The 139,779-nt window shown below is 49.3% G+C and overlaps 6 protein-coding genes and 5 non-coding genes across 14 annotated transcripts; 4 read left to right on the forward strand and 7 right to left on the reverse strand.

The window, feature by feature from the left end:
* Positions 1-7,482: 7,482 nt before the first annotated feature.
* On the reverse strand, positions 7,483-7,554 carry TRNAW-CCA (transfer RNA tryptophan (anticodon CCA)). The gene has a single exon. It is a non-coding gene; the product is annotated as a tRNA-Trp (tRNA).
* Positions 7,555-9,248: 1,694 nt separating this feature from the next.
* Positions 9,249-9,321, forward strand: TRNAR-ACG (transfer RNA arginine (anticodon ACG)). The gene has a single exon. It is a non-coding gene; the product is annotated as a tRNA-Arg (tRNA).
* Positions 9,322-10,740: 1,419 nt separating this feature from the next.
* TRNAR-ACG (transfer RNA arginine (anticodon ACG)) lies at positions 10,741-10,813 on the reverse strand. Its single transcript has one exon. It is a non-coding gene; the product is annotated as a tRNA-Arg (tRNA).
* Positions 10,814-12,135: 1,322 nt separating this feature from the next.
* TRNAR-ACG (transfer RNA arginine (anticodon ACG)) lies at positions 12,136-12,208 on the reverse strand. Its single transcript has one exon. It is a non-coding gene; the product is annotated as a tRNA-Arg (tRNA).
* A 1,663-nt stretch (positions 12,209-13,871) lies between these two features.
* TRNAW-CCA (transfer RNA tryptophan (anticodon CCA)) lies at positions 13,872-13,943 on the reverse strand. The gene has a single exon. It is a non-coding gene; the product is annotated as a tRNA-Trp (tRNA).
* Positions 13,944-17,586: 3,643 nt separating this feature from the next.
* Positions 17,587-20,609, forward strand: LOC118685723 (gallinacin-11-like). Its single transcript, XM_036381377.1, has 3 exons — positions 17,587-17,644; positions 19,205-19,333; positions 20,482-20,609. Exons 1-3 carry the CDS (start codon positions 17,587-17,589, stop codon positions 20,607-20,609), a joined length of 315 nt encoding a protein of 104 aa, XP_036237270.1.
* An 8,720-nt stretch (positions 20,610-29,329) lies between these two features.
* Positions 29,330-31,453, forward strand: LOC129046649 (gallinacin-13-like). The gene is made up of 2 exons (XM_054514418.1): positions 29,330-29,421; positions 31,213-31,453. Exons 1-2 carry the CDS (start codon positions 29,361-29,363, stop codon positions 31,332-31,334), a joined length of 183 nt encoding a protein of 60 aa, XP_054370393.1. The 5' UTR covers positions 29,330-29,360; the 3' UTR covers positions 31,335-31,453.
* Positions 31,454-53,532: 22,079 nt separating this feature from the next.
* Positions 53,533-69,038, forward strand: CTSB (cathepsin B). 3 transcript variants are annotated; one of them, XM_036379903.1, is made up of 10 exons: positions 53,533-53,603; positions 59,784-59,935; positions 61,562-61,647; positions 62,018-62,132; positions 62,746-62,864; positions 63,469-63,554; positions 64,588-64,734; positions 65,700-65,816; positions 66,788-66,916; positions 67,628-69,038. In XM_036379903.1, exons 2-10 carry the CDS (start codon positions 59,810-59,812, stop codon positions 67,723-67,725), a joined length of 1,023 nt encoding a protein of 340 aa, XP_036235796.1. In that variant the 5' UTR covers positions 53,533-53,603; positions 59,784-59,809; the 3' UTR covers positions 67,726-69,038. The 3 variants fall into 3 exon arrangements, with proteins under 3 accessions (XP_036235796.1, XP_036235794.1, XP_036235795.1); XM_036379901.2 differs by having other exon boundaries at positions 53,540-53,652; XM_036379902.1 differs by lacking the exon at positions 53,533-53,603 and adding an exon at positions 56,433-56,554.
* Positions 69,039-70,140: 1,102 nt separating this feature from the next.
* On the reverse strand, positions 70,141-84,133 carry FDFT1 (farnesyl-diphosphate farnesyltransferase 1). Its single transcript, XM_036380340.2, has 8 exons — positions 84,002-84,133; positions 82,956-83,053; positions 78,717-78,900; positions 76,079-76,207; positions 75,492-75,683; positions 74,740-74,916; positions 74,371-74,523; positions 70,141-71,771 (listed from the first exon to the last, which is right to left on the reverse strand). Exons 1-8 carry the CDS (start codon positions 84,101-84,103, stop codon positions 71,550-71,552), a joined length of 1,257 nt encoding a protein of 418 aa, XP_036236233.1. The 5' UTR covers positions 84,104-84,133; the 3' UTR covers positions 70,141-71,549.
* A 2,117-nt stretch (positions 84,134-86,250) lies between these two features.
* Positions 86,251-90,086, reverse strand: NEIL2 (nei like DNA glycosylase 2). The gene is given in 5 exon segments (XM_036381155.1): positions 86,251-86,567; positions 86,893-87,089; positions 87,939-88,270; positions 89,028-89,211; positions 89,854-90,086. Coding segments are annotated over 5 exon segments (1,263 nt in total).
* Positions 90,087-97,168: 7,082 nt separating this feature from the next.
* Positions 97,169-120,821, reverse strand: GATA4 (GATA binding protein 4). 2 transcript variants are annotated; one of them, XM_036380651.1, is made up of 6 exons: positions 120,293-120,821; positions 101,830-101,996; positions 98,975-99,100; positions 98,369-98,456; positions 97,965-98,110; positions 97,169-97,351 (listed from the first exon to the last, which is right to left on the reverse strand). In XM_036380651.1, exons 1-6 carry the CDS (start codon positions 120,819-120,821, stop codon positions 97,169-97,171), a joined length of 1,239 nt encoding a protein of 412 aa, XP_036236544.1. The 2 variants fall into 2 exon arrangements, with proteins under 2 accessions (XP_036236544.1, XP_036236543.1); XM_036380650.1 differs by having other exon boundaries at positions 101,830-101,999.
* Between the last annotated feature and the right edge of the window lie 18,958 nt (positions 120,822-139,779).

Consider the following 139,779-nt stretch of genomic DNA (forward strand, 5'->3'; position numbering starts at 1 on the left):
TAGTTTTAGTATATAATTTCTTATAACATAATATCATATCATATCATATCATATCAGCATTCTGAGAACATGGAGTCAAATTCTCATCTCCCACCTTGTCCTGGGGACCCCTCACAACAACACAACACTTTTTAGGTAGGGAGGTGCTGATGCTGCAGCCACAAGAATTGGATTCACATATATTTATATCTATAATCAGTCAGGTCAGCATGGCATTGACCTTCTCCTTGTTCTCATCTGTAGTAGACAACTCCCTTGTGCCTGCTACATCCAAGACCACATTACAATTTATTGAGGTGCAGCTAATTTGGGCAGCAGAGTGTGAGCAGTGATTCAGGATGTGACCACTGAAAACTCATCCTCTGAAATATTCAATTATTAGAACAGCCCTGGCAGTTTTGTCCTCTGCTAGCCCTGTGCCAAAAATTCCTGGGTTGTTTCAGTGATGAGTCCTGGCTAGGAACTATTCCAGCAGGCACCTGGTGTGGTCACCTTGGACTGGAAGCCAAGAATTGCACAGTATGGGTCTGGTCAAATGATGTCATCTCAGAACCCAGAGAAAGGCCCTGCTATGAGTCCAGAAGCTTTCCAGACTGTATTTGCAGCTCATCATATTATAATTATTACATATTGCAGCTGACAGAACCAGAGGACACAGTCTTAATCTGGGCCAAGGGAAATATTTATTGGATGTTAGGAAAAGGTTTTTACAGAAAGAATGATCAAGTTGTGGAATGGTCTGCCCAGGGATGTGGTGGAGTCACCATGCCTGGATGTGTTTAAAAAAGATTGGATGTGGCACTTGGTGCCATGGTTTAGTTGAGGTGTTGGAGCATGGGTTGGACTTCATGATCTTGAAGATGTCTCCCAACCTCGTGATTCTGTAATTCTGTGAATTATTCATATTAGTCTTATTTGGCACCAGCTGCAAATGAGCCTTCTATAAGATGCTTCATCAATAGTCCTTCTCCCCCTCCTCATGGTTCAGTTGTCTTGAATTCCTCTGTCCTGCTGCTAGCAATCTTTCTTCTGCTATAAATCATAACTAATAACAACAATATTTTTGAGATCTAAATATCTGTCTTCTACACAGGTGAGTGTCCTGATCAAAGCTTGGAATTGCCCAGAGTTTCATTCCCGTCTCTGCTTGGATGCCACTGTCCCCAAGAGAAATCACAGTGATTATAGATGTCTAAATCCCTCTCTGAGTCAACCACTGCAGATCTCCACTTGTACAGATGGCACAGAGAAGGTATCACTAATCTTACAAAAATAGTGCGTCCATTCAGTTATAAAATTGAAATATCAGTTGAAATATCATATCACAGGATGGTTTGGGTTGGAAGACCTTAAAGAACATCCAGTCCTACCCCCTGCCATAAGCAGGGACACATTCCACTATCCCAGGCTGCTCGAAGCCCAATCCAACCTGGCCTTGGACACTTCTAAAGAACAGAGAAAACCAGCTGGAGGGGTCACCCGAAATAATTGGATACTTTGATTTACTCAGTTACCTCATTTCTAGCCCTCTGTAAAGCAGCCCACAGCTTCGAAGGTCAATATCAGAGACAAAACCCAGTTGTGCAAGCCATGACATCATCAAGCATGTCACCAATTTCCAATGAGCCAATCAGGGCATTGTGTAATGCAGGGGCCAGAGCTGGGAGTGGAGTTTGCTTTCTCCCACCCAAAATGGACTACATCTGCTGGGGATGAGAAGTGGCAGTGCCTGGCTCTTCACTTGTTCCTACATCACCCAATTGTTTGTTTCCCAGGTTCTAGTTTAAATTTGAGTTAATGTTTTTTCTCGAAACTTTTTTTTTTCCTGAAATTAGTTTTTCCTATAATTATACCCTTTGTGGATTGAAATTTGATGACTATAATATTTCTTAGGAGTCATGAGCATTTCCTTGATCTCTGATGCCCTTTAAATATCTCCTTGAGATACACATGAGGGTGGGGAGGCCCTGGCACAGGGTGCCCAGAGAAGCTGTGGCTGCCTCTGGATCCCTGGAAGTGTCCAAGGCCAGGTTGGACAGGGCTTGGAGCAACCTGGGAGAGTGGAAGGTGTCCCTGCCCATGGCAAGGGGATGGAACTGGATGATCTTTAAGGTCCCTTCCAACCCAAAACATTCCATTCTGTGGTCTATCAGATGAACCTCTGGGAGCACCACGTAAATATACTTTCTGCCTCTCCGTTCATTTCATCTCTTTCATTTCATCTCTCCATTCACAGATATATTTTCCCCACCACGCTGGTCTCCATGCTGGGGGATGAGGTTTGCTCCAACCTCAGCTGGGAGCAGGGCTGACATTGCAGCAGCTGTACAATTCCAGCATGGAAGAATCCCTCAAAAAACAGGGAAGTCACAGAGTTGTTAATTTTTTATCTCCCTTCCTCACAGAGATGTTGACACTGCATAAACCATCCTGACTCTCATCTGCTGAAGTTTACAAAATGTTTGAGATTATTTCAATGACCCCAAGCCCCCTCTGCACAGAGGTCTCCACAGAGCCACACAGGGCCAATATTTCCTGCTCCCCTGTGCATGAATTTCCTGGGAAACCACGTCTTGATCAGCAGCACCTCACCCCCTCCTTCAAGGATAGGATTCCTCCTGGGTAATGAGCCACACACTCTAGGAAACTTTGGAAAGGCCAAGACTTCCCAGCAGCATTTAGGGCTGCATTTCTCAACTCATCTGCACATTTTCACTCCCACGCCTTTGCTGGGGGGGAAAAAAAAGAATTTAACCCATCTTTTACCCCATCTCCAGCCCTCCAGAGGGGCAGTGAGGTTGAGTTTGTGGGTGTGGGTGCAAAGGTCCTTTCCAGCCCAAGGCATTCTGTGATTTTGAGGCAGCAAGGGTGGCTGGCCACCTGGATTAAAACTATCCATAGGGAGGGGCTCCTAGCCCATAACAGCCCCTATGGGTTTGTGACAATTCTGGGCCCAAACTGAGCCAGTTTAGCTGATATTACAGAGCCAGACCCTGTACCTCTGTCCCTACACTGTTTTAATGCCAACATGGACATGGTGCTGCTCCAGGACATTTTGTGATGGATGTTCTCACAGGAGAGGGTAGACAGAGCCTTTCCTTCCCTCCTTCCCCTCCACTCACTCCTCCTGCCCCAGGACACTCAGCAGTTCTGCTGGTACATTATTCGGATCAACGCTGTTGCAATCACACCACAAGTAAGTGAAAAGTGGCTTTTACTCTAAAATCAAATTGGCCTTTCAGATTACAGCAGTTCTGTATTTAATCAGCCATTTTCACCAAGTAAAGGACATAGGTCTTATGCAGTGATTTAGTTGCAAGAACAGTTTTGGTTACAGGAATATGATATAAAATCTCAGAAGTATAAAGGAAGGAAGGAAGGAAGGAAGGAAGGAAGGAAGGAAGGAAGGAAGGAAGGAAGGAAGGAAGGAAGGAAGGAAGGAAGGAAGGAAGGAAGGAAGGAAGGAAGGAAGGAAGGAAGGAAGGAAGGAAGGAAGGAAGGAAGGAAGGAAGGAAGGAAGGAAGGAAGGAAGGAAGGAAGGAAGGAAGGAAGGAAGGAAGGAAGGAAGGAAGGAAGGAAGGAAGGAAGGAAGGAAGGAAGGAAGGAAGGAAGGAAGGAAGGAAGGAAGGAAGGAAGGAAGGAAGGAAGGAGCCAAGCTGTTGGATCAGATCCCATTTGCAGACAGCTCCTGTTCTTACACAAGGGACAAAATCCCAGGGAAAAGTTCAGGCAAAGGAAAGAAATTTGGTTGATTTTCCATGCTCAAAAGTCTAGGAGCTATATTATTTCTCTATCAGCTTTGGGAGATGGGGAATGATATGCTGAGCAGGGCCATCTGCTCCAGCCTCATCTTGCCATTTTTTTCCCTTGTGAAAAATTCCCATCATTTTTTTTTTACTGCAAATATAAGCCATAAAAAGTGTCTAACACACTTCTGGGGCTTTGAAAAGCTAATGAACTGTGATAGAGCAGGGAATGCAATTAGGATGATGGGTACCTACAAACTGATGAGCTCTGGCTTGTATTCATTTAGACATTTATTCATTTTAAAAATCTACTCTTGATTACATCTCACTGCCAGCATTGGCGTCTGGTCACGAGGGTGATCCCTGTGCTTTGTTCAGGTTTTCTTGGATTTGTTCTAATATTCACCCAGTTCCTAAGACAGGAACCTGAAAATCACTCATGAGTACATCCTGGGTCTGCACCTGCAAAACAGCTGAAAAAATAGAAAAAAAAGGGTTTACAAGAAATTAATTATGAATTAAGGTCTAGAATCTGATGACAAAGAAGTTTGATGATTTCTAGGCTTGGGTATTGCAACAGAGATAGAGATAAGAAATTGCTTTGAGCCTTTTTTCTTGTTGTTTTCCCATGAAATAAATCCAAGGAAATATTTCTCTCTTGAAGATTCTTAGCTGATAATCCATCCCATACTGGTTTATGGCCTGATTTTAAAGATATCAGTGTACAAGCTGAAAACCCTTCTGCCTCCTGATTGCAGAGAAAGATAAATATCAACCACATACTGTCAACAAAATATACATTGGGAAAGAAACTACCCAGTGTCACAACCTGGGTTATTTTCCCCTAAATCCATTACCCCGAGTACTTCTGTTATATATTTTCCAACTTGCTCCATTTTAGGAAGTTCTCTGCTGCTGGTGTGGCTTTTAAATAGCTGGAATAAAATTGCCAAAACCCCATTCTTTGGGGTTTTTTTTTCCATGTCATTGCTGAAGATATTTATAAAAATTCATCTCCACATGGAAGACTGAAAAATCACAGCCCTGACACCCCCATCCTGCTCCACACTAAGGCAGGAGTCAGATGTAGATGTAAACAGGGAAGGGATGAGAGCACCAAGGACAGGCTTGGCCAGAGGAAATGAGAGACACAAAGTCTATTAGAATCACAGAATTACTGAATTATTTAGGCTTGGAAAAGAGCTCCCAGATCAGTGAGTCCAACCTGTGACCAATCCCCACCTTGTCAGAGCACTGAGTGCCACATCCAGTAATTCCATGGACACTTCCAGGGATGGAAACTCCACCACCTCCCTGGGCAGCCCCTCCCAACTGCTGCGCACTCTTTCCATGAAGAAATTCTTCCTGGTGTCTAAATGTTGATAGGTTCCTCCATCACTTCTCCAGCAGTCCCTTCATTTATTGGTTCAAATGTTGAGGGAATAAAGGCTAAAGATCTTTTTTTTTTTTTTTTTTTTTTGGCATGGAATGATCCTCCCTCCACAAACAGGAGGACCTACAAGTTTCCCAGAGAGAATGTGGAATCTCCCTCACCGGAGATATTCCAGAACTGTCTGGACACAATCCTGTGCAATGTCTTCTAGGATGAGCCTGCTGGAGCAGGGAGGTTGGGCCAAATGACCTCCAGTGGTGCCTCCCAACCTTTTCCATTCCGTGTTTCTTTATCCTTAGGAAGGTCCAGCAGACCAAAACCAACCTTTCCTTGGTCACTCACAAGGAGATGTGACCTTGTTCTCAACTTGGACACTGAGACTTGAACCAACAGGGTGGAGAAAAATAAAAACAAAACTTCAGCTTCCAAAACAGTCATGGGATCATTCTAGAAGGAAGCCTGGTGACACAAGAGTGACACTGTTGCTTATACAGACAGAAAAACAAAACCAAAACAAGCCAACCTTGCTGCCTGACAAAACACACTTCAAGTTTCTACAGAAAAACATTTCCACCTGACACAAAAAGTTCAGAGTTGAACCCAATTTGTCCCTGTGTGAAAGAGTCCCAGCTTCAGGTTTCACATCCTCCTCTGGTCAAGCTACTTCTTAGTCGATATTCGGAGTAAACTACTTTGTGTAACAGACCTCTATAGGGCTGATCATAATTCCCTGAGAACTGGATTTTCTCTGGGAAATAAAGTTATATAGGAAAGAGAATTTGTTACAGCAATTTACAGCAATATGGAACATTTTAAGCTTTTCTTCCTCACATTTTCCCCATTTGATACAACCTCAAAGATTTTCTTGTTTATGCAAGACAGAGTATTTTAACTGGAACATTTTGAGAGACTCAAGATTATGAAACAATCTTGGTTATTAAGTAGTTTATGACAACTTTCCTTGAATGGGAGACATCAAGTTCTACTCTCTGTTGAAGTTTCCCTTGATTAAATCTCATCGCCAGGCTCTTCATAGAATCATCAAATGGTTTGAGTTGAAAGGGGACCTTGAAGATTCTCTTGTTCCACACCCCCTGTCATGGGCAGGGACACCTTCCCTAGATTGTGACTCAAAATGCTCCTGTTTAAAAAAAAAAAAAAGGCTTTCAGAAGTCTTCAGAGATTGGCCCTTTGAAAAGTGAGAATAGTTGTAAACTCAGCATTTTTTTATGAAATGTAGAACTGTTCCCATTGCCGGCAGTGAAAATACTTCTGATGGGAAGTCTACAAGAATAATGCTTCCTACCAGATATCCTTTCAAGAGAATGACAGGTCTCCCTAAAACAGCATCTTGAAAAATGTGGGGTACTATTGGGGTACTATTTGGGGCTTTTTCATCTGTGGAAGATTTACAAAAGGAAATACCTGAGTTTCTTTCCATTCTGAGAAGTCAAAGGGAAAGAAAATCACATTACGGAGACAGAGCCAAGAACAAGGACATTTGACTTAGTGATCTTGGTGGTCTTTTCCAAGCTCGATGATTCTGTGACATTGAAAGCAGTGAGGCAGCGACATCTTGAGGAAATCCCTGCTCACTCAACCTTTGGTGGCACTCCAGGAGTTGTGGGATAAGGGATCTTAGGTTCTTGTCTTTCTTATTGATCCACTGTCTTATCTCAGTATGTCTCCTGTTTATATATTTCAAAATTCACCTTGAAAGAGCCCTGAAAGGAGTTCAGCTACTTTTTATGAATTATAACTTGTATAAGGCCGTTCCTACAGATTCAAGCCTTTTTTCCAGCCCTCCATGCCCTCTGTCCATCTCACCATGGGGAATCAAGAGAAGACTAAGCAGAGAGTTAAAGATCCTGATGACCAGTCCTGATGGCTCAGCTTAGGCTCCCCACAGCCAGGTGTTTCAACAGAATCAACAAAAAAACCTCACTGACACAGTGAAGCAAGTTCAGTGAGAGCCATCAAGGTGTTGGGGGAGTTGGATACGGAGGATGTGAAGAGAGACGGGGAGAAATTTGGATTATTCAATCTGAGGAAGAACGTATAAAGGGATCTTATCCCCCCTAACAGTTCCTTGCCTTTCCAAAGGGATTTTAGGACCAGAAGAATTCATCTGCAGACATAAAGCCACATCTGGCTTCATGAGATAGGATAGGGAAAGCTGAAGTTATACTTTGAAGAAGCATAACTTTGAAGAAACTTTGAACACTCATCCGGCAAGTAAAGACCACTCTGCTATGGCTCATCCCCTGCCCTTCTGAGGGATTTGGGGTACAGAGTTATGGAGTGGGAGGGCAAAAGGAAGTGTCGAGGAGATGACAGGGGACGTGACCCCGGTGTGATTTGAACACACAGCCTTCTGATCTGGAGTCAGACGCGCTGCCATTGCGCCACGAGGTCAGCAGTGAGACAACTTTGCTCAAATATCTTCCTGGAGTTTGGGGCATTCTTTGAGGGAATGGGAATTTTGCTTCACCTGGCAGAGAAGTGGCACCATCTTTGCCTGCCTTGCCTTGCTAAACAAAATATTCTAGATATTTCAAATATCTAAATGAGACACTTCAGAGGAAGAAGGCCAAAAATGGCCACTGCCCAGAGCAGCCCTGCAGAGCCTCTCCCAGGAGAAACACTCCTGGATGTGGTGTCTCCAGAGGGACAGGAAAAATGTTGGCCCAGTGTTGGAACCCTGGTTACTAAGAATTTTAGACTTTCTGTGCTGACAAGCACTGATCCCCAAGAGAACACTGCATTTGACCTGAGGTTGTGGAGAAAATTTCCAAAATTGAATGATAGAACTGGGATTATGGGTGTGGAGTTTGAATAGAAGTGTGTAATATCACATAGTAGAAAACTTAGAGTTCAAGGTTTTAGAATATAGTAATAGATATAAAACAAGATAGAGGTTTTAGAGCAGAATTTAGTCCTTCTTGTTCACCTTCTTCTTCTTTGTAGGTTTGAGTAGTATTGTGTAATTAGAAAAAAAATCTGTATTGTGATCCACAAGTAGTTAGTCATTAAGTCAAAAATAAAAGTAATTTAAGTGTCATTTTTTAGTTAAACAATTTATCCTTAAAAAACCTTATAGAGAGAGAGATACAACTCCATTTTTAGTTTGTTAAAATAAGATACTGTAGAACTCACAGTTTGTAAAACTATAATATAGACAAGAACTAATAAACATCTGAGTCCAAACATGAAATTCCATCTTACGCATTTAATCCCAACCTTAACCAAAAAAAAGGCAAAAACTCCACAGCCCAGTACTTCCCTGGAAACTGAAGCCCCATTCACCTGGAAGATGTATGGATATCAAACCCATGATTCACAGGTCACAGGTCATAAGCAAAGTGCAGGACACAGCAGGGAGGTGTGGTGGGTGTCTGCTGCACTTTGCCTCATGAGGAAGCTGAAGGGAGTGAAGGCTTTCTCCAAAAAAAGAAAAAAGCTTCACAACTGCAGGCTCAGTCGCTCCAGGGGGATCAGGACTTATCTCCATGTGATATTTCCCTGGAACACCAGTGTGGAGTGGTACAGTCAGTCCAGGGGACTACTGGAGTGTTTAAGGACAATGATTCAGTGTAAGACGATGGAAATAGAGAAAGGTTTCTGATGAATATCATGAGAAGTTTTTCTCAAGAAGAGAGTAAAAAAGAAGAGTCTGGTCCATCCCATCTCAGAGACCAGGTGAGAATGTTCCTGAAATGAAGGAAGAATGTGATGATGGCTGGAGACGGGGACCAGGTACTTCCCAAGGGCAGAACACTCTGGGATGATAAAATTCCTTCCTTGATGACCAAATGGACAATGAGGAACATAATTTATCTTGACTTTGGTTTCACCTCTGACAAGGTCTCCCAGACGTGTCCCTGCAGCAGGACACGCACGCAGAGCAGCTGAGCTCAATCCAAAGGCAAAGCAAAGGGCCACGACCAGGCACTGAGCACCTTGGGGTCAGGGTTGGAGGTCCAGGGGACCCTTCACTGCTGGATGTTGAACTGGCTGTGCTTTGGGGTCTCTGTGGTGGGAGCAGAGGCTGTTCCACACAAGGAAGGACACGGCCAGCCTGGCAGGGACCTGGGGGTGACCAGGGGACAGGGCCAGTGGCGCAATGGACAACGCGCCTGACTACGGATCAGGAGATTGCAGGTTCGACTCCTGCCTGGCTCAACACTTTTAGCCAGACCATGGAAATTCCTCCTGCTCCTTTCTGAGCACCTTCCTTCTCCTGACCATCATCCATCCTCCCTCAAGCTCCTCATCTCCTCTCCCACACTCCAAAAGGGGTAGGGATGGAGCCCACAACAGAGACAGGGACACAACAGCAAATCCCACAGCACAATGCAGGTGCCTCCAGAACCGCTGTCCCACAGCCAGGACAGAGCCAGCACTCCCAGGATGTCCTGGCACCTCCTATGCCCTGGTCCCAGCCCCCTCCAAGGCTCACCCTGCTCCTGCTGCCCTTTGTCAGTGCCTTGACAAGCTCTGCTCTGGAAGCAGTGCCCTGCTCACAGCTTTGATGTCACAAAATGATGTTCCTGTGATGGTGATGTTGGAGAGATGGAAAAAAGCCTGGAAGGTTAAGGACCTCAGGAAGACAGCTGTCCCTTGTCACCCACACCACCAGTTTCAGGGCGATCCAGGCAGGGCTTAAACCTGCAGTCTCCTGATCCATAGTTAGGTGTGCTCATGGTCCATTGAGAAACTGACCCCAGCCTCTGATCCCACCTGCTGTCCTCACTTCAGGACCACATGGATTTATTGGTGGTTAAGGGGAACTGGCAGGATCTCAACTTGCTCCCACCTGCCCATTCCATGTCAGCCTTGCCCTCCTCACCTGTGCCCCCACAGGTTCCACCACCCAGGAGAGGCGATGCCTGTACTGAGCTCCAGGCTCAGCTCAGCTGCTCTGGAGGGTTGGAGGGCACATCCTGCCTTCCTATGGGATGTGTAGTTAAACTTCCCATGTGTAGTTAAACTTCTCAGGCCTCATAGAACTCCCTGGAGCTGTGGTGCCCAGTGGAGGGGAAAGCTTAGCCCAAGGCCACCTCCACTTGCTCCAGCCTGGTGACAGAGAGGGGGGCAGGTGAGTTGTAATAAGATCTTGCTTGATGGCCAATTGGTCTGGGCTTCCCTATACATGGACACCTTCAACCTTCCTGGCCCAAACCACAGACACAGTGAAGGTAGAAAACAGTGATGACAGGACCACGAGTGTGCAAATATGGGATGAAGCAACAAAAGAATATGGAAATGGGAATTTTACGTCAAATAACAGTGATTTGTGTTGGAAATTACACGTGGTGTCCTCCAGTCCAGACTTCTGCTTAATTTATGATGAGCAGATCAGGACTGCATGCTCAGGCTCTGAATATTTCAAGGATGTAGAGGCCCACAGCCTCTCTGGGCTCCTCTCTTATTGATTTACCATCTCACAGAGAGTTTTTTTCCCCAGTCAGAGCCTCCCCTGATGCGAGGGAGGTTTTGCTGTGCAGGAAGGAATGACACTGGAAAGAGTCAGGGCACCATGGGGGAAGATGTCCCTTTGTCAGCACCAATGTGCCAGGCAGGCTGTGGGCAGGAAAATTGCGAGCCAGGCAGGAGTCGAACCTGCAATCTCCTGATCCGTAGTCAGGCGCGTTGTCCATTGCGCCACTGGCCCAGCCCTTGTGGAGCCCTGGGGGTTCCTGTTGCTGCATAGGCTTTGGGACAGAATTAATTAAGAACAGAAAAAATAGATTTTAGGTGCTCCCTGGGAAGCAGGTGATCTAATCCCCGCTCAGAGCACAATGGTTTTCGACATCAGGTTGTAGTCAAACTTTAAATAACTCCAAGGATGGAAACTCCAAAGCTTCGCTGGGACCTTCTCCTACTCTGAGACCATTGCTGTCACATGGAGAACTTGGCAAGGCAGTGGCAAAGGGCAGCAGGACCAGGGTGAGCTTTGGAGGGGGCTGGGACCAGGGCACAGGAGGTGCCAGGACATCCTGGGAGTGCTGGCTCTGTCCTGGCTGTGGGACAGCAGTTCTGGAGGCACCTGCATTGTGCTGTGGGATTTGCTGTGGTGCCCCTGGCTCTAGTGTGGGCTCCATCTCTGTCACCAGGCTGAAGCAAGTGGAGGTGGCCTTGGGCTAAGCTTTCCCCTCCACTGGGCACCACAGCTCTAGAGAGTTCTATGAGGCCTGGGAAGTTTAACTACACATCCCACAGGAAGGCGGGATGTGCCCTCCAACCCTCCAGAGCAGCTGAGCTGAGCCTGGAGCTCAGTACAGGCATCGCCTCTCCTGGGTGGTGGAACCTGTGGGGGCACAGGTGAGGAGGGCAAGGCTGACATGGAATGGGCAGGTGGGAGCAAGTTGAGATCCTGCCAGTTCCCCTTAACCACCAATAAATCCAGGTGGTTCTGAAGTGAGGACAGCAGGTGGGATCAGAGGCTGGGGTCAGTTTCTCAATGGACCATGAGCACACCTAACTATGGATCAGGAGACTGCAGGTTTAAGCCCTGCCTGGATCGCCCTGAAACTGGTGGTGTGGGTGACAAGGGACAGCTGTCTTCCTGAGGTCCTTAACCTTCCAGGCTTTTTTCCATCTCTCCAACATCACCATCACAGGAACATCATTTTGTGACATCAAAGCTGTGAGCAGGGCACTGCTTCCAGAGCAGAGCTTGTCAAGGCACTGGCAAAGGGCAGCAAGCAAGAGCAGGGTGAGCCTTGGAGGGGGCTGGGACCAGGGCATAGGAGGTGCCAGGACATCCTGGGAGTGCTGGCTCTGTCCTGGCTGTGGGACAGCGGTTCTGGAGGCACCTGCATTGTGCTGTGGGATTTGCTGTGGTGTCCCTGTCTCTGTTGTGGGCTCCATCCCTGTCCCTTTTGGAGAGTGGGAGAGGAGATGAGGAGCTTGAGGGAGGATGGATGATGGTCAGGAGAAGGAAGGTGCTCAGAAAGGGAGCAGGAGGAATTTCCATGGTCTGGCTAAAAGTGTTGAGCCAGGCAGGAGTCGAACCTGCAATCTCCTGATCCGTAGTCAGGCGCGTTGTCCATTGCGCCACTGGCCCTGTCCCCTGGTCACCCCCAGGTCCCTGCCAGGCTGGCCGTGTCCTTCCTTGTGTGGAACAGCCTCTGCTCCCACCACAGAGACCCCAAAGCACGGCCAGTTCAACATCCAGCAGCGAAGGGTCCCCTGGACCTCCAACCCTGACCCCAAGGTACTCAGTGCCTGGTCGTGGCCCTTTGCTTTGCCTTTGGATTGAGCTCAGCTGCTCTGTGTGCATGTCCTGCTGCAGGGACACGTCTGGGAGACCTTGTCAGAGGTGAAACCAAAGTCAAGATAAATTATGTTCCTCAGTGTCCACTTGACTTCAAAGAAATCATCTCTTCAAAGAAATCTATTATTTTGGTGTAGGCTGATGTGCCTTTGGTAAATCCTTGTCCTTCCAGTCATTTTCACACCTTTCCTCCTTTTGGGCATGGCTTTCTGAGGGATTGTTTCCATAGTCTTCAGGCAGATCCCGAACTGTGATTGCCCAGACTGGAGCTTTCCAGATGGTCTTCCTTAATAATTCTTGAAAAAAATCTTTCCATGTTGTTCATCAGAAACTTGTCCCTTTTTCCATAATCCTACACAGAGTAATTGCTCTTGATTCCCCTCCAGATATCTCCAGATCCTTGGAGATATTCAGTCCCCTGGACTGACCCTACCACCCCATGCTACCCTGCCAGGCAAGCATGTCCAGTCCTCCAGAAGTGTCTGAGCCTGGAGTTAGAAAGTTTCCTGCATTTTTCTGAGGAAGGCATTAACTCCTTCTTGAGGTAAATTATGGCAGACACCCACCACAACACAACCTCCCTGCTTGCATCCTGACCCATAATTTCCAACCAGCACAGCTCTCTGCTCAAAGGAGAGCTCTGGACACCATGTTCCCCATATAGTCTAGTCCATGCCCCTACACCCTAAGCCCTGCCCCTCTGTCTTGGTTTGAACAGACAGGTGTCTGCAGGAGCCTTCCTTGAAATGGAAAATGCAAACCCCTTCCCTGAGAATTATTATAATTTTGAAATTAAGGGGCTCTCAGGCAAAGATATGGGAATAGCAGTAACAGTTCTTTACTAGGAAAATTAAAAATACAAATGCAATATTACAAAAAAAAAACCCCAAAACAAAAAACCAAACCAAACCACTGTCAGTGGCAGAATATGCCCTGCCACCCTGTGGATCAGGGTGCTGGCAGCAGTCCCATTAAATGGTGGCTCAGCCCTCCTGCAGTGCCAGCTGTGGTTCTGCTGGAGCAGGGATCCTGTACAAGGGTGGAGTTCTCCTCTGAAGCTCCAGGGGTGCTGTAGATGGGCCTGGTCTTCCTCTGGGAATCCAGTGGAAAAGAAAGCTACTCCTCTGGGAATCCAGTGCAAAAGGTTGTCTGTGGTGTCCCAACTTCAGATTATATCCAGGTAGGAATGCTTGGCTCCTCCCCCTGGGTGTAGCATCTCCCAATGGGGATATGTAATTTTATCAGTCATGCAGGGACACTCACTGGCCATGAACAGAAGAGATCTCCTGGAGGGAAGATGGATTGTGGAAGAGATAAAGAAAACTGCCCAATTAACAGAAGATAACTGCCCCACCTCCAACAGATGGAAAGAGAATACACACCCCCAGGCTAAGACACCCTCCCACAGAACAGCCCCCCAGAAAAGCAAAGGGTGCCAGTGGCACCCCCAGACTGACCCCGGTGTGATTTGAACACACAACCTTCTGATCTGGAGTCAGACGCGCTGCCCTTGCGCCACGAGGTCAGGATGTGATGCAGGTCCTTGGGCATGGAATTGCCCCCTGGAAATGTCCTTTCCATGGGGACCATCCTGGGGTGTCCCTGCACCCCAGGAGCAGGGCTGTGGCTATGGAGGGGCAGCCTGAGGGGAGGGTGGCTACAGAGACCAGCCCAGGCTGCAGGATGGAGGTGTGGGGTGGGATGAGGGGAACTACGAGGTCAGTGAGGGCAGGAACCAGGCTCAGGGATGCTCCAGGGGAGGATGGTGGCTCAGGGGGGAACACAGGACAGCCCAAGGTGGGTTTTGGCTGTGGGCTCAGAAATTATTTTGGCTGTGGGCTCAGAAATGTTTTTGGCAGAGTGGAGCACCCATGGGCTCAGGCCAGTCACAGCTCCAGATGTCCTGCCCCAGCCACAGCCCTGTGCTGGCTGAGAGTGGCACCTGGAGCTCCTGCAAGGAGGACAGGATGCTCCCTTGTCCCCAGCCCCACCACTGCAGCTGCCCAGTCCTTTCCTCATGGGTGCTGAGGGCAAGGCTGCCATGGACAGCTGTATCAGTAAGGAGGAGAAGCCTTCCTTAGCCCTCTCCAACTCCATTCCCAGCTTCATTCCCACCCCATGGAGACATGCTGGAGGCAGCCTGCTGGGTACCAGGGTGTCTGGAGAGGGGCAATACAGGCAGGGGCTGTGGGCAGCAGTGCAATGGGCAAAGCACCAGGAAACTCCTCTCTGGCTCAGCCTAATCCTGGTAAGAGCAGAGCTGTCAGTGTTTCTATAGTTACAGAGATTTTTAAAGTGATAGAAATGTTATAAAATTATGTGAAGTTAGGAAACATTAACTTCATAGTTAAACACTTACCCTGAATGTGACTCCCTCCAAAAATTCGATTCCTCTCTAAAATTTGATGCCTGAAACCAAATCCTATCCCTGCATTCCAAACACATTAATAATCACCATGCATTTTCCCTGTGGATTACCAGTGCTGAGGATGGAGCAAAGAGGCATTTCCTCTTGCTTTTACCTTTTCACCAGAGCAAATTCTGCACCACGAGGTCCCTTCGTCCTCCAGCACCTTTTCCCACAAGAGGGAGCCAGGAACCAGCTCATGGGCTCCATGAGCTGTAAATCAGGCTGGAGATTAATTTTGTTCACTGAGAATCCTCCATCCCAAGGCCAAACTGGAAATTCAGCTTGTTTCCTTCCTGGAAATGAAGTGTTTTTTCCTCCACAGCACAAAGTTTTTGTCTATTCAATCCCAATGGTTGCTATTAGATTTTCCCCCCATATTTTCCCTGCTGACCACCCCCAGTGGCACCTCATCCATCCCACTCTTGTCACTTGCTCCTCACAATGTGTAGATAAAGTCAGGTTTTCAGCCAGTCCCAGGACCACTTCAGCCCAAGTGCAGTCAAATCCTGCTGATTTACATTGCCATAACACAAATCTGGTTAAGTGCTTTGGGGCAGCAGATGTTTCCCATAAATTTAGCATCCCAGGTATTATTTTCAGAGGCGTCCCATGACTGAAAGCTTCAAAATTAATGAGAAGTCTTCCCTTCTCATAAAAACTCCCTTGCTCAAAGGGATGTGAGTCCCGGGCCAGATCAGCAAAACCCTCCAGGGGTGGGGACTTCACCACTGCCCTGGGCAGCTGTGCCAGGGCTGGACAGAGCTTTCTGTGAAGGAATTTTTTCCTAATTTCCAATCTAAAACTCCCCTGGTGCAATTTGAGGTGATTCCTATTGCTCTGTCCCTTGTTTCTTGGGAGAAGATCCCAACCCACCCCTGGCTGTCCCCTCCTGTCAGGGAGTTGTGCAGAGCCACAAGGTCCCCCCTGAGCCTCCTCTTCTCCAGGCTGAGCCCCTTTCCCAGCTCCCTCAGCAGCTTCTCACAAGAGATCCTTAGGCAAGGGGCAGAACTTCCACTCTGTGTGAGCATTTCTTTTGTGATCCATATAAAACATGTCTCTGACCTGGAATAACCTGGGAAAGAAACCTGGGAAAGGAGGAGAACAAAAAAGAGCAAACAAAGTGCAGAGGAATCAAGGCAGACTGAGATGGTCCTTGAATTTCAAAGAGTTGGGTTTTTTTCTGGGATAATTTCTGATCCTAATTTGAAGGGGACTGTGACTATATGAGCACTTGTGGTCTGATAGTGAGGACATTCTGGAAATGATGGGGAGGGATTTTGAATGTGAGATTACTGGGCAATCACTCCTCTTCCACTATTGTTAACACACTTGAGGTTTTAAATTTGTACTTCACCTCCCACGGAAATAAAATTTTAAAAGGCAAACATTTTCAGGCCATCACTACAGAACAAGACCATTTTTTTTCTGATTTAAAAAATAATTGCTGAGAAAGCTGAGTGTCTGCTCCAGTCTGACAAAGTACAAGGACAGATCCTGTCTGAGAGCTGAGATGAATATCTCAGCTAGGATATCCTTGGATTCAGAGGGAACCTGAGCCAGCTGAAGGGTTCTTGTTGCAGCCTTTGTTTCATCCCTGTCCCTGCAGTACCTGGAAATGGACACAAACACCTCTCCTTCAGGACTGGATGGCACCTGAAAATTTGCAAAGGAAAGCAAACAAAGAAAGCAGGGAGGCAGACAGAGAACAATGCACATGGCTGAGGGGGAGGTTTTATTGTTGATATCGAGGCTGCTGGGTCAGAACAACATCAAAAAATACCTTGCACAGAAAGAGGCTGAAGTAAATGATGGAGGGAGAACCTGAGCTGTCAGCTGCCACCTCCATGCGTCTGCTTGATATCATTCAAACTCTGTACAGAAAAATGCTGAGGAAAACTCATTAATCTCACTTGTCATGTGCTCTTTGTGCACCTGCAAAGTTGAAGGTGCTGCTGGTGACACCTGAAAACTGATAATCTGCACTTCATGTGTCACAGAAACATGGAGTGGAGGAAGGTTTGGGATTAAAGGAATCTGAAAAATCATTTCATTCCACGGACAGGATGACCTTCCACTAGACCAGATTTATTTTTTTTCTTCACAGCACCTTTCACAGAAAAAAAAAAATACAACTATTTTATATGTTTGTGTATGGAATGATTATTATAATTTATTTATTTATTATCTTGGGAACAGTTGTTGCATCACAGGACAAGCAGCAGGATCAGATATTCTCTGTTGTCCAGAGAAGCTGTGGCTGCCCCTGGATCCCTGGAAGTGTCCAAGGCCAGGTTGGATGGGACTTGGAGTAACCTGGGATAGTGAAAAGTGTCCCTGCCTATGTCCCTGTCTATGATTCCCTGATGATTCTATGATATTCCATCTGCCTTCTCCCCACCAAACAATGGCTAATTTCCTCCAGACAATCCATGACCAACCACATTGACATTTCAAGTTAATGCTGCTCCCTGGGTGGATCCATATTGATAAGGGGCCCTCCCAGCAGCCTTCCCAGTGGTCAGGCAGGCAGGCACAGCTATTTGTCCCCCTGTTTTTGTGCCCCTGGGCCATTGTTCAGGTTTAGCCACGTGCAGAGGTCAGGCTGTACCTGCTGCCTTCCTCTGCCACCCCTGCCAAGGTTCCCCAGACAGACCCAGCTGTTCCCACTGCCCTATAAATGCCAGGGTGCTCCCTCCTCCCCTGTCAAAGGTTCTGGCATTGTGGCCCTGTCTCCAGGCTGCAGCTGAGACCTTCCACCATGAAGCTCTTCTCCTGCCTCATGGCTCTCCTGCTTTTCCTCCTCCAGGCTGTTCCAGGTAAGGGCCAAGCCCCATGCTGGGGTTTGCCTGTGCAGGAGGCACAGCTCGCTCGTGTGGTGGTGCAGAACGTTCTCCTCAGCTCCTTTTCTTAGAGCAGCTCCCTTTTTCTAAAAGCAGAAGTGAAAAGTTAACCTGTGGTGAGCAGGTGTCACACCAGAACCTCCCCACACAAGCTTCTGCCAGGTGTTGGGTCTTATGGCTCTTTGAAATGTTTTTATGCCATTTTGTGGCACTATTGATGGTGGCACCATGGAAATCACCTCCTCTTCTAACCCCAGGGTTAAAAATTGTCTCCTCTGTGTGGTAGAAGAGAGCAGAGGTGTTCCCTGGTATTGCTCAGGTTGAACTGCACCACTGACTTCAGCTGTTTGAATCTTCTGGTTCCCTTTCCTCAGCCCTTCTGCTGCACTGACTCATCTTCTCATTGTGCCTTTATCCTACCTGTTCTTCATGCTTAATGAAACTCCTCACCTTGAAGAAAGGCTTCCAGAGAAAGAAGGGACTGGCCAAACTGCTAGTTCCTGTTAATTAAGCCAGATCTTGCTTTTGTTTTTTTTAAATTTTATCTTCAGGGCATGTGGTGACCATGCTGTCCCTTGCATGCCCCTGCAGCACTGCAGTCCCAGAACTCAGAAGCATCCAAGACTGGGCTGTCCCTTCCCATTATAGCACGAATGGCCAGGATATGTTCAGAAAATTGCCATCAACCTCTGTGTTTCACTCCAGTTGTACAAAAAACCTTCCTTGAAATGCTCTGAGGTCCCATGAGTTCCTCCACCTTCTGGGTTTTGGGGTTATTTGTGTCAGATCCCTAACTGGGGTCTGTGGGGTTTCAGCAGGAGGAATGGAGATGAGAATGGACTGATCCTGCAGCACAGCTGGGAATCCCATTCCCCCTGTGTTGGGAAGGATGAAAGTTTGACAAGAAAGTCTCACAGATATGTATGCTTGGCAGAAAGATTTTTGAATGTAAAATCTGACGAAGGAATAGAGATGGAAGCAAGTTTTGATATAGAAGAAAAGAATTGCTGAGTCTTACTGGATAACCAAGGAGGCAAAAGTTATATTAGTTAGAAGGGGTTTTTATGACTTAGAGCAAAACATAAACCCACCTCAAACAAGAAGATATTTTTACCAAGCAGAAAGATAGTACAGGCAAACAAGTCAGCAAATGGTGCAAGTAGAAAAAAGGTCTCAGAATTTTCCACTGCAAGAAAACTGAAAAAACAACTTTTAGCTTAAACTGTAGTGTACTAACTTTGAGTGATTGGAGAATAGTAACATGAATATGGTAATTATAGTAGTTATGATAGGCTATAGGTGAAAGTTAAGGTATAGATTTGCTCTACTGTATTTTCAGCAAAGAAAAGTATATAATGCAGTGCAAACAAAACCAAAGGGTCTCCAGGCCTGCCTGCAGCTGGAGCTGACAGCTGTAGGCACAGGCTCTGTCACTCACAACCCTGGACTGCTGTAACCTCTTGGATGTAATAAACTGCATTTTGAAGAAATGCCTGGAGTCCCACATCTCTCATTTTGGCTCTTACACCCCTGTAGGTCTCGGCTTGCCCAGGGACACCTCGCGTTGTTTGGAATACCACGGCTACTGCTTCCACCTGAAATCCTGCCCGGAGCCCTTCGCTGCCTTTGGCACCTGCTATCGGCGCCGGAGGACCTGCTGTGTTGGTACGTGTGGGAACCCTGACCAGCAGGGCAAAATCTGGGGGGAAAATGGCTGAACTCAGCAAAACAAACTTTGCCTCCAAATCGTAGAATCACAGAATGGGTGGGGTTGGAAGGGAACTTAAAGCTCATCCAGTTCCACCCCCCGACCATGGTCAGGGACAATTTCCACTGTCCCAGGGTGCTCCAAACCCTGTCAAACATGGCCCTGGACACTTACAGGGATGGGGTCTTAGCCATCTCTTTCCATGTACAAAGATGGACCTGTGTGTTCCTCCACTCACCTCAGTGTGGAGCCTTTGGGGCTGGCCAAAATAACCCAAAGCTCCACCTCCAACTGGGGAAATAAAATAAAAGTTTTGGCCCGCAGAGAGTTCTCTTCCTTGGTAAATCTTCCTATGATTATCTGTTGGGGGACTGCTGGCTGCACCCACCCTGCTGTACTTAATAGGTGCCAACTGATCCTGTTATTTTATCTGAATCTTCCCAGAATTGCTTGTTTTTGGTGCTCCTCAATAGATAATCCTCAGCATAACTCATTCATGAATATATACTTTAGAAACAACTGTGCTAATCCTAAAGTTCCTCTGATCCAGCGTCCTGGCCAGAAGTGGATATTTCCTTGCAGTTACTCTGTGTGTAAGTGACCACAACCACATCATTACATTTCCTATTATATTATATTATATTATATTATATTATATTATATTATATTATATTATATTATATTATATTATATTATATTATATTATTATCCTGGATTTTGTGAAATTGCAGCTCAGGATTTTTAGATTTAGGCATCCTTGTCTTTAAAAGTCCTTACTGGATTTTTCCCCCAGGTTAGGAATTCCATTTATTTTAAAACCTGATCCCTCACAATTTTATTCAGTGCCACCTACTTGAAATGCAGTCATTCTGCATCCATCTTTTTCACAGCTCTACAATATCCCTCCCTCAGTTAATTTTTTTCCAAGCTGGTGGGTCACAAATTCCTTCTTTTACAGAAGTGCTGTGATAAGCCCCAAAGTTCATCTCTGTGTCTTTGCTTTTGGAGACTCAGCAAACACAACTTCCCAACAATTGTTGTGTATGAGGTGGTTTGGATGGCCGTGTCGGGTTTCCTGGTTTGACTCAACCCCTCTGATTTGCAGACACCACATCCAACTTCCACATCTGCCAGGATGAGGGGGGCCATTGTGTGCCCCCAGAAATCAGATGCCTGCAAGAGCAGGAGGGGCTCTGCCCTCGCAGGGGATGGAAGTGCTGCACAGAAGTGTGACAAGGACCTCGTGGGACTGCAGAAACCCATGGGAAGGAACAGCCAAGAAAGCAAACAAGTTTTATTCCAAGTGTTGTAGACGTATCTGCTGTTCTCAACATACAAAGTGTGTCATTATCTAGAGGTGACATGTGTCTTTATATAAAGAAAGCAATAAATGCTACATAAACAGGTGTAACAGTCATTTATTTATGGAAAGAGGCAAATGTCTCTCTATTATACCCATGTGCAGAATTACACAAATTTGCTGTTGTATCCTTGGAAACCTCATCCCTTAATCCTTCTTACCAGCCTAATTTTATTTACCATGTTTGATTTTACACTTGGATGCTTTAGAAGACTGAGGACACTTAATCACACAATCATTAAGGTTGGAAAAGATCTCCAAGGTCATTGAGTCCAACCTGTGACTGATCCCCATCTTGTCACCCAGCCCAGAGCATTGTGTGCCACATCCAGTCATTCCTTGGACACTTCAGGGAGGGGCTGAGGAGCTGGGAAAGGGGCTCAGCCTGGAGAAAAGGAGGCTCAGGGGGGCCCTTGTGGCTCTGCACAGCTCCTGACAGGAGGGGACAGCCAGGGGGGTCGGGCTCTGCTCCCAGGGAACAGGGACAGGAGGAGAGGGAACAGTCCCAAACTGTGACAGGGAGGGTCCGTTGGACATCAGGAGAATTTCTGCATGGGAAGGGTGGTCAGGCATTAAAACAGGGTGCCCAGGGCAGTGATGGAGTACCCATCTCTGAGGGATTTAAAAGAGAGACAGATGTGGCATTTGGGGACGTGATTTAGTGGTGGCTTGGGAGAGCTGGGGAATGGTTGGACTTGATGATCTTGGAGGCCTTTTCCAACCTAAATGGCTGTATTACTCTAGCTATGTTGTTCTGTTTGGGTATTTTTTTAGGGAGAGAGGTGCTTTTAATTTTACTCTTTAGCCTGCCAGTTAAGATGTGTTCACAGAGCAGTTTTATCGCCACAGCTGAAGGGACAGCAAACAGCAGGGCCAGGCAGGGCAGCTGGAACATCACATTTTACAGCCAGAGCTGCACACTCACCACAGATTTACCACCATGAGGTGCATTGCTGAACTAACAAACAGCTCTTCCACCAGCACTGTGTGCTCACCACACTCAGGAATGAAGCCTCCCAAATTCCTTGGAAGCCAAAGCAGGGGAAAAAAAAAATTACACCCAGGTTTCAGCTGGAGAAAATATTCACACGAGCTCAGATTAAAAATTAATCACTCCCAGCCTGCATCCTTCTCCTCCTTGCAGATCCTCAGGACTCTTCCCTTGCAGGTTTCTTCCCTCCTCCCTGTCACTTCCAGGGGATTTTGCTGGCTGCAGGTGAAGAGCAGAGGATCTCCCTGAGCTTCTTTTGTTTTTCCTGCTGGAATTCTACCAGCTGCCAAGGAGAGGAATCAGGAAAGCCAGTAACCAGTGAATGTGAAAAAGTCATCATTGTTTGGAGCAGCAGTGCTGGGTCAGAACGACACAAAAGGGTTTCTCAGCAGCAAATGTTATTCCTGGGACTGGAATATAATTAACTCCTGCCTACTCCTCCCCTCTTCCAGGATGCCATCCAGCATGCCAGCAGCACACAGAGGCTTCTGTGAAATGTCACTCCCAGCCCTGGGATTTTCCAGCAGAGCCAAAGGAATGGGGATCCTCGTGCTCGTTTTCATATTCATCTCCCTGACCCAGCACGGTAAGACCAGGAAGGCCTGGGGTGGTGAACAGGATATCTGGGAACAGGGATAATCTTTCTTCACTGTGTGATAGCTACTGAGGAAAGGTTTTCTGGGTGAGAGAGTGGGTGAGGTGCTTTGGGAAAATTCATTATTGAATCCCTTGGGGGAATACAAAAAATGAGCTGGGAGGAGGCTGTGAAAATGGGGCACACCACTGAGTTAGGAGAAGCCCTGTGCTCTGGGAAAATGTTCCTGCCTTTTCTCAGGCTGCAGTTGCCTGCTCGGCAGGGAGAGGACAGCCCCTCTGACCCCCCATGCATGGTCTTTGCCAACATCCTGAAAAAACAACTCCATGATAAAACATTCCTTGAGGGAGGTTGGCTCAGCAGCTTGGGATTTCCAACCTGGATATCTGAACCTGTCTCTGGGTGTGCTCGAGGTGCCCAGGCTCTCTGTGTGCCCCCAGTGCTGGCTTGGCTGGCTCGGAACATGGCAAGAAGGAATCCCATTATTTTTATCCATGAATTTGCTGCTCCCTTGTCCAGGAGATGCCCATGGACCAGACAGCTGTAACCTGGGAGGGGGCTTGTGCCGAGTGGGAAGCTGTGTTTCTGGTGAATACCTGGCTCAGTTCTGCTTTGAACCCGTCATTCTCTGCTGCAAAAATCTGTCACCTGCCACCACAGAGAGCTGAAGGTTTCCAGAGGAGCCGCTGCAGCACATGGAGAGATGCAGGCTCCACTGGCACGGCACGAGCAGCTGCTGGGAAGGAGATTTTGCAGTTTCTGTGGCTGTGGATTCACTCATGGACTCCTGAACACTTTGGTTTTGCTGTAATTTTTTAGGAAACACTGTGTGACAAGAAGAAACTCGGGCCACCCATAGCTGTGGCCCTTTTGGGAATCTGATTGTTATCTGACATGCCCAGGTGAAAACTTGCCTTTCTGCTTTACCTGAAACCAATAAACCTGAGCTTTAACAAAGCAGCAAATGCCCACCTGTGAGTCAGCAACGCTGCCAGTGGTGGGATGGCACTGAGCAGGAGTGGCCACAGCATTCCTCACCTCCCCAGAACACTGGGGGGACTCTGTGCCTTTATTTCCCTTCCCAGAGAAAGCAGCTGCAATGGGGAAAGTCGTTTTGGCATCACTTTTGGTGCAAAAGGCACCTGGTTTGACATAAAGGTGAGTGTGGTCTGTGCTTCTCAGGCAGGATCCACCCCCATCCACTTCTCCTTTCCAGGCTGTGCCAGGCTCCCAAGGCAGTCATGGAATCCCAGAATGGGTTGGGTTGGAAGGGACTTTAAAGATCATCTCATTGCCATGGGCAGGGACACCTTCCACTATGCCAGGGTGCTCAAAACCCATCCAGCCTGGCCTTGGACACTTCCAGGGATCCAGGGGCAGCCACAGCTTCTCTGGGCATCCTGTGCCAGGGCCTCCCCACGCTCACAGGGAACAATTTTTTTTCCCTAAATCCTAGGTTTACTTGTTTTAAACATGGTGGGGAGGGGATCTGAAAGCTGTGTCCCATTGCCCTGACAGGCTGCCCTCTCCACCCATGGACTGCATTTCTGGTGCAACTCCTTTCCCTTTTTGTCACCCAGCCCCAAGGAAATCAGTCTCTTTGTCCCTCACAGCTTTCTTCCTATGAGCTCCCTCAGCCTAAATTAATTTTCTGTCCAAATCCCCTCTCAGCCCTTCTGTGTCTATTCAACAAAAAACTTTGACACTTCCCTGCCTTTGTCAGCTCCTGGTCTCCCTTTCCAGGTAAAATATTTCCCTCTGGGTCAATAATTTCTGTGAAAGCAAGGAAACAATGATGCAATCAGAGAGCTATGCCAACCAGCTGAGGCACTGGTCAGAGCCAGGGAAAAGTCCTCTCTGGGAGATGAAATTCCTGTTCTGATGAATCAAACAGGAAAATTCCCACTGACCTCGCCAGGGTCAGGCCCCACTGCCAGAGGAATGACCATTCATCCAAGAGTCTCCATTCATCCAAGAGTCTCCATTCATCCAAGAGTCTCCATTCATCCAAGAGTTTCCATTCACTGATGAGCAGCCCAGTTGCTCTCCTCGAGTCACCACTGGCACTGCAGTGATGCCAGTGCTGCTCTGGAGATGCCCTGCAGCTGGATGAACACTCAGGGGAGCCAGATAACCCAGAGCTGGCTGTGGCTTGGGAACAGGTTCTGAAAAGAGGGACAGGGCTGAATCCAGAGGCAAATTCCTGCCCATGTCCAGCCCGCGCCTCTGACGCACGCGGATGAACGAGGAGAGCACGGGAAGGGCTTGGGATCAAGGCACCTCTCCAAATCAAACAGTTTATTTCTCACATTCATCCACAGGGTTCGTTGCTCCCGCCCCTCATCTGGGAATGCTCAGCCATCCTGGTTACAGCCTGGTTTCCCAAGAAAGTGAGGAGTGGGCTCCTGCAGCTCACCTTGTACATTTCTCTCATAATCACTGAGCATACTGACCCTGATATGCTTCAGACCTACTGGCCAGTCCACCAGGAAAGGTGGAAAAGCTCAATTTATAGGGAATATTGTCCCTCTGGCACTAATTGTCCCTCACAGGCATGGTCCCACTGTCCCACTGCTGTGTGTTCCCTTGTTTGCTGATCTGGATGGAAATAACCTTAAAAAAACCTCCGAACCACAACCCAACAACAACCAAAAAAAAGAAACAAAAATCCATCATTATTTCAGCCCAATGAATAAGATGAACTGAATTCCCTTCCAGTCTCACAGAGAGGGAGGAGAGAGAAAGCACCAAGGATAGGGTGGATGGTGGAGAATGGCACTTCCAGACCTTATAAAACTGTTTCTTGATGTGGTTTCTTCACCCCTGAACTCACCTGGGGCAAAGCAGCCAGCTCAGCTCACGGGGAGTTGTCACTATATGACATGAAACAACACAACGTGGACACACTGCTGTTTTTAAGGTAAAAAAGGGAAGTTTATTTTCTAACTCTAACATTTATAGATTTCTAAAAGTGACAGTGGATTGGAGGGTGACAGTGCCACCTCTCCGATGACACTGGACAAACCAACAGCTCATCAAATTCCTCCTCCTCCATAAAAGAATGCAAAACAATAAGTTATTTGCAGAATTTGTGTGAGAAAGTTCGTTACAAGAATGTCAACATCAGAAGGTTCAGAAAATCTTAAAAAAATCAGGGTGACAGGGAATTGCTTGAACAGCAGCATGAGCTGCTTTGGTGGAAGTGTATCACAGGCAATGCTGCTCAAATTAATTAAACCCTAGTTGGAGTACCCTGTAACCCTGGGGAGGAGGAAGATTCATAAAATCACCACAGAATCCCAGGATGGTTTGGGTTGGAAGGGACCTTAAAGACCATCCAGTTCCCACACTCTGCCATGGGCAGGTGAAAGCCAAATGAAGAAGAGGATTTTGGTGGGAAATTCTTGACTGAGCTTTGAACTCCAGCTGTCTGTGCCTGACAGAGCTCAGAAAGCTACAAATAGGGGTTCTTTAGTACTACCTTAGCAGACCTATACCTAGAGGAGATGCAAAAATCATCCAGACATCTTGGGATGTTTGTTTGGGATCTCTGCAGCCACACAGACAGCCAGGACAGAGCTCTACCCTCGTGCCAGGTCTGTCAGCCAGGACAAGCCTCCTGCATAACTGGGGATTTCAGTCCATCAAAGCATGGCATGGATTCCCTCAGCAGGATTTGTTTGCTGTTCCCAGGCAACAGGCCAGTGTTTGTTTGGCAAAGAGAGAGCCAAATCCTCCTCTTCTGCCCTAAAAAACGTCCCTGTGATGTGCAGTCAGGAGCAGGATGGGGCTGGGTGGGCTCCTGCTTGGGGAAGCTGAGGTGCCACAGCCACCCTTGGATCCAGGCTGTCCCTCACATCCCTGCCAATCCCACGCAAACCAGTGCAACCCCCTGCGTGCCTGGATCTTCCTTCGCCCCTGCATAAAGAGAAAAGGGGTCACATTCCAACATTCCACCCCCTCACATGGAGCTCTTCCCAGTCCTGTGGGGTGAAAGGAATCACCTGAGCACAGCCCAGCTCCGGGCTATGCTGGGGAGATCAAACAGGCCAGGATTCTGAGGCTGTACCTACACGAGTAAATCAAATCACATGAGGCTCAGAAGTCAGTGGCTGCTCAAATGTGCTGCTAGAAAATGAACTGTTTTCCACATTGTTCCTTGGCACGGTTTGGAGGTGGGCACATGCCAGGAATGATCAATAACTGACAGCTGGATGTGGCCCTGCACTGGAAAGGAGAAGTTGATTGCACAAGGTGTGCTCTGGCCATTTTCTGTGGGGCAAAACCCATCATTTCCTGCTGTCTCCAGCTCTGGGGGCTCTACTTGGGACAGACATGGACCTGTTGAAGAGCGCTGAGAAGGCCATGAAGAGTGTTTTGGAAAGAGAGCCATGGAGGGTTTCAGGACTAGGGCTGAGCCCAGGGCTGAGCCCACAATCATTTCTTCACAGGTTGAATTGCAGGGCTCTATCAGAGCTTGCTTGTTTGGCAAAATGCTGCCAGTGGGACTGGGAGTAGGAGGTGGCATCACAAGCTGGCAAAAGGGTTCATTCACCCCAGGAATTTCTCCTGCTGGCAAAAACTTCTCCCAGGATGCATTTAAAAATCAGCCTGCTCAGGTCCTGGCCTGAAGGCAATGAAGTCAGTGGAAACATCCCTCCCATTTGGGGCCAGAGAGCAGATATAGATTGATTCGACTCCTCCCAGCCCCAAAACCTCTCAAGCACCCAGGAGCCCATTCCTGTGCCACGTGTCCGAGCACAGATCAGCCTTTGTGCATGGGTGAGCTCTGAAAAAAGACATCTGCTGGCAGGTTGGGAAGCAGGAGAGGGTGGGAGGCTGCTGGGCCAGCCCCACTGGGCTCACCAGAGGCTGAGGCCAACCCAGCAGCAGGACCATGCCAAGGGGAGCCAGACCAGCTGTTGTACAAGCAGTTGCCCAAGGGACAGAGATTTCCTGCCCCTGATTTCTGGAGGAAATCTGTTTTTTGTTGGTACTGGATAGTCCTGGACTTCTTTCCCAAGGCACGTTCTGCAGCTCAAGCCCAGCTGCAGAGCTGGGGTTTGTAGTGGTGTGGAGGATGCAGCCTGGTCCTCATGGAGCCTGCAGCATCCAAATAGCTCCAGGAACAAATCACCCTCTGCAGTGGTGCTGCTCCCAGCATGGGAGAGCAGCTGAGCTGCAGACAAACACCTGGAGCTTTGCCATCCAACATTGGGAACACCGGGGCCACGTGGTACCCTGGCCCCATGCTCCACATCCTCTCTGGAGAGCACCAAGCCATCTGCACACACATGTTCAGACACTGCAGGTCACACACTCAGAGCAGGACACTCACAGGAGCATCCACACGTTCCTTCCTGCTTGGACTGCAGCTCAAGCACTGCTGTCTCCTTTCTGCTGGATTAGCTCTGCCCAAATTCTTTGCCTTGGAAGCTCTTTCCTGCGAGGGTGGGGAGGCCCTGGCACAGGGTGCACAGAGAAGCTGTGGCTGCCCCGATCCCTGGAAGTGTCCAAGGCCAGGCTGGATGGGGCTTGGAGCAGCCTGGGATGGTGGAAGGTGTCCCTGTCCATGGCAGGGGGTTGGACTGGATGATATCTAATGTCCCTTCCCACCCAAACCATTCCATAATTCCATAATTCCACAAAATCCTGCTGCACTATCTCTCAAATTGGAGATACCAACCCTCAGAGGTACAGGGTGAGCTATTGCCTTCCACCCAGGCAAGGCACCAGCACTTTTCCAGAGGCTCACACACATCCTTGCATCCAGCTCTCCCCCAGGTGTGTTCCAAGGTCCATCTCCCTTCCCAGGCTGTGCCTGGCCAGTTTGCAGCTCACCCTGGTTAAGAGCTCGGTGTTCCCTGCTCCAAAGTCCAGCTGGTGAAGGCCCCTTTATCTGCACTGTTTGATGAAGGTGATCCTTGTTCTGTTCAAGCAGCCTGAAGGACATGGGGTTTGCACTTTCCAGCACCCTCTGGCACCCAGCCTGCAAAGAAAAATCCACTGAGGTGACTTCTGAAGGGAAAAGGGAAGACTTGGTGATGGCCTCCACTGCATCACCACTGTAAGAAAAACCTTTATAAAGTTTCTATTTCCTCTTCCTCCATTTGTTCTTGGCTGGGGGACATTCCTGCTCATTGTTTGCTTTGTGTTGTTTTCCCAAGTTGAAATGCAGGTCTCACCTCTACTGATTTCCTGGAACTGACCTGGAGAACTGGTACAAACCTGAGAGCCTGCCAGGATCCCTGGGAGAGCTGTAATCCACCTGCTTTCCTGATGCCCCTGAGTATTGCAGGGAGATACCCCAGCTTTCCCACTGAATGAGTACATAAATGAATAAAATATTAAATTGCCATTTTTTCTTGACAGTTGTAAACAAAACCTTGGCAAGCATCCTCTCTGCAGCCTGGAAGTTGTGAAATTGAAGCAGATCCATGATTTTTTTAAGGATCCCATTATTTTCAAGCCAGCTCTGTCTGTTGGGGAGTGCTGAGGAGGAGACTCTGGATTTTTTCATGCTTGTCTATGTCAGTGCTAAACACAGAGAGTGAGAGCTGGAAAAAAAAAAAAAAAAAACAAAAAAAAACCAAAACCAAACCAAAACACAACATTTTGATACTGCAAACACTTGGACTGGATTTTAACATCACATGCTTGAGCCTACAAAAACAGAGCCAGACTGGGTCAGTCCCAACATCCTGTCTCCAGCAGCAAGCAGTAGCAGACTCCCCAGTGCTCAGTGTAATTGTCAACAAAACCCTGATTTTCCCCCCTCACTTTTTGGTCTTTTTCCCTCTATTTTTTTTCCTTTATTTCCTCTTTCTGTCTGTAACACAATGTGACTGAGAGCAGGCACACCCTGTGCAACTGTTTGCCGTCATGTTGAAATGCACCTGAGATTGACAAAGTTCCCTCCACTCCAGGAAAATTACACAACCCCCGCCCTGGCCCCTATAAATCCAGAATTTCCCTCTTATTCCTCTCTTTAGGGCCCTTCACTCCTCCTCGGGGTGGAACCTCCACCCACACCGAGCCATGAGGATTCTCCAGCTGCTCTTGGCAGTCCTTGTCATTCTCCTCCTCCAGAGCGCTCCGGGTAAGGACAAAATTCTCACAGGGCTTCCTGCAGGACTGTGGAGAGAGAAAAGGCAGGTTCCTACTCTTCTGAGGTAGAAGAGGACAAGACAGGGCCCCCAGGTCAAGGCTGAGCTAACTCGTGCTTCCAAGGAAAAAATTTCTCCTGGGATGGTCTCCATGAAGTTCCTGCATGCAGCTGTCCTGAGTTCACAGGTTGTGTATCCCCTCTTCTCTGCGCCCTCAAAACTCACCCAGAAATGCTGAGCCTAAGCCAGGAGCCTGAGCTTTGCTCCTGACCAGGATAAAAGCCTCATCCTCCACCAAACAAGGAGAATCCCATTAAATTCTCCATGAGTGGAATACAGATGTGGCAAATGCAGGAAGATACAGATGTGGCAAATGCAGGAAGATGCAAATGTGGCCAGAAGGTTGAGGGAGGTGAGTTTCACCCTCTGATCTGCTCTGGTAAGATCCCACCTGCAAAGCTGCCTCCAGATTTGGGATCCCCAGCATCAGAATCTGATGGATCAAGTCCAGAGAAGGCCACAGAGATGCTCCAAGGGCTGGAGCCCCTCTGCTCTGGAGCCAGGCTGGGAGAGCTGGGAGTGCTCACCTTGAGAAGAGAAGGATCCAGGGAGAGCTCAGAGCCCCTTCCAGAGCCTAAAGGGGCTCCAGGAGAGCTGGAGAGAGGCTTGGGATGAGGGATGGAGGGACAGGACAAGGGGGAATGGTCTTAAGCTGAAGGAGGGTAGGTGTAAATCAGATATTGGGAAGGAATTGTTCCCTGTGAGGGTGGTGAGGCCCTGGCATAGGTTGCCCAAAAAGCTGTGGACTCTCCATCCCTAGAAATGTTTAGGGCAAGGTTGGATGGGGCTTGGATCAGCCTGGGATAGTGGAAGGTGTCCCTGCCCATGGCAGGAGGCTGGAAGTTGATGGTCTTTAATGTCCATTCCAACACAAATCATTCTGTGTATCTTTGATTCTATAAAACCAAAACTATCTTTCAGGGGGGAAAAGAAGAGGGAAAGGCAGATAATCTACCTTTTTTTGTTTGTTTTCTTCTGGGATTCTGGTTTGATAGAAATTTATTTCTTGGCTTGGCATTTTTGCTGGCTGCTTGTATACACATGTCAGAGATTTGGGTTCCATTCAGGTGTAAGGTCACTATGATGTTAGCAGGACTTTGGTGAAATCACATTTGCAGGAGGCAAACCTGATAACCAAGAAGAGGAGATTTACTTGCTTAGCCTGTTTATCTTGTCATTTATTTAACTGAAGTCCTGGGGACAACGAAGGGAGAGAGAAGGGTTTGCCCACCCCACTGGTGGTGGTGGTGGACCCTCCAGAACCCCAAAACTTGGTGTTTCTGCTGTGTCTAAAGAGAAGCAGCACAGGCCCTTTTAATCAAAACAGCAAAAGATTTGAAAAACCCAAGCAAACAAAAACCCCAAAACACGAAGAAGCCAAAAAATCTCAAAAGGAAACAATAGGTGAAACACCTGTTCCAAGAGGCACTTCTCTGTCTTTTGATGCTGTCCAGCCTCACCTAACTCATCCAACCTAACACAGCCAACCCAAACCTGGCTGTCTCACCCAGGCCAGTCATTAGGAGAGTCCCAGTGCTTGCTGGATGGAGAAGCTCCTTCCAAGCACATCTGATCCTCACCGTGGAACCACCTGAATTTCCCCGCTGCCAGCTGAGAGCATCCCATGCTCAGCCACCAACACCAGTGAAGTTCCCAGTAGGATTTGGGGCTCTGAGTAGGTTCCAGCTCTCCTAACCAGTTCTCCTATCCTCTTTGCCCAGCAGCCAGAGGCCTTTCAGACACCCAGCAGTGCAGAAACAACCGTGGCCACTGTCGGAGGCTCTGCTTCCACATGGAGCGCTGGGAAGGGAGCTGCAGCAGCGGCCGCCTGCGCTGCTGCCGGTGACAGCAGCCACCCCAGGGTGCTGTGACAGCCCCAGGAGAGCCAGCACAGCCATCCTGCAGCCAGAACCGTACACAGGACCTGCCCTCAGGCACCTCAGTGCCTCCACGAGCAGCTCGGTTTGTCCGCCACCAATAAACCTCTGGGTTTGCTGTGTCCTGCTGGGTCCGTGCTTCCCCCTCAGATGGAGCACCCTGCCTGCTACTGAGGGGTTGATGGTGCTGGAGGTGCACTGGGGGATCCAAATTGTCTGCACAGATGTGGCAGATGTGGTGTGTGTGACCGTGTTCACAGGGGTCTTAGGACGAGGGAAGAGACAAGGATCTGACTCCATGTTTCAGAAGGCTTGATTTATTATTTTATGATATATATATTATATTAAAATTATATTAAAAGAGTAGAAGAAAGGATTTCATCAGAAGGCTAGCTAAGAATACAAAAAGAAGGAATGAAAACAAAAACTTCTGTCTCAGACCGAGTCTGAGCCAGCTGACTATGATTGGACATTAATTAGAAATAATTCTATGAGACCAATCACAGATCCACCTGTTGCATTCCACAGCAGCAGATAACCATTGTTTACATTTTGTTCCTGAGGCCTCTCAGCTTCTCAGCAGGAAAAATCCTAAGGAAAGGATTTTTCATAAAAGATGTCTGTGACAGTGGTGTAGGGGCAAGGGGTGTCCTTCCAGAGTGGCAGCAAGAGAAGGATCTGCTGGGCTGGTCCAAACAGTTCTGAAACCTCTCTTTGGACCCATTCCTCCACCTCTGTCTCAGTCACTGCCTTTAACAGCCTCAATTTCTAGCTCTGTTCAGAAGAGGCCATGGCAGCATTCATGCTCTTCAAGGGGATGGATCCAACACAGAGGTATGATTTTCCCTCCAGAAGTTCCTCTTCCTTGTTGCAGTTGAGATGGAGATAATACAAAGCAACACACTCCATTTTCAGAAGGCTTCAAAATTATTTTATTATAGCATGCATGCTTTTTCTACATTCTTACAAAACTCATAAGTTTTCACTTTACTCATTGGTCACGAAAGACAAACAAAGTGCTCATTGGAATGGGCAGTTGCAGGTTTCTCTTATTTATCCTTTTTTCTTTCTTGGTTTCTATGTCAATGACCTTGGTAGAAAATTCTTTCAGGGGTAAACATGGACCCTCTTATCAAACTTCTCGCAGAAGTCACTGTAAAACTTCTTCCACTCTTCCTCTCCTATAGCAACAAGGTGAACCTGGGTGGGTGACTCAGGTTATCCAACCTGATCTCCTGGATCAGGAGGTGGAAGGAACACTGGAAGGTGTCCCTGCTCATTGCAGGAATGCTGGAATAGATGACCCTTAAAGCTTCCTTCCAACCCAAACCATTTCCAGATTCTGTGATCTACCTCTGTGAGGAGGTAAAGGTGGGTAAGGCTGAGAAATCCCTGTGGGGAGAACAATTCAAAAAATTCACTTGGTCTCACAGGGAGTGTGGTGGGCTCTGCATCTGCCCTGCATGGAGCCATTCCCAAGTGAAATCTTACTCCCACAGTGCAAGTGATTCCAAACTCTATCCCAACATCACCCAAGGGGTATCGCTGCCTCTTGTCCTGCATAGGCTGATTTATTGAGTAGAATTAAGAGTGGGAATGAGCCAAGGCCAAGTTCACTTCCAGGAGCTCCTCACCAGGGAGTGAGAGTTGTTGGCTGTGGACTGTTGTTTACTGAAGGAATTTGGGAATTGCCCACTGTGTTGTGCTCAGGAGCAGGACCTCCCAAAAATTCCTCACCTTGGATGTGGTGATGTCGAAATGAGTTGGTGTAGGAGGAGCAGAAATAGAGATGAAGGAGGTGTAAGTAGAGAGTTGACTTGAAAGAGTATGAAAATCTCCTCAAGAGAAAAGCTGGAAGATTTATCTCTGGAAAACACCCAGTGTGGTACTTAGGACATGGAAGAAATGAGGTGGGCAAAATTCCCACCCCCAGCTACACACCTGGCTTCAACCTCAACCCACTCTGCTATCCATCCCAGAGGCACCAGCCCTGCCCTGGAGGAAACCAGTAAAACCAGTGACCCCAGTGGAGATTTGCCCCATCTCTGGCTGGACTGTGAGCAGGGAAAGATCCCCTCACTCCTCCCCACCATGAACTGAGGCAGTGAGGGTCTGCTGGGCTCCATGCTGGGATACCCCATCCATGCTCGTGTGGCTCTGCAGGCTGCAAACACGGTGGCAATGCTTTCAGGCAGTCCCCTCTCCTGGATGCTTCTCCTCTCCATTGTTGAGTGACACTCTGGGGCCTCGGGAAGCTCAGCCAGAGGTTAGCAGCCACTGCGGCTCGCATGAGCCATCAGCCCCATCGAGAGATAAGGCTCCCCTTGATAACAGGACCTGCCAGAACTGAGCCTCCAGTTTTTCCACCTTTTTGAAGTCTGGCCGGTGAAGTTTTGCAGAACTTTGTCTTTTTGCCAAAGTAACCAACTTCCAGCTCCAGCCTTTGCCTTCCCTCCTTTTCCCCGGCCTCCTCCCCCTTCACCTTCCCTCTTCCTCCTCACTCCTCCAAGCGTGATAGGGATTCTGGGGGGAGGATGGACACGACCAGGGGGTGATGTCATCTGTTTTTGGCCCTTCAGAGGGTTAGACACGTCTGCCTCTACCCAGCCTGGCGCCGGGAGCAACTGGGAGCCTTCCTCTGGCAGCTGCCTCTGTGCCTTATCAGGGGCAGGGTGACATCCCGGGGCTGGGATGCCAGAGCTGCGAGGGAAAGGAGGTGGGGAGCCCCTGAACTGAGCCCTGTGAGAGGCTGTGTGCACAGGGATGTGTCTGTGTGTGTGTCTGAGCTCGCTGGCTGCAGGGAAGTGGGTCCCAGCAGGATGGAGCTGGCTATCAGCTGCAGGAGAAGGGGAAAGCACCTCTGTGCTAAGGCCCAGCCAAGTCAAGGGTGATGCTGTCACCCAGATCTGCTCCTCGGGTCTTGGGGCTTTAGCTAGTCAGAATGACCCTGAGATATGTTAGAAAGTCTCTTTTCCCAGCCCAGCAGTTGAAGAAGGAGTCAGAACTCTTCTATTTTCGTTCTCAAGGTTGCTTATTTGCTCTTATCTTGTCTTTCTAACCTGCTGAGATTTGTCCAGAACGTTGGTTCATGGCACACTGACCACCTTGGGTTATCTTTTTATGCTAAAAACTACGTGTACAATATTTACAATAACTTCCCAATACCTATCACCTATGTTAGACAGTGAGCTTCTACTCTAAACCAATCCAAAAGTGCCACCATCACAGCAGAGGATGGAGGCCAAGAAGAAGAAGGAGAAAGGCTGGACACGCCCAGATTCCTCCATCTTGCCTCCTGAACCCCCATTCTAAAAACCCCAAAAAATCTATTTTTCACCCCATGACAAACTAATTATTATTCTACTTAGACTTTCGTGGCTTGCAGATCTTCATATAAGGTTGGTAACTGTTTCCATGGGTCATAATCAAAGTCACAGGTGCCTTGGGCTCTGTGCCAGGGTCTCTGAGCCCCCTGGCAGGAGTCCTGGCAATCCAGGACAGCCAGAGGGATGTCCTGAATTCTGACAGTGGGGGAGTTTAACCTTTCATGTCCCAGGCAGACAAGTTGGAAAATCCATCTGAAAAATGTTAGAAAATGCCCCTTGCCATCAAAGGTCAGGGCAGATGGAGGGAGATAAATTAATCTGTCCCATACCCAAAGCTCAGGGTCTGGAGTGCTCTCAAGCAGAGCTGGGTACAAATTTACCATGGAAATGGTTTTGGGATGGACTTCTGTGTACTTCTCTTGTTTTGGCACCTTTCTCCAAGGTGGAATGCAAAACCTTCATTCTTTTTAAAATGCTAACACCACCCCTTCTTTTCTTCTCTCCCCCAGAAAGATGGTTTGATCAGAAAAGTGTGAAATATTTTAGGCTAAATCCAGAGAAAACTGGGCTTCCTATCTTTTAAACACAGCCCTCTGAAGGGAAAAGCCTTGTGAGACATGGGAGCCCAAGGACAGAGACAGTTTCCCACAGCAATAGTCTTCAAATAAATTCAATTTTGTACTATTTATTAACGTTAGAAAGAATATTTTTCTCCTGTTCTGATGGATCATCATGCTCACTTTGGAGACCAGTACTCTGGAGGGATAGGGAAATTTTGGGGAGAGCACCTACAGCCCCTGAGGATTGGAACAGAAATCTAAACAACTGGTGGGTCTCCTTCCAGCTGGAAAATGTATAAAATTGATTTTCTTCTGCTTGGAATAAATAAAGTTTTCTGCAAAAGTCATTCTCAGTTGTTGTAACTAGAGTAAGAAAATAGATACCAAAAAGCTAGGAGTGCTATAAAATCAGAGGGAATAGCCTCAAGCCGTGCCAGGGGAGGTTCAGGTTGGGCACCAGGAGGAATTTCTCTGTAGTAAAGGTGGTCAGGCTTTGGAAGGGGTTGCCCAGGATGGTTTGGAGTCCCCATTCCTGGAGGTGTCTAAGAAATGACTGAATGTGGCACTCAGTGCTCTGGGCTGGTGACAAGGTAAGGATCAGTCACAGGCTGGACTCAATGGTCTTGGAAATCCTTTCCAGCCTAAATGATTGTGCGATTCTGTGTCAAATGAAGCTCTGCCACCAAACCCTGGCACTTTTTTTCCATGAATAAATTGGTGCCCTGTTTGTACATCCCGAAAAGGGGACTGGGAATAAACGCAGCCCCTGGCACTGCCCCGTGCTGACCTCGGCTCCCCACATCAGCACAAAAACCTGGCAGTAGCTCAGTGGCTCATCTCAGGGGCTGTACAATAAAGTACACGCTTTTTCTAGGCATAAATAAATGACTTCACCCTCCTGGCGAGCTGCTCTGGGCTCTTTCAGCAGCTCCACGTGGAAGAACGGCAGCGCTGGAGCAGCACAGCCCCCTCTCCCCACCGAGGGAGCACTGGCTGGTGGGGAGGCTCCAAAACAAACACGGTGCTGAGCAGCTGCTGGGCTGCTCCCCAGCACAACAGCAAAGCCACCTGAAGCCAAAATCTCGTGGCTCTCAGTTTGGAGATGCCCCAGAGCAGGGTGGAATTTGGGGAATGTGCAGGGGAATGGCTTTGCACCCCCAATGGGGAGGGTGGATGAGCCCTTTTCCCTCTCCAGCCTCCTCCCCAGCATCACAGCTTGCAGGACCCTTCCCCAAGTCCCACAATCATTCAGGTCTTCATCCAGGACTATCCCCCCATGCCTGGGATGGACACGAAAGCTGTCAGGAGTCTTTATTGTCCAGATCTTTGAGCTGTTATCAGCAACTCCCACACACTGGAAGTGAGATATGTGTGACACATTTTTTCCATCAGCGAGCTTATCATGGCTGAGAGGAGTGGAAGGGGTTGGGGAGGGTGATGGGGAGGGGGAGGAGGAGGAGGAGGGAGGAAGGGGAGGTGCATGGGCATGAAGGCCCACCCAGCCCATCCTCCACCCACCCCATGATCCCATATCTATGGGAGAAGGAGAGGAAAATGAGGGTTTTGTGTTGTCAAAGCAGTTGTACCAGACCCAAGGCCTCCTGACCCCATAGAGCCAGTCCTAAATTCCTTGGGGAAGATCTGAAAACATCCTTCCTGCAAAAGCATCTCTTAATTCATATGGGTGTATGTACAAATGAGGGGAGCCTCTGCAAGGATGTTGGCTGGGCTAGCAGGACCCCAAGGGGTCTGACCCCTCTTGGTGTCAGGCAGATCCTTCCCAGGGCAGGGGGAAGCTCCAGCCAGCAGGAAAGACATTAATGTGGAAAACATCTCGGCTGTGTCAGACCACAACAGAGCTACTGGGACCCCAGCACCGCATCTGTGGTTGTGAGCTGTGTGCTGCATCTCACTGGGTTTCTGCTGTTGCCACTTGTCTCAAGTTCTGGGCCTACAACCCAGGTTTTTAGGGTAAAACCTGAAGCCTGCCCATTCCTGTCTTCATCTGGAGGAGCTGGAGGGAGCAGAAGTAGGGGATGATTTTTTTAAGACTGGAAGATCTGATGCCGTTGTCCTGAGGCACCAAGAAACATCAAAGTTTGTGCTGCAGGAGGTGTGGGGGCAAAACCAAACCTGCAGCTGGGTGATGGGAAGATTTTAGGAAAGTACAAAACTCGGCGATAGAGATGTGGAGCTGGCAGCCCTTGCCAGGGCAACACGCCCCAGTGAGGTCTGCAGGACAAGCTAAAGATACAGATGTGATCTCACAGAATCATAGATTGTTTTAGGTTGGGAGTGACCTGAAAGACCATCTCATTCCACCCCCCTTCCATGGGCAGGGACACCTTCCACTATCCCAGGTTGCTCCAAGCCCCATCCAGCCTGGTCTGGATCACTTCCAGGGACAAGGGAGGCCACAGCTTCCCTAGGCAGCCTCATCACCCCTATAGTAAAGAATTTCTTCCTAATTTCAAAGGCTCTGTACATTTGCTCTGGAAATCACTACATTTATTCCAAGTTCATGCATATCCCAAGTTTGCCCGTAGCCCCTTTTCTCCCAAAGATCTGGGTGTCGGCTTGGCCCATAGCAGCCACTTCAAATGAAACACATTTCATTTGTGTTGGGGTGAAAAACACAGAAATTAAATAATCTCTCCCTCCAGGCTGCTGCTTTCAAGGAAAGCCCAAGAAGATGCTGCCCTGGTTTTACTTCAAGGTGAGGAGTCTGGCAGTGCTGTCTTGAGACCATGGGGAGGTGATGGCCCAAAGGAACCAGCTCTGGAAGCAAAGGTGAAGCTGAGGTCCCCCTTGCTGGCATGGGAACAGCGTTATCTCCTCGAGGAGGACAGTTATGGATTTGCCTGTTAGGATCTGCACAATGGACTCTCTGCCCCATGAACAGTTACGGATTTATGGACCCTCCAGGCTGATGCTTCCAAGGATGAGGCTGGATGACAACACAATCCTTCAATGTATGATCCACGGCCCAGGGGCAGCCCTATCTGAGCACCAGACAACTCCTGACACAGAGCACATGGAGGGAAAACACATGGGAGGGGGAGAACGTGGAAGTTTTGTCTGCCTGGGGCTGTGACTGGTTCTGGTAGCTGGGATGGGGAGGTGGTGGCTGTGCTCCTGTGATTAATGGGAGGTTTCACCATCATCATTGTGGCTCCCAGGCTGCCTGTTCCCTCAGGAGCTGCTATCTGCTGGGAGAGGCTGCTCTTCAAGCACAGCTCGTTAGCAGGGTCCCCTGGGGGCTGACAGACCGCGGTGGGCTCAGCACAGGCTGCAAAAGGGGTTTTTGGGTTTTGTGAGCTGACACGGTGGGGGATGATCCGAGGTCCTGCTTCTCAGGTTGCTGTTGATAATTGCTGCTGTTGATAATTGCTGAGAGATGAGTAGGATGTCTCTGCTTCGGCCCATGCAACTGAAGAACAAGTCTGGACTCTTCACTTTTCGGTCTTGACGTTGTTTATTAATTCTTATCTATAAAATTTTCTTTCTGCCCAGCGGAGATCCGCTCTGCAGGGCAGCCACAGGCACTCTGACCTGCCTCCGAGGCGGTGTTGTCCTTTCATACTACAAACTACGTATAACATATTTACACTTAATTCCCAATACCTATCACCTATGTTAAACAGTGCACTTCTACTCTAGGCCAGTCCCAAAGTGCCAACATCACTGCAGAAAATGGAGAACAAGAAGAAGAAGAAGAAGAAAGGCTGGACATGCCCAGATTCCTCCATCTTGTCCCCATAACCCCCATACCAAAAATCCTAAAATCTACATTTTCACCCTGTGATCATTTTGTTATTACACCATTCAAACCTGTGTGACTTTCATGTCCTCATACAAAGCTGGCAACTTGCTCCAGGGGTCAAAATCAAATCCCCAGGTGTTCTGGGCAGCATGCCAAGGGTCTCTGAGCCCCCCGGTGGGGTCCTCAGCAACTCTGGACACCCAGAGGGATGCACTGAGTTCCGACACTGCTGACTGTAGGCAGAAGCAATTCTGGCTCCAGCTAATCCAGTTATCAGTCCCCACAACAGCCCTGTCACTCACCAGAGTCACGTGGTGGAACACTGCAAAAATGCCTTCATCCCACCAGGCATCGTCAGTCACCAGCTGAAAATCCTGAGGTAAAAGTGGATCCCAAAATATGTGCAGGGAGTTTCTGTAACTTGGGCATGGGGCAGAGATGAGTGGGTTTCTCATGGATGATCTGCAGCAGTGACTCTCTCATCAGCCTTAGACCAAGAAGTTTGGTTTGTGGATGAAGGAGGTGGAATAAAAGATGGGGAGAAGCTTTTTAGCAGAGCCTGCTGTGACAGGACAAGGGGTGATGGTTTTAAACTAAAGGGGAGTCAATTAAGATTAGATATGAGAAAAAGGTTTTGCAATGCAGGTGGTGAGGCCCTGGAACAGGCTGCTGTGGCTGCCCCATCTCTGGGAGTGTTCAAGGTCAGGTTCTGTTCAAATCAGTTTTTTCAGGACTGAATGGTTTGGGTTGGAAGGGACCTAAAAGCTCATCCAGTTCCACCTCCCTGCCATGGGCAGGGACACCTTCCACTATTCCAGGCTGATCCAAGCCCCATCCAGCCTGGCCTTGGACACTTCCAGGGATCCAGGGGCAGCCACAGCTCCTCTGGGAACGCTGTGCCAGGGCCTCCCCACCCTCACAGGGAACAATTCCTTCCCAATATCCCATCCATCCCTGTCCCCTGGCACTGGGAAGCCATTCCCTGTGTCCTGTCCCTCCATCCCTTGTCCCCAGTCCCTCTCCAGCTCTCCTGGAGCCACTTTAGGCCTTGGAAGGGGCTCTGATCTCTCCCTGGATCCTTCATTTCCCCAGGTGAACACCCCCAGCTCTCCCAGCCTGGCTCCAGAGCAGAGGGGCTCCAGCCCTTGGAGCATCTCCATGGTTTCCTCTGGGCTCACTCCAACAGGTCCATGTCTCTCCTGTGCTGATGACTCCAGAGGGGACATGGATTCAACATATATCTCTCACTTCATTCTTTTTATGTTGGAGAGAGAAAGAGGGGCTGCTCCTCTCTGCAGCCCATGCACAAAAACTCACTGAGCCCTTCTTTTTTTCCCTAATTTGTGGCAGTTTTGTATCACAGTTGTTCCAGGCACCACTTTCTCATATCCAGGATGTGTCACCAACCATATCCTGGTCAAGTTCCCCGTGTGTGACTCTGAGGCTGGAATTTCAGTTTCCATCTCCAGCACTGTCAGGGGTGGCTCCTGGATCAGGTCACTGGGATGATTCTGCTCAGGCTCCTCTGCTCACACCTCTTGTCTGCCAGCAGAGTTGGTTTTCTGCATCCCATCTCATCCAGGGGATGCTGGCACTGTGGAGGTCTCCTCAACCTCTGCTGTGTCTGGAGGATTTACCCCTTCCCTTCTGGGGTTATCATCTAACAGCCCCTCACTGCTGCCAAGTTACCTTGGCAAGACAGGGATAATCCTTCCCATCCAGGAGGGAATTAAATTTGTCTGCACTTTTAAATTAGCCACTCGTTGCTTTTAACACTGACCAGTGAGCACAGAGCTGAACAAGCCCTCAGCACAGTTTGACCATCAGGACATTCCCAGCAGGCTCCTGTGGGGAAGAGGTCCCAGAGAAATGATTCTGAAGGAACACCAGGTTGGGTGTGCCTCCATTGCACCCATCTGTGTTTTGGGGAGGGTTCCTCCACAGGTTATGGCTGATCAGGATGGATGTGGATTGGGGTTTTATCCATGTAAATGGAGAAGAAAGGCAGTGTCTTGGAGTAATGATGAGATTTCCATGGGCCACAAGTGTGACCTGCTCCAAAGTGAGAATGTGGAAGTGATCAGTGCCCGAGGGATCAGAGGAAAGTGGTGGTGACTGCAGAAACCAGCCAGGAAATGCAGTTGTTGTGTTCTGCCACATTGAGCACCTGCACAGGGAACCTGAGGCAGGACACACCTGGGATATGGACACAAGCTCCTCTCTCTGGTTTGTTCCAGCCCAGCAGGATCCAAGGGACTGGTTCACACCCGGTCATAGAAACATGGAATCATAGAATCATACAGTCATGGAATGGGTTGGGTTGGGGAGGACCTTAAAGATGATCTGGTTCCAAACCCCTGCCATGGGCAGGGACACCTTCCACTAGGCCAGGCTGCTCAGAGCCCCATCCAGCCTCCAGAACTGTCCCTGTCCCCAGGACTGTCTCTCTTTAGGGACCGCATACACGAGGTTCAGTCTCACAACAGAATCACAGAATCACAGAATCACAGAATAATGTGGTTGGAAGAGACCTCTAAGATCACCAAGTCCTACCTATGCCCTAACACCTCAACTAGAGCATAGCACCAAGTGCCATGTCCAGTCTTTTTTTAAACACATCCAGAGACAGTGATTCTACCACCTCCCTGGGAAGAGCATTCCAATACTTTATTATTCTTTAGGTGAAAAATTTCTTCCTGATATCCAACCTCTACCTTCCCTGACGTAGCTTGAGGGCAATGGGAAACAGGCCACTAACAGATTAATCAGCAGTCTTCACAACAGGCTAATTACCATTTTCTCACAGGGCTGTTTTCAGAGTTTCCCATTCAGGTATGACCTGTGGGCATGTGACAGCCCCTGCACACAGACCTGCTGAGCACCCCTGTGCTGTGAGGCTGAGACCCTTTCCCCATTACAATGAGAAGGATATTTCTGGTCTGCTTTCCTTTCAGCAGCTTCCTCTCGCAGCACGACGTCTGCTGTGATCCTCATTTCCCTCTGTACCCTCCATTATTCCTCAATATTCCTCTTCCAGGTCCTTTTCCTTATCTGCAGCCACTTTCCTGTTTTTCTTCCTCGCTCAGCACCCTCCAGCCTGCCCGGCTCCTAGACCATCAGCTCCTGTCGAAGGGTTTCCTCCTCCTCTGGCTGATGTCCTCCCAGAGATAGCCCTGAGTATCCCAGGGGACCGTGGGCATCCCATGGGGTCCTGTCAGGAGAGGGTGGCGGCGCTGACCCCGCGCCGAAGGAAACGGTGCCGGGAGGAAACGGCAGCGCTGGGCTCCCAGAATATCTCTGCTCTGGGTTACCCCAGGGATGCAGAGATAAGCAGAAAAAGGGGGAAGGAGGAGGAGGTCAGGGCTGTTTTCTGAGATGTTTGTGTGTCTTCTGGCACAAACAGCAGTCTGGGCTTCCCCAGCAGGCGCCAGTGCTGTTTTGGGGGGCAATTGTTTGTCCAGCCTCGCTCACCTTGGAACGTGCAGCTCAGCACCACAGCGGCCAGGGAGATGCTCAAGGCCATGGGGAGACAATGCTGGGAGAGTCACAGCAATTCTAGGAGAGGATCCCCTCTTTTTGTGGTGTTTGTTGCCTTGGGTGTGTGCCAGTTCAGGGTTAGGACCTCCCTGTGCCTAGTGTTGGACAGACTCAGGGCTATCCTTTACCCCTGAGATGGGACAAGAGGCACTTGGTGTCTCAGCCCATCCCATGGGACAGCTGCCTGCTGTGTAGGGGACTTCCATGGGTGATGTCCACCCTTAGTGGGGCAGTCCTGGGTGCTCATGGCCCTTGGAATTACCAGCAAATAGAGCTTGCCAGGCACAAGTCCTTGGAGAGGCTGCACATACTTGGAAAATGCAGCAAGGCCCCTCTTGGAAGACCCCATGGTGTTTTGTCAGCCCTCAGACCCTGAGGTACATCCCAAGTGCAGGTGACCAGGGGACTCGGCACAGTGGAGGCTGCAGTCAGGAGTCACCACCTCTTTCCCCATGCCAGGAACTTCCTGCAGCCAAGTGATGCCTTGGCAGATAAATAAAAGACCCTGGAAGAGGAATATTGAGGAATAATAGAATATTGAGGAAAAATGGGGGGTAGGAGGGAAGCGAAGATCACAGCTACTCCTTCAGCACAGGCGTAGCTAGAGATAGTGACATTCTACTCTATTCTGTTCTATTCTGTTTTATTCTATTCTACTCTATTCCATTCCATTCCATTCCATTCCATTAAATTCATTCTAATGATTCATGGTTCCGTGACTGTGCCATGACCACGGCCGTGTGTTGGGACATCTGCCACCCCGTTCACTGGAGAGAAAAATCACCTCAAAACTAAAAAAAGCCCATTCCAATCCAGCTGACTTGTTACCCCATCAGCTGAGAAAAACACCCAGCTGCCAACTTCCCCTCCAAACCCCAAGACCTCTCCAAAGTCCCAGGACAGCATAACTTTAGGCTTAGGTCTTGGTTTAAGCACGTACACATGACTCTGTTGCAATGACCACAAAGCTGTCCCAGAACCAGTTCCCTCTGCCTGTCCCCAGCCAAACCTGCTGCCTTCCTCCTGCTATATTTATCAGAAGGATTTGGCAGGTTGGAAAGTGCTTGGGGAGGCAGCAGGGGTGGAGCCACCTTGGAGATCAGCCATGGGAGAAAACCTGGAGCCGGCTCCAGACCAGTGTGGCTGCTTTGAGATGGTCTCACATCCCCCCTCGGGGTAATTCCAGTGCAAATCTGGGAGGCTGCTCTCCAGTTGGTGAATTCTTTATGCTTTACAGATAATTTATAAGTCTTTAGCACCTTTGTGCTTGTCCCTGTGCTGGGGTCTTGCTCCTCTCTGGAACCTTTACAATCCTCATCTCCAAAAAGAGATTTCCAGGGAGAGATGCTGCCACTTTTTTTTCTAAACAGGAGATGTTCAAATCAATTTTTGTGTCACCCTGTCTCTCTAAAACCACAGGGATTGTCACCCTAAACTGGGAACTCTTACAGATACCAGTGAGATTGGGTCATTTGAGTACCTAAAAAAGCTTTGTCACCCCCACACTCTCCTGTATCAGTGAGACCAGAGGAGAACAGCGCACAAAACCTCTCCCAAACCTCCAGAGTCAGACAGGACAGCGTTTGCTCCTCACTTTTCTGCATCCCTGGGATGATCTGTTTGTAGCTGGAAGCTTTGCCTGTGCCAGCCTGGAGGCACTCCCTCAAATCCCTGCAGCTGCAGATGTTGAGCAAGCTGTGCAGAGATTCCTGCTGCACACCACAGCACGTGGGCTGCTCTTGGGCAATCAAAGCCTTGCAGCAACACAGGACAAAACCTCTTGGACGTGGGGGTTTTATGGTGCTCAGCTTCCTCTTCACTCTTGGAGTACTCACCTCTGGAATTTTGGGCTTTGAATGTGTTTTGTCTTTTTGTGCTGGGTGCTTCTCTGGGCACCCTGTGCCAGGGCCTCCCCACCCTCACAGGGAACAATTCCTTCCCAATATCCCATCCATCCCTGTCCCCTGGCACTGGGAAGCCATTCCCCCTTGGCCTTGTACTCCATCCCTTGTCCCCAGTCCCTCTCCAGCTCTCCTGGAGCCCCTTTAGGCTCTGGAAGGGGCTCTGAGCTCTCCCTGGATCCTTCTCTTCTCCTGGTGAACACCCTCAGCTCTCCCAACCTGGCTCCAGAGCAGAGGGGCTCCAGCCCTTCGAGCTTAAAATGAGATGGGATGAGACAGCCCAGCTCCCTTGAGGTATTCAGGATGGCAATTCCCAAAAAGACATGGGATAAGGTGATGGAAATCATCCTCCAGGAATGAGACCTGCTCAAAGTGACAGGGCCAGGGGCAGATTTCACGATTCTGCCAGGGAAGTGACAGCAGGAGCTGCTCAAGTCCACAGTTTTCTGCTCAGCCCAGAAAATATGCTCCACACATCCCTCTGTAAAACCTTCCTGGACCACGAGATGGCATCAAAAACCAGAGCAGCCTGAACCAGACAGGTTTTCCCTCTGGTCTGGCCTTCTCCAGCAAACCAGACTTTCTAAGGTTCATCTTGCTGGGATGAATGGCATAGCATGTCTCTTCTTACAGGAAAGTCAATTCTGCCCCGGGAAACTCCCTGTTGGCTCTCTTGTCCTGCAATTTTTTTTTTCTAAATAAATAAAATTAAAATTAAAATTAAAATTAAAATTAAAATTAAAAATTAATTCTAATTTAATTAAAATTAAAATAAAATAAAAATAAAAATAAAAACAAAACTAAAAATAAAAATAAAAATAATAAAATCGAAAATTAAAATTAAGAATTAAAATTTAATTCTAATTTAATGAAAATCAAAATTAAAATTAAAATAAATTTAAATTAAAAGTAAAAATAAAATCGAAAATTAAAATGAAGAATTAAAATTTAATTCTATTTTAATTAAAATTAAAATTAAATCCAATATACTTCCAGTTTCTTCCACATCCCAAACAGGTCCAGGTACTCATCTCACGGGTCCCTTGCTGCTGACATCAGAAAACCCTCCTGGCACTTTGCCTTTCCTGCCCCAGCTCCTTAGGAATGACCCCGACTTCCAGTCCCACCAGTTCTCCTCCTATTTCCATTTCCCCTCTGAGGCTCATGTATAAACAAAGCAGAGAACAGGGAAAAACAGGGTTACCAGGAGAAAATGGGTCCCTACTGGCTGGTGGCATGTGACAGACCCTCCCACGTCACCAGAGCCTGGCACAGAGCCTGCTGAGATAACCTTTCACTGGAGCACCAAAAACGCCCTTTTCTGAAGAATCCTGGGAGGTTTCCCTTCCTGCTGGGAGCCAGCAGCTCCTCTGGCTCTGCAGGCAGTCAGAGGGTGCCAGCAGCACAATGAAATTGAAATCATTGCAGCAAGGCTCTCCATGGGCCACCACTGTGGGTTTCTCCAGCTGGGCTCACCATGGGATGGAGCCTTCCTGCCTCAGTTTCCCTTCTGCCAGGAGGAAATCAAAAAATTCCCTGCAGAGGAAATGGTCTCTCCCCAAAGCCAAATTCTGCCTGTACCAGACACAGCCTCCATCTCTGTATCACCTTTCCAATCCAAAAACAACACAGAACAAATGTTTGGGCCTAAGGAACCCCCCCACCCCATGGGTGTTTCATGCTGTGAGCAGGAGACATCAAGAGATGAAGTCACAGACACAAATGAGAACCTGGGGATCTCCTGGAACAGACAAAGGCAAACACAGCCCCATTCCTTGGCCAGAAATGTTGGGAAAACACCTTCCCAACTCTGTGTTGGAAGGAAGATTCAGGTGAGTGCAGGAGGAGCCAAGAGCTCAGGTGATCTCCTAGTTCAGGCTCTGATCTGGGCCATGGCAAATCTCTGAGCTTGCAGAGAAAAGCCAAATTGTGAAACACTTCCTCAAAAAGCTGTGCACAGAGCTCTCCCAGTAAAGCCAGGATGGCAAAGTTGCTGTGGTTGGAAGGGACTGACACACTGGTCATGCAGAAGAGCAAAGGTCACAGAACAGGGGTTTTGCTTTCCCTCTGTACTTTGGATGCAAATTCTCACATGTCACTGTCCCCACTTCTCTCTCACTTCTTCTTTTCAGTGGATTTTCTCCTCTGGAGCCAGCTGGGAGTTTCTTTTTGAAGCATAAGGTCCTCATCCTTAGATGTTCCCATCTTACATCTGTCATCTGGGCAGTGGGTGACCCAGAGGGGAAGTCAGGTCCCACTTTCTGTCACAAGCCAGGATGGATGGACACAGATTGCAGCTGGGTGGCTCAAAAGCACAACTTCAGCAAGAAGGGGAAGGATGAGGTCAGGATCAGGTGACCAGGCAGAGCAGCTGAGTCCTGAGCACTTCCCAGAACTCCTGAATTCCCTGGAGGTTGGGGCATGGCAGGAGCAAGAGCAAAGTCAGGTGTGAGCCACAAAGGGAACAGAGATCACAGTGGCTGCTCCAAAGTGTCTGAGCACACCTGACCCAGCTGGACATGAGCCAGGTGTGCCCAGGTGGGCAAAAGGACAAAGGCACCTGGGCTGTCCCAGCTCTGGGGGGGCAGCAGGACCAGGGCAGTGCCTGTCCCCTGTGCTGGCACTGCTGGGGCACCTCCAGCCCTGAGGGGATCTCTGGGACCTTCATGACAAGAGAGACCTGGAGGGGCTGGAGCGTGTCCAGGGAAGGGAACAGAGCTGGGGAAGGGTCTGGAGCACCAGGAGGGTCTGAGGGAGCTGGGAAAGGGGCTCAGCCTGGAGAAAAGGAGGCTCAGGGGGGCCCTTGTGGCTCTGCACAACTCCCTGACAGGAGGGGACAGCCAGGGGGGTCGGGCTCTGCTCCTGGGGAACAGGGACAGGATGAGAGAAAGTGACATCAGCCTGGAGAGGTTTAGATTGGATATTAAGAATAATTCAATCAGAAATGTTCTCCAAGCCTGGCACAGCTGCCCAGGGCAGTGGTGGAGTCCCCACACCTAGATGGATTTAAAAGCCATGTGGATGTGGCCCTTGGGGTCAGTGGTGGCCTTGGCAGTGCTGGGGATGGTTGGACTCACTGATCTCAGAGAGCTTTTCCAAACTAAATTATTCTAGGACACCTTGTATGGAAAGCACATGGCAGAAGTGCCCTGGAGTTAAGGCATTTCCAAAAGGAACCTCCTGGACTATCTGGGGCTGGAGCAGCTGCCCCAACCAGCCCCACATTAATGGGGAGACAGCTCTGGGGAGCTGCCCCACCTCCAAAAGCTGAAAAACACAATCCCTTGCCAGGGCAGAGAGAGAATATGAAACAAGTTCCCATAGATTCAAAAATCTGTCAGATTCGTGGAGGAAAATTCAGGTCTGATCAAGTTCCACCTTTGACTCCAGGAGGGCTGCAGCCAAAAATTGCTGGGAGAGTGGGGACAGAGGTCTGGCCATGCTGAGCAGTGACATTCACACAGGTCTACTAAGCTCTGTCTCAAGCAAGACATAGAACAAGCTTGTTCTCTGCCTCTCTGATGTGCCACATATGAAGAAAAACTTTTCCAGCTTAGGATGGGAGCAGTCCTTGGGCACAGCTGGTGATGTTTGCTTGAAGAATTAGGAGGGGAGACACCCCAGGAAGACAGGATGGATGGAGCATGGGAAGCAAGGAGAAATCCTTAATAAAAATACATTAAACTATTAATGTTTAATCTAGACAAGGACTCTACCTTATGCTGGTGCTGAGGATCAATTTTGTCACCCTGCAAAGGGACGTAAACTTTGCAGGAATTGATAATATCCCTGTCCTTGCCTCCCCACATCCGTCCAGGGCCAGCAAGCTCAGCCCTGGAGGTCTCGATGTGTCCCTGCCAGGGTGGGAAGGAGTTTTTTGCTGCTGTCATCTGTTCCCAAGTCACCTCCCTGTGGTCACAGGGCTCCTCGTGAGCCAGCCCGGCTGAGTCACCGCGCCCGAGGCGTTGTGTAACCGGAGTTCCCTGTTTGCGCTGAATTTTCGGGGACTCAGAGCTCCCTGCTCTCAAGGATTTCCCGAAAGCAGGGGGGAGGATTTTGCAGGATCCTCCAGATTTGGAAGAAGCCTTCAGCCTCTTCAGCAGCATCACTAGCACAAGGCTAAAGGTGATGCTGATGGGTGTTCAGGGGGTGTAGGACACCAAGAGCCTCCTGATGCCTTAAATTATCTCCCATCCCCACCAAAAGCACACAGTCCCCACCAGCCAGGACAGCCTCTCTTGCTCAAGGAGGCAGCAAAGCTGATTTTCTGTCTGGACAGAAAAAATCTGGTCAACAAACTTCCACCAGACAAGCCTAAATCCCTTAGAATTAGCCAACAACCCACCCAAGGCCTGTTCCAGTGAGGTTTTTAAAGCCACGTGCTCCAGGTCCTGGACATGGCCTCACATCCCCCTTCGGGGTAATTCCAGTGTAAATCTGAGAGGCTGCTCTTCAGTTGGTGAATTCTTCATGCTTTACAGATAATTTATAAGTCTTTGGCACCTGTGGGATCGAGGAAAGCCAGAGGCAGGCTGAAGGAGGGACACAGGTGGGCTGGAGGCAGAATTGAGGAAGGATGCAGTGACTCTGGCAGACACTGAATGCTTGTGGTGTGAGGACTGGGGCTCAGGATGTCCCAGCTCCCATGGAGAGGTGAGGATTTCATCAGGGCCCAACCCTTCCAGCGAGGATTTCTCAGGCTTTACAAAATCCTGTTTTAGTTGCTCTGGGTGAGTATTTTACCTTGGCAGCTGATGCAGCCATGTAATAACCATCATCGAGGCCTCACAGATGCTCTGCTGCTGCCAAGGAGAGCGAGTCAGCTGCAAAATCATGTCACAGAAATCTTAAAATCATAGAAATACTTGGGCTGGAAGGAACTTTTTAAAGCTCATTTCACTCCAACCCCTGCCATGGGCAGGGATTCCTTCCAGTATTCCAGGTTGCTCCAAGCCCCATCCAACCTGGCCTTGGACACTGCCAGGGATGATGCTCAAAGAAGGAAATAAAGCCAGGAATAAAAGAACTTCAGATGCAAATGTTGTAATGCTGCTTCAGCAGTGAAATTATAGTGTTTTAAAGCATCTGAAAATGATGAATCAGGAAAAACCAGGGTGGATATTCCTTAAAGGAGATCTGGCAGCCCAGCAGGACAGGGTTTAGGTTCAGGGAGGAGCACAATTCACTACTACCCCAAGCAAAGCAGATCTAGTTGGTTATTAAATAAACATGCATTTCATACCCTTTTTCTAAGCAATGATGGTTTTAAGCCCTGGAGATGAAAAAAGCCATACCTGCATAAATTAGACCATAAGAAAATTATGGTAGGAGATGAATTTACATAGGAACTTGGTTTTTTTCTTCTAAAACCTATAGGTGTTGGCCCTGCAGTGGCCTCCTTAAGAGCTATTTGCTGTTCAGCACTGAAGCAGGCACACCATGATTCAATCAACACTGATTTAACAAGTGATAAGAGAGGTTTGCCCAAGGCCTCCTGACCCATTTCCTTATCTTGTTCCTGTAGTGTTGGATTTTGCTCCCCAAAGGCCAAAGTCTCAGCAAACACCATTCATTTTTTCTGATATGCTAAAAAAATACAATGAGAAAAGAGGGGGTTTCATGCCTGGTTTGGGCACACAAGGGATTTTTGAACTCTCTGAGAAGTCTCAAATGGGGAAACTTTCCTGGCTGCATTCAGCATCAGATATATAAAAACAACTTAGCATTGAACCACAGAATGGTTCGGGTTGGAATGACCTTAAAAGTTCATCCCATTCCACCCCTACCATGGTCAGGGACACCTTCCACCATCACAGGTTTCATCCAACCTGGCCTTGGACACCTCCAGGGAAGCAACAACTTCTCTGGGCCAGGGTTTCCCCCCCTCACAGGGAACAATTCCTTCCCAACATCCCATCATACCCATTGCCCCTTGTCCTGTCCCTCCATGCCTTGTCCCAAATCCCTCTCCAGCTCTTCTGGAGACCTTTTAGACCCTGGAAGGGGCTCTGAGCTCTCCCTGGATCCTTCTCCAGGTGAGCACCCCCAGCTCTCCCAGCCTGGCTCCAGAGCAGAGGGGCTCCAGCCCTTGGAGCATCTTATCTCCAAAATTAACAGCTTATCTCAAAAATGAACAGCTTATCACAAAAGCTGACATGTCCTCAGTCCAAACCAACTGCAATAAGGGCAGCAACTTTGACACTTCCCCAAAAAGGGCAGAAAGTCAGCAGCCTGCGCAAAGTTTTAGTTCATGCTTTCGTTTCTTGAAAAAGACACCAAATATTTGCAGGAGAAACAGGTGGCTGCTCCCTCCTGAACAACCCACAGGGGACATCAGCAGAGCCTGAAGGATGGGACCCCTGGTGACACAGAGCAGGGCAAAATAAAATGTGTTTTATGGGACAGCACAGGTTTAAAATTGCTCTTCTGTGACTTCTGGGTGAAAACCTAGCTGGAAATAAGGAGGTGTGGGGAATTCAAAGGGAAATTATCAAGTTACTGGAATAAATCGATGTTAAGTGATGTCCTGACTGCAGCTCCACAGGACTGCAGGCACTGAGGCTTTTGGGGCTGGATTGTTCAAAGGGCAGGATGAAATCCAGGCTATTTCTCCTGTGTTTTATGCCAAGAAAACCTCGCAGACAATGTGGAAAATTGAAATCAAGCTTCACAAGGAGAGCAAACAAATCCTGTGGAGTCAGAGGGAAGTTAGGCAAAGTACTAGTGATTTTTAAAAAAAATTATTTTAATTGTTAAACACAAATAAAAACATAGTGAAGGGGTGGTTAAATATTACATGCAAAGGCATGCACTGGTCCAAGGGCCATTGCACTTAGAGCACCGAAGAATAAAAACATTTAAACGCATCAGAAACATCTCCCATTTTACTGCCTAAATACTGGGTTGTGCAGTCAAGTGTATTAAATGTTACTCTGATTTTTCTCATCCCTTCACTAGGAAATCTTCTCAAACCAAAATCAATCTTTAAAATTGTGAGTGTGACCAAAAATTAATTGATATAAATGGAAACGGGGGGAAAAAGGAATATACTCACTGTTTTTTGATCATTATTTTTTTTTAGTTCTAAGCCACATGCTCTTTTGATTTCTGAGAATGGTGGGGAGTATAGTTTTTACCTCCTCCTCGCAGAGAAGCATTAGAAAACAATAAAAAAAGATGGGTGTTTTATCATTAAAGAGAAGTTTTATTGTCATTGTGGTTTAGAACAGGGCTTGAAACTGGTCCATGAGATGACTTTTCTGTTGTTCATACTCCTGAAAATTGGCCAAAATGAGGGGAAAAGAGTCAGTCAGCCCAGCAACACATTTCTGCATTTCCAGATGAAAACTTCAAGGGATGCTGACAGGACAGAAATGTAATGGAGACAGGATAGTGGTGGGGTGCAAGGAGGGTGGAGTAGGAAAATTATATGGGATAGAGGCAGGCTGGAGGAGGGAAGCAGGGGGATCACAGAACCCCAGAATGGTTTGGGTGGGAAGGGACCTTAAAGCTCATCCCATTCCACCCCCTGCCATGTGCAGGGACACCTCCCACTATCCCAGGTTGCTCCAAGCCCCATCCAGCCTGGCCTTGGACACTTCCAGGGATCCAGGGGCAGCCACAGCTTCTCTGGGCACCCTGTGTGATGCACATGGAGTTGAAAAGGGATGGGTGTGGGATGCAGAAGGGTTTAGGAAGGATACAGGCAGGTTGGAGGAGGAAAACCAGGTGGGAGAGAGGCCAGCTGGAGGAGAGAAACAGGAAGGAAAAGGTATAGAGGCAGGATTGAGATGGATAGCAAAGGTGGGATTCAGGAAAAATCCAGACAGGTTGCTGGAGGAAAACCAGATGGGATAGAGAGAGGATGGAAGAAGGAAGCAGGAAGGATGTGGATGGGATTAAGCAGGGATAAAGATGGATTGAGGAGGAATGCTGGCAGATTGGAAGCTGAAAACAAAATGGGATGGAGCACGGCAGGAAGGGAGAAAGGCAGGAGGAAGGATGCAGGATGGGATGGCAGAGGGAGGAACACCTGTGGGATCGAGGAAGGCCAGAGGCAGGCTGGAGGAGGGACACAGGTGGGCTGGAGGCAGAATTGAGGAAGGAGGCAGGCAGGGTGGAGGTACAAAAACCAGGTGGGGTGGAGGAGGAGGGATGGAAGCAGAGCAGGGGTGCAGGCAGGATGGTGGAAGCCTGCAGGAAGAGGGGCAGGGATGGAGGCAGAAGGGAAGCAGGCAGGAGGAAGGAGGGAGGGAGGGAAGGAAGGAGGGAAGCAGGCAGGAGGAAGGAGGGGAGCCGCGAGGAGCAGCAATGAGAGGAAATGCGCGGGATGCACGGAGGGATGGATGGAAGCAGGGAGGGATGGATGGAAGGAGGGAGGGATGAGTGGAAGCAAGGAGGGATGAGTGGAAGCAAGGAGGGATGGATGGATGGATGGATGGATGGATGGATGGATGGATGGATGGATGGATGGATGGATGGATGGAAGCAGGGAGGGACAGATGGAAACAGGGAAGGAAGGGATGGATGGATGGATGGATGGATGGAAGCAGGGATGGATGGAAGCAGGGAGGGAGGGATGGACGGAAGCAGCGATGGACGGAAGCAGGGATGGATGGAGGCAGGGACGGGTGGATGGAGGCAGGGACGGGTGGATGGAAGCAGGGACGGGTGGATGGAAGCAGGGACGGGTGGATGGAAGCAGGGATGGAGGGATGGAAGCAGGGACGGGTGGATGGAAGCAGGGAGGGATGGACGGAAGCAGGGATGGATGGATGGAGGCAGGGACGGGTGGATGGAAGCAGGGACGGGTGGATGGAAGCAGGGATGGAGGGATGGAAGCAGGGACGGGTGGATGGAAGCAGGGATGGATGGATGGAGGCAGGGACGGGTGGATGGAAGCAGGGATGGGTGGATGGAAGCAGGGACGGGTGGATGGAAGCAGGGACGGGTGGATGGAAGCAGGGAGGGAGGGATGGAAGCAGGGATGGATGGATGGAGGCAGGGACGGGTGGATGGAAGCAGGAGGGAGGCGGGCTCTGGGGGCGGGCAGCCGGCAGGATGCTGTCACACCGGGGGCGGGCCGGCGGGGATGACTCAGCCTCCGGGAGCTGCCCCGGCCGTGGTCACCGAGCGGGGGCCGTGAGCGCCGGTGAGTCCCGGGGGGAGCCGGGGACCCGCACAAGGAGCGGCGAGGAGCGGTAAGGGAGGGAGGGGGTGCTTATGGACAGGGGGCACGGAAAATGGGGTACCCCCTTACAGGGCTCCGTGAGGGCCACGGAACACCCGCAGGGACGGCAGCAGCAGCGTCCCCCGCTTTTTCCAGCGGCGTTTTTGGGGGATTTTTGTCCGGGATGCGCAATGCGGGGTGAGGGAGGGGGATGCGCTGCGGCGGAGGTTGTGGCAGGGAAAATGAGCGCTCGAAAGGCATCAAAACCTTCAAGGAAGGTCACGGGAGGAGAGAGGAAGCCTTGTTTTTGTGGTGGAGACAGGAAAAACAGCGCAGCCCTGCTCGTCAGCTGAGCTCGGTTTGGCACGCTGGGAGCATCCCGTGATGCACAGCCCAGCCTGGGTTTGGACCGGGACCATGGCTTGGGAATGGCGCTGGAGAAGCTGCCATGGTTCCCTCCGGCCTGGAATGAATCCCTCATCCCCGTGTCCCACTCCCAGGGATGCTCTTTGCACAGTGATGTAGCAAAGATCGCTTCCTTCTGGCATTTCCCTCGAAATCTCCTGTCCTGCCGTAGCACGGGGTGTCTGAGGGCTTGTGCAAGACTCTGGTTTAGGGATTGGTTTGCAAGAATAACAGGAAAAAAAAAAAAAAGAAAAATCAGTGCAGCTTCATTTGGGAGGAATCTTGTGCTTTCTGTGCATGGAAGCTGCAGAGGTGAGTGCTGCAGCTTGGCTCAGGAGGGAATTATTTTGTCAGATATACAAAACAGCCCGGTCTAGTAGGGTTGAAATAAGATGACCTTTAGGATCTCTTCCAACCCAAACCTCTCGAGGATTCTGTTACCTGACCTGTGTTAGCGATCTGGCTTTGCTAGAAGGGAATAAACACAGGGAAGAGCGGCTTGTGTTGTTTTTTCCTTGATGAAAATATAATTCCAGCTCTGGTAATGCAGAGAGAGCTGTAATGAAGTGCAGGTTTGGTGCTGCCGAGCTCACCTGGTGACACAGCAGGCTGAGCTGGAGCTGGGGCTGAGCCCTTCTGGGCTGGCTTTGTTGTGGCTTGGAGTCACAAGCCCTGGCAAAGAGAACAAAGGACACAGCTGGGCCCGGGCTAAGGGCTGGTGCTGAGCAGGACACATGATTTGGGCTGTGCTGAGCATCCCTGGCCCTGGAGGGCTGGGGGGCGTTGTAGAAAGGAGGGTGGGGACAGCTTTTACCTTCCTCAGAGCCTTGGAGAAGGTGTGGATGGCTCCTTGGAGCAGGAAGATGTGGATGGCTCCTTGGAGAAGGAAGGTGTGGATGGCTCCTTGGAGAAGGGAGGTGTGGATGGCTCCTTGGAGAAGGGAGGTGTGGATGGCTCCTTGGAGGTGTGGATGGCTCCTTGGAGAAGGAAGGTGTGGATGGCTCCTTGGAGGTGTGGATGGCTCCGTCTGTGCCTGCAGGGGGTTGGCCCAGACACTGCAGGAGCTGGGAGATGCTTCAGGGCTGTGACTTATCTGTGGTCTGACCTGCCTGGGCTGAGTCATGTGAGCTGGGCTCGGAACAGCCGGTTTGGGGGTTGGGTTGGTGCCTTTTTTTTTCTTTAATAAAGTTAAATGGGACTTGTGGGCTTTGTTTTGGGGAAGGAGAGCTTTGTGGTGCAAAGGTGAAGGGATTTGCTGCTGTGGGCACTGAATGTGTGTCAGCCTTGGCTGCTGGAGGGTGATGTGGGATCCTGCTGAGGGCTGGTCTCAGAATCTCTGCTGGTCGCAGTGACTCTGAGATGTGTACAAGTCTCTTTTTCCCAGCCCAGCTGTTGAAGGAGTCAGGATTCTTCTGTTCTCGTTCTCAAGGTTGTTTATTATTTCTTATTTATAACATTCTTTTTCTGGCCTGCTGAGGTCTGTCTGGCAGGTCAGGTTGGGGCACACTGCCTGCCCTCGTGTTATCTTTTTATACTAAAAACTACGTGTGTGTTATTTACCATAACTTCCCAATACATATCACCTATGTTAGACAGTGAGCTTCTACCTTAAACCAATCCAAAAGTGCCAACATCACCCAGAACATAGAGGCCAGGAAGAAGAAAGAAGAAGGACAGGGTACGCCCAAATTCCTCCATCTTAGGACCCTGAGCCCCCATTCTAAAACCCCAAAAATGTATTTTTCACCTCGTGACAAACTAACTATTATTCTACTTAAATTCTCTTAACTTGTAGTCCTTCATATAAAGGTGGTAATTTGCTCCATGGGTCAAAATCAAAGGCACAGGTGTCTTGGGCTCTGTGCCAAGGTCTCTGAGCCCCCTGGGCAGGGGCTCAAGCCATCCAAGACAGCCAGAGAGATGTCCTGGGTCCTGACAGGCTGGGATATCAGGATTTGATTATCAAAGAGCTCTGTCCAGGAGGAAACAGTTGATACCGTTAAAAAAATAAAGGAATATAAAAACTTATATGATGATAATAATAATAGCAGATAATGACAACTTCATCCTTTCATTACAAGACCAAAAAGGTTAAAAAACTTCTGTTTATTGCAATTGGAATTGTTAACATTTTAAATAATAATAATAATAATAATAATAATAATAATAATAATAATAATAATAATAATAATAATAATGATGATGATGATGATGATGATGATGATGACGTATCAGTTTAGGGGAGCTGCCCTGGCTGCCCGATCTGCTCAGGAGGGATGGAGATGGCTCTGGGCTGGTGTCTCCTCCTCCTCTGCGGCAGCACAGAGGGCTGGGGGCGGATGCTGCAGCACCAGCACAGCCACAGCCCTTGGGCTGCTCTCCTCCCTCGCAGGCTGCAGCTGCTCTGAGCAGCTCCTGCAGAGCCTTCGGCCTCGCTGCCTCCTCCTCGCTGCCCCAAATTTCCTCTTTCTGAGCGACCAGCTGGCTGAATTGTGAGTGTCCTGTCCCACCCAGGGGCAGGTGTGCTGGTGGGTGTTTATTTCTTGTTTATTTCTTGCTCATCCTTCAAGAAATGGCACGAGCAGATGCTTTGGAGCTCAAATTATTCCCTGCTCTCAGTCCAGGGGAAGGTGGGGCAACCTGAGGGGCTCTTTGTGAGCCCCAAACATCCTCCTGCCACCTGGGGAGTCCTGCAGGGGGAAGCTGACAAGCCAAACAGCCTTGCTCCTGTTTCCAGGCTGGTGGGATGGGAGCTGTGTGAGGATCAACCTTAGCCAGGGTTATCCTGAAGCTGAGGCACCTCTGGACATGTTGGGGGTGCAAAGTGCAAGGATCTGCTGGGGTTCCTGGGGAAGCTCCTCTGCCCTGTTTGCTGTGCACGAATTGGGGAGCAGATGTTGGGCTGCAGCAGCTGTGATGAAATTTTGGTTTTTGGGGCTGCTGCTGTGGGGCTTAAACGGCCCTGAGGTTTTAGTGTGAGGAGGAGATAATAGCGGTGCTGGGGGAAGGAAGCAGCAGTGTGATAATGCTGCCAGGGGAGGTTTTGCTGCTCAGATCAGCTGGGGTAGAGGGGGTGAGGGAGGAAAGCAGCAGCTTTTTGTCGCTGTAGGGTTCCTGGGGTTGTTGTTTTTGTGCTGCATGTGACCCATGGCTGGTGGGAATCCGTCCTGCCAGTCCCGTGCCTGTGCCCTATTTATAGCCCTGCTGTACACGGGATAAAGCCAGGGAGAAGGGGGGGTCAGGGAGGAAGAAATCCCACGGGGGTGAAGATTTCCCCTTCCTTTTCTAGACACCTGATCTTGGCTGTCAGCTCCCACCACCCTAAACTTCACAGCCACAGGAGGCCTTGTGGAATAATAGAAAGATGTGGGGTGGAAAGGGGTGTGTAAAGGGCATTTAATTCCAACCTCTCTGCCATGGGCAGGGACATCTTCATAACATTTAGCTATGTATTTTAACTTATGTCAGGTTGCTCAGAGCCCTGTCCAACCTGACATTGATTGTTTTTTGGGATAGGGCATCCCCCATCTCTTGGGGCAACCTGTTCCCTCACAGGGAACAATTCCTTCCCAACATCCCATCTCACCCTGCCCTCTGGCAGTGGGAAGTCATTCCCTGTATCCTGTCCCTCCATCCCTTGTCCCAAGTTCCTCTCCAGCTCTCCTGGAGCCCTTTTAGGCACTAGAAAGGGCTCAAAGGTTTCTCTGGAACCTTCTCTTCCCCAGGCTGGACATCCCCAGCTCTCTCATGACCCACAAGAGACTTGGTAAGAGAGTTTAGAGAGTTTTCTGGGGTGGTTTTTTGCCTCCATAGCCATCTGGCTCCCAGCTATTTGCTTTGCTAGGATTGCTGGCCCTGGGCCATGTCCATGGTGCAGATGCCAAGCAGCAGAGCTGAAACTCTGCCTCTTTCAGGGGAAACTGCTGGGATCTATTTTCACTTTGGTTTCGGGTTGCCTGGAGAGTGTGGTCTGGTAACCCGAGGCTGGGAGATGTCCCCGTGCCTGTCCCTCAAAAGCTGGGTGTGAGCAGCACATCAGTGCCTGGCAGGGTGGCTTTCAGCCTGTCAGCAGATTTACAAACGTCCTGCTGGAAGAAAAAAGTGTAATCATGTGACTTCTGGCCTCAAAAACACCTCCTGCCTCTGCTATGGGAAAACACCGAGCTGACTGCAGGAAGTACAGAGGGCTGTGGGGTTTGATGTTTTATTTTTTATGAGATTTTTCATTTAAAAGGTGCCTCAGCTCAGGCTGATTACCTGCAGGCTTTCTGTGGCCTGTTGTGGGCAAAGAGCACAGCTGTATTATAAATGTATATTTATTTTCCTGGGTGTAACCTCCTGTGTAAGGAGGGGAGCACAGCCAGCAAGTCCCTTGCCTGCAGAAACCTGTAAGCAAGAAAATATCCATGAAACCCCTGAAAAATATGCATAAAACCCCTTCAAAGAGTTGATACTTAGGAGTGGGAGGACCCAAGTGCTGCTGAAACTCAGCTTTTTTTTTTTTTTTTGGGTGCCCTGCTGAAAGCACAAAGCAGGGGGAACAAAATAAATAAATGGTGGAAGGAGGAGTGGGAAAGGAGAAAAAAGCCCCTTTATACAGCGAGCTGCAGCCTCCTGGGCTCGCTGCTGGCAGAAAGTAGGACACTCCTGCTGGGTTTTCTTCTCTGGAAAGGCTAAACTTGGCTGGGAGTGGGTGGAAGCAGCCAGCAGGGAGGTGAGAGTGTGTGGCTCCATCCCCATCCCCTGCTCATCCAGCAGGAGCTGTGTGTCCGGTTTAAACCCAGGCTTGCAAAGGTGATTACACCTTCAGCTGGCTGAGCTGAGCAGGAATTAAAGCCTGAATGTCTCTGCTGGGGAGGATCTGAGGTCTTGGGGTGCTCACCAGGCTTGGGGTGGATGTGGGGCTGCTGGCTGGGTTTGGAGGAGGGAGGAGGAGGGTGCCCTGGTGTGTTTGCAGAGATAAAGGAGCTCGTGTCGTGTCTGAATCAGGCTTGGGGATGTGGAACAAGTGGCTGCTGGCGCTGGGGGTAAATTTGAAGTTGTGCAGTTTGGTGTGAATTAGGTTAAAGGGGAGCAGGGAAATCACAGAGCCCTGGGGTGTCTCTGGGCTGCATGGTGCTTGTGCTCCTGCATGGGAGGCTGTGGTTCTTTCTTTCCTGCTCTTCCTCTTTGTCTCTGACCCCCAAACTGGGGCTTTCTTCATTCCCTGCACCTCCCTGGGGAAAAGCCCCAGTGGGAGGGGAGCAGAGGACAGGAGCAGCTCTGGTGCATGCTGACCCCCCTGTGCATGGACAGGGGGTCACACCAGGGGCTGTGACACCCCCAGGGCAGGGGGATGGCCAAAACGAGTCTCTAAAAATGTAATTTGGAGTAATATCTTTAAAGGGAAAAGCAGGGCTTATCAAATCCCATGCCTGAAGTTTGGTGTGGAGATGGGATGTCACTTGTTCCTTCTCCTGCTCCTTATTCTCCGTTGTTGTGGAAGTAAACACAGGTTTTAATGCCCTCTAAATCCCTTGGATCTGCTTCAAAAGGTATTTTCCTGCTGCTGCTAATCCTGCAGTGGTCAACAAACAAGGTTGCCTTGTCTGATTTCTCCTGAGCTGCAGTGGGGGGGTTCTTGCTCTGTTCCTGTGTCTCTCTCCTGACCTTTGGGGCAATTGGGGATCTGGTGCAGCCACACATTTTATCCTCCCACGTGTTGCTGCAGCTGAGCCCTCCCTGCAATGTCTCAACACTGCTCCAATGTGGCTGCAGGTGGGGTGTCCTGTTCAGCAGCCAAGATGTGGCCGCCCGTGTCCCTCCTGTGTGTCCTGGTGGCCTTTGCCAGCGCTCGCAGCATTCCTTACTTCCCTCCTCTCTCTGATGACCTGGTCAACCACATAAACAAGCTCAACACCACCTGGAAGGTGAGTACTGGGCTGTTTTGGGGTTTTTTTTTGGGGGGGAGGCATTGCTGACGGTCTCTCTGTGGGATTCAGTGGCTGGGATTTGGGAATGTCACCGTGGTGGTGACATAGATCCAGCCTTGGTCCCAGCTGGCTTCTCCAGTGAGGTGATGCTGTCAGGGGCTCCTGCAGTGACAGGAACTGTGGAGCTCCTCCTTGGAGCAGAGCAGGATGAATTTGTGGAATAGGAGCTGCTGGTTCTTTGCTTTATTTTTTCTTACCAAGGCTGAGATTGAAAGTGCTTGAGATGGTATTTTGTGTTCAGACTCAGGTGTTTATTATTTCTTCTCTATATCACAGTCTCACAAGCTGTTCTACAGCATTTCACTTAACAAGCTACAAAATGGCCCTGTATCTATCTGTATAGGGTCTTTTAAGGAAAAGCTATCTAATTAAGAAATGACACTTAAATTATTTTCACTTTTAACTTAGTAACTAATGACTCATGTCCTGCAATGAGGACTTTTCTGTCTAATTACAAAATACTACTTAAACCCATGAAGAAGAAGGTGAAGAAAAAGGATTAGCCTTTGCCTTAAAACCTCTATCTTGCTTCACATCTATTATTATATTCTAAAACATTAAACTTTTACATTTTCCCCCATGTGATATTACACACTTCCAATCAAACTACACACCCACAATCCCAGTTCTATCATTCAATTTTGGAAGCTTCTTCCATGGCCTCAGGTCAAATGCAGTGTTCTCCTGGGGGTCAGATCTGTCAACACAGAAAGTCTGAAATTTTCAGCATCCAAGGTTCCAATATTTCCTTCCCCTCTTGTGTGAACCATAATCACTGCTTTGACAGCTTTGTCAAACCTTTGTTGGATACACTGAAATAGAGGAGGAGGAATAATGTACAAGGAGGAAACTCTGCAGGAGGCTGGAAATGCAGACTTTTCTGTCTAATTACAAAATACTACTCAAACCCATGAAGAAGAAGGATTAGCCTCTGCCTTAAAACCTCTATCTTGCTTCACATCCATTATTATATTCTAAAACATTAAACTCTGAGTTTTCCGCCAGGTGATATTACACACTTCTATTCAAACTATTCACCCATAATCCCAGTTCTGTCATTCCATTTTGGAAGCTTTCTCCACAGTCTCAGGTCAAATGCAGTGTTCTCCTGGGGGTCAGAGTCTGTCAGCACAGAAAGTTTAAAATTTGCAGCAGCCAAGGTTCCAGCATCTTCCCATCTTGTTTGAACCATGAACACTGCTCTGACAGCTTTGTCAAACCTCTGTTGGATACACTGAAGTAGAGGAGGAGGAGGAATAATGTAAAAGGAGGAAACTGCAGGAGGCTGGAAGCAAGCAGGGAGTGTCCAGTTATTGGTGACCTGACCCTTCTTGGCCAGTTTGCTGTGTCCAGAGCCTTGAGCTGGACCTTGCTGGTCCTGATGGGCTGATCCTGGGCTCTGTTCTGTGTCTGGAGGTGCTTGGCTCTTGGCCCGTGGGCTTTTGCAGCAAGTGTCAGACTCTGATTGGGGTTCAGGGAGCTCTGGAGCACCAAGCTGTGATCCCAGAGATGCTCTTGGTGGCTCTGGAGAATCCTGTCCCAATTCTCTGTGTCTCTCCCCAGGCAGGGCACAACTTCCACAATGCTGACATGAGCTACGTGAAGAAGCTCTGTGGCACCTTCCTGGGTGGGCCCAAGCTCCCTGAGAGGTGAGTGCAGGGAGGAGAAGGTGAAGCTCCAGTAAAAGTTGTCTGCATCCTTCATGAGCATCTGGAGTGGGTGAGGGGCTCTCCTGGCAGGGTGGACACTGTCCATGGAATTAAGCACGGAGCACACATGAGGGGAAAGTCCATCCTGTGTCCTGCCAGACCCTTGGCCAGTTGCGCGGTTTGTTCTCCTTGAAAATGAGGAGGAGGGGAGCTGCTGACCTGCTCTGAGGACAGCTTAAGTATTTGTGCTCCTTCAGTAAGCAAACAGCACAAACATCCTCCAGGCCACCTTCAGAGGAGGTTGGAGAGTGCAGTGCACCCTGTCGTGGCTCACTGGTGTTCCTGAGACAGGATTGCCCTCTCCTCACAGGGTGGATTTTGCTGCAGATGTGGAGCTGCCCGATAACTTCGACTCGCGGACGCAGTGGCCCAACTGTCCCACCATCAGTGAGATAAGAGACCAGGGCTCCTGTGGCTCCTGCTGGGTGAGGACAGGGGAAATTTAGTGTTGTGTTGATAAAATTTACTGGGCAAAACCCAGGCCTTTGTATTTGCTGCTGAACCCCCTGCCATAGGCAGGGACACCTTCCACTATCCCAGGTTGTTCCAAGCCCTGTCCAGCCTGGCCTTGGACACTTCCAGGGATCCAGGGGCAGCCACAGCTCCTCTGGGGAACCTGTGCCAGGGCCTCACCACCCTCAGAGGGAACAATTCCTTCCCAATATCCCATCGATTCCTACCCTCTGGCAGTGGGAAGCAATTCCCCCTTGGCCTTGTACTCCATCCCTTGTCCCCAGTCCCTCTCCAGCTCTCCAGGAGCCCCTTTAGGCTCTGGAAGGGGCTCTGAGCTCTCCCTGGATCCTTCTCTTCTCCAGATGAACACCCCCAGCTCTCCCAGCCTGGCTCCAGAGCAGAGGGGCTCCAGCCCTTGGAGCATCTTTGTTGCCCTTTTTGAGGGTACACTGTGAGATCCTGCAGTGTCTGAGCTCCTGGGTAGCTTCTCCCAGCCAGGCCATGCTTGCTGCTCTCATTTCCAGGAGGTTTCCTGGTTTCTCTCCCCTGGGTGAGCTCTAATGGGTGTTTTGGGGTTGCCCTCAGGCTTTTGGCGCCGTGGAAGCGATTTCGGACCGGATCTGTGTCCACACCAACGCCAAGGTCAGCGTGGAGGTCTCAGCTGAGGACCTGCTGTCGTGCTGTGGCTTCGAGTGTGGCATGGGGTGAGCTGCTCCTGGTCCTTGTGCTCCTGGAAGGTGGTTGGGAGGAGCAGGGGCACACCCTGGAGGTGCCTTTGTTACCTCCTTTAGGAGCACGAAGCTCCTCCAGAGGTTTGTGCTGTGGATGAGGGAGTTTGGTGGGAACATAAAGGTGATTCCAGGCACTGGGACACATCCTGCCCCCAGCACAGTGGGTGGTGATGGCTGTAAGCACGTAGTGATGCTCTCCAGCACAGAGCTGGCAGCTGCCAAAGCCAAAGGAAGGATCTTTTCTTAGTCCCAGATCCTTGGTTTTCAGGCACAAGCCTTTTGCCTGTGGCTTTCCCAGTTGTTAAGCATAAGGTAGGGAGTTGAGTCTCCAAGTCCTGTTGCTGCTGGCAGCAGAAGCTGGTCAGGGACCTGGCAATGAGGCACTTTGGGATTTGGGTGCTCTTACCTCCTCGCCCGAGGCCTTGGTGTCTCAAGGCAGATCGTGGGGAAGAAAACAACAGACTAAAAAAAGGTTTAATATGCCCAACCTTCCTTTGAACCATGCCAGGCTAGCCCCATTCCCTTGCCTCTCCCAGAATGGGATGGCTGGGGCTGGAGCTGGTGCCTCTCCCCCCAGGTGCAATGGTGGTTACCCCTCTGGTGCTTGGAGGTACTGGACAGAGAGGGGCCTCGTGTCCGGGGGTCTCTACGATTCCCACGTGGGTAAGTCCTGGCAGGTACCCTTGGGGAAGCAGGGAGGAGCATCTCTGCTTGCCTAAAGTCCATATTTTTTGGGACCTTTCTCTCCTGGTCTGCATCCTTGTGGCTGCTCCCCCCTTCAGCTCGAGCACCTCTGCAGTCCCAGCTGGCTGCCCCTGCCCCCATGGCTCCTTCCTTTGGGACAAAGGTCCTTGAGCAGCACCCAGAGGCAGGAGGCCCGTCTGGGAAGGGAGCCAGGAGCCCTCAACACACCCCCCAAGGCTCCTGTTTCCATAGCAGGAATGAATCAGGCTGTGAATTTTGTGTTGTTGCTGGTTTTGAACCAGTTCACTCCACTTTGGATGAGGTCAGGAGTGTTCCTGACGTGTTCCCCCTTCAAAAAATAACTTCCAGACTGGAACCCTCTGCCTCCCCCTGTCATCACCATCAGCTGGTTCACATTTCCACCTTTTCCATCACCATTTGGAGAGGGAGGTGGTAGGAAACACGTTGCTCATGGAAGGAAGACCTACACCCCACTAATTTCTGGGGTTCCTGGCGCAGAAAGGCTCTTCCCGGGGGCTTCTGCTGCTTTTTCCAGCATGGCTATTGGGATCTTTGGGGACAACCAGCTGATGTCACCTCTGTTATGGACAGGCTGTCAGCCCTACTGCATCCCTCAACACACCCCCCAAGGCTCCTGTTTCCATAGCAGGAATGATTCAGGCCATGAATTTTGTGCTGTTGCTGGTTTTGAACCAGTTCACTCTGCTTTGGATGAGGTCCTGACGTGTTCCCCCTTCAAAAAATAACTTCCAGACTGGAACCCTCTGCCTCCCCCTGTCATCACCATCAGCTGGTTCACGTTTCCACCTTTTCCATCGCCATTTGGAGAGGGAGGTGGTGGGAAGCGGGTTTTTTGGGAAACACATTGCTCATGGAAGGAAGACCTGCACCCCACTAATTTGTGGGGTTCCTGGGGCTTCTGGTGCTTTCTCCAGCGTGGCTGTTGGGATCTTTGGGGACAACCAGTTGATGTCACCTCTGTCCTGGACAGGCTGCCGGCCCTACTCCATCCCACCCTGCGAGCACCATGTGAACGGCAGCCGCCCCCCCTGCACCGGGGAGGGAGGGAGCACCCCCAGGTGCAGCAGGCACTGTGAGCCCGGCTACTCACCCTCATACAAGGAGGACAAGCACTATGGTAAGGGAGGTGGCCTCCAGAGCTGCTCCTCGTGGTAGCTGGGAGGGGTGGGCAGGATTGAACCCGTTCCTTGTCGCAGATGTGTTTTATGAAAAATCCTTTCCTTAGGATTTTTTTTCTCCTGAGAAGCTGAGAGGCCTCAGGAACAAAATGTAAACAATGGTTATCTGCTGCTGTGGAATGCAGCAGTTGCATCTGGGATTGGTCTTTGTGGTTGTTTCTAATTAATGGCCAATCACAGTCTGGCTGTCCAGACTGTGTGAGTCACAAGCTTTTGTTATCATTCCTTTTCTATTCTTAGCCAGCCTTCTGATGAAATCCTTTCTTCTATTCTTTTAGTATAGTTTTAATATAATATATATCATAAAATAATAAATCAGGCCTTCTGAAACATGGAATCAACATTCTCGTCTCTTCCCTCATCCTGGGACCCCTGTGAACACCACCACAGTTCCTGATGAGTTTTTCTCCTGCGCCCTGTCCCTGGTGGTCCTGGAGCAAAGCTGAGTGTGGCAGATGCACAGTTTGTGTTTGCTGAGACTCAGCTGGGAAGAGGGAATTGGTGGAACTGGTTTGAGTCCTCGTGGTGCACGTGGCTGGCTTGAGGAGTGTGGTGTCAAAGCCACCTCCAAGTCTCCTTGGCAGCCCTGCACATTTAGGATAATCTGGCTGTTTCTTGAAGATTTGTCTTCACCTTGAGTCTTTTGGGTTTTGAAAAGGAGAATGTACTAGGGAAAAATGTCCCTTCCCACTAAAGCTGTCTGGAGTAGGTCTTTGGGTACAGAATAGGACTCAGATTAAATAATTCCCTCTGGAAGAGGAAGGTGTGGAGCCCACTTTTCCTGCTTGGCTGTGTCAGTCCCTCTGGAGCTGCCAGGTTAGGATTTAACCTGAATTTAAGTGCAAGAGGCCTCCTGCAGGGTCACACTGAGCCATCCTAATGGTGGGAATTATTTCCCTTTTAGGCATCACATCCTACGGAGTCCCTCGCAGTGAGAAGGAAATCATGGCTGAGATCTACAAGAACGGCCCAGTGGAAGGAGCCTTCATTGTCTACGAGGATTTCCTGATGTACAAATCTGGTGAGCAGCACCACTGGGGCTGGGGGGGGGAGAGCTTCAACCTGGGCTCCCCCTTTTGTGGCCCTGGTCTGTCTTCTCAAAGTCTTGGAGATCTCAACCTCACACTTGAGTATCTGCTGTGACAAGGACGTGGGCAGATGCCACCTCCTGTATCCATAGCAAAGGGAATAAATTCTTGGGATTGGTTCAGGGAAGGAGCCCTAATGGGAAGCACCCCAGATTCCAGCTGGCAGCAACAGCTCAGATTTTAGAACCTCAAAATTCTTGTTTTGAACTGCCTTTGAGCCCCTTGGGAGATGTCTCTGGGTGTTCTGTGTGCTCAGCTGGTGCTAAACATTGGTCATAGAATCATGGAATGGTTTGGGTGGGAAGATCATGATTAAAAAATCATCTCATTCCAATCCCTGCCATGGGCAGGGACACCTCCCACTATCCCAGGTTGCTCCAAGCCCTGTCCAGCTTGGCCTTGGTCACTTCCAGGGATCCAGGGGCAGCCACAGCTTCTCTGGGCACCCTGTGCCAGGGCCTCACCACCCTCACAGGGAAGAATTTCCTCCTAACACCCAACCTAAATCTCCCACCTTTTAGTTTAAAACCTTTCTCTTCTGTCCTGTAGCTATCTCCCTGTGCAAAACTCCTTCCTCCAGACTCTGCACTGTTTCAGTTTCATGTTTAACCAAAACCCCAAAATTAATAATATTTAATAATTATATAATTTAATAATAAAATTTCTTATTTATAATTTTGTAATAATTATATATTTCTATAATAAATTTTACTGTTTATAATTTTATTATAATTATATAGTCTTATAATAAATTTTATTGCTTATAATTTTATTATGGTTATATAATTTTATATATCTTATTAATCTCAGCCAGTCTGGGCTTTGTGATACCAGGCTGTGAGCACTCTGTGGTGTGGGACAGGCAGTGCCCTGTTGACATTTTGGGGTGTTTTTTCCCTTGCAGGGGTCTACCAGCACGTGTCTGGGGAGCAGGTGGGAGGCCACGCCATCCGCATCCTGGGCTGGGGCGTGGAGAACGACACTCCCTACTGGCTGGTGGCCAACTCCTGGAACACCGACTGGGGGGAGAACGGTGAGAGCTTCGGGAATCCTCCCCGCCCCATTTGCCCGCCCCATTCCCCTTCACCGGCAATTCCCGCCCCATTTCCCCACTCCATTCCCCTTCCACCGGCAATCCCCGCCCCATTTCCCCACCCCATTCCCCTCCACCAGCAATTCCCGCCCCATTCCCCTCCACCGGCAATTCCCGCCCCATTCCCCTTCACCGGCAATTCCCGCCCCATTTCCCCACCCCATTCCCCTTCCACCGGCAATCCCCGCCCCATTTCCCCACCCCATTCCCCTTCCACCGGCAATCCCCACCCCATTTCCCCACCCCATTCCCTTCCACCGGCAATTCCCGCCCCATTTCCCCACCCCATTCCCCTCCACCAGCAATTCCCGCCCCATTCTCCTCTACCGGCAATTCCCGCTTCATTTCCCCGTCCCATTCCCTTCCACTGGCAATTCCCGCCCCATTTCCCCACCCCATTCCCTTCCACCGGCAATTCCCGCCCCATTTCCCCGCCCCATTCCCTTCCACCGGCAATTCCCGCCCCATTTCCCCACCCCATTCCCTTCCACCGGCAATTCCCGCCCCATTTCCCCGCCCCATTCCCTTCCACCGGCAATTCCCGCCCCATTTCCCCACCCCATTCCCTTCCACCGGCAATTCCCACCCCATTTCCCCACCCCATTCCCCTCGGATGGATGGAGAGGGTGACTTTTTTTGGTGCTCTCCCAGGTTTCTTCAAAATCCTGCGGGGAGAGGACCACTGTGGCATCGAGTCCGAGGTTGTGGCCGGCATCCCCAGGACGGAGCAGTACTGGAAGAGGATGTAACTGATCAAACCACAAATAATCCTGAATCCCTGATGCTTTTAACTGATAGTGGGTTGGGTGCAGAGACCCTCCCTTCTAAAAGAGACTCTAGTTCAGGTTACTTTATTAAAGCTTTTTATCTTTTCTTTTTTTTTTTTTTTTTTTCCCAATTTTTTTTTGTTCGTGTTTTTGTTTTTTTTTTTTCCCTTTTTAAAATTTTTTGGGTTTTTGTTTTTAAAATTGTACGTTGGAGCTGGAGGTGGAGCCGCTTTCTGCCAACCTCCTGCTTCTGGTGGGTCACAGCAGGACACTGGGGCATTCCCTGCTCAGAGGACTGCTGGAGAGCTCGCTGGCCTCTTGGAATTTGGTTAGCCTGGACCCCTTCCAGCCTAGTTTGCTACTGGGAGGGCAGGAAACAGCAGCTTTGTCCTGGGATTAGGGACTTGGTGGGGCAGCAGAGGTGGATGCTGCAGGAAAGCCATGGCCAGGGGGGATTTGTGCACCCCCAGATGGGTTGATCTGACTGTTAGCACCCAAAACAAGCAGGGAGGAATTTCCTGTGAGTCTGTGCCTTGAACTGGCTAATTTTAGACCTATTAATGAACAAAATACTGATGAACTTGCTGTGGGGGTGGCTCTGGCCGGAGCTGCCTGCACCAAGTCCCTCATGCATCGCCTGCTCTGCTCCATCCTTCTGGCTTTTCAAACCACTTCTTCCTCAGCTGTTCACTGACTTTTTTATCTGCTGTACTCTGGGGTTATTGATGCTGGGGAAGAGCCTTTGATCAAATATCCTGCAAGCATCTGGGAGGGAGCTGGGAAAGAGCAAAGCCTTTCTCTCCTGCATGGCTGAGCAGCTTGGTGTGTGCAGGTCATGCCTGGGCAAGGGTGCAGTGCCCAAATTTGGGGTGCTTTGGGGCTGCAGGTGGTGGATGCTGAGCTGAGGGATGGTTCCCAAGTCTGCTGCAGGGAGCTCAAGCAGATGCTTGGAGGTGTCTCACTAACTTGGACACGATTAAAGCTTTTTATCCTTGAGCCACAGGCATTAAGGAAGGTAAAAACCCTTATTTTTGTTACTGGGGGGAGGCAATAGGTTGTGTACAGGAGGAATCATGCGATTTGCCAACACTAATATAGCAAAGAGCTTTTTTTTTTTTTAATTTTAAAGCACAAAATATATTAGTGACCTGAGGCTATGGGTCTGAGATGTGTGAAGCAGGCTCTCCATGCACTGTAAAATAGCCCCTCTTACCTCTGCTTGCTCAGGCACCAGTGAGGCAGAGCTGTGCTGTATTTGGCTGGAACACCTGTGCCAATAAATGATTTCTCCAGTGTCTTGGCTCCTGGCTCTTGGTTGCTTCTGCTTGGCTTCTGCCACCTCAGATGGTTGGAGTGGAAGCCAAGTGAGACCCTTCTGTCTTCAGAGAATGGTTTGGGTTGGGAGGGACCTTAAAGACCATCCAGTCCCACCCCCTGCCATGGACAGGGACAATTCTCACTATCCCAGGTTGTTCCAAGCCCTGTCCAGTCTGGCCTTGGACATTTCTAGGGATCCAGGGGCAGCCACAGCTTCTCTGGGCACCTTGTGCCAGGGCATGCTCACCCTCACAGGGACCAATTCCTTCCCAATATCCCGTCCATCCCTGTCCCCTGGCACTGGGAAGCCATTCCCTGTGTCCTGTCCCTCCATCCTTTGTCCCAAATCCCTCTCCAGCTCTCCTGGAGCCCCTTTAGGCTCTGGAAGGGGCTCTGAGGTCTCCCTGGATCCTTCTCTTCTCCAGGTGAGCACCCCCAGCTCTCCCAGCCTGGCTCCAGAGCAGAGGGGCTCCAGCCCTTGGAGCATCTCTGTGGCCTCCTCTGGACCCTCTCCAACAGCTCCAGGTCCTTCTGCTGTTGGCCCCAGGCTGGAGGCAGCTCTGCAGGTGGGGTCTGATCTGAGAGGGGCAGAATCCCCTCCCTTGTTCAGATGTGGTCACTGCCAGCCCTGTCCTGTGGCCCTGCTGGTGACAGCCACCCCTTGGGATGGGGAAGGTGCTTCCACCCTGAGCAGAGAGCAGCCAGGACCTGTCCCCAGCATCCCTGAGGATGCACCAGGGCCCTGGAGCACGTGCCTGCAGCCCAGGGCTGTGCCACCACTCCCTTCAAGGTGAATTTATGGACTCTCAGCTGTCCCTCTGGTTAAAATTCTTCCCCCAGGTCTGTCACACTGGGCTGAACTTTGATACTCAGAGTTGTCACCAAGGGAGCACTGGAATTTCATGAGCTGAGGGCTTGTAACTTGTGGGGAAATTACTGTTGTAAAAGAAATGACAGCTGGAAAAGAAATAAAAAAGAGGATCCAGCACTTTTTTTTTTGGAGCTGGACGGCTTGTGGGGAAATTACTGTTGTAAAAGAAATGACAGCTAAAATAAAAAAAGAAAAAGATGACCCAGCACTTTTTTTTTTTCAAAGAAAACTTTTTATTTCAACAAGACTGGAAGCTGCACAAATAGAGCTACCACGAGTTTCTTTAGAACAACAGCTTAAATCTACACCAGGAACTGTGGAGTAGGGGCTCTCCTTCTGAGTAACAGCCTGGCCACAGGGGCTTGGCCTTGCAGAGGCCACCGCCCTGCACCTGGCAGCTCTGTCCTAGACCAGGACATGGGCTCTCCTTCCCTTCAGGACAGCAAAGCAGCATTTAAAAGGGGTGGGTAGGGACCTTGCAAACAACAATCCACCCCAGGAGAACAGGACTTGCCTTCAGAGTGCTGTTTCCTCTTGTGAGTCCAGCCTGATGTGTTTGCAGACAGCAGTGGGAGCCTCTTGCAGCTCACACATCAGCCTGAGCCAGAGCCAAGTGGGTCAGGGAAACCTGCCCTGGTCACCCCTGGTGGCTCCAGCCTTCCCAGCTGCTGGCAGGGATCACTCCTCCCTTCCAGGGTGAGCAATGCCCCCCTCAAAAAGCATCCCATGAGGGACAGCAGGGTGCAAACCCTCACTCCCCTGCCTTGCTCTGCCACCCATGCCCTGGGGCTGGGTCAGTGCAGAGCCCAGAGCCTGCTGTGGGGTCAGGCCTGGGGTTATGAGCTCAGGGCTGTGCTGGCAGCTCCTTTCCCATTTTAACCACTTCCCCACTGCTGAAACGAGATCTGTGTCACTGCAGGGGCCATCTGTCCCAGCTGCACAGCTGCCTTTCAGCTGGGGGCACATTCAGGTGGACAGAGTACCTCACCTCTCATATATTTAACATGAAAAGGGCTCATTTCAGCATCCTTCAGCACAACAGAAATGTGGCTACAATCTGCCTGCTTCCAGGCTGCAGGATGCCAATCACTGAGGGCCAGAAAGTGGCCAGAGCTTTTTCCTTGGATAAGGAAGCACATTCCTCTCCCAGCTGAAGCAGCATCTTTCAAGCATGGAGCAGGCACCAGAGGTGAGGGAGAAGAGGCTGCCTAAGAAAGGGAGGCAAAACCTTCAGGGGTTTGCTCAGCTCTGACCTGGAAAGATGCCTCAAATCTCAAGGAAGAAAAGAAACAACTGGAGTTTCTATTTCAAACCATCCTAACGGAAAAAAAAACAAACAAAACAAAACAAACAAAAAATAAATCACCAAAAATATTCAGGTAAACAGGAAAGAAGGGGGGGAAAAACCACTCAACCCCAAACACTAAGACTCCAGTCAGCATTTGCAGCCAGCAAGGGCAGCGAGGATGGAGTCCAGCAGTGCCACACTGTCACCCCAGGGGGCTGCAGCTCCCCAGTGTCCCATCCTTGTCACCATCCCAGTGCTGGGCCACTCCCACAGCAGGGGACCTTCTGCCGTCCACCTGCCACCATTCTCCCCCCGCCCGGCCAGGGCCCTTCAGTTGTCCCCTGCCTGCACGTACTCCTCGGTGGCCTTGGAGAGGGTGCTGAGGTACTGCCAGCTCAGGGCTGCCAGCAGCATGGCACAGGACAGGTAGATGGGGGAGTAGTGGTGGCGGGAGGCCATGGGGCCGCCGGGCAGGCTGGCGGCGCGGATGGCGGCGATCGCCTGCTGCGTCTTGTGGCACGAGGGGTCCGTGCTCGGGATCTTCTGGTAGATCTGGAGGGAGGAGGGAGGAGGAGTTAGGGCTCTGTCACGGCCTGAGGCTGGCGCAATGCCAGTGCCCCCACGAAAACACACTCTCCCTGGTGTCTGCTGTGAGATACGACCAGGAATAAGCAAAGCAGGCCCCCCACTTAGAAATAAAGAAGAGAAAAGTTTATTAACTAAACTGCAACTAGATGTAAAAAGAAACACACAGGAAAAATGAAAACCTTCCAAAAACATTTCCTCCTCCCCCCGCCAAATTTCCAATACATCCATCCCTCAAATCACCAACTCTCAGTCCATCACCACCCTTTAGATAATCAATTCTCAGTTCACCGAGGAGTGAGGAGTCCCCCTTGTGCCATAGGCTGCCCCTGGAAACACAGCTGAAACCTCCTGTGTTTCCCTGTCACTCGTGGCACTGCCCAGAGATCATTTGCCATTGTGACCTTTTCCTTCCATGTCCAGTGCTCTCACCACTGCGCATGGACCAGAGCTGCTTCTAGGGTTTTCCTTTTAAGGATGCTTTGTCTCATTCCAAAAAGAGCACAGTCTCTCACTTTTGGGACACCTGTCCCCCTTAAATTTCACCCCCTGGGGCTGAGGGGTCTTAAGAACAGAGATCTTCTCTTCCACTGAAGATCAAGGGCACCAACCACCACCCTCCTCACCCGTTGTCTCTATTCACGCACTCCCATAACATCACTGCACTCTCTCAGCTCCAAGCCATTGCCTCCCCCTAAATGCAGCCTCTGTGTCACAGGAAACATGGTTCTGTCCGTGGCTATACAAGAAAAGTCCAGACAAAGGCCACTCCATCACCTCCTCCCACCTAAGATTCTTCTCCACTCTTCCGACATCTTTCACCTGCATGAACTTTCATCACACTTGCCCATTTCCTCCTCCATTTCATCTCTATCTCTCTTCTCATTCAGATCCAGGAGGATCAGTATTTGTACGGTTTCCATTATTCAAGAAAAGGGTTAAAATCTCAGGCTCTGCCTGCCCAGAACTCCCACGACTTCTCACCGTGCCCCCACTGCACTCCCTCCTTCTCCTTCTCGGTCGGGCTGTGCTGCCAGCACATGATATCAAATTTCAAGGTGGCACAGGGAGTTTAAGGGAGGAAAATGGGAGGAGGTTGAAGTTTTGAGGGCCAAGAGTGATGTTGGTGGTGGAGCTCCATGAAGCAAGGGACAGCTGGATGGGGCCAGATGTCACAGACATCTTTTATGAAAAATCCTTTCCTTAGGATTTTTCCTCCTGAGAAGCTGAGAGGCCTCAGGAACAAAATGTAAACAATGGTTATCTGCTGCTGTTGAATGCAACAGGTGCATCTGTGATTGGTCTCATGTGGTTGTTTCTAATTAATGGCCAATCACAGTGAGCTGCCTCGGACTCTCTGTCCAAGCCACAAGCCTTTGTTATTCATTCCTTCTTTTCCTATTCTTAGCCAGCCTTCTGATGAAACCCCTTCTTCTATTCTATTAGTGTCGTTTTAATAAAATATATATCATAAAATAATAAATCAAGTCTTCTGAAACATGGAGTCAGCTCCTTGTCTCTTCCCCCTGAACAGGGTCACGGGGGTCCATCCCTTTCCCACTTCCCTCGGGAAGTGCACTAAGCCAAGCTGCCTCTTGAGGGCACCCCATGATGGGACATGGACCACATGGCCTTGGACGTGATCCCTCGAGTCCCAGTGGTGTTACTGGGAGCAGTGGTGTTACTGGGATCAGGGGTTCCCATCCTGCAATCCTCACTCGCTGTCTGGCCCACCGGACACCAGTGGGAACATTCCTGCCTGGAACAGCCACATCATCACCTGATTCTGGGGCATTTGGGGTTTTCTTCTCATGGCTTTCTGAGATACTCCTCTGCAGGAGCCTGAGCAAGGTGGGCTCAAGCAGAGACCCTCTCCTTGGTTAAAGCCCTGCAGTGTCCCTATCCCTTGCTGTGGGACATGAGATTGGCCAGTTCACAAGGGCAGCTCTAATAACCCATGGTTTGGGGTCTCCCTGCTGCAGAAGTGAAGTAGTTTTATTTAATAGCCTTCACTGGAATTGGGTTTTGGGGAGGGGGGTGTTTTTTTCCCATAAAACCCCCCACCAGTTGACTTTCCATGTGAACTTTTAATCTCCACAGGACCTTGAAGTCAGCAGGAAGTCATAAGGTCCCCCCGAGACTCCTTTTCTCCAGGCTGAGCCCCTTTCCCAGCTCCCTCAGTCACTCCTGGTGCTCCAGCCCCTTCTCCAACTCCATTCCCTTCTCTGGACATGCTCCAGCCCCTCAATGTCCTTTGTGTTGTGAGTGGCCCAGAACTGACCCCAGAATTGGGTCAAGGGGATGGGCACTGCCCTGGTCACACATTACTGCTGGTCCAGGCCAGGAGGCCCCTGGCCCCAGTCCAGACACACACCAAGACCCAGGGAACATTCAAGGGAACACATCAAGCACAGTTTGGTCCAAGCCAAAACCACATCATGATCACCACTCCCCACCACCACTGAGCCAAGGATAAAATTAACAGATCCCAATGTATTCCAAACTCCTCCCCAAAAACAGGGACAGGAACAGCCAGAAATGGCTGAAAACAACCTGCTGAGCCTACCTCTTCCACATACTGGTACATGATGGCTTTGACAGCTTGGATGTTGGTGGCATCCATCATGAGGGTGACGGCCTGGCCCTTGCGGATCTTCACCACCCCCTTGAACACCTGCTGGTTGTTGTAGCAGGCAGCCAGCGTGGCAATGGCCATCACCTGAGGAGAGACAGCAAACTTGCACTGCAAGGAACTTGCCAAAGATTCACCCTGTCCACAGTGACATCCATGGAGTGGAGCCACAACCTCAACAACAGCAGAAACGGCAGGAGCCAAGAAATAAGCAAAAAACCAACAACACGGGACCTCCTCCACCTCCAGCTCCTCACCAGCTGGGCTGCAGAGGGTGAGGAACCACTTGGAAGCTCGGCTCACCTGGGGGATAGCACAGAAGTTGAAGACACTTTGGTTTTTGAGGCGGGACAGGTAGGTGAGGACGTCGGGGACGTGGTGGAGGGCGTTGGTGATGAGCTCATTGAGGCACTGCACGGCCGCGTCGATGTTCTCTGGCTTGGTAAGGTCTGAGAGCTTCTTGGCATATCTGCTCCAAACCTAAACACCAAGATAAGTGTTCCTGAGCTGGAGGGTGCATTGATGTCATCAGAGAGACAGCAGGTCTTGGGAGAGCAACAAGAGCCACCAAAAAACCCCCACACAACAGCCTTGGAGCTTTGGTGGGGTAAAGAAAAGCAGGAAGGGCAGGCTGTGGGGATGTGACAGTGGCCTTGGTGCACACAAAGAGATGGTAAAGGAGGAAGGTGAAACTCATCTCCACATCTTTCCTAGGGAGGGCAAGGAAAAGGTGAGTCACACATCAAGAAATGCTCTGTGAGACAGCTGAGCCACAAAAGGGGGAGAAAAATTTTTGGATGTCATGTCAGGCACAGGCAAAGCTGATCCTGCTTTTTGGGAGATCTTGAGTACCCTCCTGGGATCTCAAGCAGTCTCATCCTCCCTCATTCCTACAGAGAGGAGAAAGAGCTGCCTAAGTAGCTCTTGGCAGTGTGTGGTGACATCACCTTGTCCCCACATCTTTACCCAGAGAGCTGCAGCCAGCTGTCATCAGAAGTGTCATTGCCAAGAAGATGTACAGCCAACAGCAGCAATTTTATGAGGTTTTTCCTCACCTCTCTGGGCCAGAACTCCCTTCCCTCCATCTGGTCCTCCAGGTAGTCACGGATGATGTTGGTTTTCTGCAGGAAGAGGCCCATGGAGTTTGCCAGGTCTGTGTCCTGCCCCACGATGGAATCTTCCAGCTCTGATGCAGAGAAGAGACGGGAAAGGCCAATCCCCACCAGCCCAGCAACGTAGTGACAATACTGCCAAGGAGGTGCCAAGTTGGGAAAGGAGGGGGAAAAAAAAAACAAGATAAAAGGAGCAGTTACAAAGAGCTGCCTGTTTGCCACAGTGAGTTTTACAAAAAGAAATCGACAGTTCATTTGATGCAAGCTCTCCCTGGGATGTCTCAGCTTTCCAATGAAAACACTTTTTCCCAACAGAGATGGTCTGTCTACTCCTTCCATAGAGACAAGGTGGGCCCTACCTGGAAATGTTAAAAAAAAACCTGTGGATATGGCACTTGGGGACACAGTTCTGTGGTGGCCTTGGCAGTGCTGGTGGAATGGTTGGGCTTGATGATCTCAGAGGGCTTTTCCAACCTTAACTCCATGACCCTGCTCATGCTCAGTCCATTCCTCTGTCTGGGCTGACTCACCTTGTCCCACTCATGCTGAGAATCCACCTTTTTCTCCAAGAACTCTGCCATCCCAACACCCATCTTGTGACAAATATCTGAAATCACATCCTGGTAGACCTTGGACAGTTTTCTGAACTCCATGGAGATCTGTAGTGTGGTAAAAACAGAAAGAGAGTGTTCAGGAAGGAAAAAAAAAAAAAAAACAGCACAGCTCAACATTTATTAACAAATCAGAAAAATACTGTTTACCAGGCTCTAATCCTGCCCTGGCTGGAGATCTGGGACAACTCCCTCAACCTGAGCTGTTTCAAGGTCCTTGGAGCTCAGGCTTAAGCCTGTTCCCAGTCTAAACAGGATGGTCTCTGGCAGGAGATCAGACACAGCAGAATCTTTGGGAAGGCTCTGTGGCCTTGGACTGGTATCATCTGGGAGCTGCAGGACAAAACTGACTGCACTTGGTACACAGAGCTGTTTTCCTCTGTAATTTGAGAGCATTCCATCACACCAGCCACGGGAAAAGACCCGTGGGAGGTTTCTGGTGCTCTGCTCTCCCCAGCCTCTCCAGCTCAAGCTTCACACATTTGGCACAACTGGAAAGGCATCAAGCAGTGAGGGAAGTGTGAAATCTTCCTACTGCATGTCCAGTAACGTGACCATGGAATCTCAGAGTGGGTTGGGTTGGAAATGACCTTGAAGGTCTTCTAGTTCCAACCCCCCTGCTATGGGCAGGGACACCTGCACTGTCTCAGACTGAAAAAAAAAAATAATAAAAAGTGCATCCTCCTTTTCCCAAAACTGTGGAGCATCATGTTTTACTGTGCTAAGCTTTATTCTCCATCAGTGGGGGACTGCAGCCAGCCTAGGGGCTTTGTGCAATAAGGGTTTGTCTGTAAAATAAATGTATTCACTCTGCTTCTGCCTCTGTGGCTTCAGTCCCCTTCAAAGAGGAGCACAGCCTGCAAATGCACCTCTAGGAAATATTATTACAAGTTTTTCACTGTAAGGGTGGTGAGGCACTGGCAGAGCATGCCCAGAGAAGCTGTGAATGCCCCCCAGAAAATTCAGGGTCAGGATGGATGGGGCTTGGAGCAACCTGGTCTAGTGGAAGGTGTCCCTGCCTTGGCAGGGGATGAAATGGGATGAGCTTTATGGTCCCACTCAACCCAACAATTCCATGATTCTACAATTTTATGATTATTAAAATGAATAAAATCATACCTGAGCATTGATTTATTAAAATATTAAAAATTATTTAAAATATTAAAATAATAGTCATCAAAATATTAAGTAAAATTATACTTACTAGAATAATTATTAAAATATTCGTTTAAAATACTAAAAATTATTAAAATCATACCTGAGCATGGATTGCCACAAATAAATAACATATACACCAAAAGAGAACAGCAAAGTGCCACAAACACCTTCTCAAAAGCTCCTCTAAAGCCAAGCCACAGCCTTACCTACTGTATCCCTACCCACAGTCTTGTTACCCAGATTCCCAACACAGACATCCCCTATAGCACTCCACACTCCAAACCTGAGCATCAGAACTCCCAACACATCTCAGTTCTCCAAACCACTACCCCGTTCCCACTGCTAGGGAAAGCCTGAATAGGGCAGAATAAATTAAAAATGGTAAAAACCTGAACAAAACAGAACATCCTCTGAAAATGAGATGTTCCTCACCAGAACTATTACATTTTTTTTCCTAAACAGAGCGATGAAAAAAACCCTAAAAATCAGCTCAATAATAAAAAAGTCCACACAATATTGTTACTAATTACAGTGAGAGTGCTTTTTGTTTTTTATCACAGAGTTGTGGAATGGTTTGGGTGGGAAGGGACCTTAACACTCATCTCATTCCACCCTGTGCCCTACCAGAGGGCAGGGACACCTCCCACTGTGCACACAGGTATCACGTTTACATTTTTTGAAAAATCTCTTTGCCTAAGAGTTTTGTCTTGAGAAGCTGTGAAGCCTCAGAGAAAAAAAAAAACAACAACAATAATTCTCTTATTAACTTTTGTTTTGCTTATATGAAATGTGTTTAAAGACTGTTTATTTACAAGTAATTGTTTCACTGGTTTCTGGTGTGAGTTGTTTTGACTCATTGGCCAATCAGTGCTCAGTTGTGAAGAGAGTCTGAAAAGAGCCACGAGTTTTCATTATTATCTTTTTAGCATTCTATAAATATCCATAATATAATATAATATAATATAATATAATATAATATAATATAATATAATATAATATAATATAATATAATATAATATAATATAATATAATATAATATAATATAATATAATATAATATAATATCCTTCTAAAAACATTAAGTCAAATTCATCATTCCTTCCTTCATCAGAACACGCCACAAATACAATTCACTGTAACAACCCCAAATCTCTCTCCACAAGACAATGGTCATCTGCTCTTCCAGCAGAGGAGGCAAAAAAGACACTTTCCAGAGCTGGAATTTTTCCACAGCCAGATCCCCTGTGCCCCACAGCATTGCACAATGTTTGAATTTCTCACCCCAGCCTGGCACCCAGCCCCACAGGCAGGTGATGGGGCCCTTGGGGAGCTCTGTGGCACTGAACAAGCTCTGCAGGCACCCAGAGGTGCCATCAGGAGCAAGGAGGAGGCTGCCTTACCGTTGGGAAGTCCTCCAGCACCTGCCTGTCCCTCTCCTTGCTCTCTGTGTACTTCCAGTCTGGCTGGTACAGGTGGGAGTGGAACTCGTGCAGCATCGGGACCTTGACATCCAAAGGGATGCTCATGTCATCCTCTACAGTGTCCAGGGCACGGAGAACCAGGTAGAATATGCAGACTGCATGGCTGGAAAGGGAGAAAAACCAGTAAGCTTTTACTTGGGGGTGCCTAGGAGGCAGGACAAGCAGCTGCCTTCAGCAGAGGCACTTTGAGCTCAGTGTGTCACACACTGGCACTGCCAGGTGCCTTTGGGAAGACACCAGCCAGGGTAGGAAATGCAGGATTTTCCCTCATGAGGAGAACTACAGCATGATTTGGGGGTTTCTAAGATGTGTATCAGGGAACTACAGCATGATTTGGAGTTTTCTAAGATGTGTATCAGGGAACTACAGCATGATTTTGGGGTTTCTAAGATGTGTTTCTCAGATGTGTACTTCCAGTCTGGCTGATAGAGATGAGAGTGGAACTTGTGCAGCATCGGGACCTTCACATCCAAGGGGATGCTCATGTCATCCATGGGAATCCATAGGAAATCCAGGATTTTCCCTCATGAGGAGAACTACAGCATGATTTTTGGGTTTCTAAGATGTGTATCAGGGAACTACAGCATGATTTTTGGGTTTCTAAGATGTGTATCAGGGAACTACAGCATGATTTTTGGGGTTTCTGAGATGTGTATCAGGGAACTACAGCATGATTTTTGGGTTTCTAAGATGTGTATCAGGGAACTACAGCATGATTTTGGGGTTTCTGAGATGTGTATCAGGGAAGGGTCAGACTGTGAGCTCCCTGAGCAGGGAAGATCCACTCCTGCAAGCAAGGCCAGCGCTCACCTGGACCCAGAGGACAGAGCCCAAGGTCAGCTTATTTGGAAATGCAAATGTCAAATAGGGAAGGGAGGAAACAGGTAAGTTTTCCCCATCATTCCCTCTTCTCTGCACACTTTTTACCCTGTTGGGGTAAAACATTCCCCCCCCATACACATGCTGGGGGGAAATAAAGGGGTCACACTGTGCAACAGGGACATTAGGACTGGCAGAAAGAGCCAAAATCACCCTGTATTTTATATCTCCAGGAGCAAGACACTGGAGAGAGCCTATGTGTCCCAGCATCCCAGCAGGGAGCTGCTGGAGAGCCACCACCCCTGCCTTCCCTATCCCTGCTTCCTTCCCCATCCCTGCATCCACATTTCTCCAGCTAAAGAAAAAAACAATAAAAAAAAAAAACAAACCAAAAACAAGAAAAAAAGCCAACAACAACAACAAAAAAAAAAAAAAAAAACAAAAAACAAAAAAACCAACAACAACAAAAAAAAACAACAACAAAAAAAAAAAAAACCACCACAAAAAACCAAGTCCTGATGGCAAGAAATGCTGTTTGCAACTCTTGCAACTCCAGGATTTATATAAAATAATCCCCAGATCTCCATGAGCACAGGGATATATGCCAAGGAGAGGAGGCATTTATTAATTGTTTAACAAATGGAAAGTAGCTTGGTCTGCTTAAATGCTAATTACCAGGTGACAGTGCTGCACTCCTGGAATGACAATCACCCAGGGAAAACTGACTTGCTCTTAGAGCCAATACTGTTAAATTTGGCTATTTTTCCTTGATTAGAAGGGTATTTAACACCTCTGTCAAACCACATGAGCAGCTCTTGTGCTCTTGTTCCTTTGCATGACTGAGTTTTTCCATTCCAGCCAGGCTGTAAATGTTCATCCAACAGGATGCAAGTGCCCAAGGCTCCAATCTGCTTCCAGGAGCCACCAAGAAAGGCAGAGCAGAACCTGGAAATGCCATCTCAGAGGCAGCTCTCACATGGGCATCATGCCCAGGGAAGAGCCAGCAGTAATTCCAGAACCCAGCAGAGTTAAAACATTTATTTAACTTCAATTCTGCATAAAGACCTTATGTGTCTCCCTAACTTCCATCACATACTGAATTTAGACCCATGGCACAAATGGAAGCAAAGTACAAGTCTGGATCTTCCAGAGCTCAAGCTCATCCCTGTCCTGGGTGCAGCTCCCTCCTGCCCAGGTGAGGAGGTCTCCTTCCTCCTTGCCAGGACATACAGCCTGTGCTGGACCCTCAGGAACAGATCCTGAAGAGTTCCAGAGACAGGCAGGAGCATGGAACTGGCAGCAGAGAGGCGGGAGCATCCCTCCTCTCCTCTCCATCAGCAGGAGAGGAGCTGTGAGCTTGGATCAGAATCCTTCCCACCAGCAGCAGCAGTTATGATGCTGTTGGCTCAGCTGTGGATGAAGCTGCAGTTTTGAGCCTCCCACCTTCCCAGAAAACGCCCCAACCATGGAGCAATGAGCTGGACAGGGCTCTGGCCAGCAAAACAGATGGTCCATGGGGACAAAAAAAACCAGAAAGGAAGAACCAGACATTTCAGCTCAACTACCAACACCCTGTCTGGCCACTGCCCCAAGCACTCCTCCAGAAGTTCCTCATTTTCCAGCAGCCCTTCTGGGATGCCTGTCTGTAACCACAGGGCCTCAGCTGAACTCCCTGAAGGGGTCAACATCAATGCAAGCACTTTTTTTGATCCAGCAAAATTAATTCCTTCTGTAAGGCTGTGGCTCTACCTATTTCTCTATCCTCACTATTTTGTATTTCCCTTGTTCATCCCTAAATTCTCCAACAGAACTCCTGGGCTTTGAAAATGAGTCTCTCCTGATGCACTACTGAGCCAGCTGTAATCCAACCACCATCCCTGCCCAACCTGGGTTACAAAGATCAGGCAAGAGCATTTTTAGGATGCCAGGCAGAAATTCTGTGCCCTGAAGGGTGATCCTCCTGCACGGCTCTAGAGCAAGGATTAAAGGACAAAGAACACAAAGAAAACTGCAGGAAGTTTGAGGCAAGCACAGGGCAGACACATTGCTAACAGGTTTCATAGTGTTTTCTTAATTTTTTTTCTTAATTCCTGCACAGAAAAAGCATGGAGAATAAAAAGCTTAATTCCTGGCCCTACTCGTACTTTTCCATGCAATTTCAGCCAAACCACTGAACTTCTCTGCTTTTCCTGTCAACCAGGCTGCAAACACCATTTCATAAACACTGGACACAGCTATGGGGCACCATCCAAAATGCCAAACCAGGGCTCAGAAACCCCACAGACCACCCAGTGTTCGGGCTGGTGCCTGCAACTGCTCAGATCAGAGCCATCAGATGTGTCTGCAACAACTCCCAGAACCCCTAAATTTGATCATCAACCCATCTTGGAATTAACTGGGGATTTAAAAACTGAAATCAGTAATTGTCAAATGAATATAGGGAATTGTATGGAGAATAATTACATGGCATGAGGCCCCTTGGCCAGCTGAGCTTTATTTACATCCTCTGTTACTATTCCCGTCTGAAGCTTTTCTGCACAGGGCAGCAAAATCTGCACAGCAAAAAACGGGTGTGCAACAAACCCCCTGTGACAACTGCACCATTTGGTTCCAAAAGCACCTCCCAGGCACGGCCCAGACCCTTGGTCAACCCCAGGTTTTTCCTCACCTCCTCCCTCCAGCCTTTGTCCAGCGCCAGCCTTGGCAGCGCCAGGACACATTCCCAGGGTGTCACACGGGGCAGAGTGCCAGGCCCTGTGTCTAACAGCCTGCTCAGCCCAGAGACCCAGTTTGGGGAGGGATGTGATGCACAGGGGGGATGTGGTACAGCCAGCTGGGACGTGAAAATCCCCACGTCCTGCTGCACGGGGTGGGGCTGAGCTGAGCGAGCCCAGTCAGCTCCTGATGGGAGAGGGAGCCGGTCCCAGCAGCTCCACTAGAGAAAAACGGAGTTTGGGGGTAGGTACTGCATGGGCCCAGCTCTGGTACTGGGGGGGCATCACACCCACCAGCTCCTGGGGACACCTGAAACTGGGGGGCCACTAAGTTCCCTGGGATGCCCAGTGTTGGGGTGGCATTGTACCACCCAGGGAGGAGATTTACCCCCACCATCACCACCTCCATCATCACCTCCCAGGGAAATTTACCCCCACCATCACCACCTCCCAGGGAAGAAATTTACCCCCACCATCACCAGGGGGTTCCAGGGGACAGCTGCACCCACTTCCTCCCGAGGATCCCCATTGTTGGCGTGTCACCCTACCCACCGCCCCCCAAAAACCCCCAGTGCCGGTGGTCACCGCACCCCTCTCCCGTGTCCCCCCGGTGTCCCCCGCTCACCGCAGCTCTCCATCCAGAGCCTGGATGACGGCGGCGAAGCTGCGACTGGTCTGGTTGAGGTATCGGTAGCAGGTCCGGAGGCCACATCCCAGCGAGTCCTGCGGGCAGAGCGGGCCGGGGGCCGCGGGTTGGAGCCGGGGGGCGGCGGGCAGCGGGGCCGGGGGGGCTCCGCACCGCTGCCGCTGCTGCTGTGGCTGCTGTCCCCGCCGCCGGCCCGCTGCCCGCGGGGGCTTCCGCGGCGGGGACAGCGTCAGTGTCCGCCGCAGCACGGACACGGCCCGGGAGCCGGCCGCCATGGGGGCGGCAGCGCTGGGGGGCTGCGGCCGCTCCGCTCCGCCCCGGCCCGAAACACGCCCCTTAACCCGCCCCGTGCCGTGGCCGGAGACGCTGCCATGTACGGACAGCGCCGGGGCCGTGCGATGTCCGGAGCGCCGGGGATACGCGCAGGGTACCGGCACCGAGCAATGCAAGGGATGCTCGGAGGTGGGGGGATGAATGCGGGTATGGGCACCGAGAAATGCATGGGAAGCGCGAGATAATCGGAGTCAGTGGGATGCTCGCAGGATACTGGCACTGACCAATACTAGGGATGCCTGGAGCTGCGGGATGCTCCGGTAGCACCGGGGCTCTGCGATGTCCGGCATTGGTACCGGCACCGAGCAATGCAAGGGATGCCCGGAGCCGGTGGGAAGCTCGCAGGGTACCGGCACCGGGCAAAGCAGGGATGCTTGGAGCCGGTGGGATGCACCAATGCACAGGATGCCCGGAACCGGTAGGATGCACACACGGTACGAGCAATGCAATAGGATGCCCGGAGCCGGTACCACCGGGAAGCACCGAGGCGTACACAAGGCACACAAAGCCGGGCAAAGTCCTATACACGCTGGATATGAGATGGTCACCCACGGCAACACCGTATATGCGCCCGGACATGACAGTACCCCCCACCTCCTCCTCCTCCTCCCATGCCCCACTCCACACCGGGAGCACCGCGCACCGGCGACAGCGAAGCGGTTCCCGCCGCCCGCGCATCCCTCGCCGCTCACCGTGTCCATCCGCGGCATGACGGCGCGGTAGCCGCCCATCTTGAAGCGGAGCAGGTTGTAGATGTCCTCGGGGTGGCCCAGCCATTTCCGCAGCAGCTCCATGGGGGCCGCGCTCAGACCCCGCCGCCGCCGCGCGCTCCCGCCGCCCCCCCCCAACCCGCCGCTTAACCGGGCACGGGCGGGGCCGCTCCAGCCCCGCCCTGCAGCCAATCACAGCGCTCGGCACATCGCTCGGTGGGGCGGGCGCGGCGCCGATTGGCGAAGGTGCGCTCGCACCAGGGCAGCGATAACCAATAGGAAGGCGGCGCGGCTGGTGTGACGGCCGGAGGCGGGCGCTGATTGGCTGAGGCGCGCGTCGGCACAGGCGGAGCGGGAAGGAGTCGGTGGCCCCGAACCCCCTCGTGTGAACGTGAGGGGAGCGGAGCCGCCATGGAGGTGCGGGAGGGTTGGCGTGGGAAGGGAGCGTGAAAACCTTCCAGTTCCAACCCCCTGCCATGGCAGGGACCCCTTCCACTATCCCAGGCTGCTCCAAGCACCGTCCAGCCTGGCCTTGGACACTTTCAGGGGTGGAGAAGCCACAGCTTCTCTGGGAATTCCATCCCAGCCCGCACCTGCTCATCACAGGGAAGAATTCCTTCCCCGTACCCCATCTAACCCCGTGCTCTGGCAGTATGAAGCCGTTCCCCCTTGTCCAAAGTCCCTTTCCAGCCCTCCCGAGCCCCTCCAGGCACTGACAGGGGCTCTGAGATCTCCCTGGAGCCTTCTCCAAGCTGGACAGCCCCAGGTCTGAGCTTGCCTCCATAGCAGAGGGGCTCCAGCCCTTAGAGCACACCTCCATGGTGCTCTTATGGACTGGCTTCCACAGTCCACACCCTTCCTGTGCTGAGAACCCAACACATGCCCAGCTCCATCCCCATCCTTCAAAGTGCAAGATTCAGCTCTTGGGGTTCTTTTTTGTGAGTGGTTTTCTTCCAGAAGCTGGGCTTTGATCATCACTGTGGGTCCCTTCCAACTCAGGATATTCTATGATTCTTTGTTTTGGACAGGCATTTGGCCTGCAGAAGGGACATTAACCACCTTCTTTGGCCCCATAACCGCATGAATTCATTTATTCAGCAATCCCATAACCTGCAACCACTCAAAGGTGTTTCAGTTCCCAAGGGAGAGGCTGTGCAAGTCTTGCCTAGGAAGCAGCTGCCTACAGCAGAGGTGTTTATCTCCAGTATTCCCAGCTGATTTGCAATCTATCTTTAAATCCAGCTCCCATTAATGAGACCACTTATACAGCTAAGGAAAGCCACTGGTACCATCCTCAACAGGCAGCTGTTAACCAATTCCAGGCAGCTGGAATTTCCATGTACACCCCAGTTTTTAACAAAGAAACTGCCAGAAAGGACACACTTGAGATGAACATCACTGATTCTAATTCCAGCTTTTATTTTTTTTTGCTCAAGTCAACAACTTATTATTAAAATAAACTCAAATCCAGGGAGGGAGGACAGCAGCAGTTCCCACCTGGTGTACAGAGACACAGCTCTATTTCCAAACCTTTCTGTTTTCAGGTTTCCTTGGAGATCCTGAGTTTTATGCAACACTGCCACACACTGTAATTTTTTTTTAAATTTTTACAGCAAGATCTGGAATTGGCAGTTTGCCACAAAGCTGAAACCTGTGGGTGCAGAGATGAGCTCCACCAAGCACTGCTGACGTTTATTTTGTACATGTTGATGTGGAAGGAGGAGGGAGCTGTTCCTGTCAGATTACGTGGGAACAGCCCCTCATGTTTAACCACACCCAGTCACAGCCCAGCACACAGGTATTCAGCTCCAAACAGAGGCAGGATTATTTAATTCCTAATTAATCAAGCTGCTTAGGCAGAGGGATATCCTCTGTTTTGCTGACTCCTCCGGGGTCAAGGGACAGGGTCACCAGACCACAGCAATCCCGTGCTTAACCCTTCACACTTCCCATCCACTGCCACCTGAACGGGGTGACCAGTGCACCTCAGACCTGGTCAAACTCTTTACACTGTGGTGCCACTGTGACAAAAAAAAAAAAAAAACCAAAACAAAACATGGACAGCCACTTTTTCCTTTCTGCAGCCTCTCAGGGAACCTGGGACCTCCACTGAGCATTTAACTCTGCCAGCTCCCTAAGGACCAAACTCAACAGCCTAAAAGAAACCACAGAAACCTTCTAGGACAAGGAGGAGCATAGATCAGAGACCATTCAGCACCCTGCAGGACAGATCACCCAGTGACTGAGGAAGGGTCCCCATCCCCTGGCAGCACCGCAGGCTGGCACTGAGGGCACCACCACGTCAGTCTCTTGAAGCCGCCCGAGGGTCCAAAAGTGCCCTTCATCAGGGGATGCCCCAGGGGGCACTGCTCCTTCTGGTACACCTGGGGGTGCAGCCCTTGGCCACGCAGTTTGTGGTGCAGCCACTCAGAGCTGAACTGAACGGCGCAGTCCAGCAAACGCTCCAGGTCTGAGAGAGCCAAGAGGGAGCCTGGTGTTAATGGGTGGATCCTGGCCAGGTACAAGATCTCGTTCTTGATGATGTTCCCTGGAAGGGGCCAGAAACAAGGAGACAGCAAGGATATTTCTAATCAAGGTAATACAGGCTGCTGGCTCTAACTTGTGATTTCTGCCTCAAGGAGCACAGCCAGCAACACCACTCCCTGTACCAGAGCTGGCATCCAGGGAGTAGACTTAGAGCTGGGATTGGACTAGAAGAGGTTCTCTTCCCTCTAATGTTGTTACAGACCTTGACGATCAACCAGAAGCTCTTAAACTAAAGAGAAAACTGCCCAGACATGCACTTCTGCATCTGTAGACATCCCACCCACCTTCCTCCATTTCTCCTTCTGCCCCTATTCCCTGGAACTCACCCAGCCCTGAAAAATATCTTTGGTCTAGGAGGGTGTAGCAGATGGGATCGGGTGCACAGAGGGCACGCAGCGCCCGGCCTCGGTTGAATTCCACAGCCAGGATGTCAGAAGCAGGATCAGCCCTGGGAGAGGAGCACCAGAGCATCCGGCAGTTGTAGAAAACAAGGAAGCCTCCGCTCTCAAAGTGCAGAACCAGCCTGGGAGAAGTAGAGAAGTTGGAGTCTCTCATCAAAAACATCTCTGAACTACTTGTTATACTCTGCAGCTGGCCACTGTCTCAAGGCAAGGTGGCATCTTAAATGACTGCAGCCATGAAGCTTGGTGGTGAACCCACACAGCTGGGGGAAAGCTTTTCCTTCAGCTGCCCTGTGACCCTGGTTGACAAAGCCTTCAGCAGGACAGCTCACAAATCAGAGAAATGGATATTAAAAGTAGCACAAAAAACTGTGTCTAAAAACACTCGTGTGGAAATAAAGTCATAATTCAAAAGAATCATAGAACCGTAGAATGGTTTGGGTTGGAAGAGAACCCAAAGATCATCTTGGGCCACCCTGCCATGGGCAGGGACACCTTCCCCCACCCCAGGTTGCTCCAAGCCCTATCCAGCCCGGCCTTGGACACTTCCAAGGCAGCCACAGCTTCTCTGGGAAGCTGTTCCCCCTTGCTCTGTACAATTCCAGTGGGATACAGGACACAAACCTTAGCCATGTTTTCAATTCACTGCTCCCTTTTACAGCATCACTCCAGCCTGTGATTCCAGATATATGAGATGTTTGTTATTTATCCAAGGCTTTTTAAAAAACACATAACAGGGAGAAACTGGCAATTTTAGGGCATGATTCAGCCTGGCATCCTAAAAATTCTCTCATCAAGATAAAAATCTTAGCAGAGCTGGTACTAAAATCCCCACAATGCATCCTACAATTCCACTGTGGATTCTCTGGTTGAACACACCCCACATTCACTCATGCCTTAAAAATTATCAGAGAAAATCAAGGCTAAGAGCATTCCCACACAGATTTAGTTTGGGAGAAAAGAGGACATACCTGGGCACAGGATCCTTCCAGTCCCCCCTTTTATTGGCTCTGCTTGCCCTCGAGAACTCATTTGCGCGGACGCTGCCGAACATGCCAAAGTGGACGCGCAGCCAATTGCCCCGACCCTCTGCTGCCTCTGGGGCTTCAGATCTTGAGTGCTGGGCTTCCTGCAGCTCCTCATCCTGGGAATGGGGGTGTGGAATACCATCCTGTCCTTGCTGTCCCTGGGCAGGACAGTGTGCCCCACAAGCAGCCTCTCTTTGCAGCGCTGTGTCTTCAGCAGTTGGTCCAACAGGACCTTCAGCTGCCACAAATGCCAGGTACAAGTTCTTCCCATGAACCTGAGAAAAGAGGTGGGATGTGCTGATGATCCATAAAGGATCAGAGCATTCTAGAAACACCTGGGTTTGAATGGACCTTAAAGTTCATCTCATTCCAAGCCCCCACCCACGGGCAGGGACAACCTCCACTAGACCAGGTTGCTCAGCCCTCATCCAACCTGATTTTGAATACTTCCAGGGATAAAACCTCTGGCTGTTTCCATACAAGTGACTTATTTTCTACAACCTCTGTTAGAGGGCACATCAGCCCAACTTGAACATGGGATTCATCAGCATCCAAGCCATTCCCATCAGAGCTGGGGTCATCCTTGCAGATTCCTTTCTTTGCCTGCCTGAAGCATAAGATGCTTAGATGCCACTCAATTCTGAATCCCTCACAGGGATTCCCATCAGGCCCACCAAGACAGACACTCAGGGGTTTGAAATTTGTCATCATCACTTCTGATTTCTCTTCCCACTTTGTGCTGGGCCCATTTTGTGCTTTTAATTTTGCTCTGCACCTTTAATCAGAGGTGAGGCTGCACCAGGGTTTGACCAGTCAAGTCCAAATCATCATCTGGAGGTGTCAGGCCAGTGAAGCCCCAGCAGGACCGACCCAGTGTGACTTCTGACAAGTACCCACAGCACAGACATCTGAACTTAGCCAGGTGAAACCCTCAGGCAAACATTCACAGGTTCTGCACCTTCTGTCACCCAGGTGTGGGGCAATGGTGATTTCTGCCCTCAGACTTGTCATGGATCTGCAAATTCAACTCACCTGGGAGTCCTGGAGCCTCAGGGCATTCAGGTCATTCACGCTGAGCTTCCGGCTGCTTCCCCCCACCTTGGCCACCACTTGTCCCACAAAAGGGGAGGTCAGCAGCTGGAACTTCCTCACTGAAGGGCCCTCTGGCATCTCCAGCAGCTGCAGAGGGATTAGCAGGTCCTTGTCACACTCTGCCCTAGACTTGAAGGGAAGCTGCAACTCAGAAATACACAAAACATTCTCCTAATTTCCCTCCTTAAGTTCCTGTGGTAAAGACCATGAAGATAAATAGGACCAGGGAGGTGAAGGAGTTTCCATCCTAGCAGATATATATAATTTAATCTAACACAGCCCTGAATAACATATTCCAATGGCAGTTTTCAAGCTACAAGTGGGAATTTGGCCTCGGGAATCTCCCAAAGTCCCTTTTTTCCTGGGGCAGTGGGAGGTTTCCCTGCCCACATCACTGGGGTTGGAAGTAGATGATCTTTAAGTTCCCTTCAACCCATTCCACTCTGTAATTTTATGATTAGTGACCCAGAATCAGCACAGGCCAGTGACCCATCTTTTTCCCTATACACCATGGGAAGTGCTGCTCCCATGGAAAGATCAGCCCTGGAATTAGAACATCCCCACCCCTGGCTTTACCCCTGGCTTGCCCCACTGACTGCAATGGCATGGAACCAGTTGGGGAGCATTCCTGCACTCTGCTAGCAGCATCTGGGAGCAGAAGGCTCTGGGTGAGGGGGAGATGAGGCAGCACCATCCTGCAGCTCCTTCCAGGAAGTCACACCAATACATAAGGAGTTATTCCTGGCATGAAGCCTCAGTTACTTGCAGTTCTTCTGAGGACTTGTGCTGGCTGTGGGTGTACAAGGAGAGCTCAGCTTGGCTTTCATCCCACAGTGCCAGTTCTCCCTGCAGACTAAACCCAGAGACCAGCACTGATCAGAGGCTCAGCTTCAAGCTCCACAGCACTCAGTACAGGGCTCTGAGGCACCTGGCACAGCTCTGAGACAGCTTGATGAGAAAATCAACAGCAATCCTCGGGCCCCCCACCAGAAGAGCCATTCCCACCTCATGCCAGCCATTCCTGTGCTGCAGCACAAACCAAATCCCTTTTGGAAGGGCTCAAGAGGAAAACATGTTAGGGAACATTAATTTAATGTCTTAAGATCAAGGTACAGATATTAACTGGTCATCAAAACTAGATTTAGCAAGGGTAAAAGACTGAGCTTTAGTCCTCTGCCTTCAAGGGCATGTAATGATTATTCACAGGCCTGCCCCAGTTTTACCCAAAAAATCTGCACATTGATCAAGAGAGAGCTAAAGAAATGCTTCTGCTGCCAAATGCACGAGCAGCAGTTTGGATCCCTGAAAACAGCTGGGCACAGGTTATCCAAGGAGTCTGCCCTGACTATCCAGGCACTGGCTCCACAGATTGAGTGCCAGGACAGCCCTGTGAGCCCAGAGCTCACATCCCAGGGAAGTTCATCACTTGCAGAGCTCTGACTGCTGCTAAGTCAGTTCTCCACAGCTCCTTGTGAGAGACTGGAAGTGCTGGGAGCTCTGTAAGGTGTTAATGTTCACACTGCCCCAGCTGTAGCCTGTCTGACAGCAAAGGAACACTCCTCCTCAAGAGGAAAAACTGCCCTGTTCCCCACCACATCAGAACCACCAGCATCTGCCATCCTTATCCCATGTACCTCCTTACTTCACATTTTTACTCTAGATCCACTTCAGTCTCATTCACAGTACTCCCCTCTCCAAGGAGGAAGAGGAGGAAAACCATCCCCAACCCTGTGCAGGGCATGACACCCATCTCACCATGAGCATGGTCCCTGAGCTGGTACCTCTGCAGGTCTGGGGCAGGGAGCCAGGCCTCCAGGACAAACCTTCCCCCTGTATAGGCTCATTCCCAGCCCTTGTGCCCAGACAAAGGCCCAGCACCCACAGAAGAACAGAGCAAGGACAAGGCTCATGCTGCTCACCCCAGCTCTGCCTGCACCCAGGGATTGCAGGAAGGCCCCCTGTGACCTTACACCCCTGGGCAAGGCTCCTACAGGGACTTGAAGGCACAGCCCTGACCCTCCACATGCAGTCAGGGGGTGCAGAGCTCTCCATCTTCTCACATTCAACCAAACATCAATTTACAGCCATTCTCAGAGAACAGGCACTGAGTTTCTACCCCATTCTCACCCACATCACTGCAGGGCAGTGAGGGCACCCACTGCTTTTCCCCCAAGCCTCACATTTCTGCATCCAGCTCTCATCCACTGCTCTCCCCATGCATCCATTTGGGGAGCAGGATGGGCAGCCTGACCCCCCTACTTCATTACCTCTCCTCTACTCCTCACAGCCCTTCCTCTGCCTCCACCCACCCTCAACTGAGGACGGAGCACAGCCAAACCCCTTCCACCCACCGCTTTATAAGGGAGGAAGATCCTCCCTCCTCTCCCCAAAGAGCAGAGGAGCTCCCCAGTTGGCTGCTGGGGGAGCGATGGGCGGGTTCCAGGTGCTGATCTCACTCACCCCACCAGCTGTACCGGTTTGTAAACTGGTTGGACTGGGGAGGAAGCTGGGCAGTACCTGGCAGGGCGATTGGGTGCTCAGAGCAGGGCCGTGCCCCTGCAGAGTGGGAGGTGGCTCAGCACATTTTAAAAACAGGTGATTGGCGTTTTTCACAGCTCAGCCCTGGCTGACAGCCTGATTTCAGCTCCAGGCTGCTGTCTCTGAGTTCAGCTGGAAGCATTCAGGCTGAACAAGGCCTGAGTAAAACTCAGTGAGAAGACCAAAAATCTCAGTCGTTATGGTTTTTAAGTGCCCCCAAGGGTTTTTCCCCTCTCTGCTGTGTTCAGGAGCTTTTCCTCATTTATATTAAAATCACAGTCACAAACTGGTTTGGGTTGGAAGGAACCTTAGAGATCATCCAGTTCCACCTCTCTGCCATGGGCAAGGACACCTTCTACTAGACCAGATTGCTCCAAGCCCTGCCCAGCCTGGCTTTGAGTTGCTTCAAGCTGGGTCTGTCACCTCTGAGTTCTTCATTCTGTGTTGGCCATTCCAAATCCTGCATATAGCAAGGGGCTCTGTGTGGCTCAACATTGATTTTCCTGCAATGACTCATTACTTGGGAATTCCCAGGTCTAGGCAATTAATTTACCAAAGATTTTTGTTCTCATTAATAATTAATATTTATTAAATAGGAATTTTATATAGAACAAGGAGTAATGGGTGCAATTGAAGGAGGGGAAATTTAGATTAGATATTAGGAAGAAATTATTAACTTTGAGGGTGGTCAGAAATTATTAACTTTGAGACACTGGAGCAGGTTGCCAAAGGTGGTTGTGGCTGCCCCATCCCTGGAAGTGTCAAAGGCCAGGTTCAGCAAGGCCTTGAACAGACTGGTCTAGTGGAAGTTGTCCCTGCTCATGGCAGGGGGTGGGACTAGGTGAGCTTTAAGGTTCCTTCCAACACCTTCACGTTCTATGATTTGGGAAAACATTTCCACCGTGAGGGTGGTCAGACACTGAACAGGAGCCCAGAGAGGTGGTGAGATTTCCATCTTGGGGTATGTTCAAAACTTGACTGAACAGGGCTCTGAGAAACCTGATCTCATCTTTTCTGACTTGAAATTCCCTGTAATTTTTTCATTGTGAGCTCTCTGGGACAGGACCCACTTCACCATTTCTTGTCCAGGTACATTTCATGTTTTCAGTATTTCATCATTTACCCCCTGCCCTCTCCAAGAAGCCTATGAGGGTAGACAGAATCAAGCAGAAACCTTCTGGTTTTATTATCATTGTTTTATTTCCATTAGTTCTAAAGGTGTAGAAGTTACGTGGATTGGTAGCCATACTACTTCATAATAGATATTTTTTTACATCTTTAAATAATTACAGCTTGTTCAGTTGGTTGGTTTCCCTCTCCCCTTTACAAATAAGCGTCTGTTTCCATGAGACCTTCCCAGATGACCTGGGAAGCTGCAAACTTTATACATGGGGAGAAAAAAAAAAGGCAAAACAAAACACCACCCCTGACATAGTCACAGCTTCAATGTTACATTGAGAGTTGTTGATTGGTTTTAAAGCTCCCTTGCATTATTCCTGAGCTCCTCCTGATTGCACCCTCTCCATCCAAGCCCATAAGATTGCAAGTGATCTGTGCATCTTGTCTGATCAATTTACAAAGAATAACTGAAGTGAATCAAGATACTGCACTTCCACAAAGAGCAAAGACATTTGGAAGTGGTTAAATGACCTTTCTTGGCTCCCTTGTCCTGGTTCTCATCTGCCCATCTCACTTTGGTGGCCTCTGGGCCATTGCCAAGGTCTGGTTTGACACACCCAAATCTTGTGCTGTAAACCCTTCAGCATCAACATTTTCCTGATTAGGGATGATCTCAAGTGGAGCAAATCCCACAAATGCAGTTTTAAATGTGCTGAGGTGTTTTGCAGGAGCGGGCCCTTCCCTCTTGCTCCTCAGAGAAGGGATAGTTCTTGGTCCTGTATTTGTGTAGGACCTGGTATGGATCTCATGAGGTTCTCTAGCAATAAAAGCAATAATAAAACCAATAATTACTTTGCCTTAATGGGTCTCTAATAATTGTATCTAATTCATTACCAAAGCAGGCTCTAACTGCCTCCCCCATCACAGTCAGGGAAGCAGAGCTCAGGTGGAACCTGTAATTTTGTAATTGCTCCTCTTGTTGGAAGGAGCTGAGTGAACTGACAGTGGCAGCACTTTAATTCTCTTGTCCTGTGAGTATCCCTTGGTCTGTCACCTCTGGAGTTTGTCATCCTGCATTGGCCATCCCTGCAAGACGTGGCTCTGAGTGATTCCTGGCCTTGGAAACCATGTTCAGCCTCCCTCCCACAATGACTCCTTACATGGGAATCCCCAAATGTGAGTAATTAATTTGCCAGTGATCCTTGGGAAAACATTTCCAGCATGAGAGCAAACACTGGAACTGGAACCCAGAGAGGTGCTGGGATTTCCATCCTTGGGAATATTCAAAAGTTGCCTGAACAAGGCCTTGAGAGACTTGATCTCATCCCTTCTGAGTTAAATTATTCTGTAATTTGATCATTAGAAGCCCTGAGGAAGGGGACCCATCAATTATGGTGTGTTTGTACCCCACCTGAAATGGTGATGCTCATCTGAGATCAGTCTCTCACCATTCTGATACCAGAACTGGCTTGAAAAATACAAAATCTCCTGGGCCAACAGCAGCTCTACAACAGTTTTTGGTGATTGAAAAGGACCACAGAACCTGGTGTATCCAAACTTCTGCTTCTGGTGCAGAAAGGAGGACAAAAGAACTAATTTCTACCCCTAAAGAGTTGTCCTCTACCCCTAAAGCTGTCCTCACAGCCTCCAGAGTTTCACCTTTTGAAATCAGATATCTTGTTCTGTTAGCAGGGACTTGTAAATGCTCCTCACTCTGTTTCAAAAATAGTTTTTCAGGCTTTGAGGAAGGCTAAAATCCAGTTAATAAATCTCTACCAAGGGGACATAAGGCAGCTATGTTCTGCAGGGATTTTTTTTCCTTCTGGCATTATAAGCAGAGCTCTTTCTGGCATCTCTGAGTGGGATTTAAGGGCAGGAGAAAAATTCCACTGGAGAATTTGGCTTTGAGGGAAAGAGGAGGAGCACAGCAATCGGGAAGGGAAGGTAGAACCAGTGTGAGCCTCCAGATGGAAGGAGAAATAGGGCTGTGGTTGGTCTGGACTTTTAATCCTTATCAGGAGGCTCCACTTCCTCTTGGGGCTTTCCAGGGTAGTTCTGGACCTCTCAAAAGCTGGCATGAGCCACGTGGCATTTTGTGGTGCAGGCTGCTGTGTTATGGCCAGGAATTCACAGCCAGCTCCCAGGAGAGCTTGACTGCCATTTGCAAAGGGATTTACTTAAGGAGGAGTTTGGCTAAAGATCTTTCTGCCAATGGAGAAACACCTTTGTGTTTTCACCTAAAATTATTTTTTTTTCAGGGCTATTTCTGGCCTCTTCTCTAAAGCCTAGCAGGTCGGAACAAAATCACAGAACTTAATTTCTTTGTATTCATGTTTCATGAATGTCTTTCCCTCATCTGTAATTAGCACTAATGAGGCTAAACATTGCATTAGCTCCACAAAACAGTGGGAACTGGTGCAAACACCACCCAGCTGTTCCCATGGCACCATTGCCATGGTGCTTTTCTCTAGGGAGTGTGGAGGCTCTGTCACCCCTACAAAACGCTGCAAAGCTGAGCTATGGAGAGAACAGGGAATGTGGGAGGGTTCAGGACTCTCCAGTCATGACCAGTCCAGTTGAATCCTTCTCCATAGAGAAGCTTTTACACCATAGGGAGGAAAAGGGTGAGTTCAAGCAAAGACAACACAATGCCATTCTTTTGCTTCAAACCTGTCCGTGGCTCTCCTCTTCACCAAGTCACGTGCCTTAGTTTGTGTGGAAGAGCACTCCTTGTGGGAGTGTTAAACAGTGGGAGGCAGAGGGTGGCACATTTGGGAGGGTTGCACAATCCCCCTTAGAGATTTTTCACTTGGTAGTTCTGTACTCGAGTCCTGGATGCGGGGAGGAAAAGAGAGGAGCTGGGAAGGCAAGAAAGGTAGCAGAGCTTGGGAGCATACAGAAACCAGAGTGAAGAATCTTGCAGGATGAGGTCTCCCAGGAACTCTCTGCGTGGACAGGCAAAGCTGTTCTTCCTTGGAAATGTTGATGCAAACGTCAGGGAAGCATCTGGTGAAGCACTTGGGCTGCCCAGGGGAGCTGTGGCGTCTGCCCTGCTGGAGTTTGAGTTTGTTAAACCAGAGGCAGAGCAGTCAGGGCTGGATTAGGCAAAGATTGATCCCTTTGGGAAAAGGGAATGAGTCCTGCTCTTAGCATCTCTTCCAGCTCCATTTGCCAGGATTCCCTGGTAGCTGAGAGCCTTATGGGCAAGCAAACAGTCGAGTCTTGTTTAATGGAGTTGTGCTTCTCTTGCAGGCAAGCAAGTCTGTGCACATGTTTGATAAGGAAAACAGCCCCTGCCACCTCCAGTAGGGGCTGAAGCCACTGCTTGTTGCAAAAAGTGAAATCCTAAAGGATTAGATGTGGGAAATGGTCATGAGCCAGCTGTTTGGGGGAAAGTGGGCACTCACAGTACAGCCAAAAATAAGTGACAGTCAGATTTCATCAGTGGCATCCAAACCAACATGAAAATAGGCAAAATAATTAAATTATCTGTCTGAAAAGCAGTGGCCCAGCAGCGTTAGAAGAGCATCTTTCACTTGCTGTGCTCTTGAATCATCTCTAAACCTGGCTTGTTGCTATCCATCAGGGAAGAGCCCAGCCATTTCCTCCAGGATTTGATGGCCAGCATGGGTCTCATCTACCTTCTTCCAGAAGGTTCCTTCTTCCAAAATCCTCCTTTGACTTTGGACAGACCTACTCCAGGCTCAGCCAACAACCTTTCGGAAACACAGTCCCATGATTTTGTAGTGATAAATAGGAAAGGAGTTACTATTAAATACAGACATTCATGAGCTTTCCAGACCATCTAGAAAAATGAAGACAATGCTCTGCATGTGTGAGCTGAGGAGGAAGGGGGATGTCTCTTTTTTTCTCTGCCCTACATCATATCAAGTCCACTAAAGCCACTAAAGAATCTCTAGTGAAGTCTGTTCAGCAAACAGTCCTGGAACTGGCTCCATTTGGTGGAAGATCACTAAATTTGGGTCATGAGAAGACAATGGCATTTTCTTCTGTTCAGGAAAAGAATGGGTGGTGGCAGAAGAAGTGTCCCTGTTCCACCACTGTCTGAGTCTTAAAATGCCATATATTTAATCGTTAAATAAAACTCAAGAACTGTGTCCGTCTCTGTGTTTCTGGCTGTTTCATAGTAAGTGGTGACAGTCAAATAGAGAGGCTCATTTAAAGTGGGGAAAAAAAGGCTTAAAATCCTTGAGTTACTCTGAGATTTGAGTCTTCTCTGTTCATTTCATAAGATCTCCCCTACACCTCAGATAAGTTCTCTTTACCTCTTTGCTGGAACATCTCACAAGGGGAGAGAAGGCAGGAGAGCAGGGGAGGTGGAGACAACATTGACTTGATGATTATGTGGCATCTTCTTCATCTCTCAAGCAGATCAGCCTGGAGTTCATAGGGAAAGGGCCAGGTTATGCAGTTATGATGTCCCCATGGTTCTCAGCCAGCACCAGGCTGTTCCAGGAGTCCTGTTTGGAGCTGGTTTGGGGAGACTGGCTCATGGCTGACTGGTAAGCCTGGGGGGAAAGCTTCAGAGCTGAGATTGCAGGGTGAATGGATGATCCATGTCCAGACATGGCAGAGACTGAGAATGCCTATGGAAAAAGGAGAATGCTGTGAAAAAAAGCTTCAAAACCTTAGAGGACCATGTGAATCCCTTTAGTGTGGGCTGGTGCTGTTGTTAAAATGTGTCTGGATTTGCTGCAGGGCTGGAGATTGCACCCTATGTGGGATACTTTGGCCAAGCTCTTTCTTCCTGTCTCCCTTTCTTTCTAATTCTAGAAACACAGAAGGATTTGGGTTTGAAGAGGCCTTAATGATCATCTCCTTCCCACACCCTGCCATGGGCAGGGACACCTTCCACCTTCTCAGGTTGCTCCAAGCCCTGTCCAGCCTGACCTTGGACACTTCCAGGGATGGGGCACCCACAGCTCCTCTGGGCACACTGTGCCAGGGCCTCACCACCCTCACAGGGAAGAATTGCTTCCCAATATCCAATCTAAACCTCTCTCTTTCAGTTTGAAGCCATTTCCCTTTGTCCTATCACTCCAGACCCTTGTAAACAGTCTCTCTCCATCTTTTCCCGCAGCCTCCCTTCCGGTGCTTGTCTTTAAGTACCTAAGTAAAGTTATGAGGATGTTCTCCCCATGTCTACCACCCTATTTCCCTTTTTTTTTTTTTCCCACTGCTAACACCTCCCCTCAGTACCTGAGAAACGGGGCTGGGATGCCCATAGTGAGATGAGAGCCCAGGTTCTGTTTTGATGGGGCGCATTTCCTCGGTGGTCGTGGTGCTGCTGCTGCTGCTGCTGGTGGAGCTGGTGGTCGGGGTAAGACTCTCGCTGCTGGATGGGCCTGGGGCAAAACCAGAGGGTAAAACAGGCTCTTTGCAAAGACCTTTCAGCACAGAGTTGTGCTCACTCACCCAGAAGTGTGTGGTAAAAATAAATTTTAAAATAGTTGGAAGGGTGTTCAGGTATTTAGACATTCCCCATTTTTTTAAAAATTGGCCTGTTTTGTCATTGGATTTCTCTAGTTCGAGGGCACTGTGGTTAGAAATACAAGTGCACACACAAATACATAATAAAATAAATTCCTTCATTTAACACTTACCTGCTGGTGCCTTTGTTTTGTTAAGGTTCTTAGGCTTGCGTTTCCTCGTCTGAATTCCCTCTTTTCTCATGGCTAAAGGCCTTGGGACCTGTGAGTCCAAATAGAACAGCACATTGGTTTCTGAATGTCCTTAAGGTCATCTCAGGGAACATGATTCCAGTTCTAACTTGTGGTTGAGCTGGTTTAAATGAAAGCAACAACAAGATGGAGCCCAAATTCCCTGGTCAAGAGAGATTCAAGATGTGCATCCAAATGGGAATAGGAAGATCACACCATGGTATTGAGTGTTTTAGGGCCAGAATGGAACTACAGCTCATGTGTTTGTGCTTCAGACTTGGCTTTTTTACTAAAATGCCTGAATTTATGTGGGAAGAAGCTGGGCCTAGTTTTATTAGGTTTTAAGACTTATTTGCAAAGGGGACCTAATTAGTAAGTGAGAAATACGCAGCATGTTCACCCCCTTGCAGGCATAAACACGACATAACCTTGAGGGGGATTAAACCCAAAAGGACAGCAGGAAAAGCAGTTCTGGGAGAGCACAGAGCTATGTAAAGAACCCAGCCCCCAGCCTGGCGCCATGAGCAGCCTCCCACAGCAAGGATTTACCCCGTGGAGCTTCATGTAGAGCCCGCAGGCGTTGCAGACGGGCTCCCCCTCGGCGTTCCTGCGCCACAGCGTGGTGGTCGTCGTGTGACAGTTGGCACAGGAGAGCCCAACGCGGCGGGATGCTGACTGTGGGGACAACAGAGCAAGCAAACAGTGAGCCCTGCAGTGCCCTCACCAGCTGCACCCCAACCAGCTCACTCCACCACGCCTCAGGGTTCCCTCTCCTCTTGCCTCTCGTATTTCTCTGGCTTTTTATCTTTTTGCCCCTTTGCAGTTGTCCGGCTGCCTCATTCTGCCCCTCTTGCCTTTCCCTTGACTCCAGGAAGTCTCAGCTCTCCTGGGCCATCTCAGATGGCACCAGAGACATGAAATAGAATCATTGGAAAAGACCTCCAAGACCATCGACCGATCACCATCCTGTGACCCTCCCCAGAGCACTGAGTGCCACATCCAGTTGTTCCTTGGACACCTCCAGGGATGGGGACTCCAGCACCTCCCTGGGCAGCCCCTGCCAGTGCCTGACCACTGTTTCAGTGAGGAAATTCTTCTGGATGTCCAAAGTGAACTTCTCCTGGCACAGCCTCAGGTTCTCATCCTGTCCTCTCATCCTGTCCCTGTTTCCTGGCAGCAGAGCCCAAGTCCCACCTGGCTGCCCTCTCCTGTCAGGGAGTTGTGGAGGGCCAGAAGGTCCCTCTGAGCCTCCTTTCTCCAGAATCCCACAACACCTGAGCAGAGCCCCAGATCTCCAGCAGCTCTAGTGTCAGCTTAGAGACCCCCTGCACATGTACACATCTACCCTAAGGTGTCTGGATCCCAGACCATCCCACCTTTTCCAGCTCCTAACCCTTTCCAGGCATCGTGGCTATCCCAGTAAGATGTTATCAATACCATAAATGTTACATATTCCTTGCTGGCTTTGTGCTGTGTTGTTTATAGAGCTCAAGGGGAAGATAAAAAAAAGAAGGTTCCAGTAGTGTTTGCCTCCTCTTGATAAAGAGAGATAATTAATAGGAAGTCTGACTAATGAATTAGTGCAGGAAGCAGACCCAAAGTTCGTTTTCTGGGTGAACTGGTTTAGTCAGGCTCAGAAGGCAACAGGAGAAAGCAACAGGCTTGAAGCCATATAAAATACAAGTTTTGAGCTGGGAAACAGTGGGAGGTGGAGGAAGAAATCCTCCACACCTGCCTGACTTTTGCCATCACCCTTCAAAGCTCAGGCCCTAGAGGCCAGTAAATGAGAGAGGGAAGGTCCTGGGTGCCGGGATGAGATCCTGCCCGGATCATTGGGACTCTGGAAAGGCGTTTCACAAGAGGGCGCTCGGTGCCCGTGGCTGCTGGCAGCGCTCAGGCTGCCGGCGTCACTTTTGTAGCTCGCAGGGACGGCCGGGTTTGGGCACAGACAGGGCTGAGCGATGCAAAGGGCAGGGCACTGTGGGGATGGAGCCTCGAGGAAAACAAGGAGTGTGGAAATCTGGCTTTCCGGTGGCTGCTTTTAGCTAGGGTTCATGATCAGAGAGTGTTATGGAATCGTAGAATGTTGTAGGATCATAGAATTTTAAGGGGGTAGAAGGGATCTTAAAGCTTATCTAGCCCCAGCCCCCTGCCATGGGCAGGGACACCTTCACTAGACCAGGTTGCTCAAGGCCTTATCCAGCCTGGCTTTGAACACTCTCAGGGCTGGAGCATCCACAGCTTCCCTGGGTAACCTATTCACCACCCTCACAGAGAAAAATTCTTCCTAATACCAAACCTAAATTTCCCCTCTTTAAAGTTGTACCCATTGCTCCTTTCCTGTCACTCCAGTTCCTGATGAAGAGTCACAGGTTCCCTGTAGGACCCCTCAGATACTGGAGGGGGCTGTGAGGTCTCCGCAAGACCTTCTCTTCTCCAGGCTGAACAGTCCCAACCTTCTCAGCCTGTCATGATGGACTCATGTCATTGGGGACACAGAGACCTTCCCAAAATCCCTCACCAAAACATGCAGGGAGCAGCAGGATCATCAACACTGAGCTCACAGAATCATGGAAAGGTTTGGGTTGGGAGGGACCTTAAAGATCATCAAGTTTCACCCCCTGCCATGAGCAAGGACACCTTCCACTATGCCAGGTTGCTCCAAGCCCCATCCAGACTTGTCTTGGACACTTCCAGGGATCCAGAGGCAGCCACAGCTTCTCTGGACAACCTGTGCCAGGGTCTCAGCACCCCACAGGGAGGAACTTCTTCCTGATATCTCATCTAAACCTGGTCTATCAGTTTGAAACCATTCCCTGTTGTCCTGTCATCCTTGTAAATGGTGTCTCTCCATCTTTCCTACAGGCTTCCCTCAGGAAAGCTGCAATTAGGTCAACCCAAATTTTTTTCTTTTCCAGGTTGAACAATCCTGTTCCTGTACCCCAGGTTCCTTGTGCACACCCCACCCTGACCCCAGAAGCTTCGGGATGCCCTGACCTGCCTTACAATGGGCGCTTCACCTCACTCAACAGATCTGGGAGCAGAATATCCATAAAACATATCCAGAAAAGTCACCATGAAGTGAGAGGCTCAACCAGCAGTGACCAGGGACCCCTGTGGGTAAGAGAAGATGGACTGGTGCTGTGCTGGAACTGGAAAGAGTTGCCATTCCTCCAAATATCCCAAAATCACCGTGTCCTACAGCCCCTTCCACTGCCTGGCTGAGTGTCTGGAGAACTTCTCTGGGCAGTACCAGGGCTTGGAGTATCCCAAGCATGAGAAAATCCAGCTTGTTTTGAAAATCTGGACCTCAGCTGGGCAGATGGGAGTTAAAACACCCCCGGCATCTCCAGCTGGCCGAGATTTCTGTGCCTCCTCCTCCCACATGTGTGATCTGGACTTACCAGCCTCCTCTGGGGTTTGAACAGGGGCCGGTTGATGCCGTTCATCTTGTGGTAGAGCCCGCAGGCGTTGCAGAGGTAGTGCCCCGTGCCGTCCCTCCTCCACAGCGGGGTGGACATGGCCCCACAGTTGACACATTCTCGCCCCTCGGAATAATCATCAAAAAATTCTGCTGCCAGGATGGGAGAGAAGGGAAAAAGACTCTGTTAATTAGGTGGCTGTACCTGTAATTGATGCTCTGCTTCTCAGTTTAGCCCAGAAGGGATATTTCAAGAAATCACAAATATTCAGATTTTATAGGTTGCAAGAAAGAGATTTTATAGAAATCTTTTGCAAGAAACAGCTCTTTATTTCCCAAGGAAACCCCCCTAGGATTATTGGGAAGAGAGACTCCTTTCTTTGTCATGGCTGCAGGACTTCTGTGGCAGCAGGGATGGGCTGGGACACAGATACAAGGAGGCTCTGATGTTATCCAATTTTCCCTTCTGCTCTGATGTTATCCAATTTTCCCTTCTGCTCTGATGTTATCCAATTTTCAAGATAGGCCATAGCCAGGAGAAGCAGATCAGGGCAGGTGAACAACCCTGGTTACAATCAAGGCAGATTCCTGAGACCACGAATAAACACAAACCCCACAGAGCAGAACTGCCCAGAGGTCAGGCAGCTGCATCTCAGCTGGGCAGGGAAAACCATTCCAGGCACTCTGCTCCCCATGGGAATATTCCTCACCCAGCCCCTCTGCTGGGGGGAATGGCTGCAGGGGAGGAACCTCCAAGGGGAGGTTCATGTGCCTTCACCCCGTTCTCTGCATGGAAAACATCTCCTGAGGTGCAGGAATCCACATGTGCAACTTGAAGGTTCCCTGCCCATGGAAGGGGGTTGGAAATGGATGGTCTTTAAGGTCCCTCCCAACCCAAACAATTCCATGGTTCTGGCATTCAAACCCCAGCTCAGGCTGACCGCTAACAGGGATTGTTGGGAATTTATGTGTGTTAGAGGCTCAGCTTTTGATGGAATCTGTCTTGTGTTTGATGCCACACTCCAGGGCTTGCTGCATCCACCCACTGCATTCCTGGTACATCCTGCACTGAGGGTTGGCTGCAGCTGGGATTTGAGGGACAACTGGGAATGGAGTGATGGGAGAAGGGGGAATGCATTTAAACTGACAGAGGGCAGGGTTAGGTTGGATGTTAGGAAGAAATTCTTCCCTGTGAGAGTGGGGAGTCCCTGGTACAGGTTTCACAGAGAAGCTGTGGCAGTTCCATCCCTGGAAGTGTCCAACACCAGGCTGGACAGGGCTTGGAGCAACCTGGGAGGGTGGAAGGTGTCCCTGCCCATGGCAGGGGGTGTGGAATGAGATGAACTCTAAGGTCCCTTCCAACCCAAACCATTCTCTGAACTGCCCTGGGCTGGGCCAGTCCAGTCCCTCTGGCTGTGGCAGGACCAGGAGGTTCCAAGGTCAGCACAACACAGCTCAACTGCATCATCCTTTGGATGAGCTCCCTCCCTGTTCCATACAAATCCTTCCAGACACCAAGAACTTCACTGTATTTTTTGCTTGTCCACCTGCTTTTTACACAAAAATCTCAGCTTCCTGCTGGAAGACAATTGCTCCCCAAGGAGCAAACCAACAAAATTTGGCTTCTGGCTGAGTTGTGCCTCAGTCCCGTGTGGATTCTCTGATGTCTAGCAAGGGTTATGTTCAGACGTGGCCTTATTTTCTCTTTTCCCCAGACTATTTTTGGAAAATCTGCAGGAAACTGCATAACTGTGAAGCGGCCAAAGGACAAAAAAAATTAATGAAGTGGCGCCAGTTAGCAGAGACAAATATTCACGTGAGCCTAATTCTCCCTAGGAAATCTGGCTAAAAATGGCAAGAGATTACACCATGTGCCCAAGGGGAAATGGTAGAGAACACTAATTTATTGTACCCAAGCAGCTCTGGATCCAGAAAAGCAGGAATCCAGTATCTTCCCAGCAGTTTAGGAAAATCTCACTACCCTGGGGCAATTCTGGTGGTTTCAAAAAGATGGGAATCCCTCCAGGTGATTTTTGTCCACATGGATTCAGTGATACCATAACCCTCACTTTCACCCTTAAAATGACAATTGAGTCACAGCCAAAATGTAGATCAAATAAACTTCCTTTGAAAAGAGAAGGGATTGAAACAGCTGGTCAGGAAAGAACTCGTTTCCTTGAAAAATCTCAAGAAAGGAAAACATTTCACTTTTTTTTTTTTTCATCCTAGAAGTTGTTGAGGTTTTTGATTATAATTTTCCAAAGAAAAAGCCAAAGTATTTTTGCAGTAATTTTTTTTCCTGTAAAAAATGCCTTCTTCTTCGAAAATAATTCAGTACAAGGTTGTGGACATAATCCAGGGAGAATTTAGCAAAGCAGAGGTAATCAAAAGGTAACGGTTAAAACTTGAGTGATTTGAGTTGTGTCTGTGAATAATTACAAAATACGGTCTTGGAAATTTTTCCACCAGAAAACCAAAATACAAAAGTTTTTCATAGAAGACAAAGGAGAAAATTCCTAACAGTCCCTCAGAAATGTTAAGAATTTGACTAGTTCTTGAATAAGAAAGTCCCTCAAAAAATGTCATGTATGGATATATTTCTGTTTTTAGAAAAATGTAAGTGTTCTACCTGCTGGCAATAAATAATTTGTTGCCAAGAGCTGAGTGTTATTTCCCAAGAGTGGGAGGACACCCAGCTCCAATGCCATGTTATTTTCAGTGTTGGTTTCTCATCAACACCCAAAACACCAGTGCAAACCCTCCTTGAGACCTGCTCTCCTTTCCCATCTGCATTTGGCTGATATTCTTCCTATTTCTTTGGTGCCCTTGGGTTGGGTTTTGGGGTTTTTCCCGTTTCCATGGGATTTGGACTGGAGCATCTCTCTCAAGGGACTTCCATAGAATCACAGAATGGTTTGGGTAGGAAGGGACCTTAAAGCCCATCTCATTTCACCCCCCTGCCATGGGCAGGAACACCTTAAACTATCCCAGCTTGCTCCAAGCCCCATCCAAACTTTCATTGGTTGAAGTTTCCAAAACTCCCCTTCTTCTTCCGTGGCAATAACATTTGTGAGACTCTCCCCTCTCTGCTGCAGGCAAAGGTGATCCTTGTGAACGTTCATAAACAGGAATCATTGGTGTTTGAGTCAGGTAGGGACAGACTTTGTTCCCAGGGGACACCAAGGCTCCAGCAATGGGCGGCTCTCCCTAATCACAGCCCCTATCAGATGGGTGTGTCCCTGGGCACCACCCAGTGCTGAGTCAGATGACACCTGCCAAGTGCAACCTCATTAAGAATATTCCTGCAGCCCTGACAGAGCAAGGAGAGCTCCTTGACCTCGGGAGATATCACCTGGAGGAGAGATATCCTCACCTGCTTCAAAGAATGCTTTGGGATGGCACAGGAGGTGTCTTGAACACTGCTGGAAGTTGGTTTAGAGATGATGATATGGGATTGGTGCGTGTCATTTATTGAACAAAGGGTGTTTGGGCCCTAAGGAAGTGGGAAACAAGGGACTGGATTTCTTTCTAGAAGAAATTATATTTTTATAATTGTTATTTTGTATATATACAATTATATATATATATATATATATATAATTTCACTGCATCAGTGAGCTCCAGGACGAAGTTGCCAAGGGGAGCTTTCTGAGCTGTCCTTCTGGCCACACATCCCTGCTGCTCTGAAGAACCCTGAATATCTACAAAATAATGAAAAAGCATCACCTGAAGACCTGCAGCCTGTGCAGTTTGATATGGGTGGGTGTTCAGGACCCAGGAAACCAAAATGTTCCCAGGGCTCAGAGCCCATAGGAGCTGGGATCTCCAATCAGGCTGAGCTAAATTGGGCATGGAGGTCACTGGGCTTCAAATGCACTAATTGTTTAATTTGTCACTGTTATTAATAATGGGGATTATGGAGACTCCCCAGGAAAAGGCAGCAAAGTGTTTCCTTGGCTTCTGGCTCAGGGGCTGGAGCTCTAAATCCTGGCATTATGAGATCCCCTGACACTTATTCCTTGTACTTTGCAGCCGGGAAAGGAAACGTTTATTCAGGCAGCAAATGGCCCGAGCGGCTCCCGGAGGGCCCTGAACAATGAGGGGGGAAGGAAAGGCTCCCCCAGTCACACTCAGGGCAATAATTTCCGTTCTGTGGCACAGGAGCCGCTGCCTGATAATGGAGATTTATGGGTCCATCCGGTGACCTCTGGAATGGCCTTTCTGCTGGAATGATTTACTCCCTCTCCTGAAGCCAGGTACAGCCAGCACTGGGACAGGGTTGAGGGAAGGATTTGCTGATCAGGCCGAGAAGGACGTCAGCTCACAGCTGGGGGAGCCTCATGTGTGCTGAGTGGCCTCATCTTCCTCTTTGAATGTTCAGCTCCCCCACGTGCCTTTGCCAAGCCCTTATCTTGTATCTTGGGATCATTCAGTCCTTTTTATGGGCTGGGTCCCTGGTGTTGGCTAATCCTGATGGCCTTCTGCTTAATTCTTCATAAAACCCTGCCTTTAGTCAATGAAGGAGCTTCTCACATGAAAGCAGATCATGAAATCTCACTGAATGACCAGTGGAGAGGATGGATTGTGTCCCATCCCCATCCTGGTCATCAACTTGCTGTGTAAAATGAGATTTTTTTTCCCCCTCACATCTACTGTTTATGAGCACTGCAAGGTCCCCAGGGCAGGAAATGTCATTTGTGTGTTGCACAACAGTCTGCTAATCTTGGGTGAGGCCTTGAGTATGCTCATGTCAGAAATACTTTCCACAATGGGATATCCAGTCCCCAGGGAGCCAGGAGTGACTCCTGAGTGGGACACAGGAGTCTGGTAGGGAAAAAAGAATTCTTGGATGTGGCCCTTCGTGACACTGGGTCGTTGGGAGGGATCCTTCACATCCACTGAGATCGGACAATGCTGAGGTCATCAAAAAGGAAAATTGGAGCTGGTCCTGCCAGCCCACACCTCCAACACCTCTGGCTCATCAAAAGTCTGAGGAATTTTGCCTTCCCAAACAGGACAACCAGATATCCACTTGCAACTCAACCCAAGGCTTGAGCCTGGAGCGTGGCTTGAAGTGACTTCTTTCCACCATCTCTGCAAACCCCAACTCTGCCAGCCTGGCACTACATCCATTCCTGAGTCCAGACCTTTGGGCTTTCTTTAGCAACCCATCCCTGGAAGTGGTCCAGGCCAGGTTGGATGGGGCTTGGAGCAACCTGGAATAGTTGAAGGTGTCCCTGTCCATGGGAGGGGGTGGGACTGGATGAGCTTTAATGTCCCTTCCAACCCACTCCATTCTGGGATTCTGTGATTAAATCTCTTTGCACAGGGGAGATCATCTTGAATGCATAAACCTGATGGATCAGGAACCTAAGGAATCATAACAGAAAAAGGAAGGATTTTGAATCCTTCAGTTCAGAGCCAGCATCCAATTTATGAATTTCTCTTCCTACATTATCCTGTGGAAAGGGACAAAGAGCCCTCCCTACCCTGGTTTGAGTCAGACCCTCCTGCATGAGAAACAACGAGGTTGTCTTCTACTTCCCTCCAACCCCCTCCTGCTTTCACCCTCTCTGGATGGAAAGAGACTTCCATTAATATAGCACTGGAGTTTTGTTTACAGCTGGAGAGATATTTGATATCAACAGTTCCCCCTGCAGAAGTGTCTCCTCAACCCAATGAAGCAACTCAGCAAAGGAGGAGCTGTCCTTCAAACACAGCCAGGCCACTTAGAGGCTCTAAACACAGCCTGAGAGCAGTTTTCCCAGCAGAGAAGCAGTTTCCTAAAACAATTTGTTATGATAAGAGGTGAGAGCCACGATCCTGTGTATACACAAACCCCAAATGGACTCTCGGGGGCACTCGCAGCTGAGGCAAAGGACATGGACACCCTGGAATCCCACCCAGGACACCCTCACCTTCTGCTTCAAGGGACAGCCACAACAGCATGCCAGGGGATACAGGATTTACCATTCCCAGCCACTCTGTCCCAAATACCAAAATTGTTCCCATTAAAAAGTGGCAGTTTGGAAATCCTTCCTATTCTTCAAGCCTTTTGGGGTCCTTTAAACCAGCATTTTGCTTCAGCTAGAGGAGCTGAAAGTCACATCTTCTTTTTCTTTGAGATGGGTTGAGGTGTTTCCATGAATTGCGTGATTCCAGAAGTGGAAGTTTCAAGGGGAAAAGCCCATCAAAAGGTTTCTGGTCAGATCACATCCCAGCTAAAAGGGCTGGTTGATCCAGGATTGTGGCACAGAAGGAAAAAAAAAAAGGAGAGACAAAAGGGGAATGGGCAGGGAGTGACCAGGAAAATTTTAAAATCCCAAATTTATGCATGGTGGAGCTCTGTAGCCAAAGGAAAGCTGTCATTGAGCCATTGAGCCTTTTCTTTGTCCATGAGGACATCACCATCATGGCACGCAGGCTGGGATCAGAAAGTGAGGAAGGAGCTGAGGGAGCCAAGGGTGTTTCTATAAAAGCAGGTTTTGCTCATTGGCTTTTCCCCCTCTGGTCCCTCTTATCTTCCTGTTTCCTCTAAGACAGAATTTGGGGAAAATTCACCCAGGGTTTTAGAGATTAATGGGATCTAAACACAGGGAGAGCAGGACAGTGCCTGTCTGAGCAGTGCCCATCTCTGGGCTGGGAGCTGTGGGAATGTGGCTCCCTGCTCTCCTCTGCTCTGTGTTAACAGAAGGCATCATCCACGTGATTGAGGATCTGCAGAAGTGGGGAACCAGGTAAATTCCCCACACTTTGCCAGAAACATGGTTTCAAGCAAAAAGCATCATTGTGCAGCCTCACAGAAATGGCTTGGTGCCATCCCAGAAAGTTTTAGGGTTTATCTGCCACATCTGTGGTGGAGAAAATGGTGGCTGTGTACCCAGTTAGTTGCCTGGGCCAAACAGTTTTCCCTCTGAAAACATAAAGACCCTACTTATTGCTTATTGAGGAAACATTCACCCTGCAGTCTGGCTTTCCAGAAGGCAAAGAAATCTGCTTTTTCCCCGGCTTCGCGAAACACCACGGCGAGACATTTCCCGTGCAACCCTTCCCAGGCCAAATGTTTCACGTCAAGGCAAAGGGAACATTGTGTCCCTCCCCTGCAGCACTCCCTGCTCTGCCTGCGGCAAGCCAAGGTCTGTGGCACACACCATTGCCAGCAGCCAGGAATACTCCTTTTCCTTCATGGATATGTTTTCTGTGCTTTGAAGGACGGTGGAGGTGGAAGCAGCCAAAGGACCAGCTGAGATCATGTGCAGGAGGGCCACGATGGGAAGGTTGGGCAAATTCTGGGCCTGGCTTGGAGCTGAGTTTTGGCTCTGCATTAGGATGCCCTTGAGCAAGGCTTTTCATCTCGTGGTGACGCTGTCCTTTCCCCATGACAATGAGTGACACTGGAGGTGAGCAAGAGGACAGCTTTCAAAAGCCACAGCTGGAGAAAAGAAATGGATGGAAGAAGGATGGGTGGAAACAAGCTGGATTCCTCTAAATCAGATCTAAAGAGTACTTTGAGAAGGGGCAGGAGCTGGGAGGATGGCCAGCCTGGTTGCTTGGAAAAGCACTGACAGCTCTTCAGCACACAAAAACCACCAAAGCCCAGACCATCCAGCCCCGTGGTTATCCCAGAGCTGAGTGGAGAGAGAGTCCACACACACACACTGAAGGACCATGTTATGTGTATGTATCCCACATCCCAAAGGTGCACAGCCTGCTCTGAAGGAGACAGGAATGCAGACATCCCTGAGGGTCTTTTGGTGAGGGTCTTTTGGTGGCCAGCCTCCTGGCCACCTTTTAGAGACCAACCTGGTGTCCAACAGCAGCTTCTGCTGACTGTCAAGTTGTGCCTGAGTGAACTCCCACCCACCAAGGTGACCTCCCCTTCCTTACTCCTCCTTGCAGTTCTTATGCTTGTAAATATCCGAGGCTCCTCTGATAAACAGAAGATTCCTCCGCTTATCGACTGTCCAAATATTTTTTAACAAATCTCAGATTAGCATGGAGAGCCCAGGGAATGGGCGAGATGGGGTCAGCCACAGCCTGGGGTCTGCTTGGCAGGAGGCACCTGGAAATGGTCTTTCTCTCTTTTGACAAAGAAAAAAGAGCCACAGCCTTGCCCTCCTTGAAATCTGGCCCATCTCCAAGTGGATGTGCCCGTTGAGACTCTTCTTTGATGGCCTCAGGGAAGGGACGGTGGGGAAAAAATGAAGAGGATCAGAAAAGCTTGGGATTTGCAGTGCCATGATCCCTCCTGGGCAGCTGTCTCTGAGTTGGGAGCAGGTAATGGATCATGTGCAGCCATTCCTGGTGTCCCCACAGGGGACCACAAGCAGGTGTGCTGTGGAGTCCTGCCAGGCTGCTGCTCCGTGGCTGAGCCATGGGAATTGGCCTTATGGCTACAGGGTAACCAGTGAGCCAGGGCCAGCCACTGGGTAGGTGGTGAAGCCTGACCCTAAGCCCGGCCAGCAGAGTCCGGCCATGTTCAAATGTTCTGGGACCCCAATCCCATCCAAACTTCCTCCCAGGAGCTGCACCAGGAGAGGCTGGGCTCAGCCTGAGATGGTCTGTGCTTGGACCATGCCAGGGGCGAACAATTACCACAGAATCACAGAATATCCTGAGCTAGAAGGGATCCACAGGGAACATTGAGTCCAACGCCTGCCTCTGCACAGGACAGCCCCAAGATGGTTCTTCACCAGTGACTGAAGATTATGGTCTGTTGGGTTTTCATTAGGAGATGGGGGAATGTCCATCCTTGGGCTCCCCAAAGCCTCATCCACATGCCCTCAGCCACTGCTGAGTTGGTTGTCCTGCTAGGGATCTTAAAATGTGCATTTCTACAGTCCTACAACTCCAGAAACTCCATGTTTGTGGTGTTTGGTTTTTTTTTTTTTTTCCTCCAGATCAAAATGATAGACATTTATCTAAAGCAAATGGGCAAAATCTTTCTTGTAGAAATACAATAATACAATTGAATTATTCTTATTATATTTGTGGGCATGTGGTATACATATATATAAACATATATATTTATATATGTACACATAACATATCCTAGAATCACAGAATGGTTTGGGTTGGAAAGGATCTTAAACATAATTTAGTTCCAGACCCTCTTCCATAGGCAGTGATGCCTGGGATGTCCTTGAGAATGCCACTGTAGCAAGTTAGGAATCGCTTCCAATCAATTCTTTCTGGTTTTGCTATTAAACTTATTATTATTCTGTGACCATATAGAACTTAGCTATATAGAATAGTGTGTGAACATATATTTATATATAGGTGCACAAGTGCACACATATATATTTTTTAAAAATTCATTTTATATGTGTAAAACATATGATATATTAAAACACCTCACTTTATAAATATAAAACATGTCTATACCATGTGTAGGAATATATGAAATATGTAGGACTGCTCCACACATCCAATCCCTCCCTGAGCACAACAGCACCAACCAATACTGACACATCCAAACTCCAAACCCCTGTCCCAGTTTTGTTCTCATTTCACTGATTTAGACACAGGCTCTGCCTCCAGTTCAGAGTTGTTCCACTGATAAATCCCACTCAGAGAAGCTGCACCAGCACAAGCCAGGCCAGATCCCGGCCTCCCAGCAGGACTCCAGCCAGGGACAAACAAAAAGGTGTTTACTAGGGCTCATCACGTTAGAGGGGACAGTGAGTTTGTCTAACCCCTGGCCCTTCTCTTTTCCTTTTTTATTAGTTATTCTGGATGTTAAGTCAACTCAGCCCCCGAGCGGGGAGGGAGGAGGGGACGATAAAGCATCTGCAAAGGTCACTTCAGCAGCCCAGGCCAATAAAACGGCAGGTACTGAACTTATCAGGGCCACATATAACTTGCAGTTTTTCTAACTCAATTGATTGGACTTTTTATCTAAAATAACAGGCATTATAAGATAGGCGAAAGTCGAGATAAGGAGGAAAATTGAGTAGCCTCGAATCAAGATCAGCCTGGGGACAGGTTCAAACTCCCACACCTGCCCCAGAGGAATCAATGAAAGTTTCTTGGCGCCGTCCGCTCGTTTTGAAATGCTGCTGAAGTCGGGTGAACTTTGAGACCGCGGCGTTTATTCTGTGATTATAATTAACCTGCCCACCCGTTGTTATTGATTTGTGTGGAGGGAGGTGCCAGAGCCTGACTGGGTTTGGGAAGAGAAGTGCTCAGGGAGAGCAGGCAAGAGTGAGACCCTTCCCTGGCTCGAGGCAAAGGAAACAGGGTGAAATCCCCCTCCTGCTTGTGGTCCTACTTATTTTGGGAAGTGAAAAGACCCTCAAGCCCAGATCTTCATGTCCAGAGGGGCAGGATAAATTACAGCATCACTCATCTGTCCCAAGGAAATAATGAAGGACTGAAACATGGGAAAAGTCATGCCCAGGATCCAGAGCATCATCCCAGCCCAGGGGAGTGTGAGGAAGAGACATCCCACCCCCAAACCAGCTGCCCCTCTCATGCTCCACACCACCCAGGCATGTCCCAACCTAGAGTCCTTCCCAGCAGCCAGCCCCCCAGGCAGGCAGCCCCTGGGGCCAGCACTCCCTTCCCAAAATAATCTCAGACATCTGGGACCACACGTCATTTGGAGGAGTCCTGATGTCTGGGGCTCAGGGCCTCACTGATTTTTTTTTTTTTTTACAGCTCCAGCACTGCGAGCCCTGGATGTTGAATAATAGTGGCTCCCTGGCTTGCAAATCCAAGAGTCTGTCTTGGAAAGTCATTGGAGTTTGAATAATAAATATTAGGTTGTTTTTTGTTTTGTTTTGCTTTTTTTTTTTTTTTGCCTCATCTAGGATTTCAGCATGAAGGAATCAGGGTTTTCCAGCCTCTCCCTTGCCCAGGAAAGCTTTTCTTTCCCTTTCTGAAAGAGCAGAGCCTGACATATGATAACAAGACTCCGGAAGCTGGAGCTTGAAGGAAAATTGAGGTGCACCAAAGCACAAAGGCTGGCAACAGCCAGGGGTGGGCAGCTGGGAATCCAGCAAGAGGGAGATGTCCCCTGAACTGTCTGGACGTGTTTGCAGAGCCAAAGGAGGCTCTACAGGTCAGAGGACAGCGTGGAATTTGCTTAAATATTATGAACACAGGGAGCTCCATGTGGAAAAACCAGGAAGAATTGGCAAAATCTTGCTTGGAGGGGCTGGTGTGGCCTCATTCTCCCTCCCTGTTTCAGCTCTGCCCCCAAATTTGGGTTTTAACCTTTAGGAGAGTCTGATGGCAATGGGAACCCAGCCCCATCCCAGCTCCCTGTAAATCCACTGTGCTGGAAGCATTGTCCAGCAGCAAAGGGCTGAGCCCTGGGAAGGAGAGCAGGAACAGTGAGCGGCATCCCACCACGAGACCTCTCCTGAAATGCTCCCCCAGCAGACACCAACTTAATTCCCAGGGATTAGGAGGAAGCATTTCCAGGCAGCAGTTTTGTTATCCCAGATTCAGAAGCAATCCAGTACCAGTCCCTGGTGGAGACGGGAGCTCAGCCCTGCGGGATCCCTCATCCGGCTGCCCTCACCCCACCTCTGCTGGAAAAATTATTAAATTTTGGCTTTCCAGGAGTTATTTCTTTTCCTCTTTCACAAACAAAATTAATTTCCGAGTCTCTCCCAAGTCTGGTGTGAGTGGTTCGAGCCCAGCTGGCTCTGATAAGGGTCTCACAAGCTTTAGGGGTGACTAAAAATAATTTAAAAAACATCCTGAATTCCTTCATGCTGCAGCATATAAACGAAGTCACCACTTCTCAGGAAAAAAAGGAAGCTCCCACTGGATTTTAGGGTTTCACCTCCCTGAGAACACATGTAAATTCCCATGTAATTTGCAGTGGGCTGAGTTTCTTCCCTATGGAATCTATTTGCATGGGCCTGATCCTGCACCAGCTCCCAGTGAGCTGCCCTGTGCTTTAATTCAGGGATAGATTCAGCTCTGAGCAAGGAACGTGGGTATTTTTGAGGTTGTTTTTTATTTTGTTACTGTTTTTTCTGATTTTTTAGGGGGTGGCTGATCCTAAAACCTGAGCAGGTTTGGCCTTAAAAAGACAGAGAAAGCAAAAAGAGATTGGAAATACCCAACTTGTCCCCCCCTGCAAAGACTTCATTCTACAATTAGGTATCCACCTCATTAAGCAAAAAAAAACCCTCTGTGCCAGCAAATAATTGAGAAAAAAATTAATCACTGGGCACTTCTTGGAAAAGAAAATATTATTTTTGCTTCCAGTTGACGCTGCCCCAGATTTGGCTTTAAAACCCAGGTCTTGCCAAAACCCCAAAGCTGAAACATTTCAGCGCTGACGACGGAGTCAGATCTGCATCCAACTTGGAAAATCTCTGCCTGGCTCTTCTTTTGGAGCACACCCAGCACCCGCCAGTTCTTTTTTTGGGGGATGAGAAAATCCAGCCCAAGCTTATCGTATTGAAAAAGAAATCGCCGCCGAGCACCGCGAGCGTTTAGAAAGGTGCAAGAGCGCGGGCAATGCTGCAAACTCAACGCACCCTGCAGCAAGGAGCTCTTGGAAAAAAAGGAAAAAAAAGGGAAAAAAATGGAAAAAACCCTGATATTTTGGAGTACGTTTGAATACACGGGTGTTTTCAAAAGAGCCTTTCATGCCACTCGTGCCAACGGTGCTGGGATTATTTTCGAGCACTGTCACGCAAGTGCAAGCACCAGTGTGTGGGGAGACCTCAGTGCTCAGGCCTGGCAGATAATTGGGTTTAATTTGTCATTACAGATGTATTTACAGCTCAGACCCGGTCACCGTGACCGATGATGTGGAGAAGCCTTGGAAAGGCAGGAGAAGTTTTCATATTTTGCCATAATGCGGGATATGATCGTAGACAGCTGCAAGAGTTCGGTGCCATGAAGCAGAAAGACCAGTTTTTCTTAAACTGAAAAAAAACCCCTCAAACCGACCTTATAATGAAATTTGCTTCTATAATTTGGGTTAATTTGGGAGGTCAAAGCATATTCTCACCTATTTCCCTGGTTATTTAAGCAGTGTTTCACACTAGCACACCAAAGGCAAATTTACACCTTCCTGCCAGACGGCAGCGCAGATTCCCACCCGCCGGCAAGGTGAATATTTGTCATTTCCAGATATTCCCATCTCTCTTTTTGCAATCCTGCAGGCATAATTACACACATTCCCCACTCCAAAGCAACTCGGACCTGTAACAACCCAACCTGGCCATTACAACCGAAGGGTTTTGGCAGCGTAATCGCATTTTTCGGGATCCCACGTCCCCAAAACGTGCGGCTGGAGCAGCAAAAATCTGCATTTCTGCCTTTCCCTCCCAGCATCAGCAAAACTTTCTTTCCTAAGCCTAGGGACTGAGCTCTTGAGGTAAGTTCCCACCTGGTTTTGAGCCCCAAAGGGGAAGTAGACTCTTTGTCAAGTTTTTTATAGTTCAGTTGCAAAAGCCTTGAAGAACCCAAGATTCTGGCTTCCTCTGCCCCTTGAATCCCCAGGAACATCACTGAGCAGGGGGAGATCCCTGAAAATCCCACTTCTGCATCTTCTTTCCAATAAGGAAATTGTGGGGAGGGAAGGAAACACTGGGCTGGTGGGCAGATTTGGGAATAAAACCTCTCAAAGTTGATATATTTGCATTCCATTTTTTCCGTACACTTGCAAAGCTCTGCAGGGCTCAAGGAGCAAAAGTTTCAGCCCAGAGCCCCGCACTGATGAGAAACAAAACTTCTGAAGGTTTTGGGACAATACAATCAATTTTTTAAAACTGAATTTTCTTTAAAATTGCACCTTTATTTTAATATCGTCCCTCAGAAACAATGGGCTGCCAACCTTCAGGCACGTAAAAAGCCACTTTTTCACCCAGTTTGGAATTTTATTGGGTATTTGGCACTTTGTTGGTGTTTTTTTCCGTACATCCTTAAATTTTCAGAGAGAAATGCTTTGCCCTTTCAAAATACCCCTCTGTATTTGGCAGAACGAGTTTTGGGGAGCCCCTTTCTGCCAGCCAAACCAAGGTTTTCCCATCATCAGAAGAGCACAGAGGTGTCAGGATTGGGCCTGGTTTCCTTTGGAATACTCTGCCTGATAAACCCTCATCTGTTTCCAAGAATTTCACCTCTTTCCCTTAAAATTTCTGGCAAAAAAAAAATGTAGAGAGGAAAATATAAGTTGTCTCTTAAAAAAAATATTGCTGTTATTGTTATAGGGATAAAGAAATCCGCATGGATAGATGAAAAATAATTGATCCTGGTTTAATAAAGTCTTATATTAAGCACCACCATCCACTGCCTTAAGTTTTACTGCTCTACAAAAATTTGTGAACTTTTCTATTATATACTGCCCCTTGGCTGTTCAGTGCAACATAAGTTGTGCTTGGTAATACAGTACAATTTTTAAGTAAATAATTGAATTATTAATAGCGGTGACAGAGTGCCCGTGATGGTGTTATTTTTGTTATTATCACTGATTTATTTGAAATTTAAATTCTACTGCTTGGGGGGGCTTGGAGAGGGGAATAAACACTTTTGCGTTCAAGCTTGATCTTGCTCAGAGATTAGAAACCCTCATTCTGTGGGTTTCATCCCAAATCCCAGACTGACGGGTGACAATTAAATTAGGAGGGAGAGCAGAAGGTGGATTCAGACCCGGACGGGGGGAACAAAGCCCTGGGCGAACCTTCCCCGCCGGCGGGGCTGGGGTGAGAAATGCGGCTGCTTGCGAAACGGGGGATGGAGGAAAAGGCAGACACGTCCAACAGCCCCTTCCCGATGTCCTACAACCACATCCCGCTGCCCACAGCCCCTTCCCGATGTCCTACAGCCTTTTCTGCCATCCTGCACTCACATGCCTCTGTCCTATGGCCCCATCCCTCCAGGATCAGGGACAGGACGGTGCTGGGCCCCCCTCATCGCCTGCCACCCCACAGGGACCAGCCACCTTGTCCCTTGGTGCCTGGGGAAGGTCAGGGGCTGCTTGTAGGGCAGAGGGTTGCAACAAATGCCAATGAATCACTGGAAATGTCAGCCCCGGGATGCGACAGGGCAGATCTCTTAGCATCCCTGTGGGAAAGCTTAAGATCTAGTTCCCAATCTCTCCCCCACCAGCAGCAGAAAGGACATTTTCCAACCCAGTGTCTGCTCCAGGCTTTGATCTTCCCAGATGCTGCTGCTGTGTTCCAGCAGCGCCTGCTTGAGGAGCCCTGACTTCGATTTGGCCAAAAAAACCCCAAAAAACCAACCCAAAAAGCGCCCGCCAGGAATGCCCACAGCCCCGATTTATCCCCAACCACAGCAATACCTGCGCGATGCCACAGCGAAAGTAAAATCCCCGCTGTGAGCAAAATGAAATCCGGGATCGGAGCGTCCTTCCCCAGCCTGGAAAGATCCAGGAGGCAGCGAGGAGCTGCGGGATGGATGCGCTCGGACCCCCGTGCCCGCCCTCCATCCCCGCTCCCCTCCGCCTGGGGAAGGAGCAAGAGCCAAACTGCCCATCTAGGGTAATTTTGGGAGCGATTTCAAGAGATTTTTGGTGCTGGCGGGGAAGTCTTTTGAGAGGGGATTCTGCAGCTGGTCCTTTTCATGCCTCATTAAGTCGGGAATTCGCAGTAACTCCATCCCAGGCAACGCCTGGGGCAAGTTCACTGCCTCGACCACAGGGTCTGATCCTGCTCTTCAGGGTAATGAAATCAGTCACCAAACTTATCCTGAAAAGCCCAAATTTGGCATTTCGAACTCACACCTGGGAAAGTTTTCCAAACGGGCCCATACGTTTTACCCATCCTTCCCAGTGCTTCATACCAGGGTTTAACGCAGGCAAAAATTCCTTAATTCAGGGAAAAACAAGAAGATTTGTATTTCTTTTAGTGTTATTTTCTTCGAATACGTTTTCACTAATCTTCTTTTCTCTATGTGTTGCTTTTTTGTTACAGGGATATATTGCTATAAAACAGGGAGGAAAACGTCTTGCCCAATTGTATAGACAGGGAATTAGTTTCTGCATATAGTTGCCTATACTTGATCTTTATTTTTAAAAAATCGTCATAATTAAAATTTTGATGACCCCAGGGGTGCTCTGCATTTAGCGCTACTTGAAGGTGGTGGTTATTTCTCTGGGGAAAGAAAATGAGAGCGCTGGAAATATTTATATTTCACGCATTTAAAAGGATTGCGTTTCCACCTTGAGATTCCTCGCTGTGCAGAGAATAAAATTACTTTTAGCCCTAAGAAAAGGCAAAGAAAGAGTCAATTCCACCCTTCCGGGGATTTCTCAGGTGCTGACCAGGCTCGGATGTGGAATTAAAGTGGGTCTGTGATGGGAATAATCCACAGCGGTGTCCCCCCCCCCCACTACATCTTTCGGTGCCTTCAGTTTTTCAGTGTTTATTACCCTTAAAATCATTAAAATAAAACCCTTTCCCGCTCAGAGTCCCACAGTCAGCCTCTACGTGCTTTACTTAACCCCCCTTGATGCCCAAAGCGTCGCTCGGCTTCAAGGAGGGACCCGGCAGCGGCCGCGTCCCGACTCAGGGAGAAGTGGGAACGGGGCAGGTCTGGACCTTCAACTGCTTCCCGGAGGAGCCGCCTTCCAAAAATCCTTTTAAAACTCAACAGCTCTCAGGCAGTATTTTGTTTTATTTGGTTTTGGGTTTTTGTTTTTGGTTTTGGTTTGTTTTGTTGGTTTTTTTTAACCAAAACTCAGGCACTTTTGCTTTAAAATTCGAACGCTTTCCCATATCCAAGGCAGAGGCGTAATTAGCCCCATGCTAATGAATCCCGCGGATTCGGCTGCGCTGCCGAGAATCCGGCACCCGATTCGTCCACTGCCGAGAATCAAGACCTGGCCGTGGAGTCCCGGCTCCTTCCTCCTTCATTAAAAACCATATTTTGCACTGGCTCAACTCATCCCTTATTCCCAGTGCTATTTAAAACCCTATATTTATTTTTTTTTGCCATCAAAATGCGGAGCTGCAGCACAAACCACCACGCTCAAAGCCTCCAAATGCCCTTGCGCTTTAAAAGCTGATGGGTGTTTCTGCAACTGCAATTCTTCATTTGCATTATTTTGGGTTTAGGGTATTTTTATTATTAAGAGCCCTTCTGAAATCACCGCAAAAAGGTGATATTTTTTTCCCCCCAAGGAAGAGATGGCACCATGGTAAAATACAAATATTCGTATGTGCTCCCTCATATTCAATTAATACTTGACTGTTTAATTCATCCTGATTTTTTCCTCTACGATCTGCCTTCTCATGGCTTCCAAAAAAAATTGCCTGATTGGCTAAAATTTTATCCTTAATCTGTTCCTCGTCTTGAGAAATTTTCTAGTACCTAAAGAAAAGCACAAGATGTTGGCAAGGCCAAGCCTTCACCGACACTCAACTTTCCTTCTTTTAACATCTTAAAATAGTGCCAAAGACAGCGCAAATCCCGCTGGACACGATGGAAAAACCATCCTCCAAAATTCGGGTCAGAGAACACAATCGTAAAATAGATCTGCAGACAAATTTGAGGTATTTTCTTTGTTAACCCCGACCCCAAAGCCGACAGAAATACCTTCATGGAGAGGAGGCGGGAAGGAAAAAAGGGTTTATGAAACCACCATGCAAAGATGTGCCAGCATTTCTCTCTCCTTTTATCCCTCTTCCACCTCACAAAATATAAAAGCAGTATTTTAAGCCATTTGGACCAATTCTTCGTTGTAGGAACCAGAGGAATTTAATGAAATGAAAGGCTCTGAGACTGGACTCAGCACAAGAGATCAGGGTGAGATTTTTTGGGGCAAGGAGACTCTGAAATACCAGGGTTGTGTTGTTCAGATGTGCCTGAGTTCCCCAAAAAGCACCATTATAAATGTGGATGCATTTCTTTTAATCCTTCTCCATCATCTCTCTCATCTCAGCTCTAAATTTCTCTCTGCTCTCCCTTTTTGTAGCCCAATTGACCTTTCCAAAAGAATTTTTTAAAAGATCAGAACGTAAAACAGCCCGAAGGGAAGATTTGGAATTCATGGACCCAACTTTGCTTTCTCAATGCTCCCAGTTTAACACCTAAAGCCAGCTCAGGAAGGGTCTGCCTGCGTGTCCATGGAACTTCGTGGTCCTGCACCCCAAAATTATCACAGAGTCCCTAAATCCCCTCTGAGCTGTTCGAGGAGCCAGCAGGCCGTCGCTCCAGATCTCAGCTCATCACTCCTTGCCGCTCCGGGCCTGCCCTAAATTTCGTTTACTTTTTGGAAACTTTGAGGATGTTTTGGACTGGTGATTTTGCAGAATAAATAAGAATAAGGACCCCGATGCTTTCCAGACAGAGAGACCACTCAGACAGCGCCAACCCCAATACTCCAAATTCCTCCCTCCAAAAACCAAAACCTACTCACAGAGGGGTGCGTGCCCCAAAATCTGGAGGGGGGTGGGGGGTAACGGGGTGAAACTTCCCCTCCCATCCCTCCTATTTCCCAGCCCCGTGCTCACCGATGTTGGCGTGGCGGGCGGCCGCGGGCGTCCCTCGGCTCTGCAGGTTGTGCAGCATGGGGCTGTCAAAGGGCGAGGAAGTCCAGGTCGTGGCCATTTCGGGGCTCATGTAGGCCGGGTAGGGGCTGGAATAGGAGCTGCCGAAGCCCCTGCCGTACTGCTCCCTCCCGTTAGCAGAAAGGTTCAAGGAGCTGCTGTAAGCCGCCGCCGCTTCCCGGGAAGAGGTGGCCGGGATGGGGGTGCTGGTGGAGAAGGAGAACCGAGGTGACACGGGAGGGTGAGAAGATCCAGGGTTGTAAGCGGCGCTTTCGGCTCCGGGTTGAGTCCAGATGGAGTGGCTGGAGTGGACGGGGCTGCCTTGCTGGGAAGAGGCGCTGCTCTGCAGGTAGGGCAGGCTGGGGAGCATGGAGGTGACCCTCGTGGTGGGCACATAGACCGGGGACGCTGCGGCCGCGCTGTGCATGAAGCCACCTGCCCCCTCGTACGCCGGAGGGCCGGGGTTGGCTGCCATGGCTAAGCTCTGGTACATGTCGTGCGGGGCCTCCCCAAAGCCCAGCCGCGATCCAGAGCGATGGGGAGCGCCTGGAAAACCCTCGGCTCCACTTTTTTTTTCCCCCGGAGCGGTCCCGCGTGGGCGCAAGCCTTCCAGCCAAAACCAAAACACCACCAGCGATGCGATTTTTTTCCTCCGACCCCCCCCCCACCTCTCTTCCCCACCGCCCACCTTCCCCACCTTCAAGCAGGTCCCGCCGCCTCTTGCAGACCCCGAGCAACAAGTCCGGGTCCCTCCGGAGGGGAAATTTAGCTCCCGCCTGGATTTAGCTGCTCCCACCGGGCTCCATCCATCACCTCCCGCCCCCCCACCCCCCCGCCCTCCACCATCAGGCTGGGCTGTTTAAAACCCTCGCTCAGTCTCCTCCTCCCTCCCCTCCCGCCCTCCCCTTCCAACAACCCCGGGGGAGCAGGGGGAGATGCTGCCGGGATGGGATGCGGGATGCGGCGGCGGCGGCCGGGCCGGGACCCCCCCGGCGGGGAGATAAGGAGGTTAGAGAAGGGGGGGGGAGGTGAAAGGAAGGGGGACACAGCCGGGAAGGTGAGAGACAGCGATGCTCTCTCCTGTGGCCCGCAGCAAAAACCTTTGTCCCGCAGGTACGATCGGTGCTTTAAGCTGTTAATGGCCCCCGGGGCCGGCGTTTGATGTGGGCGGCGGGAGGGCTGGGGTGGGGGGGAGTTAAATTAGGGAAAAGTAGGGGGGGGAAAGAGGGAAAGGAGGAAGGATGGCTCGCCCATCCCACCCCTCGCCTGCCCCACGCGTGTCCGCACCCCCTAAAGCCCGGCCAGACGGGACCGAGGGGACTTCAAGGAGAGGGGGGGACATTACCCGTTGCAGCCCCATTAGTGCTGCCCAAAGTGGGGAGCTGAGCCCAGGCAGCGCCCACAAAACTCCCTTTTCCAGGTGTTTTCTATCCCTCTCCCCCGTTTTTCCCGTGTGGGGTGACCCACTGGGGACTGGGAATGCCGTAGGTCTGGGTGGGGAGGAACATCCCAGAGTCGTGGGACAAGGTGGGGGAAAGAGGTGCTTTACCTCATGTTGGGTTGGTTTGGAATTTGGGGGATTTTGGGGGAATTTGGAGTGGGGTTGGGCCTTGGGATGCCACTGGGGCCTTGTGCGTGGCTTGCAATGGCAAGACCCCAAAACCCACTTGTGGAAAGGGGTCAGGGTGAAACCCCTTTCCCAAGGAGGGTCCAGGGAGGGGGGGGTGAGATGAGTTGAGATGTGAAATTCTCTACAAATCATGGAGGGAGCCTCTTGGACGGGCTTGGAACAACCCAATCTGGTGGAAAGTGTCCCTTCCCAGGGCAGGGGGGTCGGAACCGGGTGAGCCTTTAGGTATTTTTTAACCCAAACCATTCTGGAATTGTAGGATTCCATGAAAACCACCTCACACCGGGAGAAGAGCTGGATGGGGCACGGGGTGGGGGGAATTACGGCCGGAGAGTTGGCTCTTGGGACTGCTTCAGGTTTAACCAACAGATTCCCCCGGCTGAACCCCTCCGCTGGGCTGAATTTAGCTGCAGAAGAGATAACCAGCAGATAAGGGCTGATACCCTGGGAGGACAGCGGGAGACGGGCAGGCGGCCGAGGAAGGGGAGAGAAGCCGGAGGCAGCGCTGGGAAGGGGTAAGGATGGAAGCGAGCCGGGAAGAAGGGGCTTTAAGGGAGATCCGTGTCCCCCAGACCCCCAGGGAATGGTTGGCGTGTAACCAGCCTAGGATGGAGCTTTTCCATAGGATTCCCTAACGAGGAGCAGGATTCACAGGAGGGGAACAAGGAGCAAGTTCCCCCTCTTGCTTTACAAATAGCAGTGGTGATAATTAAAAAAATTAACCAAAAAAAAAAAAATTAGCAAAATCGAGTCCGAGGAGACAATAGGAGGAGGCTTTCGGGGAGGTCGCTGGGGTCCCGGCGTGACAGCGAGGAAGAGGAGCGAGGGGACAGAGAAGCGCTACCCACCTTCAGTGCTGGGGGGGCGCAGGGGTGGAGGGGGGCGAGGCCGAGGGGCGGGAACCCCCTCCCCTCGCTGTGGGGCAGGCAGAGGGCTCAGAGATGCCCCCGGCTCCTGCTTCCTTGGGGGGTGGGGAATTAGGGGCAGCGCTGCCCCCCTCCAGGCTCCCCAGTATGGCCCGGCTGTCCAGTCCCACTCGCTGACTGGTTTTCCCACGTCACGTGGAAGTGGGCGGCGATGGGAGGGAAGGGGGGGTGAAGGGGGTGGCCGGTATCTGTTGCACCATCAGCCGGGCGCCAGGTTTCATGGCTGTGGAGGAGAGAGGAAAAAAAAAAAAACAAACCCCAAAAACCAAAAACAAACAAAAAAAAGGAATAAAATAAAATAACGAAATCAAACCAGCCCCATGGGCATGGCCCCACCAGCTGGGCAGCCTCGCGTCCCTGCGCGCCTCAGGGATGCCCGTGCCTGATTCCCAGAAAAATCGGGGATTTTTTCTGAGGGGTACAGACATCCCCCCCAGCCCCCAAATCCCGCTGGAGTCAACCCCCTTCGTTGGCGATATTGCTCAAGGGAGATTTTTCCGTGCTTCTGCCCCAAATCGCGATCCCAAATTGTAGAGAGGGGAGGTGGCAGCTGCTCTCCTCTATGTTCCAGCCAGTTTTGGGGTGCTCCCTCCAAACTGGACACCCCTTTCCTGTCCCTCCATGCTCTGATGGGTTTAAGGTTAATGATGAGGTGCAGCGGGGGTGCTGCACCCCTCTGCAATTTGGGGTCCCAGCCCCACGTGGAGTTCAACCCCACATCCACAGCCCCCCCTCCCCAGGGGCTCCTTTCGCCCTCTCCAGACATCCGGGGGTCCCACTGCCCTGTTTCCCGGGGATAACTCTCACACCGTTAACATTTCCCACACTCCGGAGCTTCCCGTGGAAATCTGGGGTTCCTACCCTAAGTCTGTGTGTGTGTGGGGGGGAGATGTCAGCGGATTTTGGTGCTTGGAAATAAAAATATTGAATTAAAATTTCAAATCTCCGTATGAAAGACACGGGATGGGGGGGAAGAGGGAATGGAGAAATCGATTTATTGAAGGGGGATGGAAGGTGAGGAGAGCACTTGGGGGGTGCTTCAGGGTTGGGAATGAATCCCCGGGGATGTGGGATCCTCTCATCCTCTGCCCTCACGTTATTCTGCAATACCCAGGGGGCACAGGGACTCCCCAAATCCCCAAAATGAGAAAACGCAGCTGGAGATAACCCCAAATATCGGGATGAAAATATTTACAGTCCCATATAGAAATCAAATTATAGGCACAGAAATACAAAAGAAATTAACATCAGGCAACGGTGTCTCTGTGCATATTTGTAATTTCAGCACACGGGGGAAAATATGTAATTAATAAGAGGTGTGTAATTTTATGCAGATCGATAGAAAAATTAAGTGTAAACGGGACTTAATATATGTTATAATTCACAGGAATGTGTGTTACATGCAAACATAGGTGTACTGTCATACCAAAATAATTTATTGTTTATAATTTATAACGCCCTGTGGTATTGTTTTTGTATATATGTAAATTATGAAATATATTAAAAATAGACATATGACGTATAAACTACAATGTTTAATAACTCATATATAATATATAAACATGTAAATGCCTATATTTAAAAATATATATAAAAATACACTTATGAACACTAGCAGGGAATGAAAAGAGAATTAAATATATTGATGTCTCTTTTGATACCCGTTCTCCGAAGCAGTGCCTATTCAGATGTGCCAGGTTCGGGACACTCATCTTTCCTTCCTTTGCAAAATCCCTGACGGTTTTCTCTCCCAAAGCAGAGATTTCCTAAAGATTCGTTGAATTGCTACAGAAAGGAAGCTCTTTCCTTACTAAATAAGAAATAAAAACATTTTTTAAAAACTCACAAAAAGCGAAAATGCAATTTAAACTGATTAAACCCGCCCAAGCAGCAAAGCAGCAATACCAGGAGCAGAGAAGATTTCAAGGACGTGTTTTGGCTTTGCTACTTGCAGGAAAAAAGGTACGAAAGCAATTCCCGTGGGTTGTTTCCCGTGCGTGCGGCCGGATCCAGCCTCTTTCTTTTTTTTCGGGGAATTATCGGTCGGCGGAGCCGGGAATCGCGGGAACTCTCATCCCGAAATTCGGAGAGGTGAGGAACTGCACCGAGCCCAGCCTGGCGTGACCCAACAGCATTTAGGACACAATTTCTCCTGGAAAAAGCAGATGGGACACAGCAAAGAGCAGCGACAAAAAACAAACAAACAAACAAACAAAAAAACCCAAATAAAACCAAAACAAAACAAAAAAAACTCAAAAACCCCCCCCAAAAAAACCGAAAACAAAAAAAAACCTAAACCAAACCCAAAATCTGTTCTGCACGCGGCGGAGCTTATTTTTTACCTTGCGATTAACGAAATCTGTGTGAAAATAACCCAGGGGAGCAAATTTTGGCCTTGCTCCTCTCCTTTCAAGCCTCCAGTTCTGCCCCAGCCAGGAAAAAAATCTATACGATGCCTATTTTTTAAGGTTTTTTTGTTTTGCTTTTTTTTTGTTTTCCCGTATCAAACTTAGTTCCACCGTGGTTTTAGAGTTAAAGCTCCCGGTCTGATGCATGAGGGAAAAAAACCAAACTTCCCCTCCAAAAAAAAAACCAACCAAACAAAAAAAATCACTCAAAACCACCTTAGGAACTGGAGGGGGGCAGGGGGCGGAGGGGAAGAGGGGAGAAAATTAATTTAAATTTTTATCTGTGCTAAAAGTTGAATTTTTAAAACAATCATGAAGAAAAGTGGTTAAAAATAAGGGAAAAAAACCGCGGGGGAAATGTGATTTTAGCAGAGCAAAAGGGATAAATGGGTCCGGCGGCTTCTGCCTATTGGACATTTGGGATTATTTGGGTTTTTTATTAGTATTACGTTAATTCTTTTATTTATTCCTTGCTTTGGCTGCAGCCGGGAAGGGTCTGGAGGAGGGGGCTGGGGAGAATCTGAGAGTTACAGACTCTGGGAGAGGATCGGCCACCCCGGGACAGCGGAGAGGGGAAAAATCGGCTCCAAAAAATCCCGTGCTGGGATGGCATCTGCGGGCGGTATGGATCAGCTGTAGGTATCTATCTATAGGTATCGATAGGTATCTATCCGTAGGTATCTATCTGTGGGTGTCTCTAGGCTGTCCCTGGCTTGTGTTAGAGCAGCCGGTGCCACTGGGAAGGGAAAGTGGGGGCAAGGCACGGCTGTACCCCCGAATTTTTGGGGCTGTGCGGCAGGACCGGGGTGGTTTGGGAGTCAGGGATGGCCGGGAGTGGGGGACGAGGCTCCCTGCGAGCCAGGAGACGTCTCGGGACGGCATCGCCTCCTCCCGCCCCCGTCCCACCCGTCTGGGGGGGCTGGGGATGGACAGGGGGGTGCTGCCCCTCCAGCCCTCTCCAGATCCAGCAAAAGGGGGGAAATGCCGAGCGCCAGCCCCTCCTGGAGCTGTGCGGGGGGACGGATGGATCCCCCACCCTCCTGAGGGGCAGATCCTGCACCCTCCTCTCTGGGGAGCCTTGGAGTCCCCTCTCTGGGACCCCTCGGCGCCCCCCTGCCCGCAGACACCTCTCAGGACACCCCAGCGCAAGGAAAACCCACGGGACGCTGTGGAGAGCTCAGCTGGAAGGACAGAGGGACAGCCCCGCACAGGGGGACCCCGCTGTGGCTGCCACCCCCGCCCCGGCTGAACCGAAGCTCTTTCAGAGACATTTTCCCAAACAAACGTCACGTCTGTTTACGGGACGGCAGTGGTCCCAAAATGCCACCAAACCCCTCCACCTCCTCCTCCCCCATCCCAAAGGCCAGGTACTGCCCTTCGCAGGAGGGTGGCCGAGCATCATCGCGGCTCAGCGGAGCTTCGGGGGAATTTCTAAATCCTTTCTGACGACTCCCTCTACCCTCTATGCTATATTATCGCTTTTTCCTGTATTTTCCCCCCTTTTTTACCCCCAGTAGAAATAAGAAATAAGTACAGGTGACTTCCTCAGGGACAAATTCCTGGGATGCAGAGGTGCGTGGAGCAGCGATCCGTGCTCTGGTGCAGCAGGAGGGGAGAGGCTGAGAAGTGAGAGTCAGTGCTGTGGAAATCGGGGGACAGACAAAATCCAAAATCCACCTGGAACGGGGATTTTTAGGAAACGGGGATCTCTAGGATACGGGAAGCACAGGACTTGTGATGCCCTGCGTGTCTGTGCCCCTGTGTGTGCGTGGGGGGCGCAGATGTGTCCCCGAGAACACTGAAAATTCACCGTGGATCAGTGCGCTGCATTCCCGTCAGTTTTACTGCCAAAACCGAGTGAATTGAGCCTAAAACGCCAGGGCTTTGAATTTCCCAGTCTGGGATTCTCTGGATTGGTGGCGAGACGTGAAAGCCCAGCTCAGAGGGACCTTCCCCGCGGGGACAGGGGCTGTGCCACGGCGCTGTGCGTGGCATCTGCGGACACACGTCAGCCGCGGATGGGGGATCCCCCGGGGCCACCAGCACGGGGAAACATCACCTGCGGTGTCGGGGAACCCTCTGGGGACGAAGGGCGAGCGTCACCCCCCAGCCGGGCTCCTGTCGCCCACTCGCAGCGCCCTGCACACGCGTGGTTTCTGCTGTCATCATTGTCACCGCCCTTTGACGCAGTGACAGCGAAACCACCCGTGCGGAGCGCACCTGCTGTGACATCCCGGCTGCCGGGCACTGACTGGCCCCGGCAGAGACCCGCGGGTCTGGCAGGAGCAGCAGCGGTGATGAAAAACCCCTTCCCGTTCCTGGGGAGGCTGGAAAAGGCTCCTGCGTCAGGCGGGGAAGGCTGCTGTGCCTGGAAGTGCCTGGGATGGAGCCCTGGGAATGCCGAATCCCAGCCAGCATCACCACCCATCATCTAGCCATAAATCCATTTATCCATCATTTATCTATATCCATTTATCCATCATCTATCCATAAATCCATTTATCCATTATCTATATATCTCTATATCCATCATCTATGCATATATCCCTATATCCATCATCTATCCATACATCCATTTATCCATCATCTATCCATATATCTCTATATCCCTATATCCCTAATCTGTCTGTATATCCATTTATTCATCATCTATTCATATATCCATTTGTCCATCATTTATCTCTATATCCCTATATCCCTAATCTATCTGTATATCCATTTATTAATTATCTATCCATACTTCCGTTTATCCATCATTTATCTATATATCCCTATATCCATCATCTAGCCATATATCCCTATATCCATACATCTCTGTAACTCATTCCTACGTCTTATTTGCTTTTTTGTACCCATCTGCCTTGCCAGAACATCCATTTTTTCATCCATCTATTTATCCACGTGTCTGTATCTCTCTCGCCAATGTGTTTTATGTTCCTACTCGCCTGTACCACTCACTGAGTGCCCTTACCTGTCACTGTGGGGTCCCCTACACCCCTGCACCCCCCTTCCAGCTCCCTTGATCCCCTCAATCTGCCCCACTGGGATGTTCGTAGCCCCTCACAATGATGCTGCGTCTATCCCAAACCCATGGCGGGAATGCCGGGATCCCTGGATAATCCTGTGGGGTTGCTGCAGCCTGACCCCCGTGAGGTTCTGCACCCCGACTTCTCTCCCCAGATACATCCCGGCTTCACGGCGCTGCCTCCGACCCCACCTTGGGGGCTCTCCCTGCTCGCAGCCCGCGCTCCGGGCCGTGCCAAGCCGTGCCGTGCCGGCGGCGGTGCCGTCGGGGCGGCGGGGCCGGGGCTGTCAGCCCCTATTGATGAGGTGTGGGCTGACGGCGGCGAGCGGCGGCCGCCGGCTCCGCTCCAGACTCCCCGGCGCTGGGGTCAGTGCCCCGGGCAGCGCCGCCGGGAAGGGAAGGGAAAGCAAGGGAAGGGAAGGGCTGCAGGGCCGGAGCCCGATGCCCCTGCGCTCCCTCCGATGCCCCTGCGCTCCCTCCGATGCCCCTGCGCTCCCTCCGAGCATCGCGCACCCCATGCCGGGAGATGCAGCGCCGAGGTTGGATGTGGTGATGGAAAAATAAAAAAAAAGCCAGTCCTGACCCAAATCTTATGCCCTCTGGGTGAGGAAAGAGGTTTTGTGGCTAAGTTCTTTCTGCACTGAAAAAAAATTGTTTCTTTCTCTGCACCGATGGTTGTTGAATTGCACAGTGGTTGAATTAATTCATTTATTCTGGAGAGGAAAGCAAAAATAAAAGAGGTAGATTTCACATAAAATTAAAGCCACAAAGCCAGAATAGTTTTTCACGCCAAAAAGTCCAAGCACCGAATTTCCAAGCCCAAATCCATGTGAAATGCGCTCACATGAGCAAAGGACAAGCAGGCAGTGCTGGCGGGACTGAGTGGTAAAGCAGGAGGATGATTTGACCTTGGACAAGATGCCAGTCCAAAAAAAACCAAAATATTGACAATTTTAAAAGGAAAGTTTGAAAAAAAAAGGTGGAAAAAATGTCTGGTCTTTTCCATAAAGGAAAAAATTCCCTGGTGCAGGGTGAATTTGTAACCTGAGGTTGGCAACGTCCTCCAGCAAGGGACACTGAGGACAGATGGGAATTTCTGGGAATCTTCCTCTCTTCACCTAGATTTGCAAATGGTTGAATTCCCTGAGAAGATGAATTCCCTGAACTTTGGACACTGGGCTGGAATTCAGCCTCTCCCAGATCCCCTCAACTTTGCAAAGGAAAGGAGGACTCAAAGGGCTGCCCAGCCCTGGCACAGCTGCCCAGGACAGTGGTGGCATCTCCATCCCAGGAGGGATTTAAAAGGTGTGTGGGTGGGGAACTCCGGGACAGGGTTCAGTGGTGGCCTTGGCAGTTTTGGGGGAATGGTTGGACTCAGTGATCTTAGAGGGCTTTTCCGACCTAAGCAATTCCATGGATCTGTTAAGTGATGCCAGAGTTCCTTCAGATTATATTTAATTTCCACGTCATCTACACAACAATTTCTGGAGCTGAGGCAGCAACTTGGGATTTTTTTTCATTTCCTAGTTAACATCCACCCACTTTTCCAGAAATATCCCACCAAAATCCCCTTGCACTGCTGTTCTCCAGCCAAGTGAACATTGCAGCCCTCCGCAGCATCACTCAGGGCAGCAGGAATTCAGACTATGCCACTGGGATTCTTATGGCTGCACAAATAAAGATCCCAGTTTCCTTCTACCATCAGGAATATCCTGCTCCTTCTTCTTCTCTTTTGGGTTTGTGAAGAAAAATACCACTGGTGTAATATTTTTGATGCACCAGTGCTACCAGAGAGAAGCAGAGTTGATGCTCCCTTAAATCTGCTGAGATCCAGTCTGCCTTTGGCTTTTGGACCCATCCTGCAGCTTCACACCTACCTAGGAATGCTGTCCAGGATGGGAAACCCTGGGTGAAGCTGGCATTTTGTCATCCATGGGGAAAAGCAAGAAAATACACCGCAGGCTGTCATGTGTAAAAGGCACAATGACATGAAAGTTCATTTTATCAGAAAATGATAATAACATCAGGCAAAACTCCAGTGCAGTACATGGGGAAAGAATACTCAGGCATGTTGCCAAATTTATGTGTAATTATCCCTCGTTCTTGGATCATTATTGCAGTGTTGATGTAATTAATATACTGTGGTATCTGTTGGGTAGCTGATGCACCTCTGAGTTTTCATGCACTGAACAAGTCAGGAATGATGTGATTCCAAGACTTGCAGTGCAGCAAGAGAGAGGTGGAATCCCGGACAATGTTTTAAGTTTAGGAGGGTTTTGGTTCAAATAAACAAAAATTCCACCAAACCAGTCAGAGACAGGAGGATTTTGGGCTTGAATGTGTAGTTCTGGCTCTTGTACAAAATCAGGGAATCATGGAAAGGTTTGGACTGGGAGGGACCTTAAAGATCATCCAGTTCCACACCCTCTGCCATGGGCAGGGACACCTTCCACTGTCCCAGGCTGCTCCAAACCCCGTCCAATCTCGCCTTGGACACTTCCAGGGATCCAGAGACAACCACAGCTTCTCTGGGCAACCTGTGCCACGGCCTCACCACCCTCCTAGCCAAAAATTCGTTCCCAATATCCCATCTATCCCTGCCTGGCAGTGGGAAGCCATTCCCTGTGTCCTGTCCTTCCATCCCTTGTCCCAAGTCCCTCTCCAGCTCTCCTGGAGCCGCTTTAGCTTCTGGAAGGTGTTCTAAGATCTCCCCAGAGAATTCCTTTCTCCAGAAATTGTCTTTTGGCTTGCATGACAGAGCAACTTGGGCTTGGCTCCATCCTGTCCTACCCACCAGGGACAAGGTGGACAAAGCAGATTTGGTTCAGTGCAGAAAGGCAAAGACACCTCAAAGGGGCAGCTCTTTCCATGGGCTGGAGAAATGTCCCTGCAGTGTCACCCTCGCTGGCAGCCAGGAGATAAATGAAGGGTGGCTGCTGGGCTCTGCAGTGATAACTGATGCTGAGCTTGCCTTTGCCACAAAACCATGGAATCGCAGAATGGTTTGGGTTGGAAGGGGACTTACAGATCATCTGTATCTCCCTGGGAGTCACTCCTTGCTGTGTGACACCAAAATCGGGCTGGATCCTACAATTTTCTTATTTCCTTTTTATTTTCTCTTTTCCAAAGGATCCCATGGCACTTTATAAAAATTACCACGTGAAGCCTCCCAACAGCACTGCAGGGTGGGTGGATCTTATTATCTGGGAAGACAAGGGGAAGGGGGATTAAAGGCCTTGTGGGGGACAGCAGATCCAGGACAGGACCTGTCCCTTCCAGAGCACTTAGTCCCGTGCCTTTTCGCAGGATTATGGACTTTTGGCAGAACAGCTGTGAAATCTCACTGTAATTCCAGCAGGACACCGGAGGCATTGGAGCATATTCCAGTTGTTAGCACCCAAAGATACCTAAACCTGCATGGATAAATGGTTGCAGGCATCCCACAGAGGGCTCCTTCCCAAAATGTCTGCTCTTGCTGAAAGAAGTAGAACTCATTAAGGAACACCTTTTTTTTGGGGGGGGGTTTTGGTTGTTGTTGTTGTTGTTGTTGTTGTTGTTGTTGTTGTTGTTTTTAGTGGAAAATCCTCCCAAAATCAAAGAAAATGTTATTTGTGTTCCATCTGGAAGAGCTGGAAATACAAAAGCACAAACTGGAACGCTCAATATTGGTTGTTTCTGGCTGGACAAAATTCCAAAGTTTAATAGTTGGGTTTTTAAAATTTTCTTTTTAATTTAATTGAATTTTACTTTCACTTCGGGCTTTTTTTGTTTGGTTTGCTTGTTTTAAGAAAATTCTAAGACCCTTCTGGATGAATTGCTGTTTCAACTCAATAAAAAGAAAAGTTGGGCTTGAACTGCTCTAAGGAAGAAGTTTAAATGTCTCTAATAATTTTACTAATTATAGATGAAAAAATCTGAATTCTTCTGCTTGTTGTTTTGGGGGAGGGTGGTTTGTAGAGAGAATAAAGAACATTTTCAGAATTCAACCTTAAAAAAGCCTTGACTGTTCACAGTGTGCAGTGGGAAAACCACATCAGGGGCAAAAGTTGTTACATTTTATATAATTTCAAGCAAAACCAAAATACACAAAGGGGAAAAAAAAAAGCCAAAAAACAACGGGGCTGTTTGTGTTTAACTCTTTCTTCCTCGCTTTTCCTCTTACATGGAAAATTAAAAATATGAAAATCACAGACCTCCACCACAAACACCGGGATATATAAAAAGTCCCCAATGCTTTTTTTTTTTATTTTGGCATCACATTCCTGTTTCTACCATCACCCCTTGCAGATATTTCTTGTACTCACCTCTTCTTTGAGCAAATCCCAGCATCACAGAGGGGTCACATTGTTCCTTGAGGTTGCAGGCAAGGAACTCTTAGGAAGAACAGGGGATTTGCTCCCTGGAAGTGTCCAAGGCCAGGTTGGGGCCTGGAGGAGCCTGGGATGGTGGAAGGTGTCCCTGCCCATGGCTGGGGTGGGACTGAATGAATTTTGAGGTCCCTTCCAACCCAGACCATTCTATGATTTCATGGCTCTGTGGTTCTTGGATTTCCACATTTCATATCCCATTTGGATCAAATCACAGGGGTTTTTTTATGACACCCCAGAATCCTCCATTTCCCAGTGGTTGGTTGTGTGAAGAACATCTTTGGGCCTCATCTGCACCTGCCTCATTTCCTGCCCTTTGTCTGTCCTTGGGATTTCATCACCAGATCAGAGGTGATGGGAGTTACATTTCCATGAGTTCACATCAGAGGATCACGGAATCACAGGATCATTCAGGCTGGAAAAGACCTCCAAGACCATCAAGTCCAACCTGTGACTGATCCCCACCTTGTCAGCAGCCCAGAGCACTGAGTGCCACATCCAGTCATTCCTTGGATTGTCCAAGGATTGTCCCTCTCCCCCACTTACTGACAATGATTTGGACACCACTGGGAAGCATCTGAAGAGGGTCCAGCTGAGCCTCCAGGGCAGAACCTTTTGTGAAATGCTCTTCTTCTCCTTCCCTTGTAGTTGACCACCAATATTGACCATGTGGTGAAAACATCTTCAGTTGGTGATGGGACATTTTTTTTTGCAATTCTGGGCCAATTTCATTTTGGGTTAAAAAAGGAAGGAAAATGTATATAGATTTTTTCCTTTTTTTTTTTTTTTTTCTGATTTCTCTTTCCCCCTTCTCTGATTTTTTTTTTCTCTCTGCTGCTGGTTTGATGCTGGAGGCCAAATGCCTTATACTGACATTTGTGAAAGAAATAAAAGAGAATTATTTAAGGGAGAACTCTTCCCTTCAGATTTGGCCTCTCTTTGAGCCTGGATCATCAAGAGCTTTTATTTTTACTTTTTTGTTCTTTCTTCTTTTCCACCCCATTGTTGTCCTCTCAGGTGGGTCCTGATCTGATCAAGGTCTCCTCATACGTCCTTATCTCCTCCCCAGTGACTGGAAGAGGGCTGCCGGGCAAATAAAGCTTAGAAAATGGTCACGTCTTTAAAAAGATATCGGGAATTTAGATGGAAAAGTGTCTCTGGCCAAGGCTTCTGTGTTCAACTGCCAGCACAAAAACACCCTGAGTTGGTGCAGTGCTGTTGGAAGAGAAGGATGTCCTTAAACTTTGGGGATTCCCAGATCACTTTTAATTGTCCTGGGATTCTGCAGAGGCCACATCACCCTTTTTGGGACCTCAGCTGTCCATCTGCTCAAATAAAGGTAAAAAAGCCCCATGGGGTTAAGCCTCGACTGCGACGTGCTCTCCACATCGTCAGGATCTGGGGTGGCACGAGCCCAGGGGGACATTGAGGACATTTATCCCCACACCCAGCCCACAGACAAGGCAGGAGGGATTTGGCCACACAAACAGAGATTTATCCATTGATCAAAAAGGTCCTGAATGGGATTAGGGATAAGTCTATCAGCAGAGAGGGTTTGGTGTCCAAGCGTGGGGGGCTGATGCCGCTGCGCTGATGAGTTGATAGCCTTGACCAGAGGAGTTATCAGGGCTGGGGACAATGCAGGACATGAGCAAACACTGGGCAGTGGCACCTCAAGAAAGACTCTGGGAGTCACTGGGGTGATGTTATCTCACAGGGCAGACCCTGGGAGCCTCTTTCCCCTAAAAAGAGGGATCAGTGACTGCGGCAACCTTCGGACATGAAAGACTGAGGGTGCAATGTGAGAGTGTTTGGGCAGCAATGCTGGGAAATCAGTGGGCAGAGCAGAAGTCTTGCACTCTCTCATGAAGAGAAATCATCAGTTTTCAGCCCATCTTGCAGAGAAACACAGAATTTTTAGGTTTGGAAGAGACCTCTGGAGATCATTAGTCCAACACCCAGCCAGGGCAGGGTCACCTGGAGCAGGCAACACAGGAACGTGACCAGAGAGGGAGAGTCCACACCCTCTTTGGGCAGCGGTTTCTGTGCTCTCCCACCCTCAACATGAAGAATTTCTTCCTCATATTGAGGTGGAACTTCTTGTATTTTAGTTTATGGCCACTGCTTCTTTTAAACTTGTACATATCTGGGCTAGAGAAGGGCTGTTGGAAAAGAGTCTCTGTGTTATCTGTCTGTAGCCTGCCCTTTAAAAATGAGGTTGGGTGAATTTGCTGGCTGCACGTCCCTCCAGATGAGATTTGCATTGAGTGATTCATTCAAGCCAGGCTTGGCAGAGGGGTGGAGATGTGTAGGTAAGAGCAGAAATAAGCACTGGCTATCAGGGTTCACAGACTGGCTGAAGACAGCTCAAATCTGTAGAAAATCACAGCATTTTATTCCTGCCTTTCCCAAATGAGATCCCAGAGCCCAGACAGCCCCTGAAAAGTTCACACCTTTAAATGTTCTCATCAGAGGAGAAACAAATGTCCAGAAACTTGGCAGTAATTGGATCACCAAGTGCAAGCTCCCGTGATTAGATCAGGAGTCCTCTGCCAGGGTTTTACTGAATCACAAGAAAGGATCAAACGGCTGGAAGAGGGAGCAGCTCTTCATTTAAACTTCATTAATTTCCCGTCCTCTTGGCAGAGCCCTTGAAATGCAGAGGTGGCTTCTAGCAGCACACTCTATTGCTGGAGCAAGAAAAAACCTTCGTAATCCACAGGATGGGAAGAAGCAAAGTCCAGGCTCCAGCTGTCTGGGATAAGCCTTGTCTAAAGAAAATATGTAGCTGGCTTCTGTATTTTTATTCAGGCCCATGTGATGAAGTAGAAGAAATGAAATTTTATTTTCTAATAAAAGAATCTATGGTTGTTCAGGAAAGTTCTAAAGATCTCTAGTTTATGCTGTGCTGGATGGAGGACTTTGAGCCCTCATACCTGTTCTTGGAAGGATATTTGTGTAGGGGTTAGGCCACAAATTTCCTGCTGAAAGAAGAACTTTACTAAGCAAATACCAGGAATCCAGAGGTTTATCCCTGCTCAGCTGTCACTGAAGTGATGCTTGTGATGATCCAACATGGGACTCATGCACACTTGGGTGGCACTGACCAAAGTGCCCAAAATCTGATCCATCTGAACTTTGAAGAGGTCCAAGTCCTGATGTAGCTGCAGGGATGCTCACCTGATCCCAGGACCCCTAAAAATGTCCTTTGGATGACCCAATTTATAGGGACTGGCTATCCAAACCTGGAGCAGGAGACACCAGAAATGTCCTGGGCTGTGGATGCCCCATCCCTGGAAGTGTTTGAGGCCATTTTGGGTGGAGCTCTGAGGAACCTGGAAGGTGGAAGTGTGGAAGGTGTCCCTGCCCCTGGCAGGAGATTGGAACAAAATGATCTTTAAGCTCTTTTCCAGTCCAACCCATTCCATGATTCTACTCAAAATGGTGTAGCTTCCCCAGAAGGGTATCCTGGTTTTCCAGAGCTTTTCATAACCTCAGGTGAGCACCCTTTCCAATGAGGAAGGTGTTTTATTTTTTCTCTAGAAGAAAACCCCCTAAAATCCCATCAATTTTGGTTTGCAAGCAGAAAGTAAGGGAGTTGCTATCAGCAAGAAAGTTCATTCATCTTAAAAGAGAAGGACATTCCAGCCAAATTATATAATGAAAGAGGTGATAAAACCCACCTGCTTTTTGACTCCAGGTTTCTGTTGCTTTTTAAATCAGACCAGTGTATTAAAGATATTCAGCCTTTTTCTTTTTTTTATTTTTTGCGTGTGGACTTTTTGGGCCAGATCTGTATCTGTTCCAAGTGGGAAGAGGCATGTCCATCCAGCAGCCATCATTTCATCATGTTGTACATCCCTTTTCACTGCAGTCTCAGGGGAAGCAGATTTCTCTTGGGTTTTATTGGGGGAGGGGGTAATCAAAGCAGGATACTTTCCCAAAATTTGTCAAGAGATGAGGGAAGAGGCTGGGAGGACAAGCAGAATATCCAATCACTCCATTCCCTGTGTCCTGTCCCTCCATTCCTTGTTCCAAGTCCCTCTCCAGATCTCCTGGAGCCCCTTTAGCCTCTGGAAGGGGCTCTGAGCTCTCCCCAGGGCCTTCTCTTCCAAAGATTGCTGCAATTCCCAGCTGACCACAGAGCAGGGCCCTTCCTGGAAGGATGCCCAAATCCAGTGAGAAAGGACCCATTTTGGGCTTTTTTTTTTTCTGTTTGATGTTGCCAGTGACAGCAGGATGCTGCAGGGAGTTGGGCTGCCAGTGCCCTGAATTATAAATATAAAAATTTATATATTTATATATATATAAATATAAAAAAAACCCTGCATGTGAGCAAAATGGAGAGTGGCTAATTTGATTTCAAGGGCTCTAAACACCTCTGTGCTTGGAAGTGTGCTGGGAATTTAGGGAACAGAGATATCACAGGATGGAAATGTGGCCCTGATAAAGCTGGGCTGAGTGAGAAGTGCAGCTCTTGGCAGAGCCAACTCCATTGCAAAGTCTGGGACACTCAAACACAGAGGGTGGCAGAGGCTTGGGACAAGGGAGGGCTTAGAGAAAAATTGGATAAAACTCAAACACAGTGGGACAAGTGGTTCTTAGCATTGCTTCACCATGGCATGAAGAGGAGCAGCTGGAAGCAGTTTGGTGCTGGACCAACAAATCCTGCTCCCTTAAAGCTGACAAACTCTGTAACCAAGGCAGAGACTTTGCTGAGAAAGAGGTAAAACCTCTAAGAAGTCCCTTCGCACCCAAATTATTTTGTGATTTTATGGAAATAAGTGAAGGGACTTGCCCAGGGCTAAGCATTGAGTCAGTGGTGAAGTCAGGGAGGGGGCTGAGGTGTCTCAGCTCCTGCTGGTTGTACTCACCTGGCTCAGGACCCAGAAAGGAGCAGTGACAATAAATAATGAGCAGGATTGATTTTTTTTTTCTCTTTCCCTTTTCATGGCACCCTTGGAGACTCACACAACTGAATATACCTGGATCTTTTAATTAAAGGATGGTCCCTGCTCCAAGGAGACAATTTCACTGGGGTTTGTAGGAGATTTTGGGAGATCCCCCTAGGGAAAAAAAAAAATATATATATATTCAGGAAATGGATCTACTTTGTGGCTTTTCCATTGCTGTTCCCTTTGTATGGTTGTGTTGAGCATAACAGGCTGGTTTTTAACAAATCTTCCAGGCATTTGATGTGAGCCCAGGGGAAAAGTGGGAAGGAGAGCTGTAAAATGGCAAGCCCAGGCTGTCTCTGCTCCCAGCCTTTCCTCAGAGTTAGATAAGAGCAGCAGCAGATAAGAGGAAAAGCAGGTCTTTAATTCAGTCAGAATTTCACTTAGTGTGAAGGAAAGCATCTAATAGGAGAATTAGACTAAGCCAGGAAATTGCCTCTTAAACCTGAGCTCTCCTGTGCTGGCACAGTCAGCATTTTATATAAATACATATCTACACATCTGCCTTTCTCAGAACCACCATAAAACCCTGCTCTTAGCAAAGTGGCTGAGAAATTCTTTTAAACTCATAAACCCAAGCCAACACAGCCTTTTCAACCACATGGGCTGGAGCATTTTTCCAGGTTTCTCCCAGTTTCAAATATTCCCAGCCTCCGAGGGCACCTGAAGCCAACAGAGCCATGATCTCCCCTTGCCCAGAGGTGCCCACCCAACCCATTTTCAGCTCCAGGTGTGGCCACAATGGTGTTTTAAGTGATGCATACCCCAAATGAGGAGGCACCACCAAGGCTTTGCACTGAGCAGAAGCTTTTGGGGAGGCTGAGGAGGGATCAGGCTTTGAGTCTGACTCTTGTTGGAGACCTGGATACCACATCAGGGAAGAAGAAGGCCGCATCTGCTCTGCCTCCGCTCTCATTTTTCCAGCCCTGAGTGTTTGCTGGCAGACAACAACATTTCTTCCATGTGGGCAGTGGTGTAGGATTGACACAGGGATGTCAGTGGGGTTTGGGGACATTTGCCATGAAGGTGGAGTGTGAAGAAAAACATCTAATAGGGGAATTAGACTAAGCCAGAAAATTGCCTCTTAAACTTGCATATTAACATATTAAATATGCATTTTGTATAAATGCATGTCTACACATCTGCCTTTCTCAGTACTGCCATAAAATCCTGCACAGCACAAGGAATATCCCTGGGGTTTTGGGAGATCTACCATGAAGGATCAGCACAAGGAATATCCCTGGGATTTGGGGACATCTGCCATGAGCAGCCCATTCATGGCAAGGAGGTGATGCCACATCAAGAGGATAATTTGGTTTAATAAAAAACCTTTGGGTGTTCCTGTATTGTCCCAGCTCAGAGCTGGCAAATTGCTCCAATTCATTTTTGGATTTGAGGAGGGAGATATATCCAAATATCCATTCCCATATGCCATATCCATATCCCTTGGGGGTCTTCCCAGTGTGCATCTCACTGGGGTGTGGTTTCCTGACTCCTCCACCAGCAGCTGCTGAGAGGACCTTGCAGCTTTGTGTCACTTAAGCCAGGGAGATCAGAATTGTGGCAGGCTGGTATTTAAACCTGGCCAAATTCCACTCTGTTTCTCCATTTCAGGTTCCTGAGCTCAGCTCTCCTGAAGATGTCAGGCAGAAAGAAAACCCTGGGTCGTTCCTCATCCAAAATGAGTGGGTTTGATTAGTGATTTACGTTTAATTTCTTTAATCCTCTGGTCCTCAGAGGCTCCGATTCAGGCTGATTGTGGTCTTTCCTTCCTTGTTTTTTTTGTTTCAAGTTATTCTTGCTATGGAAGTCCAGGTGCTTTTAGAAGTAAAGCAGTTTTCTCCTGGGGCACTGACATCTCATAAAGGTAGCAGGAGCTACAATCTCTCCTTTGAGAAGTCCTGGCTTGTGGAAGCCATCAAATCCTTTATTGGGTTCTGTTTCTGGTTTGATTTTAGGCTGCAAACTTCTCAAGATTTGAGTTGTCTTAGTATCCCTATCATCTACTGCAAAGGAGTCCTGGTATGCTGAGGGGCAGAGATTGCTGCAGTCATACAAACTTTAGGAATATTTATTTTGTACCATAAACATGAAATATTGCTCACTAAGGTAAACAATTATATCAGAAAAATAAGAATAT

Source organism: Molothrus ater, chromosome 3 (assembly GCF_012460135.2).
Source record: "Molothrus ater isolate BHLD 08-10-18 breed brown headed cowbird chromosome 3, BPBGC_Mater_1.1, whole genome shotgun sequence".
Classification (NCBI taxonomy): Eukaryota; Metazoa; Chordata; class Aves; order Passeriformes; family Icteridae; genus Molothrus; species Molothrus ater.

What these genes read in the sequence shown, in the direction of transcription:
- CTSB (XM_036379903.1), top strand. Translation starts at nt 59,810, where the DNA reads ATGTGGCCGCCCGTGTCCCTCCTGTGTGTCCTGGTGGCCTTTGCCAGC. An exon ending in GGGCCCAAGCTCCCTGAGAG is followed by an intron (nt 61,648 to 62,017) that starts GTGAGTGCAGGG and finishes CTCTCCTCACAG; the next exon opens with GGTGGATTTTGCTGCAGATG. An exon ending in GCTCCTGTGGCTCCTGCTGG is followed by an intron (nt 62,133 to 62,745) that starts GTGAGGACAGGG and finishes GGTTGCCCTCAG; the next exon opens with GCTTTTGGCGCCGTGGAAGC.
- FDFT1 (XM_036380340.2), bottom strand. Translation starts at nt 84,103, where the DNA reads ATGGAGCTGCTGCGGAAATGGCTGGGCCACCCCGAGGACATCTACAAC. An exon ending in TCATGCCGCGGATGGACACG is followed by an intron (nt 83,054 to 84,001) that starts GTGAGCGGCGAG and finishes CTCTGCCCGCAG; the next exon opens with GACTCGCTGGGATGTGGCCT. An exon ending in TGTACCAGTATGTGGAAGAG is followed by an intron (nt 71,772 to 74,370) that starts GTAGGCTCAGCA and finishes TCCTCCCTCCAG; the next exon opens with ATCTACCAGAAGATCCCGAG.
- LOC129046649 (XM_054514418.1), top strand. Translation starts at nt 29,361, where the DNA reads ATGAGGATTCTCCAGCTGCTCTTGGCAGTCCTTGTCATTCTCCTCCTC. An exon ending in CCTCCTCCAGAGCGCTCCGG is followed by an intron (nt 29,422 to 31,212) that starts GTAAGGACAAAA and finishes TTTGCCCAGCAG; the next exon opens with CCAGAGGCCTTTCAGACACC.
- LOC118685723 (XM_036381377.1), top strand. Translation starts at nt 17,587, where the DNA reads ATGAAGCTCTTCTCCTGCCTCATGGCTCTCCTGCTTTTCCTCCTCCAG. An exon ending in CCTCCTCCAGGCTGTTCCAG is followed by an intron (nt 17,645 to 19,204) that starts GTAAGGGCCAAG and finishes ACACCCCTGTAG; the next exon opens with GTCTCGGCTTGCCCAGGGAC. An exon ending in CCGGAGGACCTGCTGTGTTG is followed by an intron (nt 19,334 to 20,481) that starts GTACGTGTGGGA and finishes TCTGATTTGCAG; the next exon opens with ACACCACATCCAACTTCCAC.
- GATA4 (XM_036380650.1), bottom strand. Translation starts at nt 120,821, where the DNA reads ATGTACCAGAGCTTAGCCATGGCAGCCAACCCCGGCCCTCCGGCGTAC. An exon ending in CGCCCGCCACGCCAACATCG is followed by an intron (nt 102,000 to 120,292) that starts GTGAGCACGGGG and finishes CCATCCTGGCAG; the next exon opens with CAGAATTTTTTGATGATTAT. An exon ending in TCTACATGAAGCTCCACGGG is followed by an intron (nt 98,457 to 98,974) that starts GTAAATCCTTGC and finishes TTGGACTCACAG; the next exon opens with GTCCCAAGGCCTTTAGCCAT.